We start from the raw sequence: 142,643 nt of genomic DNA, 5'->3' as shown, positions 1-142,643 counted from the left end.
TCATGTGCCAACTCAACATAACAATGGTTCCAGATATTTTCCCCTTTATATATACTAATTCTGCCCCATACTTTTTGGGTTATTATTTATTTTACCCCATGTGTTGATGGGCTGAATTAGTAGTTATAGCATTTTTAATGCTTTGGTAATAATTCTTTCAATCTATGTAATGTAAGAGATACTGAATGTTACACTAAAAGTACTAATCCTAAGTAATATTTGGTATGTCCTAAACATGGAATGAACTCTAATAACCCACTTTCCACTGCTTCTAATTGGTATGTTCTGTATCTTGGTTTTGATGCTAATATTAGTAAATTCCAATTTTGGTCTATATATTTTCTAATTAAAAAAAAATATATATATATATATAAAAATAACATCGTAGATGTTGATGTTAATTTTTAAATGTGGAGTTGATATGTTGGAGTGGGGAAGTTTGTAGTTTGAATATAAAGTGGTTAGTTGGTTAGGTTAAAAAGTGATAGAGAAAAAGGAGAGATGAAGCTCATCAATAAATGCCCAAAGTTCAATAATGGACACATTTGATTGATCAAGTGAAATTATTTAACACTAACTTATGAAGTCACTAAATAAAACACCCATTAAGAAAATCAACATGGAATGATAAAAAAGGGAGATACAGTCTCCATAACTAACTAAGAGGTCATGAGACCACTTCATGGTATCCTTAACACCCAAATGTTGTAAGATCAGACCAGTTGTTTTGTAAGATTAGTTGAGAAGATGTGTGTAAATTAAGGGTGGAGTAAACAATAAAGCTTATAAAAGTTTTGCCATAATCTAAATTTAATTTGTCAGTGTCAAGAGAAATGACTACAACATTTGATAGGTGGCACGTGTAAGTTATTTATAAAACAAAGATGTATCAAACTCCTACTTAAAATAATTATTTTCAGTAATGAATAATTTAAAGTACTAATCACTTTTATAATTATAAACTTTAATCTGACCATCTTTACACACTCCACGTGTAAAGGCCCACCAGGTCCAACTATAAAATTAAATATTGTCAAACCCCCTTTTTTCTATTTTTTTTTTCTTTTATGAATAAAGAAAAGGTGGTCTAAACATAAACTTAGAAGAGAAGGAAGTGAAAGAAAGGTTAAAATTGATTTTTTTTTTCCATATTTTCTATTTTAATCCGTACACTCTTAATCATCAAATTTGGGTTTAGAAATTTCCATTGAAAATGTAAGTTTAGTCCATATCACTTCTTTATTGTTCATTTTTAAATATAACTTTAATATGAACTTTGAAAAAACATATTTATATATAGTAATTTTTCATTCAAATATTATTAAAATAAGATTACTATTATTTGCCATTTTACGATCCATTAAAGTATTTTCAATTGTTCAATTTTAAATTTGTTAAACTATAAAAAATACAATAAACTGTTAAAACATTTACGGTTCCTGTAATAAAAGCTCACATTTTTTAAATATTTAAGGTTTGTCTTTCTATCTTTATTTTCTACATTTTTCTACTAGGATAGCCTTTCTTCTTCTGATTTCTTTCTATCTTCTTTATTTTTTTTTCTCTTTTTTCGCTGCGTGTCTTTTTGTCTGAAAAAAAAAATTCTTTTAGCCAAATCTAAACAATCATGCTAAATTTTGAAAAAAAAATCATTTATATATGGAATAGCCAAATCTACACGATCGTTGTAACCCAAACAAAAACGAATCGCGTACCAAATATATTATGTAAGTTGTTGATGAGATATTTTTTATTTTTAGAATTGCTATAAATATTTTGTGGCTTTTTTATATTTTTGAATGATCTCTTTCATTTTTGTATTTTAAAAAATCCTAAATTTAAATTCTAATTTTTTTTATCGAGTTGATTAAATAATAACAATAATTTTAAAAAAATTCAATGTGTATTTACATGTTAAAAAATTTACGATAAAAGCAATATAGATAACTAATTTTTTAAAAAGGAATAAAAATAATACTTCAAAATTGAGAGTAAAATGGTATAATATAACCAAAAAAATAAAGTGAAGAATAAAGTGGGATTAAATTGAAGATATGGAAGGAGTAAAATTGAAAAAATAAAATTAAAAGAGAGGACCAAATAATAAATTTAAAATTAAAAGAGGGGTAATTGGAAAATTGAAAATGAAAAAAGAAAGAAAAATAGAATTCGTCACTATCATTAAGATTTGTCATAAGATATATTTTTGATGGAAGGGGAGGTGAAATGACCAGAAGGGGCATGAAAGATGGAGCGGCAGATCTGCTAGTTCATCCCCCATTTTCAATTGGGATCAGGATATTCTGCCGCTACCGGCCAAACCCCCAGTTGAGCTCAACAACAACAATCTTCAATTTCTACTTGCACCCACCGATCAAACTTTCCGATTAGGGTTTTTTTTTCCCCCCTTTTTCTTTTCTGGGTTCTTCTCCGTCCACGTAGAAATGGTCTGTTCCAAGTCCACAACAGGGGAGACCGTCCCCTGTGATTTCTGTAACGACCAAGTTGCGATTCTCTATTGTAGAGCCGACTCTGCTAAGCTTTGTTTATTCTGTGACAAGCATGTTCACTCTGCCAATTTACTCTCTCGGAAGCATGTTCGTTCTCAGATCTGTGATAACTGTAGGTCGGAGCCGGTTTCAATTCGCTGTTCAACGGATAATCTCGTGCTCTGTCAGGAGTGTGATTGGGATGCTCATGGAAGCTGTTCGGTCTCCGCTGCCCATGATCGAACTCCGATTGAAGGCTTCACTGGCTGCCCTTCTGCACTCGAGCTTGTTTCTTTATGGGGTTTCGATCTTGGAGATAAGAAGCTGGAGGAATCTGAGATGTTGGTGCAGAATTGGGTCTGTTCACAGGATTTGGTTATGCCGATTGATTCTTGGGCTTCTAGAGCTAGTGCGACTGCCTTTAACGACCTCATTGTTCCGAATGATAACCCCTTTCTCTTTGCGAATCTGAACTGTACGGATGCTGCTTCGATGTTCAAGAAGCAGAGTCCGAGCTGTGGAAAGCATAAGCAAGTGATTTATAAGCAGTTGGTTGAGCTGCTTAAGAGGGATTTCGAAGGTGGGGACGATGATGATGGTGATGACACTCGAGATGGTGATGCAGGTGGGGAAGATGTTGGGTTACAGAGTATGGTTCCTGAAACAACGAATGGGGATTGCTATTGGCCAGGGGATTTGGAAGGTCGTCAAATTCCAAAAGAAGATGATGGGGTTTTTGTTGGTGCTGCTCCTCCTCCATTACTGCAACAACAAACTTCATTCACGTCTCTGCTTACGATGCCGTCCCATGTGGGTTTGAAAGATAGCGAGCGCTCTGTTGATGAAACTGGCGTATGGGATAGTAACCCAAATCGTCAAAGCACTCAAGTAATTTTTTCAATTACTTTTTCTTGTTTCTCTCTGTTTCAACTTTATCGATCTCCAGCTTTTTGTGGCATGCGCATATATATCGTAGTTTGATAACTACAACATATCACTCTGTAACAAATATGTTTTCTTTTGTGTTTGTCCCGTTTATTCTTTTCCTCAATTCCAAGGAATTGAGTTCGTACATGGTTTGACAGTCAATTGGTTTAACCTTCAAAAGCAGGTCAGTCATTTTCTGAGGATATGAATGGCCAGTATATAGGCAACTGTGTTCTTTCTTCTAGACCCTCTTTTTGACTTCTGGTGATACTTTTCTTTGTTGACATGCTTGCTGTGTAGAACCAAATCCTCGTTTTTCTCCTTCTGACACAAAATTTGGTGCATCATCTATTCCTAATCTGGGGTAGTACTTGCTTGTAGTTAATTGAAGATTCCTAGTAGTTCAGTTTTCTCTTTTTGTTTGGAACCTGATTTAAGATCCATCCTATTAACTCTTCTATGGTAGTTAATGCTTGATGTCTCTGGTTTATCTATTTTATTATTCTCAAATGAAGCTTAGATACATGTAATGCTAATGCCTTCTCACTTCCGTATTCACTTTTTCTAGATTTGGGACTTCCATTTAGGACGGCTAAGGGGACACAAAGATGCAAATACGTTTGATGACGCTTATGGCACAGGCAACATGGGATTTACCATTAAAAATTTTGGTGAGTATTTGAAAGAAACATCCCCCACAAGCGCGAAGTTGCTAGGAGAAACCTATCCAATCAATTGCTCTAGCGTTCATGATGATATACCATCATTCAATGTAAGTCCTCCTCTGTATTTCCCCTTTAAGCATATTCCTTGTTTTTTATTCGTGGTTCCCTTGAAGAGAATTTTCCATCTAATTGTGTTCCCCTACTTGAAGACATATCTGATATATATATTTTAGGAGTTTCAAAGACATGGATGAACTTAAATTTACTTGTCAAAGTATGCAGTGTATGTGAAAGTCATCTAAACTAGACCATTAGTTGTAAACTTCATCTTCCATGATAAATGAGGATTGCGACCGATGCTCGGAGTTCAGATTTGCTTCCTTCTTTAGTTTAGTGATCAATATCATCGTTTGAGTGATAGATTAGATTATCTATCCCGATGCCATACTGGCTTTTCGGAAAACAAGCCATCGTGCGGAAGTATTTGAAAAATCAGCTGTTGAAGATATCATATTTACTCGAACTTGCAGAATAATGTCAACAACACGACACTAAGTCAGGGGGCAGCAACATGCGAGAGCATCAATATGCCTAACAACAAGCTGAAATGTGGTTCTAAAAGTTTGCAAGCCATCAAACAGCCCATTATTATAAAAGGGGACAGTATATTGTCAACATCAACAACCAAGGCCGACCTGGAGCTTCTTGCACAGAACAGAGGCAACGCAATGCAACGTTACAAGGAGAAACGAAAAACTCGAAGGTGCATATTTCATTCTCTCTTGTATACCTATCTCACTATAGATTGTTTTCTTCTCCAACGCTTACTATAACTTTGAACAGGTACGATAAATATATTCGCTACGAGTCGAGGAAGGCAAGAGCGGATACAAGGAAACGGGTGAAGGGTCGGTTCGTGAAGGCTAGTGAGGCCCCTGTTTTTGGATGATCATCATCTTCCTCCATGGGTTGAACGTAGCTTTGTTTTGTTTTTGCTTTCTTGGTGTTTTAGTTATGTGTGTATATATTTTGGTATTCCTTCCACGTATATTTGTTCTAATGTTTTAACAGGTGCAAATGCACATGATGATTTAATTATCTTTTCAGTTTTAGAGTTAGGTAGAGATTAATGTTATGCATTATATAAAATGATGTCAATAACAATTCCATGCGTAATCCTCTAATAATCAAGTCAAGGAAGTAGTTACAATTAATTATAGATATGTAACTTCTATGTCAATAATCTCTAATATGCAGCTTAGATTATGAAGTTAGTTTTGAAACTATGTTTTGTAGTATTTAAATTGAAGGATATCTGTAGTATTGAAATTGACATGAAACATTACTGTTTTTGACATTTTTTTTAGAATATGCAAGAGTTCCTTATTCTTTAAATTTATATTGGACGTTACTTATTTAATGTGATAATTTCATGTGATAACCTGAGGGTACATGAATGTTAATAGAACATAAAAATATAGTTAAGATATACTAAAAGAATGGAAAGTTTATACCTATAGTTAAGAAATACTACAAGAATTTAAAATTAATACATATAATAAGAAAAGTTTATACATATAGTTAAGAATTGCTACAAGAAAGAATAAGACTTCCAAGTACATTTAATTGGAAGCAATAATTGATTGTGAACCAATCAAGACCTCACACTTCGTTTCGTATAAAATTGAAATTTCTATATTATTTATTGCATAGAGAGGTAAAATGCATACATCTTAAAATAATACTTTTATTTATTCGAATATATTTAAGTTTTTTGAAAATATTTATTCACATGACATTTTATCAAAGACATCATATGTATCTGTAGAAATTGAACCATAAGACTTCTTGCAGGAAGTAGTTTGGATTTTCACTCTCTTTTGGGGTACTCTAATTGAGTGCACACTTGTATATGTTATGAATTTGCTATTCAAGTTGGGTATAATGTTGTCATCTATGGATAATTAGTAACCGTTTATGACTCCAATTTACTCAACGTTTGATCAAACATGGAAAACTTGAAGGAATTATTAAAAGAAGAGTTTTTTAAGGAAGGAAAACTAATAATAAAGAAAGATAAAGCCAAGCCATTATGTTTCAATTAATTAGAAAAAAAAGTGTTCTTCAAGTCATCTCAATTTGTTCAATATGGATGAAAAAGAAGAGTGGAAGATTACGTAATCAAAATAAGTCATAGAGTTATAGAATTAAACTTGATCAAAATAACAAACGATTCTTAATTAATTTAATCAATCAATTTAATCTAATTGACTGAACTCGATCACTAGCTTTCAAGATAGAAGAAAAGTGAGAAAGATTTGTCTTAAATGCCTTAATCTAAGATACAAAAATGTTATTAATTAAATTGGACTAAATCTCTCAAATTCCTTGATCTAACCTACAAAAATATGATTGAAAATGCATTTATAATGAAAAGCCATATAAGATTATACAAAATCTCACGTATTAGGTAGGGTAAAAACGGCTTGAATAACAATTGTTATGTGAGGATCAACGAAGGATAAGAAATGTATTTAAGAAGAAAGAAGAAACCACGAAAAAAGAACGAATGAAACTTCGAGGTCGAGGTCGAGGCTGCTAGATGACGACCTGGTTACCTGCCTCAACTTTGGAGGCCAAAGCCACTCATTTCCTTCCACAGTCGATCAAATCAGCATTTCCCAATCTAATGGAAACTCTAAATCTACCACTCTATGTCAATAGAAAGCCATTAAGACTTATACTTTGTATAGCAAAAATATCTTCAAAATAAAGGAAAATATTGATAAAAAGGAATAAAACTGGATATTCATGAATTTGTGTAGAAAGTTCCACGAACTACAAACGTTTGCTGTATAAAAAATTATTGCATTAAGGTCAAGAATTGATAAAAATATTCCTCACTTACCTTATTTTCATTTTTCAACTTTCATATTGCTTCCCATTGTTATTCCGCCAACAACAACATTTCTTCAATCTTTGACCTAAAAACACGACCTTCCAATTTTCACAAACTAAATACAAATAATAAAAAATAAAAAAAAAAAAACAAACAAACGATTATTCGTCCTATTATATCATTAATTAAGATGCTAAACAAGAGTAATTGAAAAACATGTAAACAAAATAACAATACGAATTCCAACCCATTTTCGTTATCCCATATGCTACATCAAACACACACACTTCCACCCATCTGATACTTTGAAGTTTGTCTCTGATTTACGTGTTTAAAGCTGTACAAAATTGTTCAGTAGCCTTTTGCTTTTTAGAAAAAGTTAATTAAACAACCAAACAAGAATCACTTATATGCATTATTGAAAATGGTAAGTCATATCTATGATCTCTATCTTATAAGTCATTACATCACCATCACGTAAGAAAGAACAACTAACCACACCGATAAGATTTAATTTCACGTATGAATAAGTAACCAATTGCACCGATGAGATTCACACATTAACACACATTAACACACACCACATCTTAGGTAAAATGATAGTTTGATCATGTATTGTTATCACTATTATTTTATTTTTTAGAAAAATTCGATTAGAAAGACCTAGAAATTCAACAAATTAGGGTACGATGCCCATGCAAGAAAACCCATGCATGAATTTAACATATTTATAAAGATCACACATAATATAATATGATTTGTAGTAGTACTGCAGCAAAGATATCATATATTAAAAGAATCGATGCATGCAAAAGAGAGAAATGAGAGGCGGCCATTTCAGACGCACGCAGCGCGGCACTACCACGACCGACCACCACCGTGTACGTCGAATAGCGGTGGTTTTGGCAGTGGCGCGCCGCCGTACGTCCGAAGAGAACAACGCCTAATTATTTGAAAATGAAATAATAATAATAAAAATAATAATAAATAAAAGATGTAGAAGAGAGAGAGAGGGAGAGATTTAAAGGGTGGCGGGGAATGCGGCGGAGGGTGACGATGAAGGGCGGTGGCAACGTGTCTGTTTATATGTATCACTCAAAATGATGACGCTCACTGTTCTACGTTTGACAAGTGGATTTAATTTTGTTCTTGTTTATTATTTTGCCTCTTCCTCTCTGTCAAAACCCTGCATGCCTTTTATTTCTCTTCAACCTTTGGAATTTTGTATGAAATACAAAACTACATGCCTTCTTACGTTTGACAAGTGGAATTTTCGTATGCATACTCTGAGATTTCCAGTCGTATGAATGAATTAGAATTTTGAACCGATAATGATGTAAATAATTTCAATCTTTTTAACTTTCTAAACGTAAAAAATGATATCATCATTATTATAGAAAGTGGACGTTATTTTTAAATGCTTGTTTATAGTAAAACTTGTATTCAACTTTTTTTTTGAAAAAGGATACTTCACTCCCGCTTCATTTATAAAATAAAAACGATTAGTACAAGAAGCGAAAAAAGGGCTAGAGAAAAGCCCTACTTTACAAAGGCTGAAATGTTTAAAGCTATGGAACAACAATCATAATTAGAAAATAATTTAGATTTGCAGCTCCATAAACCGGTTTGAGCGAGAATATCTTCCCAAAGGTCTTGAAATTCTTTTTTCTGTTGCTTGAAGATTCTATTATTTCTCTCCAACCATATCTTCCAAAGGAGAATAGCAATGGTATTGAAAGTTATCAGCCCTTTTTGAGTCTTTATGTTTAGGGAGCAAATATTCTGAGCAAGGGACTTCACGTCATTAGGAGTGCTATTCCATTTGAGGAGAGCTTGGGCCTTACTCCATAACTGCTGACTATAGGGGCAATGGATGAAGAGATGATTTATGTCTTCTTGGCTCTTGTTGCACATATAACACCAGTTAGGACTGAGGGTCCAATTTGGAAGGCGTTTCTGCAGTCGATCAGCGGTATTAATGCAGCCATGGATGAGCGTCCAGATGAAAAATTTACACTTTTTTGGAAAATCCACCTTCCACAGAGTTTTGTAGAGACTAGGGTGAAAGTTTGTTGGGGAGGCAGAAGCTTCAGATAGGTCCTTTTTTATAGAAGCAGTGTCGAAGATATTGTTTGAATTTAGCTTCCACAAGGGCTTTGAGGGACCCCTATCCGGCAGAGGAGTTGGAAGGGAGGCTTTGATATTGTGCCACAGATTTTTTTCATGGTCGCGAAGGGGCCGATTGACATGGATATTCCAGTCTTTAAGGGAAGGATTCCATAAATCTTTAACAGACCCCTTTTTATTTGTAGATAGAGCAAATAGGCGGGGGACGGCCAAAGATAATGGAGAATTACCATTCCAGTTGTCAAGCCAAAAAGAGATATCTTCTCCATCATTTACCTTCCAGCCGATGTTTTTATAGAACCAACTGATACAATTTGTCACCGCTTTCCAAGGGCTATTGTTGCTGCTGTATTTGCCACGAGAAGGAAATCTGCCCATTTTTTCCTGATCATATTTGGAAATGATCAGGCGTTTCCATAAGGGTTCTTTTTCAGTTAGGAATTTCCATAGCCATTTGCAGAGGAGAGCAAAATTTGTGCTATGAACAAAGTGAATACCGAGGCCTCCTTTCTCCTTTGGGGAAACAACTTGGTTCCATCTGATGAGGCTGATGTTATGGCCATTTGATGTACCATTCCAGAGGAAATTTCTCCAATAAGCTTCAATTTTTTGGGCTATACCTTTGGGGACCTTGAAAACCGACAGTTGATATATGGGAAGGCTTTCAAGAGTTGAGTTTATCAGAGTGATTCTGCCGCCTTTGGATAGCTGAGAGTATTTCCAACTACTCAATTTTTTCTGAATTTTCTGAAGTATATTGTCCCAGAAATTAGAAGAGGATGGTTTCCCGCCTAAAGGCATGCCGAGGTAAGTTGTCGGGAGTTGGCCTTTGCTTATTCCCCAACTGTCCACTATAGAGTTTGCACGATCTGTCGGGACGTTTATGGGGAAGATAGTAGACTTGGACAGATTGATGTTAAGGCCCGAAGCAGATTCAAAAAGATGCAGGATCATTTTGAGATTTGATACGTAGTCCTCCTTATCCTCTACAAAGATGAGGATGTCATCCGCAAAAAGGATGTGGGTAAGATTAAGGTTAGGACCGAAGTTTACTCCATTGATTTTTCCTTTTTCTGCTAAGTTGATCAAAAGATGGCTGAGATAGTCCATAGCCAAAACGAAGATGAAGGAGGAAAGGGGGTCACCCTGTCGGATTCCTCTAGTAGGTTTGATTCTGCCTCTTGGTCTTCCATTAATAAGAATTGAGTATTGGACACTGGAGATGCAGCTGGCAATCATATTTCTCCACTTCGGGGAGTAGTTCTTTTTCATGAGCATAAAGTCTATGAAGCGCCAGTTTAACTTATCGAAGGCCTTTTCAATGTCCAGTTTTATCACAAAGCCTCTTTCTTTTTTGTTTCTCCAGAAGTCTAAGGCTTCATTTGCAATAAGAATGGCCTCTGTAATTTGTCTACCTTTGACAAAAGCCATTTGTAGCTCAGAGATCGTATCGGGCAGAGTTTGTTTCAATCTATCGGCCAAAACCTTTGCAATCAATTTGTAGATAGCCGTAGTGAGGCTGATGGGTTGAAAGTCTGAAACTGTCTCACAATTGTTTTTTTTGGCTATAAGGGTAATGAGAGTTTCATTGACAACTTTATTAATGGTATGGTTGCTATGAAAATCCTTGAAGATATCACAAATGTTATGCTTCATAAACGACCAAGATTTTTGCAGGAAATCCATAGTAAAACCGTCTGGACCTGGAGCTTTGTTCTTTGTAAAGGACTTTAAAGTGAGCCAAATTTCAGATTCATTGAAGGGTTTGTCCAACAAACAGCGGTTGGTGTTAGAGATGGGGCACCAATCGCGGTTATCAATAAACAATTGGCTGTTTTTGTTGTCTGTATAAATTTCTTCAAAATGCTGAATGAAGGCATCGACAATGTCACTATCATTTAGGCAGTTCTGTCCACAGTTGTTTATCACCTTAGAGATTAAACACTTTTTTTGCCTTGTTGTGCAAATTTTGTGGAAAAAAGATGAATTTTCATCACCTTCATGGACCCATATTCTTTTGCATTTTTGGGCCCACATCTGAGCTTTAGTGAGAGTAATTTGGGAAAGATCGGCTTTTAGAGCAAGCCTTTTGTCTCTGTGAATCTCAGTTGCAGTGCCTTCAGCCTCTAACTTGTCAATTAGATCGATCTCTTTGATCCAGGCCTTTTTAGAAACTTCATCTTTTCCTTTTTTTTCTTTTCCCCAAGCTTTAATTTTCATGGCCAGCTGCTTTAGCCTGCGCATAAAGGAGTACCCTGCAAAGCCCGGTTGGCTGGTATTTCCCCACCAAAACTCAATATTTCTCTTATAGTCCGGATCTTTTAGATAGGCATTTGTGAATCTAAAAGGAGGAGGGCCCCAAGAAATCGAAGAGGACTCAAGGACAATGGGAAAATGGTCTGAAGTAGTTCGGGTCAAAGTTTTTGAAGTATGGCCTGGGAAAGTGTTTTCCCATTGGGGAGAAAAAAGAAATCTGTCCAGTCTGGAAAGAGTGGCCTGTGCTCTGAGGTTTGACCAGGTGAACTTCGCATTGGTGAGGGGGGGGGGGGGGGGGTCAATCAGATTACAATTGTTGATGAAGGTGTTGAATCTTCTCATACTGATCGAGGCTGGATTTTTGGTAGACGTCTCCTCCTTCCATCTGATTACATTAAAATCTCCTCCAAGAATCCAAGTTGGGAGGCAAAAAGATTTAAGTTTTTCAAGTTCCTCCCAAAACATGGGCCTGTTTTTTCTTTTAGCTGGGCCGTAAATGGCAGAGAGCCACCAAGAAGCGCCATTGTTGGAGCCAACTTGGATCGAGACAGAGAAATTCCCTTTAAAAACACTTTGGATAGAATATTTTTGATCATCCCACATCACAATAATTCCTCCTGACCGGCCGGAAGATTTGAGAAAGGTCCAATTGATGCTAATTGGGCTCCAAATCGATTTTATGATTTTCTTAGAGACTGAGGTAAGTTTAGTTTCAGTAAGAATGGCAAAGTCTGGATCGTAGGCAAATATAGTTGCTTTTATTTGGGCTCTTTTTTGGGCCGAGCTAAGCCCTCTAACATTTCAGGTCAGAAGCTTCATGGGAACACTTTTGGCCCCATGGTGTCGTTTTCCTTACCATCTATTACATCAACAGACAAGTTTTCAACAACTAAATTTGGTGGCCCATTTAAAATGGAGTCCCTCCTATCATCAGTAACAGAATTAAATTGAGAATTAAAATCTGCCGACAGCCTAAGGTTGTTTTCTTTCAGCCACTCTGTAAGTTTCCTCTTGAAGCTTGCTTCATCATCGTCGATCTCTTCCCCTATGATCTCCTTTTTCTTCTTTCCTCTATCTTCATGAGCACAGGTCATCATAGATGCCAGATTGTCTTTCACAATGTCTGACTCAGTAGGAGTTGTTGGTGAAGGGGTGTACGAGGGACTTTCAGGGCAAGAGAAATCCGTATCTGAAAGAGGGGAAATGTGGCCAAGGTCTACCACCAGTTTAAACTCATTTGAGTCAACTTTGCCTTTATCTTTCTGCCTGTTTGTCTGAGAAGTTTCCCCTTCCGTGCTTTGGCTCTTGACTCTATAAACTTTTTTCTTTGTGGACGGAGTAGGCCTTTTTGATTTAGCTTCCATTTTTGCATAACTCATTGGACTTCCCAACTTTAATGTTTTTGTGGGAGCAGAGTGAGCAGAAAAATGAAAGGTCTCATTTTTTGGGGAGTTAAAGGAAACTTTCCTCTTAGTGTTGATAGGGCTCATATTTGGGGTGAACTCGTCGCAGCATATTTGCTTTCCCTTCTTCTTCTCTGTCATTTCTGACCCGTGATCTTTTTTTTTATTTTTTCTGAAGAGCTGCTATTGTCACTGTCACCTTCATAGTTCAAATTCAAAAAACTTACCGTTTTATTGAATTTTTTAATGGTTTTTGTGGGCCCCTTCTTCCGATCAGCGTTCATCTGCTTAGATCCATTCTTTGAACTTTCCGGCAGGTCTAATTTAGATATCACGGCAAGGTTACGTCTGAATGTGAACTGTTCGGCATACGGATTGAATTCGTTAAAATTTTCAGCAGCAGTTTTTGTGAAGGAGCCGTGGATACTAGGATTTCTTTCTCTCAGCCATCTTCCTTCAGGGTGAGTGACTGTTTGAATGATGAAAACATGACCTTCTTCATCATGGATCTGAATGAAAGCTGGTAAAAAACCTGTGTAGTTTTCCTTAACTTTAATAAGAGCTTCGGTTAGTTCAATTTTATTGACACTTTCCGGCGCAGCATCTATGAAACCGCCACAAGCTTCTCCAATCTGAATAAAAGTATTAAGATTCCAAATATGTAAAGGGATGCCTCTGAATCTCGTCCAACCTCCGTAGCTGGGAATCACTTTTGTATCTGCATGAGCACTTTTTGACCACTTTTCAAATTTCACATAGAAAGGACCCACGGTAGTCCACCCATTATTTTTGCATAACAGTTTAGCTAAGTCCTTGTCTTTGATGAAGAGGAGAGCCTTGTCTGCATGGAAAGGAACATAGCGAAAGCACGAGTCTTTTTTGTCCGTTTGTTCTCTGAGACGATCAATGATTTTATCCCAGTCATCATGAAAACATCTCCTAGACAGGATAATCGTTTTTTCCCAATCAATGTCATTCTTTCTTTCTTCTTTTCTAATTTCAGATTTCAGAGCCGGTAGGAATCTCTTGAGTGAGGAAGTGTTTTTGGCTTTAGAATAATCGGACTCAGAGCTCGAAAAACTTGAGACAACTTCAGCATAGGTTTTCCTGGGGGATTCTGAGTCAGTGGAGGAGTCATAAGGCTTTTGGATTTTTTCTTTCCCTTTGTCTTGGTTGTAGTAGTGTCTCGTAGATATCTCCTTTTTGTCTGATGTTTTTTTGCACGTCAACATGTCGCTGAAAAGGGCCCAACCTGTTTTGTCCAAGCCTTCCGGGACAAGGATGCAACATTTTCGACCTCTATCATCAACTCTGTAGATCTCCGCAATATATCATCTTCTATTGTATATTTTTTGGACCCACAAACAGAAATCTACATACCTCTTTTCGACAAAAAATCGAGTGGTTCTTGGTGTGTTCAGTAGAGCTTTGAAGGTCGTTTTCAGCCATTCTAAGGAGTCCAGAGTAATGGCTATGGAAAAGGATTTGTAGGGACCCACTTCAGTAATCAATAGGTTTGACTCTCTTGACCTTTTGTCAACGGAGAGCACAAAATCTTTTTTCTCAACAGAGCAGTGACGAGGAAGTTGGTTCATACCAGCCATACTTTAAGTGTAGAAGAGGACAACAGGAAGAGAAGGGTGGTATGGAAGAATACAGAAAGTAAAGGGAGAGTAGAGACTTTAAGGAGGTTACCTTTGGGCGGCAGAGTAAATGCAAAGCTCCAGCTGAAATTATTGGTTGCTGGACTTAAATGCTTCTGAGTAGTAATCATCATTTTTTAGTTGATAGGATGTATGCTGTCCAAAGGTATGAAGCGGCGGCGTTGAAGACGAAGGGTCGAAAGGTGAGAGGAAACGAGAGAGAGTAACCGCCATCCTTCCCCCCGTAGCTCCTATATGTTGTGTAACCAAAACTTGTATTCAACTTGTCACGTGTTGAGTAGGATCGATGCTTTGGAAAGACAGCCACGTGGAAGTTAATTTAGTTTGACAAGCAGCTTGTTGACTAGGCTACCCCCATTTTTGCTCTCTTATAAATGCCACGTGTAATGAACTCCACCTATGTAGAAATCCAATATTGGAAAAGTTCCATTTCACTTGCTATTACTATCACTATTACGTTAATTTGTTGTTTGTAATTGTCGTCATCCCACCATATACTTTCATTCTTTATATGAATAAAACTAATATATCTTTTCTATGCTCATAGTATGCTTTTGTTGATAGATCATTTACTACCATTGTTATTGTATACAAACATTCCATGTGGAATTTACAATATATGTCTTACATTATAGAAATAGTGACTAAAAATAGCCAAGTCTAATTAAGTCACAAGTTAAAGTTTACTATGACAGCTTCTACAAATAAAAGGAGGTTTCTATAAAGTTTCAATAACTTTTCATATTTGTGTAATATATATCAAAACTTTGGTATATTTTGATGGACTTCGATATCTTGAACTTTTGGCTACACCACACCTTAATTAATTGCTACATCATTTTGTGTACATATCTCACTGTACATATAAGGGACAAAAAACAGAGATATTTTGGATTCCAATTTTACCATTCTATATATATATATATATATATATATATATATATACATACATTTTTCTAAGAAGACATTCAGTTCAGTTAATTAGTAGATAGAATAATTTAAATGAGTGAGAAAAAAAAGTCTATAAAGCTATGGCAACACAACCTAACACACAAATAGACCTATAAATTATGGCTCTGTGTGTAAGAAGATTAATAAAAAGGGGAGGTTAAAATTTATATTTGATCCATAGCTTTTATGAAGAAAAGATTTAGAATTTGATCTTTAATGATTTAGTCGTAGTAATGATTTAGTTGTAGATCTTTGATATGTGATCGAATTTTTACAATATATAGATTAATTAAATTGTTAAAATTTTAAAAGTAGGAGAACTAAATTATCATTATACACTCGAGTATAATGGCATTGCTATAAAATATATTGAGTAGTAACTAAACTCGTTAAAATTAATTGTTACCCCCATATCAAAGTTGAAGAACATAAGTAATTTTTCTTTTTGAAAAAACCTAAATTAAAATTTGAGCCTCTACCTAATTGTGCCATAATTCTTTTTTTAAAAAAAGATTATAATTTTAGTTATAAGGGAGTATTTGACTTTTACTATCTACGGGTAGAATTCACTCAATGGGTCAATCTATTAGCCATCACTGACAACTATAGTTATCACGCTTCGGAAACCAACTTCGATGACCACTTTCACATGGCCAATTTCGCGAAGACCTACTCTAGTTCTGACAATCACCTCTAATGACAAACCCTAGTGACCAATTTGGGTGATTACTTTTGTGCGACTAACTCCTTGCTCTGACAACCACACCTTTAACAACTAACTCTGTTGACCAACTATGGCGATCACGTTTGTGCAACCAACTCCCGACTTTGACAACCACGACCTCCAACAAAAATCACCTTCGATGATCAATAATTTCTAAGACCACATATATTCACGCAACACCAACTCAGATGACCGACTCTTGACTTCGATGACGAACTATGACAACCAACTCCAAGACCACTTTCGTGCAACTGACTTTAGGTTCTGACAACCAACTTTTTCTACAAACTCCGATGAAAATCACCTTTGATTGAAAATCACCTCCAAACTCCGATGATGACTTTAGGCAACTTACTCTAACAATTGATTTTGTTATTCATCTCCAACAACCAACTCTATTGATCAATTTGACCAATTATATATTATAAAAAAGAAAAAAAAAAACTTGTCTGGCAAAAGCATATTTAAATAAAAAATTGAAATTATTAGTTTATAGTGTTCACCCACCGTTTTTTTATAGTATTTATATTGAGAGGTTGTCTGAGGATGATCGAACCATCTTTATAGACCTACTTGTTACGAACATTACCCGTTGCCTTTTATAGTAATTTGATATTGAGAGATTGTTTGAAGACGATCAAACCATCTTTATAGACCTACTTATTATGAACATCTAGAAGACTGAATTTTTTAACAGCCCACTACCGTCTCAAAAGAGGTGGTAGTACTAACCAACTTAACTATTTTAATGAACTTGCATGCATGAAATTGACTTGTTGTTGGTCATAATTAAATCGAATTCATATATCAAATAAGTGCTAAGAATTTGAAAAAAATATATGCATGTAGCTGAATGATGAAACAAAAAGTTAAGCAAAAACAAACAAAACTAACAAATAACAAAAGAAAAAAAAACTCTAAAACAACCATTTTTATAAGAATTAGTAAAATTGAAGATTTGCGTTATTTGATGATCATCCAAATTTGGAGGAATTGAATATAGAATTGTTAAAGAAATGTGGTGATTCCATTGACGGCTAAGATAATTGGAAAAGTTAATTATTCATTGTCAACCAAAATGATAGAAAAAAAAAATTAAAACCATATTTTATTCAAACAAAAACCGGCATAATTATTAAATAAAAAAGTTTCAAAACAAAAACAGTCACCATAAAAGAATATTACTTAGAGTTCATAAAATATTGTAGATCAGATCATATCTCAAATAACACAAATATACGATCTTTAACAAAACGACTCTATTTCAAATATCAGATTCTAACTCAACGTTTCAAGTAGTCCCGTAGTATGATTGGATAGATATTAACAATAGCAATGACAAAAGGCAACCTAGTTTTAACACAGAAATAAAAAGACTTGTGGAGAGTTGGATAAGGAAATTTTTCTAAACTTTTCTTTTTTTCTTTTTCCTTTTCTTCAAGGAGTTCGCGAGGAGACGAAATTTCTATTACAATTAAAAGGTCATAGATATAATTTATAAAGACTTTTCATTTGTCCAACCAAAACAAACACGCACATGTGTTATCCATCAAAATATCCGTAATTCAAAATATCCGTAATTTAAAATAAAAGACAAATATTGGGATTGTATCAATTAAAATCATGAACTAATAATTATATCAATTTAAATCTTGAACTCTCGAGGTTGTAATGATTTGAATCATCAACTTTCATAAGTGTATCCAAGTAAAGTATAATGAAAGGTTTAAATCGATATATTTGTATAAGTTTATAGTCTAAATTGATACATATTCTAAATTTTAAAAGACGAAGAAAAAAGAAAAAGGAAAAGGGAAAAAAAAGAAGATGAAGATGAAGTTGATTGATGGTTGGATTCCTTAGAGGGGAGGAGGAGTGATTGGAGTTGTGTTGTTCCAATTGGGAATGTCTCTTAAAAAGTAGTTTCTTTCAACACTCAAAACCACTTCTCTCTATAATTTTTTTGGCTATCTCCATCAATTGTGATGGCTACTATTTTTAGAGTTGATACCAACTCTTTCTGTTTTTTCTCCCTAAGAGACGTATTTTAGCTTCCAACAACTAACCCTCCCCCACACCTTTTATTGCACAATCCAATTTCTTTCTAGTGTTCTTTAAATGCTTTCAATTACTTTACTTTTGATTTCAAAAATAATATCAACTTTTTGTTTAATTCGGATCATACGAAAACTTTTTATTTAAAAGTGTAAAAGCAGAAACAGAACTTCCTAATCTTTTATTAAGTTATGGTTGTCATTGAAATTAAAATATAAGGAAGGGAGCATTGTCGTTATCGAAAATGAAATACAGATCGGTATGAATATTGAGAGAGAAAAAAGATCGAACAAGAAAATTGTATAGAAAAATTGAAGAGATTATAAAATTTTATTTTAAAAAGTCACATTAAGTTAATTTTATGGCTCAACTTTTTTAGTAACCTATAATGAATTGACAACAAAAGGAAACAACAACTCATATACCTTATGAAGATTAGGATAAAAACGTCCTTGAGTCGTACTAACTAACGTGGGATCTTCAACAAAACTTTTTCTTTTCATCATTTCCCAGCTCTGTTTCCTTTGAGAGTATCAAAAATCTCTTGCTTCTTCACAGGGGTTTTCAAATAAACAACCAAATTCCCTTTCAAATTCTGTTTGTTTCCTGAGAAAAGTTTCATCTTTCCCTCTCTCTCTCTCTCTCTCTCTCTCTCTCTCTCCATCTCAACCATTCATTCATTCATTAGACGGCTTCAGAAAACTCCATTGATTTGACAACAAAAATCTCTTTCCTTTTCTTCTCCCAAAAGAGTCATCATCCCTCACAGAAAGATCATTTTCTTTCAATCACTCTTTCTCTGCTTTCTTGCAAGAAAAAAGGTTTCCCTTCCTTTCATTCATCACCTCTCCCTTTCCTTTTCCCTCTCGACATCGACAACAATTACATCGAAGATATCGTCAATTCCCACACAGTTATGTCGATAAGATTTAATCGAAAATGAACAGTTGTATAGATTTTATGTTGTTGGATTAATGTATAGAAGAAGAAATTGAAGGAGAGTAAAGACTAAAGAGATAAGCAACAGAGAATGGACGAGATTTCTTAGAAGCCATAGATCCTTTTTTTTTTTTTTTTAAAGAACAAGCTAGTAAAAGCTAATGCTTTTTTTCTTAAAAAAAAAAATGATATTTTCATCTCTTTCTATAACTACTGCAGCTGCTTGTTTCTTCTTGTTCTTGATGATTATTTACTGAAATCTCTGTAACTCCACTTGATCCAGAGGAGGAAGAACAAGGAGAAAGATTCAAATCAGTGTCATTCCTCGTTCTTAAAAACTGATGAAAAACTGGCTTACAATTGTTGTTCTTCTTCTTCTCATCTCTTTCTCTTGTGCTTCTTTTCTTTAGAAATATCCGACATAAAACCCAGTTTGGATTCTGCATCAAACATGAACACAAAAAAATCAGCTCAGCTCAGTTCAACTCAATTCAACTCGAATTCCAGATGGATTTTCAATTCAAGGATTCTCATTCAAAAAAAACAATACGATTTGAGAAAGTGAAAGCTCACCAAGTTAGGTAGTTCCAATCCTTCATTAAAAGAAGAAGGAGGAGCTTCGGAACTTCCCACAAGGCGATACTCATGCATAACCCAATCAGTTCTCAAGCCATTTGGGGGTTTTCCAGTGTAGAAAACGAGTGTTTTCTTAAACCCTATTAATCGATTCTCTTTTGTAGAAACAATTTTCCGATCAATTCCAGTCGCTTTCCAATACCCAGAACCAGTAGCTCTGTTAGACCTTCTTCCATTTGAGTATTTCGCTTCTCTTGTACTGAAAAAGTATCTCTCCCGCTCTAAATCCCCTGACCCACAAAATAAAAAATAAAAAAAAAAATCCACAAAACCCATCAAGAAAAATTCCCCCACGAATCGAACAACTAAAAAAAAAAAACGAAAGGTAACCGATAACAAACCTGGTAAATCCCATGGGTCGAATCTGCAGACATCCGCGTCGGGGATGACGGCGGCCGGGAGAGGGGAGGAGAGGGCTTTTTTTATTAGGTATTGGAGAAGAAGCTCCTCATCGGTGGGGTAGAAGCGGAAGCCGGGAGGTAATCGGAGAACGCCATTTTTGAGGGAGTTGAGGTTCTCCATTGATGGAATTTGGGGAAGAAGAAGAAGAGTGTGAAGGAGTAGAAATGGAGGGTTTGATTTTTATAGTGATTTTCTTTCTTTTTTTTTTTTTTTTTTTTTTTTAAAAAATTTAATTTTATCTTTGGCGTAAAATAGACTCAATGTAATGTTGCCTTTAACTTCTTCTATTTAACACACAACCCTCTAATAATGTGTACATCACAAGAAAACAAAACACTTACACAATACCAAATTAAAGGCCCTCATCCAAAGTTAATATTAGCTCCTTAATCAAATCCTTCAATATTAAAAATATAAATATTTTGGTTTAACTTTTTTTTTTTTTATATTTAAAAACAATAAAAATAAAAGTTAACTATGATTATTTTTAAGATTTTATTAAAATTTCATTTGAGAGTATATGAGCTATAAGGTTATTTTCAAGATTAATTAATAATATGTTATTAATGTAAGATTTAATTGATTGTGGATTTAGAGTATGTTATTTTAATTGAGTTTTTATAAAACTTTACAAGTTTTAGGTTTTTCATTTTTTTAAGACTTGTCTAATTTTATTCCTTCAAGTTTAACAATGATTTACTAATTTCAAAGTCAATTATTTAAAAGAATGGAAATAAATGTTTTCTTTTTTTTTTTTTTAGTCCATAATCCCAAATATTCATCTTTTGTAATTTATGTAGTTTAATGCATGCTCAAGTCATCACGTTAAAGTATAATATATGATACATTTTTTTTATTTAGTGATTGCTTATGGGATTATGAAATGATATAAAAGAAAATGAAATGACAAATTTAGGAACAAATGAAAAGTTTAAACTAATATTTTATTTACATTCTTAAAATTTTGGATGACGAATCTTTCTGTCCCAATTGTAATATTTATTATTTATTCTTTTTGGGCTTATTATTTTATTAGACCAATTAGGTTAAAACATAATGCACTAATTTAACATCATCATGGGTGGTGTCTATAAATAGAATCTTAGGGATTGGTCATCTGCCTCATTAACTAGTTTGTTATTCCCATCAAGAAACATAAATTAAGTCTAAAAGGAAGGCAAGTGAGAGAAACACAATTTCTCAAGAAGATTATTCATGGATCAAGGTATGTTGTTATTTAACTCATTTTAATTTGTAAAGTTATCTAGTTCAGAGATATTGACATTTATCGTTATACATAATGTTAGGGTTTATTGTATAATCGTGAAACTAAAGTTTACATCTCATATATATATATATATATATATATATATCTTATTCAATTTAACTATTTTTGAGTTTTCAAGTTTTTCTAATTTAGATTCTAAATTTAAAAGAAATACTTTAGGTCTTGAATTTGGGAGAAATATGTTGAAATGATTTTTGGCCTTATCTCTTTTGTCTTTACATAACTAACCAATTTCTTTTTATTACTTTTAAGCCTTTATTCCTTCTTTGTTGTTTTCTCCTTTAATAAAAACATGTATTTGTAAGTATTTCTTAAATGATTAAAATGGTTTTTTCTAATGTTTAAAATTACTCTAACAACATTGATGTGTTAAAAATAGTGTTTGAAAATGTAAACTCAAACTTTAAATTAATTTTAAATCACAAAAAAAGAAATATATTTAATAAAATAATTTTGAACATGACAAATTAATTTTTACTATTTCAACATCGCTCTCAAATATGTTAAAACAACACGGTCGAGAGTAAAACATCTCGACTAGTTGGCAGGTGAAGAAACAATAGATTCTCAATTTTGGGAATGCAAAGGCCTTGAAGTACTAGAACAAGGGATGAAAAAACATAGAGATCGAAAGCAACAATGACGTTTCTTTTCGTATGTGGATATAATTAGGTCCATGTTTCTCTTTCTGAATCAAAGTATTTTCTCTTTTTTTCTTCCTTCTTTTTTTTCTAAATTCCAAATGCCAACGTGACATTAAGAACAATAATTAACGAATTTTACCTTTTACTATAACAAACAAAAATACAAAATTTACCTTAATTTTCATAACTCAAGAATTTTAAAACATTCATTTTTTAAAAAAGTTGAGAACCAAAAAAGCTTATTATGTCTAGAAAAAAGCAATACTACTATATACTACACACCTATAGTCTCTACTAACTTAAAAGAAAAGTACTTCAAGAGATAGAGAAGACTTCTTTTTATAAGTCAAAGGTTTTATATCCCTACTTTGCGTATCCAATGTTATATAATAAAGTATTAATGTGTTCTTTACTCATCGATGCAAAAAAATATTAACTAATTATAAGAATCTTTTTCTTTTTTTATCTAATGTATTTTTGAGAAGTAATGTCAAAAATATGGTAGAAGGAAAAATATTGATAAGGTAATTTGAAGTTTGATGGGATCCACACCTTCAATGAGATTGTACGTGAATCCTACACATTTTCCTTTTTTCATTATTTAATATATATGTTATTAAATATTTAAATCTCTAAATTACAATTTTCATAAATACCTTCTTTTATTAAATATCTTTCCAAATTCTAATTTCAAATTTTCAAAAATATCTTTCTAAATTTTAAATTCCAAGCTCCAAAATTTTTAAAAAGGATTTATATTAATCCACCGTTATTAACAAAATTATTTGTTATCTTAACTCTTTCCATTTTGATTACAAGAGAAAATTAGATATTCTTGAAAATTAGATATTCTTATCGTACATTATAATTATATATTTTGATTCTAAAAAAAATAGATATTTTGTTAATTTCGGTAGATTGCAAGTATTTATTTAATAACATATTTTGTTAATATATATATATATATTAAAAGAATCGGATATTAGAGTTTGAAATTGAGAAAAATATTTTAGGAAATTAAAATTTGAAATTTGAAAATATATTTAATAAAAAATATATTTTTGAAAATTGGAGTTTGGAATTTAGAAAGTTATTTAGTAGAAAAAAATATTTTTAGAAATTAGAATTTGGAGAATATTTAATATATATATTAAATAATAATAATAAAAAAGTGGGGATAACATAACTTCGTCCAAATTACCCTATTTTTGTTGATATTTTTCCTCCTATCTTATTTTCGATATTACTTTTAAAAAAAATCACATTATAATGATACATAACACCATGCACATAGTAATTCTAAAATATTTATCCATCACGTCACGTTAACATACTCCAAATTAATTCACTAAACATATATATATATATATATATATATATATATATTATATTATATTATATTACTCAACTATTTTCTTATTAAATGAAATTAACTCAAAACTCAAGTAGATGTGGTAATAGGGGAAAAGTGGGAAATGTGAAGGTGGGTATATGTGAAAGTACAAAAGTACCCCAACCTCATTATTGTTATCTTTGTTCTTCTGTGGGGGACAGCCATCCATATGGGGGATTAAGTCACTGTTATTTTATACAAAATCCCATTTCTACCCTTCAATGTTTGGTCTAATATCACATGTATGAACCCTAAAGTATATATATATTGTCATTTTTTTAATATCCCTCCTCTAACTTTTTAAAAACGTAGACTACTTCATTATACAATAAATAAGAAAGAAGCAAAGATATGTTAGAGTCAAGAAAGTAATAAAAATTCTACATAGATCGTAAAACTTGATTATATTGAACTTATTTTATTTGATTTCATGAGTTTATAATAAATAGGTCTAGAAGGGTTCGAACCACCTTCATCGTTTTTCATTTGAGTTATGTTTGTTTTGTCAAAATTCCACAAGTTTATAAATTAACTACGTTTGTCATAACAATTTTTCTAATAACCATATAAGGTTTTGAGGTTGATAGTACGTATAGACACGAATACATGTGAGCTATTCCAAGGCAAATTTTTTTAAAAAATATTCTTTGTATCATCATGACTTAATGAGATAATGATCATCAATTAGATAATACATAAGTTGGGTGTGACATCTCACTTGAAATTCTAGCGAGGAGCTACTTCACTCAACTAAATTATGATGCAACTTCCAAGTAATTCAAATGTCTTTCATACAAAAATTGCAACAAAATAAGTAAAATAAAAGACCTAATCTTGTAGAAGTGATATGGCCAAAAAAGTCAAATGGTTACACTTAATATGACTATACCTAGATATATATAGACATCCTAGTAAATTAAATTTAACAAATGGGAGTAGTTGGAGTTTGGAAGACGTTAGGTTGTATATCTTAGTTATCCATAAATAGAGAGGTTAGAGTATCAAGAACATTACTTATTATATAGTTTATATTGTTTGATTAGTCAAAAACAAGTTTAAAAGCAAATTAATTAGAGCCTTATTGGGGAAAATGAATGCATTTCATCAACTTGTTAAACCCAAAAAGAAAACAAGAAGTAAAGATGTTGGTAAAGAGGAAACGTGTGAACACCCCCATACTCCATTTTCTATACAAAATAAGAGTTGAAGTTTAAATGCCTCAATTAACTCCATTTTTATTGCTTTTAAATGCTATATATATATATATACACACACACACACACACCACTCTTCTCTCCTCTCTAATTTTCTTATGATTATCAAATTTCTCCTTCAATCCTTCAAGCTTTAGATATTACCATTTAGCCCCTAAATTTTATTTCAAAAACTAGGTTTGTCGTTGTCATCGTCATCGTCGTAGCCAAGATAATCAACGTTGTTGCACAGGAGGGGTTAAAGATATTGCCAAAACACATGCAAGTTAAAGTTTTTTCCTTTTGAAGCATCAAGGTGCTGCAATAAATTTTCCTATCAATTCATCATTTTTAGTTAAATTGAGAGAGCGTGTTTGGGGAAGAGAGAAAAAAAGAACATTGTTTTGATTTCTAGTCAATTTTGGAAACTAAGGATATTTCTTTTCGTTGGGAATTGGAGAGAATAATGTTTCGTTACACTTTTGTAATCTTAAAATTATTTTGTAGCCACTTTTAGAGGGAATAATATAATCTCTATTGCATATCCTAATTCGATTTTGGTAGTTACGTACGTGCAACTCATTCTTGATGTGATCAAATCTAACAAAGTTAATTAATGTTTCTCCTCTTACAACAAAATTTCACGCAATTGTGCTTGGTATTCTAGAGAACCACCTTTAAATTACTAGTAAGATCTTTTTACTAAATCCAAGTTGATGTGAAGCAACCGTAACTACTAAAGATAAACGTATCGTGTTTAGTTGAGAATAGTTTTGACACGGTTGGAAATGTGCTTGAATCTGTTAAACTGGAACTTTAAATGACCAAATTTGCTAACCCTATTGATACCTCTCCAAGTTATATATATTATTTGATATTATATTCCTTTAAGTAATAAAATTTCTCTCCCTGTTGGTGGATGTAGCTAACAACTCATCATATAAATCTATGTATTGATCTTTATAGTTTATGCTTTCGTTGCTTTTTGTGCTTAGTTAGGATCAATTTCGTAATAGACACTCTAATAATCTTGACAAACATCTTAGTATTATGTACTATTATATTATAAGAATGATCTTTAGTTTCGGTGAAAGTGTCTCCTATTGCACTAATTGAGATGGAGTTCTTGACATCAACATGAAGAAGTTAATATTTATATCATTAAGTAAATATTTCTTTTAAAGAGGTAGAAAGAAGAACACAAGATGTGAACTTAATTATTATAATTAATCTTTGATTCTTTTGTTCCTTACTCACATAAGATGGATTATTTCCAAAAGTTTGAAATAATTGATTTGTGGGTAATTTCCTTTATTGGTTTAATTGGGTTAATTTGTTTTTGAGCATCCACTGATTTCAAACAAAGTTGCTTAGACGAAATGTAATGGCTAACTTTCTTGACATTTTCACATAGTCCTTCACACACTCCAAATAATCATTTTATTCACACAATATTTGAAGAGGTAAATTGATTCTTTAACTCTCTATACAAAAATGAGAACGACATTTAGATACGCTTCTAAAACTAACTTACGTGAAAATACATATATTAATGTGGTGTCGAGTCAAGTATATACTTTGATCTCTAAATTAGTAAAGTGAGTATTTAGTTTAAGTACACAAAAAGAAAAAAAAAAAAAAAGAAAAAAAGGTTTCTCTTCTAGTATTACTTACTAGTTTTCTTTTAGGTTGTCGAAATAAGACTACTTTATAAAATATTTTTTTTTCCTTTGACACCTACTTGAGGTTGTGTGTAATATCAATAATGTCCGGGTAGATGTGACACTTGAGATTACAACGCAAAAGTAGAGAGATTTATTTCTACTTGAACTTAAAATAGATTGACTTTTTCGAAATACGAATAACTATAAAATCATACTTTTTTTTTATGAAAATCTAACGTAAAGTAAAACGTTATTATATTTGTAAATAACATGATCATTTAATTAAAAGAAAAAAATTTCCAATTATAATGTTTAAGGTTTAGAAATAAGGAAAATGGTTTTGGGGTTTTAATTAAAAACAATGGGCAGCGTCACCGACGTAAGGTAAAGGAATAATGTTGGAGAGGGAGGAGGGGGGAGGGAAAGGCACAAAAGTGTCATCATACCAAGATTTCCTCTTATCTCCTTGTCTCCATATTTTACATCAATACACTTTTAATTTTCCAATCTCTACCCTTCCAAATTACCATTTTACCCTTTCCAACCTTTTCCATAAATTTGTATATGTAATCACATATTTGTATTCTTTTTTTTTTTTTAAACCCTTCCTATAGATATATTATTACATGATTTAATTATCAATATGATTACGATTATATTTCAAATTTTTGGCTATTTTTTATATATATAAAAAAAAGATTGGGTTGGCCGTGGGGAAAAATTTACCGTAATTTTGACTTTTCTTTTCTCTAACAAAGAAAAATAATAAATATATATATATATATATATATATATATATATATATATATATATATATATATATATGTAATTCCTTTTTGTAGCCTCTAATTTTGACTAACAAAAATACATAATTTCAAATTCTATACTTAGACAATGAGTTGTAAATAATAGTGGATTTTAAAATATTTTATTTAAAATTAAATAACAAAAATTATAAGTAATAAATTTATTATTAATTTAGTACATTATAATCGTACTTTACGAGTTTTATGTATAAAAATTAGGACATAAATTATAAATAATGTGACTTAAAATAAGAAATAGGTAAGTAATTAAATATATGATTGATACTAAATGTATAATGGTATAATTCAAGCATTAAAGCTAGATTTATACAAAATAATTGAAACATAAAAAATTAAATATACTTTACAAAATAGTTGTTTGATTGTTAACAACAAATTGATTTGGAAGATGTAAAATGTGTACACGTATAATTTGAGTTTTTTTTTTTTTTTTTTTGCGTTCAAAATATACATTGATTACTAAATCGTTGGTGAAGAACAATGTACCTTTAGAAAATTAGACTTTCGTTATTCCATTACTACATATATAGTTTTTTTTTAATTGTCATTTCTATATATAAAGAAGTTAACTCTATATACGTAATTTAAATTTATATATATATATATATATAAAAAAAAGACTATTTATAAAAGAGACAAAAATAAATAAACATATAAAAATTTGATAATTCTATTAAACGGAGAATTCAATTTTAAAAAGCAAATACTTTTATCACATTATTGTTTTTTGTCGTACATCCAAATAAAACCTAAAATGTTATCATACATTATCAATTTTCCAATGTTTCTCTAGCAACCAAGGATTCAACTATATAGAACATAAATGACTGATCTTGGATAGAAAATAGCACCAAAAAGACACAACCCTATCTCAAACACAAAGAATAGCCCACAAGTACTGTGACAAGCTAATAGTCTGCTCACATAAGACATACGTTTTTCTATCTTTTAGAAAGCTTCTTCCAATAAAGAAAAAAAAAATACCCCAAATCATGCCACCTTGATTACTTTCCTAATTAACTCTCCCTTTTCACACTAATCCCTAACCAACAAAACATGAAAAGGTAGGAAAGGAATGGCATTGGTTTATTGATGAAATAGTGTATAAAATAATTAATGTGAATGAGCCTTTTTCTCTTCTCTTTGTATCTTAAACTTAAGGTAACCTATTTTTGTCAAGAAAAAATGGGAAAAAGTTAGAAAAGCAAATTACCCAATACAAAAGAAATTCAAATATTAAACATGTGCTCTCATTTTTAAAAATTAATCAAATATATATATATATATAATTTCCAATCATTTACCCACAAATTTAACATGAAGATTTGTATTATTATATGATTATTGTTCTTGAAGATTGGAAATTTAACAATCCAAATTAATTATGTATTTTTTTAAGCGTCAATTCATGTGATAATGTTAGAAATATAGAGGAGAATATTTGTCTCTCTAACTTTTCATTATATTCTATTTTTCATAAATATCTTAGCAAATAAAATAAAAATGATAATATGAAAATTAAAATTATTACATTTTATACTTTTTAAAAGTTTATGATAATTAAAACAAAAATATATAATGATTTATTTAACCTTCCAAAAAAAAACATATTTTATTTTATTTATTTTTAACAAACTTACATGAATGTAGTTTTTTTCTTTTTTTTTTTTTTTACTTATCCTTTTTCTTCTTAGTCTATATTTCTTAATTATTAAAATGGGTGATTTTGTTCATTCATTTATTTATTATTTTACATAAACAAATGTTAAAGGATTTTAAAAAGAGAGAGAGAAAGTGTAAGAATGTATGGAAGAAAAGGATGGAGAAAAAAAATAAAAAAAGAAAAAAAGAAAAAAAGAAAGAAGAAACGGAGTGTTAATGATTTCTATTCAAAACTAATTAACGGTCAAGGTATTTTTTGAACTTTTTTGGAAGGTTAACGGTATTTTTAATGTGTTTTTCGACGTAAAGTATAAAGTGTAGGGATATTTTTGTACATTTTAGTCTAAATATAATTCTTTTAAAAATATATTTAATATTCATTTTTTTAATTATAACGACCTAAGAAATTGAATCTCTAACTAAAAGAGATAATAATGCATATCAATTATTATCAAGTTGAGCTCGCTTTAATAATACATTGTCATCATTTTTAAAAGAGGAATAAATATACCTTTAAAATATATATTTTTTCGAATAAAAGATAAAACTTTACTCGTAACAATTTACGATATCTAAGACATTCAATAGATTACATGAACATTTTTGTTAAGCCACACACATCCAATTGATGAGTTTTGGAGAAGTATTTTCACATTTAAAATGAAACGTAAAAGAAAAGTTAAAGGGTCCCTCTCCTCTTCTCTCCTCTTCTCTTTCAAAGAATTTCAAAGGGTCAAAGGAGATTGCGTGTATGCGTTGAAGAGTGTTTCAAATTAAAAGGAAACATATAGAAACGTCAAACAAAGCAATAATTGTTTCAACTTATGCATACACATCTCTCTCTCATTGTCTCATAGCCACCTTTCATTTCATTATATCCTCTCTTATACTATATATAATTATTTTATTCTTCTAAGCACGTTTAATTACGAGGTTTTTATAATTAAGTCACTAAAAAAAAAGTGCATCATCTTATTAGTATAGATAGTAACTTTCTTTTCTTTTAAATCTTTTCGAACCATACTTTTGTATCATTTCGTTGATTTTCTGTTAATTTTATTTTGTCTGAATTCAAAACTATACATTTGACCTAATGGTATTTAAAGTGTCTGACCCATGAATTGAGCTTAAAAAAGGGATAAGGAAAAATCAAACCCTTTTTTCCTTCATTACTGTTTATTTTCTCACGTACTTTTCTTTCACTTGTCTTCTTCTCTTTCGTCCTTCTATCACCTTTGGTTTTGACCTTATTCTTTATTATTTTAGCACTTTTGTTTGTAAATATTATATTTTATGGTTTAATTGGGGATGGGACTTTGCCAATTTGAAATTTATAATTTGATCAAATAATATACACTCTTTGTAATTTGATGTTTATGTTTGTTATAATTTCCATTTGTCCAACTTATTTGTACTATGAGTTATCTTCTGTGACAAACAAATAGTGTATTGATCTAATAAAATAATTCATAAGAATAACAGGATTCTTTAATAGAATGGATCGAAAATGAAAATTTTCAAAATTCAAACGATACATAAATATATACCTTTCAAAATATTAAAATTTATGGAATAAGTTCAAGAATCAAAATGAAATTGTACTTCCATTATTCGTTAGATTAAAACGACAATGTTTCTTTAGGGTGAGACAAAAGTGTGGGTGATATATGTGGTCCTTTACGAGCTCTTTCTAGGTCACCCTATGAGATTGTGTAGGTTAGCCCCCTCAGTGACAATTATCTCCTTTCTAATTAATTTGGAAGAGAAGCAAATGTCAAAACCAAAAAGGTTCAACTTACTCTTTTAGATGTTATCGGGGTTTAACTAATTAATTGTAGATATGTTGTGGGATCTCATGTTAGGGACGTATCGTTCTTTGCTCTCATATCGGCACACAGAGTGAGATATGGAAACATATGTAAAACTTAGCTTTATTGTCAAAATTTCTTGTTTAGTTGTTCAACTTTGGTTTGTAACGATTTAGTCATTTTTGTTCGAATTTTGCAACAATTTAATTCCTTTATTTTACTATATATCAATTTACTTTCAAATCTATCCAATTAACAAAAATTTTACGATGACTAAATTGTTACTTACACTAACACAAAAAAGTTTGTAAACTTAAATTATTATAACTTCGAAAGTATAAAGACTAAATCGTTATAAATTAAAGTTCATATAACTAAATTTTACTTGCTTTTATAAAAGTTTAGGGATTAGAAGTGATTTTTAACCCACCATAATTACTAATTAAAATTCATATTAAAAATAAAAATATCCAAGTAGAGACCTATTTTTAAATATAGCAAAATTAACCAATATATTTTTTAAAAAAATATAACAAAATATCTTAATTTATTTACGACAGATCGTGATAGACTAAGATAAACTACAAATAGACGCAATTATCTGTCTTTCTTAGTCTACTACGAATTTTGTTATATTTGTAAATATTTTGAAAAGTTTATTTGTTTGTTTTTGTTATGATTTGAAATAAATGTCCATAAAAGTATGGTTTGGATTAATTTTACATTTTGGGAGGGAAGCACATGATGGAGCTTATAATAAGCTTCTATCTCATAATATTATTTAGGACATGTTTACTCATTAATATAGAAATATCATATCACCCTATGTTACCTACATTTGAAGACTTTAATTATTTCTAAACTTTCAAACATATTTTTTTCTCTATTTTATTTTATTGACCAACTTTATTATTGTATTAATCTTATAATGTAAAAAAAACTCAGAAAAGAAATTGGAGATGAATTTTTCTTATATTGATTGAGAATTTAAAATGAAAAGAAAAAAGATAATTGTTTTACATTATATTTCAAAAATTGGACTATCAAATACTATTGGAATTTTCTTTTTTTAAGTAAAATATAAATATTGGGTGTTTCAAAAATTTGAACATTGGTCAACCAATTTTATCAACAATTATTTTCAAATGTTTAAGTTTATTTTTTATTATTTCTTTTTTGCCTATAAATATCGGAAAAAAAATAGAAAATTTGTTTTACATGGTAAAACGATCGAAAATAGTTACAAATATAGCAAAATTTTAATTTTTATTGGTCATAAACGCTAATGAATCGAGATGGAGATTTATCGACGTCTATCACACAAAAGTGATAGATGTTTAGAAGACCAAGGAACAATTTGGATTGTCTTAAGAACAAAAATGTTTTTCAAGAAACTCATTTTTGTTTAAACTTATTTTTTGTTAAAATTATTTTTTTAAAAATTAAACACTTGAAAATGTAATCCAAACACACCGTTGTAAGTCTATTATGGTTTATTACAAATAGAAAGTAAAATTTCTTTGTATTCGCAAATAATTTAACTCATTTTATAGTATTTGAAAACATCGTTAAAAACTAATTCTACTTTATTTGAATACAATCTTTAAGCTATTAGAACAAGAAAAAGAATGAATTTTATTTTTATCGATATTTTCCACCCACAATTTATATAATTTAAATTATTACAACTTCATTTAGAATAAAATTCCGTATACACAAGTGTTTTCTCGTCTTTGCAATTATAAATTTGATCTAATCCCTTTTTCGGTCGATGCAAATTCATTCATATTTAATCTTATCAAAACACTCCAATCATACGTAATCATTTTGTTCAAACTCACTCGAAACAATTCCATCAAGATATTTGTGTAAAGAAAGAAAATCTATAGAAACGACCACGTGAATTTATGTCCAACCAAGAACCATACGTATATGTGACAACAACGTATGATAAAAATAAGCAATCAAATTAATGTGATTAATTAAAAGAGAAACTTTATGGTTAACGAATAATAGTTTGATTATATTTATTGCGACTGCCGTATTTGGTCGATTATTAATTTGTTTTCATACTCATAACATAATATAATGTTTAAAATATGATTATATGATCCTACAAGCAAACAAAAATAATCAACGAAAATGAAGGGTAATACATAGTCTACAATTACATAGGAATTTTGACTTTATGTATCAAAATATTTCTAATTAATTGGCTTCTAGATGTCATCATTACTTTTAGAGAATATCAATATCATAACTCCACTTTATTTATTTAAAAATATTTATATTATTTTTCAATATGCAAGTTTTCCTAAATAATACATTAAGACAATGGGTGAAAATGATGAGAATTTTTAAGTATATGTATCGTGTGAGTATTGAGAAGTGATTATTCAATTGGACTTTATGGATGTATATTATGTCACGTAGGAATAATAATTAGAAGACTTGTAAAAATTGAATTCTATATATATATATATATATATATATATATATACATACATATAAGCAAGGTGTTTTTTTTGGGTTTTATGACAAGTATGCAATAAACAAGGTTGGTAGTAAAATACTAAAATTAATCTGGATTAGAATGTCTAATAAAAAAATAGCAAATCCAACTAAAGAATCAAACTAAAATTTGTTGAGATTGGATAAATCTTTATTGGAGGGTTAAGTTTTAGATAGGGATATGATGGTGATGAATGAAGTACATCTCTAAAATATTAAGATTGTTAGAGGAATATGTTTTAAATGAGAAATTTTGGTTCAATTGGATAAAATTCTAAGTAATTGAATATAGAATTAATTAAATATCAACATTTATCCCAAACATTAAAACCTAAACGACATAAATTGACAAATTGTTTTTTCATTTTTGGATTAATTTAATTATTTTGGTCAAACTAAACATTAATATTTGGGTTATTTGGGTTAAACCAAACTCAAAGCTTATATAATCTACAATAGGACTCGAGAAACTTGACTTCGCAACGATATAAATTAAAAAAGAAGTCCTTACAAATCTTTCATTTAATCAAAATTGAAAAGAAAAGAAATCACAATCCTTTTAAATGGATATGTATAAAATCCAATCATATAAAATCAAAATTAAGTAGAAAATTTGGTCGAGGTGGATAGCAAAAACCACTCCAAATCTAGAGGGAAAGATGATCCGAACTAATTTATTTATAGAAATAGATAACCTCACCCAGACCCTTCATATGCATTAGATTATGTATTATTAGTTATTTTGCTAAGCAAACCATTAGCAATGTTGAAGCTGAGCACCTTTTCCTAGCACCAATTTTGGTTATGAGAACAATGTTCTTTGGTAGGAGCATGTAAGTTTCGACAGACCTTGCACATTTTCATCTCTTGTTACCTTTTGTCGCTTCCATTTCTATTTTACATCAATTATGTCGTTTAGTACAAAATTGTTCATGACAATACAAGGTCTCGTTTTTACAAGTATGGTCGTCATCTTTGTCTAGTATCGTATAACAACATTAGAGAGATGAACATAGTTACACAATGATATTAGAATATTTTTGCTAAACTAAATTTTTTGACGCCTAAATTTGAACAAAAAAAGTGGTATGATAGTTCTGTGGTAGCAGTGGAAAATTTGTACTTATAAGTTTAATTTCTTGATGCCTAAATTTGAACTTAAAAGGTAAAAAAAGGTTGCAAGTAAAATCTACTAGAGACCAACGTTTGGTCTTTCTTTCTACATTTTATTGTACAGAAAGTGTAAGAATGTCAACGTTCTATCTACATCATTGATAAACATGAATAATGTCATCAATGTCGAATGCCACAGCTATCAAGATCATTGCTTATTTACATTGATAAAGCTGTATTATATTATCAATATGCGAACTTAAACTTATGTTCTGTGAGCATACCTGCTCGCCGTTCATTAGAAAGCAATCCCTCTTTTGGGAGAGGTTGGGTTTTGTTCTAGCCTTCACGTCCATTTGCTGCTCGCGCGAGCCCTCTTCCTGCTCAGAAGGGATGGTAGAAGAGACTGCCTCCGTGATCTCTTGTACTAAATCAACAATTACTCCTTCAATGCCCAGCAAACGTTGCACATACACCACTTCCGGAAGATTACTGCACGGCAGGAGTAAATATGTTTGATACTAGAACTTCAAGCAACTCAGAGAGAGGAAAGCATGAAGACAAATATGAAATTTTACTTCAATTGGCCATAGGTTATAAGTGAGAGTCCTGCAATTCTAATTTTATCAACTGCAGCAGGATTTCTCAAAATTGATGTGACTTCGGCAACAATTCCATTCAAACCTCCCACCATACACACGTTAATGGCTTCCTCTAGCGAATTCCTTCTAATATCAGGATAAATTTTCGACCCTCCATTCGTCAGGAAGAATACCTGTTAGATCAGGTGAATGTAAAGAGACCCCTCTAATGATACTTAATTTCCTCTTCATTTGATGAAGAACTTCCTACAATTTTATCATGTGAGCTGTGACACACTTTAGCAAATATTATATTATTCTTGGTCAAACACTATTGACAGTGTATTTACAAGTCGATACAGCCTCCATAGTTGCTGAACATAAGAAAAAATGGAATGTGAAGAAAAAATTCAAATATAAAATAGAATAAGCTGAGAAAATGATCTTACCGGGTAGGTGCTCTGAAGTTTTTTAACCAATTGGGCAGCATCAGGTATAAAGCTAGAATATATAATAGGTCTGCCCTTGGCATTCATTTCCACTACCTGTGAAAGTTTTTATTTTATAAGCATATCATTTCTTACACAATCTTGATGTGTGCATTTGTTTGGCAAAGCAACTACCTGTAAAACTTGTTGGATCATTTGAGAAAGTTGCTCCTCTTCGTATACTAGCAGATCATCAAACTTCAATTCTACATTAAAACCAACTGAATGCTCAACCTTCTCAAAAGCTTCTTGCAACGTGCATAGCGGCGCATCGTTTTCAACTTTCCACTCATATACTCCCCCATCTACTGTCCTCCTAAATAGCGGTTTACCTACCTGAATTTCTCACAAACACAACAAAGTTACAAAAGCTGTTTGGATTGACTAGAGAAAGCAGTGTTCTTCAACACAAAAGGGCGGATAAAAACGGTTTAACACACCTTGAAAGTATTTCGGAAACTATTTAGACGCTTTAAACACCTCAAATTTTTCGAAAATGACTTATTTTCAAAAGTTAAACCAAACAAACCCTTAGATATTCATATTTCAACAATCGCCAATTAATCTAAAGGTGTGGGAAGGAAAGATGGAAAGCTCTTACCTTCCTAGGATCATGTTGTGGCCCATATGAAAGAAATTCTTCCAACATGAGCTCGGTAACTCTTTTCTCCACAATAACACCCTAACACAAACCAATAGTCACTTTAGCAGTTCAATAAATTGCAGAGGGGGAAAACATCATCTCAGAAAATACTAAGGGCCTAACCTTTTCCTCGGTAAGAATCAAACAGTCATGGAAAATGACAGGACACCCATCTTTAGTTACCTACAAAAAAAGGTTCTTAAGAAGTTGTTCCTAATAAAGACAAGAAAATAAAGGAAAAAAGAGAATCAAACGAGTATTCGACGATAATTTCACAAGAACATTCCACATCCATTAGACGGAAACCAACAAATTGAATTTACAATAATGAAATAATAGACATTAAAAAAAATCCTCTGACCTGAACATCGAATTCGATGAAATCAACAGGAAACTTAGCGGCCGCATTGAAGGACAGAATGGAATTCTCCTTCATGAATTTGAAACGAGAATCAGAGGAGTGCAAGATGTTCATCCCGCATCCTCTATGACCAATCACCAATAATTTAGACGTCCGTACATTGGGATCTTCCGGTAAGTAAGCCTCTAAGATTCAAAGAGAGAACAAAAAATGTGAGGAAGAAGCAAAGGCATGCAAGAAATTAAAAGATTGTAGAAGAAGAAGAAGAAGAAGAAGAAGAAGAAGAAGAAGAAAAGCATACCTTGGGGTGGGGGGAAGGGGAAATGGGGTGGGGGTAAGGAGGTGATCAGCGGTGGTGGAGGCATCGGAGATTTGGAAGGGGGAATGTAGAGCCAGCATTATTGGGGGAATTCAGAGGAAGAGGAAAAAGGGAAACTAACAGCGACCGACAAAGGTAGAAAATTCGAGATAGACGACGAAAATTGACGTTAGCGTTAAGGAAGATGATGGAAGATGATGGAAGATGAGGAAGAAGAAGAAGAAGAAGAAGAAGAAGAAATGAGAGAAAAATGGGGAATTTTGAAGAAAAGAGAAGGAAAAATTATTGCTAGATTTTCTCACAAACAACAAATTTAGGGATAATCATTCCCTTATTTTAACTGTTAACAACCTTTAGCCTTCATGCTTAATTTTGGAAAAACTTCCTATTTTATTATCTATTGATCTATAATTTATTTTAATTAACTTACTCTCAATTGATGGAGTAAATGACGTGACTATATTAAATCCTAAAAAATTAATTTTTAGGTAAGTCATTTGTATTACGTTAAACTTTTGGTTTCTTTGGTCACTTTTAGGTACTCAAACAATTAATCCATATGTACGAAGTTCTTTTTTGGAGACTCTAAAAGGATTTTCTTATGGTGCCTATTAAAATTTCTAAACAAAAAATAATGATAAATTGGTCGAAGTTAGATTTACTTTTAATATAGAATGAATGGTTTGTTAGGAAGTATGATATAAAACATTTGGATGAATTTGTCAAATTTATTGAGTAAACTATTCGCTTGAAACCATTATTACTTAAAATTTTTTAAAAAATATGTTATATCGTCGGATTTTATGTCTTAAAATTTATTTGAAAAATAATTAACATATTTTATTTTCGATAAAATTGTTGTTAAGTATTATGTAGTAAAAATGTTATTTGATAAGTAAATGGTTGTTAAATAACCATATATCCAATAAACTATGAACCCCGGACCAGCATTAATACTTGGATTATGTGTGAAGATATAAAAATTGATCAAGTTCGAGTAAATAGTTAAAAAGATTTATAGTATAGAGATAAGGTTGGACTCCTTAATTTGGAAACATTATGGATACGAACCAATTTGTATTTGATGCAAATCTGGCTCTTAACAGGGTTTAGGGTTCATGTAAAGACATGCAAGTGAGGACCTCAAAATACTCACTTTTACTTTATAACGTTGTTTACTATTAAGATTGTTTATTTCAATATAATGATGTAGATAACTCGATCTTAATCATAAGTTAACTATAAACTCTTGTTTATTCAAAATTATCTGTAGATCTTAATCGTGAGTTTACCGACTCAATAAGCCTACAATTTTAAGGATAAGACCGGATAGATAGATGAGGGATATAATCCTACAAGATGAAATCCATTTCTACCCACCTTAAGAAATAGTAGATACATTGCTTTCTTAAATGCAAACATCAAATCTTAACAAAGGGCATCACCCTCTTAATAGCCTAAGAAGGACTCAGTTTGGTAGATGGACCACAAATTGATTGTTCATTAAAGGATACTTAAGGAGCAAAAAGTAAGTACATGAGTAAAACAATAAATATAACCCAATTGTAATTACAAACAAGTATGCATTTCTTTCTTGCCATTAAACGAAAACATTTAAAAATGATTGATTCAACGAATAAAATTATCCTGTAAATGATTTATCAAACGTCACATGGAAAGAATATCTACAACTATAGTCTAGCATTTTAAAATTTCTTGATTAATTTGCCTTTCAATCTCTTGTTACATAATTTATTTTATCTCACCAAGGTGCTAATTACTTTTATTTTTCTTTGCTTTCAATTAGGGTTGTATAGTCAACAAATTTTTTTATTGGAAATATCGATGTCCTTTACAGAAAAACACTCAAAACATTGAAAACTAAAACATATGTTTACCGTTTCTCTTTTATTAAGAACAAGAAAAACCAAAGATGATCGAAAAAAGAAAAGCACGTAAGTTATTATCGAAAACAAGAAGAAACCGAACCAACTTGAGTATAGTTCAAGTAGTTCAAATAGTTAAAGCATATATATATACTCTTTTGATCAAGAGGTCAAATGTTTATGTCGTCTTAAAGCTTGGAAAACTTCGGTTTTCGTTTGTTAGCTTGAGCGGAGATGGCCTCTTTGAGATCATCCGAGAGTAGAGTCCCTGAGTTCCAAGTTGCAACATAATCTAACCCTTGTTCTACATATAGGTCTCTGCTTTTTAGTAGCACTGCCTTTGTTCCCACCACAGCCAATGGAGATCTTGATGCTATTTCTGCATTCACCATCCATTTTTCATTCCCATTTTCCCAATCTCATACACATTACACAACAATCAATCATATGCTTTAACTACTTGTTGTAGCAATCGAGATCCTAAATTGAGAGTGATACTAAAAAAGAACTACTAAAATTTAAAAATGAAGGCATAGGAAAAATTGGTAAGTAGAGAGAATTTCATACCTTCAGCAATTTTGAGGACTCCATCTTGAAGCTCCGACATAGAATCAAAAGTTCGAGAAACCAAGCCCAATTCCTTGGCCTCCAAGCCCGAAAAATCCCGGCCCGTCAACGCCAACTCCGCCGCCTTCCCATACCCTACGATTCTCGGCAGTCTCTGTAAAGTCCCAAGATCCGCCGTAATCGCCAATTTAACCTCCCTCACCGAAAACACCGCCTCCGCCGTGCAATACCTCAAATCACATGCCGTTACTATATCAATTCCTCCTCCGATGCACCCTCCGTGGATGCTTGCTATCACCGGCTTCCGGCACTCCTCGATCGCCGTGATTGACTCTTGCATCCACTTGATTTCCCGTCGGATTCTTTCCCCTGCTCGTCCCCGTTCCTCCGATAGATGCTTCTCGAAGTTGGAGGCTGTCGATTTGAGGTCGATTCCAGCGCAGAAGTGTTTGCCGGATCCGGATAGGATGATGACGTGGACGTCGGGGTTTTGGTCTAGACGTGAGAAGGCTTGACGGAGTTCGGTGAAGAGTTGGGTTGTGAGAGCGTTGTAGTGTGATGGACGGTGAAGGCGGAGATGGAAGACGCCGGAGTTTGGGCTTTGTCGCTCGATTTTTATGCATTCGTAGCCCTCCATTTGCCTTCGGCGGAAATTGGTCGGTCACAATTTTGAAGAAATGGAAAATATACTTTGAGAAGTGGAGTTTGTGTAAAGATATCTTGGGAATCGGAACCTCAAACGAGGCACCTTCTCCAATCGATAAAATGGCTCAATCGTTTATTAGACAAATTGATCTTTTCGTTTTAGGAAATTTAAGGTTAATTTCCACCTCCATAATTATTGTATTAAGAAAACAATTTTAGTGTATCATATGAACAATTATTATTTTTCTTTATTATATGGATAACTTCTTGACTAATGTTTAATATATGGATAACTTCTTATTACATATATTTGCAAATAAATAAACCTCACAATATTTAATGTTTTTCTAATATACATAATTTTATTTCAAAAGAAATAAGAAGAAAAAAAAAAGATCATACAAACATTTAACATATTCTTCAAAACTGAACTATTTACAAAATAATAATATAAAGGAATGAATAGAGGTCAAAAAGAGTTCACTTCAATGTTCTATTCCTCCCTTGTTAATGGGGAAAAATAAATAAATCACAATAAGAAAGGAAAAAAAAAATTATCAATACAATAAATTCAATTAATTCGAAAGGAAAAGAAAAAGAAAAGAAAGAAAATTAAAAGGAAAAAAGAAATCGAAAAACTGTATTGGAATGAAAATTTACATTCTTCTTCTGCCCATAGACGCAGTATTTCCATCAAATAGATCATCGATCAAACCTTCAATGTCTTCAGGTTGATACTTTATGTACTTCTCCGATTGTCTTCCTGGATCAAAATGCTGCTTGAATCTCCCTACGAATGAACGGTACGCTGGAATCATCACCGCTGACACCGATATCCTAAGCTCCGATTGAAGCTGCTCGTCACTTACTACCCAACTGCTTTGCGTTTTGTGTATTTCATCGAACATCGCGTTAAAGCTTTTGAATCTCTCCTTCAATATCGGCTTCGATACTTTCCCGTTCACCAGCAATCCTTCGTGGCTTAAACACTGCAACACCTTACTCCATGTTTCTCTCTGGTAATTTTTATGGTATTGTCGCAGATTCGTCGATCGTTTCCGGCACCAACGGTCCCCCATCAACTCCGTAATTCCGCATGACCCTTTGATTTTCTGTACTATGTATCTTCCGTTGTTCATCAGGAAAATGTACCGAAGAGATGGGTCGCGGTATAGTTTTGATCTCATTGTGAGATTCGCGTCGAGTAGTTCCATTACCATTGCGATCTGAATTGCGAGTTGGGATTTTCTCGGTGATGCGTCGTCGTTCTCGTCCATTCTTGCTGGTCGGTCGTCCTCGACTTTAGGGTCGAGAAATTGGAAGACCTGTTCTAGGGTTTCTTTGTACTCGCAAGCGTATTTTAGGTAATTCATTATGTAGCGTGTTAATGGATGAACTGCTCCTCCTGGAACGGGAATTTTCGCGTTGTCACTTTTGATTGAGTTCTCTAGGTCGTAGAAAATGCCGACTATTGCTTCGCCTATCCCATTTTTTGCCCCTTCCGCTTCGGAAATTAACTCTGTTCTGCAATTTTCAGGGAAGCCATTGATTGTCGGAATTAAATCGCGGATGGTTTCGTACATGTCAAGTAATTTGAACATCTTCTCCGCTGACCGTTTTGTTAAAACGACGGCGTTTGCGAAGTTGAGAAGCTTGATGACTACTGCTCTTGTTAAATTGCTGAATAACGTATGAGAAATGAAGGGATGATCGGTGAAAACAGAGTCACAAAGCTTCCACTCACCTGGGAACAGAGATTCTGAGCATTTCTTGACGACGGCGATCCATTTGTCGATTTCCATTTGAAGTGTTTCCCATTGCATTTTTTGAATCTCGTCTATGCTAATACTTTCATACCCTAGCTGGTTCAGTATTCCTTTGAACGAGCTCTGACGGAGGAAGCTGTAACTCATACAACATTCCTTCTCGTAGCCGGCGGAGATCATTGTTCCGGCAATTCTTTTCATGTTCGATACAGTTTCCTGCGAAAAAGAGGGGAATGTCTCTTCCCTAGCAGAATCAGGCTCAGATGATTCAGGAAAGGTGCTGTTTTGTTGATCTGTTGATTCGCTCATTGTTTTGAACGACGATTGCTTAGATGCTTTCTTGTCCGATTTAGAATCAAACTCCCGATGTTTGCATTCTTTCAAAAGGGCACTGAATTCTTCATCCAATAACGACATCGCTCGCTGTAGAGCCGTGGTGGTCCGATTTAGAGAAGGAATGGAAGCAGCGCTGGTAGGGAATTCACTTAGTTTAATCGCAATCTTAGCAATCCGACCTAATGCTTCGAAAAAGTAAGAATCCCTGTCGGGATCTTTACCAAGCTTCGCCGGATATTTATTAGAACTGTATCTAGAGATCATGGAATCCACCATTTTGGACAACGAATGAACAGAACTCGGAATTTCATGGACTACATTCGATCCATCATCTCCAACATTGGATAAAGTCTCAAGGAATCGATCAACCTCTTCGAAAATTAATAGGGTATCAGATTCGGAAAGAGGTTCTTCAATGAAGGCATCATCATCTTTATCGGCAGCAAGCTTTTCGGAATCTGATTTTGCATCAGCAGCGGCGGCGGCGGGGTCAAGAGTGCGACGAGGTGAGCCCAAATTAGCAATTCTTCTATTGAAATTTTTAGAAAAACTATCAGACTTGTCTGGGGGTGGGTTTTTCTCCATGAATAAGAAACAATAGGGGATGGTGAGAAAAATGGAGAAATGGAGAGATAAATGAAAGGAAAGAAGAGAGAAACGAAAAGAGTGTTTACGGATTCGTCTCTGTAAGGGGAAATCAGTTTGTGTGTTTTGGTGAAGATTAATGGAGGAGAAGAAAATGTGGCAAAAACAGAAGGATTAATACCTTAATTTGGCCACTAATTTTGCAGTTTGTTCGTTAAAGGTTGACTTTTTTTTTTCTTAATAAGTTTGTTTATGATCCTCACGTATTTCTTTTTCTTTTTTTTCCTTTCGAATTCTCTCTTTATTTAATCCTTCTTCTCTTTCTCAATCACCATGGAATCATTTGTGAATGCAATTTTAACAAGTCAAGAGAAAAAAAAATGTCAAAAGGCTGGGTTTTATATAATAAAACATCCTTTGAATATGAATGTTGGATTATATATATTATTTAATTTAATTATGACATAGGATGATAGTTGACTTACTTACTAGGCGGCATCTATAAACCTTCTAGACCACTTTTGATTTTTTTTATTATTTTTTTTTTACTTTTCAATTTTTATTTAAATTTCAAGTTTGGAATTCAAATAATGAAAACACAGGTTTTTACTCAATTGTAAAAAATAAAAATAAAAAAAATTTAAAAATACATTTATTTTCGAATTTTTGTTTAGTTTTTAGAAATACTTCTAAAAAGTAACAACAAAGGAAAAAAAACAATTGATGTAATTGATATTATCAACTCGGTTGCTCTTTCAACGGTGACATTTCTTTTTTGGATGCATGATCCCCCGTGCTTCTTCACGATACCTCTTAAGTTTGAGTGCTTTTGACGAGTTCGAACATTGTTTTGGACAATCCTCACAAGTTTATCGTTAAATTTTGTAGTTTTCAACTTGGATTGATTTTAAAATCACTAAAAGAAAGTAGATGACAAAAAAAAACTAAGTTCATTTCGTGAGATTGAATATATAGAGTAAGATGGTTTTAAGAAAAAAAAACTTGTTTTTAGAATATGATTAGTAACTTTAATGTTTGATTAAGAAATGGGTAAACAATAATAGAGAAATTTAACTAGAAGAAATAAGCTTAAATTACAGAAACAAAAACTAAATGAAACCATATCAAGATGGCTATCAAATTCATTGGAGGTAATAATTCTTATAGAAGAAATAAACTTAATTTTGCATCTAAGCAATTCGTTCCAATATCACTTTCTTCATCCTCGGTGGGTCTAAAAGTAATAATTCTTAAAAGAACGGATCTTTTTGTAAAGAAAACAAAAACATAAAACTTTATATTTCTTCCAATTTACAATAACCCACAGGTCAACGTGAGAGTGGAAAAATGGAAGCTTGCAGGAAGCGGTGTGAAGAAGCTATGGAGTCGAAGAGCAATCCCAACTTCAACTCTCTTACTCTTCTTCACAACGCTCTCATCATCACCATGGATTCCCACAGTCGAGTCTTCCGAAACGGCGGAATTGCTATCTCCGGTGACAAAATCAAGGCCATCGGTCACTCTTCCGAAATTCTCCACCAATTCTCTGCTTCTGCTCACTACATTATTGATCTTCATTCTCAAATCTTGCTCCCGGGTCTTTCCTCTTTGAATCTTCGAGTTTAACTTTTTCAATTTTCTCAATGGTTTCTTTTGACTTTACCGCTGTTATCTGAGATCTTGATCGGCCTTCAAAACCACAGGGTTTATTAACACGCATGTCCACACTTCTCAGCAGCTTGCGAGGAGCATAGCCGACGATGTGGATTTGATGACTTGGTTGCACCATCGTATTTGGCCCTACGAATCCAACATGACTGAGGAAGATTCCTACATTTCCACTTTGCTTTGTGGTATTGAACTCATTCATTCGGGTGTAAGTATCTGCATTTCTGCTTCCAGTTCTTTTTCCTTTCTTATACTTTTTCGCTGTAATTGATGAAGGAAGTGTATACGTTAAATTATGTGTTTAGGAAATAATTGTTGAGCCTTTGATTATGCGTATAATTGGTTGTTGCTAATTTTAAGTTTCGTGTTAAACTTGGTTAATGGAGGAATTTATTTTTAAGGCGATTTCATTGATTGAATAAAATATCCAAGGATATAGAAAAAGGACCCTTCAAGATCTTTCTAGTTTGATAATGAGAAAAGAGAAACTATGGCTGTTGATGACATGCATGTCTTTACACCGAATGAAAACATTGAAAATAGCAGACTCTAAAAATTCCTTAGATGATTCGGCTTTATCTTGGAGCATTTCTTTCTAGGTTAATGCAGAATTTTTTACATAAAATCCAAAGTTTAGAAGCATACGAGAAGGTTTCTAGAATATGTGAATGACACAGTACTTAAATGTTTGTACACCTTTCAGGAACATTTCAGGGATGAAACTTAGTAATTTAACGTGATATATCTATTCAGGTAACATGCTTCGCTGAGGCAGGGGGTCAACATGTATCTGGGATGTCTAAGGCTGTAGAGTTGTTGGGTTTACGGGCGTGCTTAACTCAGTCAATAATGGACTGTGGGGAAGGGTTGCCAGCTCCTTGGGCTGCCGTAACAACTGATGATTGCATTCAGGTTTATCATGTTTAACTTTATGTATTAATGGTTCTCTCTTTTACCAATTTTCTTTTACAATAGTAGAGTTCATTCATATGATTAGCAATGTCGAGCTAGTATTTAGTTTAAACTTATTAATGATTTTCAAGTCCTAAAGCTTTTAGAGAATTTTTGTGTAGATAACAGATTAAATGATTAGACTTTATCCTAGACTAACTGCTACTATATGCTGATTGAAAATTATCAAAATGTTACGCCGGAGTTTACCTTGCAACTTGGAAGATGAAAGAGAGGCGAATTTTTTAATAATTACGTTCATAAAATTATTGGTTAAGAAGTTCTTATGTTCATGGTCAGAAGGCTAAGTCACTTTGTTGTATTTGGTTTTGTGAAAGTGATTTGCTCCTTGTCCTTCTAAATAAGTTAGTTAATTATCAAAACTATATTTAACAATTTCTTAATTTTCAATTTTCAAGGGCAGTCTCAAAAGGAGCTTTACAAGAAGCACCATAACACAGCAGATGGGCGCATCAGAATATGGTTTGGTATCAGACAAATTATGAATGCAACAGATCGTCTATTGATTGAAACAAGGGATAATGCATTAGAACTCGAAACCGGGATCCATATGGTGCTTCTATCTTCTTTACTTATGCTTTTGCAGTCTCAAAATTGTTCAAATTTTATTGAATTTCAATTATATTTAGTTTTATGTCCTACCAATAGGGCTAAAGTGGCCAATCAGTTGTTGAGTTTGACTTTATTTGTTATATGCATTTTAGCATGTTGCAGAGATAGCCTATGAGAACCTGAAAGTGATAAATGAACGAAAAGTTGATCATGGAACAGTTACGTACTTGGAGAAAATACAGTTTCTGGGAAAGAATTTACTTTCTGCACATACTGTTTGGGTCAATGACAATGAGGTGAGCAGTTATTGTTGTTTCTATGAGCTGTGTTATAAATTTTGCATAGTTTCTTATTTCTGTATGTACAATTCATCTTCTGCAAAAATATTTATAAAGTCTGTTTTTAATAAGCTGAATGGAAGAAGAAAGGTTGCCCAAAGCTCAATACATTTTATTATCTCTTGGAAGTTTTTGGTTTATATATTGCTTACTAGATCTTTCAATTATTAACATCTATTTAGTGCTGCATTGTACAAAACTATTAAAATTCTGTATAATTCTTGGAAGCCAAACAAGGATTTAGTAATTTTTTGGTGGAACCAAACCAGCCGTAACTTGACAGCTAAGCTGTTGGTTGTTCTTTTTTCTTTTTTCTTTTTTGAGAAAAAAATTGCTTTATTTTTTTCATTAAGAAAAATGAAAAGACATACAAGGGGATAAAAAACTAGTTCCTCAAAAGGAATCCAAGTACTAGCTATGTTGGAACATACTCCAACCCAAAACTTATAGATTCTTTGGTCACTTGTGCTATAAAGTTTGTTGTTGCAAGGTTTCCATTGGGTAGTTGACCAAACTGATCAAGTGCATGTCGCGATTGCTGCTAGTCATAGTTTGTATTGCAAGTAGGGCCAAACATGCATACCAATCACAATTTTTGATAGATGCAACTTAATGGTGTTTAGCCTGCCTAGTTGTTCATCAAGCACAGCCTAAGTTGAGGCTTGGTAGGGTATCATAGTAAACTTTGCAGGCTTTTGAATGGATTTGATGCTCCCTTAGCTACAATGAGGAAGGATGCGATGAGATGCACTAATTACGTCAAATATGAGTAATGACACGAAATGATTGCAGGATATCTAACGTGATCTTGAGTCACATGCTATATTAGACCTCTTGCGCCAGTTTCAGGTCTCATCTCACCCATGGTTACCAGTTGAGACTAACCTGGCCAGGAAGCTTTGGTCTCCCTTTTTAGCCTTGACTTAGCCCAAGTTGCCGTCTGGTCTACCTATGCTATTTTACTCCCTAGTCTCACTTTGGGGCTGTGGCTTTTAGTCTCTGTCGGTTGGACCAGGTTCCCCCTTGATCGGTGGCTTTCTTATATCATCTAGGTCAGGCTATAGCTAGAGCTTCTCAAATCACTTGGGCAAAGCTAATAGGTATATGGGCTCACCTAGCCCTCAATTTCTTATCTTCCTAATTTCTTACCTGTTAGTGCTTCGGTGCTACTTGGACAACTGAGGTGGCCATCCCTGGGAATCTCCATTATCACTCTGAAGCTGAACATGTTGATGGATTCTATTCAAAGATCCATGCTAGTTAGGCAATTGCTTGAGATGTGTATAAATTTTTAACGCAAATATTTTATTCTTAAATATCAAATCACCATCAAGTATTCGATTAAACTGAACTAATTTAGCAATTTGGAGTAAAATTGAATTTTTGGGCATTGTTTTTTGCTATCTGTTTCATTCAAGAATATACTTTTGGGTTAGTAAATACTTTTATGTCCATGTTTTTCATTACATTCTTTTATGATGCAAGAATTATTGGTATCTTGTTAGATTAGTTTTCTTTCAAGGAATGGGGTCAAAGTATCCCACTGTCCAGCTTCTGCAATGAGAATGCTTGGTTTTGCACCTATCAGAGAGATGCTTGATGCTGGTATTTGTGTTTCCATTGGAACAGATGGAGCACCATCAAATAATCGAATGAGCATAGGTTTGTTTCAGTCTGGAAATTCTAACGAATTGAACATTATTTCATTTGTTAGTTTATAGAAATTATTTAAGGGGATAAAAGAAGGTTGATGGTTTTATACTGGTTGAGTATGAGGAAGTAAAAGCCTGCATTCTTCTAACCATACATCTTGTGGTTAGTATAGTAGCGCTGCCACAGTGCAGCCACAATGGTGGCCACAGAATAAACTTTTGTCAAATCATGCATTTTACTAAGAACTGACAAATTCTCTTCTAAGCACCTCACTTTTAAGGATTATTTTGGCACACCCTCACATGTTGATCCAGTGGAACCTCTTATATTGTCTATCGTATGGACTTCAGTGAGTACATATTTTGGGTCTATTGGCATCAGTGTCTTACCCCAGAGATGAATGCAAGGAAAAGATGTAATTGCCTATTGGCTTTTGGAGTCTCCCCTTTCTCATTATCAATGAAATCTTTCTTGTGTGTGTGTGTGTGTAAAGGAAAAGAGGAAACAAAGAAAAAAAAGTGTAACATCGAAAAGATGCAGACAAAATGTTGATCAGAACACAGTAACCTTGACCTCAAGTTTATGGACTCTTTTTGAAAGTTTTTTCCCCATTGCACCATGCATATTAGTACAATGGGAATTGACAATTTAAATGTCTAAATATTTTGCAGTTGATGAGATGTACCTTGCATCGCTGATTAATAAAGGCCGGGAAGTCTATGCAAATGGAACAACCAACCCCTCTGTTCTCCCTGCTGAAGTAGTCCTACAAATGGCGACAATAAATGGAGCAAAATCAGTACTTTGGGATAATGAAATAGGATCACTTGAAGTTGGGAAGAAGGTAATGTGTTTTTTTTTTTTTTGGCATGTAAACTGGCCTTCTTTCGATTTTCATTTCAATTTTTACTTCTTTTCTTCTGTGTTATTTAGGTAGAAACTAGTGTGGATATTGCTCAATCGTGACGGTTTCAGAGCTTAACTATGACTTACTGGGCCTTTGGTCATTATATAGGCCCATTGGCAGATGTAATAAATTATTTGTGACAAAAAATTCTGTTTTTGTCATGCTGATAACGGACTGTTACAATGTCTAAATATTTGTGAATGTTTAAGTTAGTACTCATGCGTCGATGTGAAAATACTCATAGGACTTAAGTTCATGACATGGCGACACGCCATTTTCCAAAAAAGTAGGACACGACACGTTGGGGTCTATGGGGACACAAATTGTTGTGCAGGACCTTGTACTAACCCATTTGAATTTAAATAACTATTAACCAATGTAATTCCAAGCATATCAAAGTTATGTATAAAGAACAAAGGGCTTTTTTTGGAGTTAAATTGGATAAATAAGACCACTGGCATTTCTGCTGGTTTAGCAACTAATGCAACCTGTTTTTTTCAAATGTTTGAGAATGATTTGTCGTTCTAACTTGATTGTAGGCGGATATGGTTGTGATCAACCCTTCCTCTTGGTCCATGGTTCCTTACCATGACAGGTATTTATTTCCTTCTCAGAAAAACAATTGGATGTTTCATCTTCTAAATCTTAAAAGCTTTGTATGATAAGTTTTGAGCACGAGATCTATAAAAGGAGCTGATGGCATTGCTTAATTGATATTGCAGCATTTCCTGCCTTGTCTACAGTATGAGAACTGAAAATGTCATCTCTGTAATGTGTAATGGGCAGTGGATAATGAAAGATAAGAAGATCATCAATGTGAATGAGGTAATTCACTTCAATTTTTGTTCTTAGACTATATGATCATTGCTTTACTTCAAATCACTATAGCTCTAGATTTAGTTTGATATACAAAATTACTTGGTAGTCTCAAGATTGAACATGTCTAACGAACCCAAAATTTGAATGAACAGGAAGATGTAATTCTGATGGCAAAACAAGCTTCCAGGGAACTACTTGAGAGAGCAGGAATAAGAATTCCAAACAGAATGAATTTCATCTAATTGGCCAAGCAGGTTATGTAATCTTCAGTTTGTTTTAAATTTTCATTCAGTTGCTTAGCTTTGCAAATGGAATTCTTATGCTTTGTTTTGTTTATATATTTTAATGAAATGGTGTTCTAAACCTAACTCGTTATGTTTTACCTATATTGTACTTTTTTTCCAGTTAATTTCATTTTAGAGTTTGTAAAGGTTGTAGTGGCCACACTTCTTTAGACATTTTTTTTAATGAAGTTTCTTTGTAGTTACAAATTCTTTGTTCTCTCAATCAAATTTTGTATGAAATTGTTTAAAATATTTTGCAAAAAGGTTGCATATATGATTTACCACTTGGAGTGAGTATGATACACCGAAAAAACCGAGACAATCAAATCAAACCGAAGTTGGTTGGAGAAGGAGAGAGATCGGTTAATGTCGGTTTGAAAAAATTCCAAATCGACAAACTTAGAAAAAGGAAAACCTCAATGAATAAAATCGACTGGCTTTTACTTCTCAATGGCCAAAGTCAAATGGTTTGGTCAGAATGTCAACTCCAACAGATCGATGCTTCCGAAATTGCACTTTTTTTTTGTAAAAGAAAAATCAACAATAAAATGGTTTGTATATTTTTTTAAAACAAAATAGAAATAATATATATGTTTCTTTTCATTTTTATTCGGTTTTCAAAATTAAAATTCGAATATTTAAGTTAAAATCTTGGATTTTTTTTTTTAAAATATAATAAATCGATAAAATATTTATATTGAACAATTTTGAAAACGAAAAAGGCTCAAAGACCTATAATGTGATTAATCGGTATCAATTATTCTCAACAATCTTGGTACATAATAGTTTAGATTTAGAAGAAGAAATATATTAGAGATGACGAAAATCATTTACCAATTGGAAATATGGAAGTGAAAAAAATGAAAAAAAAAAAAAAGAATACAAGAGATAACAAAGAAGGAATAAAGTCCAAAAGAGCAAATGAAGAAATCACAAACAAACAAGTGAAAATACTAAGTAATAATATGAAGAAATTAATAATATGGAGAAGAAATGAATATATCCGTAAGAAGAAATAAAAAAGTAAAAAATCATTTACAATATTCAAAAGCAAAATTAAAATTTATAAAAATATTATAGATTTTTTATTCATTTTGTTACATGATCGTTAAAATTATAATTTTACGAAAGAAATTAGAGAAATTATAAAAATGGCAAGAGGTGCAAAATATTATATATATATAAAAAAAAAAAAACTAAATTGCTGGAAGCTCGAGAGCATTGGTATGACTCTCAACCGTTCTCAATGGGGCAAGGATCTCATCAATCTGCTTCCAGAGACATCAAGAAAGAAACAAATTGCACTAAAAATACAAATTTATATTAAATAATCATTCAGAACATATATTTAAATAAAGATAGAAAAATTCGACAAAGCATCCACGTGCAACAAAACTATTAAAAGATAAAAAATTTGTTTTTTTCCATTCTAAAATTGTAGTGTTTATATACATAGAAGAACACGTCATCACACAATTATACAAACTCTGAGGTCAAATCTATCTCAAAGCCAATTAAGAAAAATTCATCCTTACCAATAATGAGCTAGTTCGTTCGCTACTATGCTCTTTATTTTACATTCTCATGCTTCCATAACTCAATCTTGTACTTTACGTGCATTATTCTAAAGAATGTTATTGAACATAATTTCCATATACATTAAGCAAATGCTTCAAATGATTAAAGAAATATTTTGATGGTCAAGGACCCACATTTTTTATGAAAATAAAGTATTCAATAATTTTCTAAAGTAAAATAGATATCAATATGATAGAAGATAAACTAATCACTAAATGTAATTCCCTAACATAAATTGTTTCTCGAAATACAAAATGCACACGATTGTAACATTTAGGGAAGTTGAGTTGCCAACTTTGATAACCTTGTCTTGTCATGTATCATTCACCTACATAAATATATATAAACATATTATTATGTGGAAATCAGTATTAGTGAGTTCTTGATCAAAACTGAGGAAACACAATCAATATACCTCTTCTTTTCAGTAGGTATTTGTGGAGCACCATCTAATGTAATACAAATTTCCATTCTGCAAAAGGAAAAAGAAAGTACACCAAACCCCAGAGTTTAAATAAACACATATCATCCACTCTTTTTCAACCAAATTTCAGCTACACTACAATTAACCATCATGTAGTACCCACATCCTTATCAATAAAAATCAGGACAAGAAGAACAAAAGTTAGCATACTATCACAAAAGGAGTGCAGCCACAAGAAACTCAAGAAAATGATCCAAGAAAAATCAAATACTTGATGACATGTTTCAATCTCAAGCACTCAAAGTTATGAGCAAGAAGTAGCAAGGAATTAACACGATTCTCAAGCCAACAAGTTAAACACCCTAAACCCTAAATCCTTATGATCCCATCTTGAAAGATGCTTCTTTAATTCCTTGACTTCCCAGAGCAACACAGTTTGCTGAATCAAATTTATCGCCTGCAAGTCTGTAAGGTAGAAATAGTGAAAAATTGATTACTTGTTCAAAACAAGATTAAACCAAGTTCCTTAGGTCCCTTAATACGAGAGTGGAAAACTAAGTTCGTTGCAGGGATGAGAATGAGTTTATTCTACTGCTTTCACAATATTCTTCTTGTTATCCAACTATCTAACACACAATCATTCTTAAATTCATTTCTTCCAACTATTTCATTTTAGCCAACTTTTTGAATCCACCTCTCTCATTAGATTTTATATATTAGTTTGGATTAAGTATGAGATTCAAACATGTGGTCAGTTGAACATTATATTGAAAACGACTCCCCATCCAAAATACTAATTTTATTAACAAAGAACAGATCCACTATGAGCGTATTTGTCTGGAGGGATATTTGTTGTAGTGTACTAACAAATAAAACTCCTAAAAGAACATAGTGTAAGCGAAGACATTTATCCAATCCTAATAAAACTCCTAACATCAATACAACACTCCTAGCATCACTAAAACTAAATGAGATTTCATGTATTAGAGACGGGAATAAATAATTGAGGAATAACATATTACCATGTTTTGAAAAGACCTCGAATAAGCTCTTGGATATGCTCTTGAGCACTAATAAGAGTAAATAGAACAGACCATATTTGAAAGAAACCACAAAACAAATGTTTAGGACAACTTGAAATTCTTAAGCAGTACGAACAGTAGTGTCGACATTATTAGGAATCACACTACACATTCATTCAAGATGATGTAAAATTATGGAAAAGCACAAATTAAAATTGGAAAAAAATGAATGAAACATTTTTGAAAAAGAGAATATCAATTAAAAACTCAAATCTCTCTTCTTTCCCCAAACCTTGGAGCCATTCCAAATTCTTTTTTCAGTTTCTCAAGCCAAAAAAACGCAGTTTAAAATGTTTGAAGAGAAATGTTGGTGACCTAAATGAGCAAAAATCATGAGTTGAGGTGAAATGAGACAAAATGGGGAAGTGAGTAATGAGAGAAGGAAAAAAAAGAAGAAAAAGATGGTATATTATACAATATTGTGGATGGTGCGGCTACTCCAATCGACTAAGATCATCCACACATTACGGTTTTAAGAAACATATCTTTATTTATTCTCTTTGGCAGCTTTTTCTAAGATAAGAAAAAAGCTTGAGAAACAACGAAGAGCAATTACCTGAAAGAGCAACAAGAATAGAAACATAAAATTACCTGAAAGAGGAAAAAAAAGAAACATCAACTTGTGAGATGGTCAGGAAACTTTCAAAAAGCCTTTAAAACTCAAAACTAGCCAACAAACTTTGTGTCAAAATAATAACCCAACTACCACAAATCCAAACGTAGGTCCACCTTCTCATCACAAACCAAACCTTGAAAGTTCTTTGATCCAATCTTGCACTTAATTCAAACTTCTCTTACTTAACATTCCTTCTACCTTACATACTTAACTTTGTGTCATAATTAGACTGCAGACTTCAATCCAAAATTTTCATGCCTCTGCATCTCATAAATTTGTGAGATGGTCAAGAAACCTCTCCAAAAGGTTTTAAAACTCAAAACTAGTCAACAAATCCACATTCTGAACTAAATTTTGTCAAAGTAACAACCCAACTATCACATATCCAAACGTAGGTCTAACTTCTCCACACAAACCTTGAAAGTTCTTTTATCCAATCTTGCACTTTAATTCAAACTTCTCTTACTTAACTTTTCTTCTACCTTACATACTTAACTTTGTGTCAGAACTAAACTGCACACTTCAATCAAAAAGTTTCATGTCCTTGCTTCTTATAAACTTGTGAGATGGCCAATAAACTTTTCAAAAGCCTTTAAAACTCAAAACAAGCCAACAAATCCACATTCTGAACTAACTTTATGTCAAAATAACAACTCACAACTACCACAAATCCAAACGTAGGTCTACCTTCTCCACACAAACTTTCAAAGTTCTTTGATCCAATCTTGCACTTTAATTCAAACTTCCCTTACTTAACTTTCCTTATTCCTTATTTTTCCACGCAAACCTTGAAAAGTTTTCTTATCCAATGTTGCATTTTGGTCTAAAATCTTCTTATCTTAACATAATTTCCTTCCACCTTACTTAACTTTGTGTTATAATTAGACTGCACACTTCAATACAAAACTTTCATGCCTTTGCCTCTCATAAACTTGTGAGTAGGTCAAGAAAGTTTCCAAAAGCCTTTAAAACTCAAAACTAGTTAACCAATTGACATTTTAAAATACTTTGTGTCAAAACAATAACCCAACTACCACAAATCCAAACATAGATCTATCTTCTCTATACAAACCTTGAAAGTTCTTTAATCCAATATTGCACTTTAATTCAAACTTTTCTTATTCCTTACTTTTTCCACACAAACGTTGAAAATTCTCTTATCCAATGTTACACTTATCCAAAATTCGAAAATGCCCTTCCCAAAATAGTGCACAAAAACTGCCCCTCGGACGAGCCTAAACAAAGAAACCCAACAAAACCATACAGAAAACCAATTATTCAAGACAAACAAAGAACCTCGCTAGAAAGAAAGAAGTCATACCAAAACACATGATATAAGAAAAACTAGCCATGATTTCAACTTTTGCCCAAATTGAAAAAAAAAACAGTTTTGGTACTACACATAAATATGAGATAAATATTTATCTCAAACCTGACTCGGCCTCAGGCTCAAGAGAAATATTTTTCTCCCCATATAAACAATTATTATTTGAAAGTCTGTATATCCCAACAAATCGAGAGGCCGAGTCAAGATTTGTTGGGATATAAAGACTTTCTGTACCATAACTTTTTTCTTTATTAATTTTGACAAAAGTTGAACTCATGGCTAGCCTTTCTTATATCCTGTGTTTTGGTCTGATTTCTTTCTTTCTGGCGAGGTTCTTTGTTCGTCTTGATTAAGTGGTTTTCTGTGTGGTTTTGTTGGATGTTTTGGTTTGAGCTCTCGTTTGAGGGATTGTCTTTATGCACTATTTTGGTAAGTGCAGTTTATATTATAATCTCCTTCTTTCATGTGTACTTAACTTTGTGTACATAATCCAAACGCACACTTCAATCCAAAATTTCTCTAGCTTTGCTTTCGTTAAACATGTGAGATACTCAAGAAATTATCCACGAACTTGTGGAACTTGAAACTATACCAAAAAATCTAAATTTTGAACTAGCATGTGTCCAAATAAAAATCCAGCCACGAAAATCCGATTCTCAAATTATTCTCTTCTCTTAACTAACTTTCTTCTTTGATCCAATCTTGCACCATAGTCCAATATTCTCTTCTCTTAACTAACTTTCTTCTGCCTTACTTTTCCACACAAATATTGAAAATTCTCTAAATCAATATTGTACTTTTATCCAAAATTCTCTTTTTTAACCTAATTTCCTTCTTCCACGTATACATATATACATAACTTATGAAAAAAAAAAACTTGTAAAACTTGAAACCGTAAAACAAATCTACATTTTAAACTAAATTTGTGTCCAAATAAAACCCATCATTAAGGGTGAGGGCACAATAGTTCACCCCGAGATTGTCTCAAGTAATGTTATTCCACCCCGAGAGACAATAGTTCACCTCGAGATTGTCCCGAGTTATTAAGGGAGAGGCACATTAAGTGTCAATAAGGGGGAAGTAAAAGTCGGTTGGATGATGGGAGCAATTAAATAGGAGGGGAGTGGGAAAGAGGGCTGTTCAGTTTTTGGGTAGTTTTTGGGTTACAGCACTCTTACTTGACAGATAGGATAGAAAGAGGAGGTTATGACTTTTTATTTCGTTCTGTATTTTCTGTATGTTTGAATTAAGAATTGTTTGTAGTTCAACAATTCTTTGGAGTAATTTTCAATCAAATTAGAACACATCTACTTGGTGTTCTATCACAAATCTACCTTCAAAACTATATTTGTGGGCAAATAAAAACCATTTACCAAGTTCCAAACAATGTCTTACCTTTTCTACACAAACCTTGAAAAGTTGTCTTATCCAATCTCGCACTTCGATATAAAATTAACTTAATTTCCTTCTACCTTACATACCTAACTTTGTGTCATAATTAGACCGCACACTTCAATCCAAAATCTTCATGCCTTTGTTTCTTATAAACTTGTGAGAAGGTAAAGAAACTTTCCAAAAGCCTTTAAAACTGAAAACTAGCCAACAAATCCACAATCTAAACTAAAACTGAAAACTATTTAACAAATCCACAACACAACTACCAAAAATCCAAAGGTCTACCTTCTCCCTACAAACCTTGAAAATTCTTTCATCCAATCTTGCACTTTAATTCAAACTTCTCTTGCTTAACTTTCGTTTAACTCTTATGTTTCCACACAAACTTTGAAAAGTTGTTTTATCCAATCTCGCACTTTGATAAAAAAAATCTCTTATCTTAACTTAATTTCCTTCTACCTTACATAATTAACTATGTGGCATAATTACACCGCACACTTCAATCCAAAACTTTCATGCCACTGCCTCTCATAAACTTGTAAGATGGTCAACAAGCTTTCCAAAAACCATTAAAACTAAAAACTAGCCACCACATCCACATTCTGAACTAAGGTTGTGTCAAAATAACAACCCAACAACCACAAATCCAAACAGAGACCTACTTTCTCCGCACAAACTTTGAAAGTTCTTCAATCCAAATCTTACACTTTAATTCAAACTACTCTCACTTAAATTTCCTTATTCCTAATGTTTCCACACAAACCTTGAAAAATTGCCTTATCCAATCTCGCACTTTTGATCTAAAATTCTCTTATCTTAATTTTCTTTTACCTTACATATTTAACTTCATGTCATAATTAAACCGAACACTTCAATCCAAAATTTGCATACCTTTGCTTCTCATAAACATGTGAGATGGTAAAGAAACTTTCCAAAAGCATTTAAAACTCAAAACTAGCCAACACATCCACATTCTCAACTAACTTGGTGTCAAAATAACAACCCAACTAGCACGATGCAAATGTAGGTCTACCTCCTCCACACAAACCATGAAAGTTATTTGATCCAATCTTGCACATTAATTCAAACTTCTCTCACTTAAATTTCCTTATTCCTTATGTTTCCACACAAACCTTGAAAAGTTGTCTTATCCAATCTCGTACTTTGATCTAAAATTATCTTATCTTAACTTAATTTCCTTCTACCTTACATACTTAACTTTGTGTGATAATTACACCGCAAACTTCAAAAAAAAAATCATGTTGTTGCTTCTCATAAACTTGTGAGATGGTCAAGAAGCTTTCCAAAAGCCTTTAAAACTCAAAACTAGCCAACACATCCACATTGTGAACTAAGTTTGGGTCAAAATAACAACCCATCTACCACAAATCCAAAAGTAGGTCTATCTTATCCGCACAAACCTTGAAAGTTCTTTGATCCAATCTTGTACTTTAATTCAAACTTCTCTCACTAAAATTTCATTACTCCTTATGTTTCCACACAAACCTTGAAATGTTGCCTTGTCCAATCTCGCATTTTGATCTTTTATCTTAACTTAATTTTCTTCTACCCTACATACTGAACTTTGTGACATAATTGGACCCCACACTTGAATGAAAAAATTTCATGCTTTGGCCTCTCAAAAACTTGTGAGATGGTCAAGAAACTTTCCAAAAGCCTAGAAAGTCTAACTTCTCCGCACAAAGCTTGAAAGTTCTTTAATCCAATCTTGCACTTTAATTCAAACTTCTCTTGCACTTTCCTTATTCCTTACTTTTTCCACACAAACCTTGTTGAAAGTTGTCTTCTCCAATCTTGCACTTTGGTCTAAAATTCTCTTACCTTGCATACTTAACTTTGTGTCATAATTGGACCACGCACCTACTTCCAAAAATTTCTTACCTTTTGCTTCTTATAAACTTGTGAGATGGTCAAAAAACTTTCCAAAATCCTTTAAAACTCAAAACTAGCCAACACATCCTCATTCTGAACTAATTTGTGTCAAAATAACAACACAACTACTACAAATCCAAAAGTAGGTCTACCTGCTCCACACAAACCTTTAAAGTTCTTTGATCCAATCTTGCACTTTAATTCAAACTTCTCTTGCTTAACTTTCCTTATTCCATACTTTTTCAACACAAACCTCAAAAAGTTGTCACTTGTCCAATCTTGCACTTTGATCAAGAATTATCTTATCTTAACTTAATTTCCTTCTACCTTGCATACTTAACTTTGTGTCATAATTGGACCGCACAGTTAATTCCAAAATTTTCATGCATTTGCTTCTCATAAACTTATTTGATGGTCAAGAAGCTTTACAAAAGCCTTTAAAACTTAAAATTAGCCAACAAATATACATTCTGAATTAAGTTTGTGTGAAAATAACAACCTAACTACAACAAACCCAAACATAGGTCTACGTTCTTCCCACAAACCCTGAAAGATTCAATCTTGCAATTAAATTAAAACTTCTCTTGTTTAAAATTCCTTATTCCTTATGTTTTCAAACAAATCTCGAACATTGATCTAAAATTCACCGATCTTAACTTAATTTCCTTCTACCTTTCATACTTAACATCGTGTGATAATTAGACCGCACACTTCAAACCAAAACTATAATGCCTTTGCCTCTCATAAATTTGTGAGATGGTCAAGAAACTTTCCTAAAGCCTTTAAAACTCAAATCTAACCAACCAATCCACATTCTTAACTTACTTTGGGTTAAAATAACAACCCAACTACCACAAATCCAAACGTAGACCTACCTTGTCCACACAAACTTTGAAAGTCTTTTAAACCAATCTTGCACTTTAATTCAAACTTCTTTTACTTCACTTTCCTCATTCCTTACTTTTTCTCTTATCTTAACTTAATTTCCTTCTACCTTACATATTTAACTTTGTGTAATAATTAAACTGCACACTTCAATCCAAAACTTTCATGCCACTACCTCTCATTCAGTGTCACACTTTAATCTAAAATTCCCTCTTAACATAATTTCGTTCTACCTTACATAATTAACTTCGTGTAATAAATAGACTGCACACTTCAATCCAAAACTTTTACACCTTCGCCTCTCATAAACTTGTGAGATGGTCAAGAAGCTATCCAAAAGCCTTTAAAACTCAAAGCTAGCCAACCAATCCACATTCTGAACTTACTTTGTGTCAAAATAACAACACAACTACCACAAATCCAAACATAGGTCTACCTTCTCGACACAAACCTTGAAATTTCCTTGATCCAATATTGCACTTTAATACAAACTTCTCTTACGTAACTTCCCTTATTCTTTACTTTTTCCACACAAATCATGAAAAGTTGTCTTATCCAATCTCGCACTTTGATCTAAAATTCCCTTATCATAACTTTATTTCCTTCTACCTTGTATCCTTAACTTTGTGTAATAATTAGACCGTACACTTCAATCAAAAACTTTCATGCCTTTGCTTCTTATAAACATTTGAGATGGTCAAGAACCTTTTCAACGGCCTTTAAAACTCAAAACTAGCAAACACATCTACATTCTCAACTAAGTTTGTGTCAAAATAACAACTCAACTACCACAAAGCCAAACCTAGATCCACCTTCTCTGCACAAACATTGAAAGTTCTTTGATCCAATCTTGCACTTTAATTCAAACTTCTCTTGGTTAAGTTTCCTTATTCCTTTACTTTTTCACACAAACCTTGAAATGTTGTCTTATCCAATCTCGCACTTTTATATAATATTCTTTTGTCTTAACTTAATTTCCTTCTACCTTACTTAACTTTGTGTCATAATTAGACCGCACACTTCAATCCAAATTTTTCATTCTTTGGCTTCTCATAAACTTTTGAAATGGTCATGAAACTTTCCAAAACCCTTTAAAACTTAAAATTAGCCAAAAAAATCCACACTCTGAACAACTTTGTGTCAAATTAACAATACAACTACCACAAATCCAAAGGTCGGTCTACCTTCCCTCCACAAATCTTGAAAGTTCTTTGATCCAATTTTTCACTTTAAAACAAACTTCTCTTACTTAACTTTCGTTATTTCTTATGTTTCCACACAAACCTTAAAAAGTTGTTTTATCCAATCTCGCACTTCGATAAAAAATTCTCTTAACTTAACTTAATTTCCTTCTACCTTACATACTTAACTTTGTGTAATAATTAGACCGCATACTTCAATCCAAAACTTTCATGCCACTGCCTCTCATAAACTTGTCAGATGATCAACAAGCTTTCCAAAACTAACCAACACATCGACGTTCTGAAATAAGGTTGTGTCAAAATAACGACCCAAATACCACAAATCGAAACGGAGGTCTACCATCTTCGCACAGACCTTGTAAGTTCTTTGATCCAATCTTACACTTTAATTCAAACTTCTCTCACTTAAATTTCCAAATTCCTTATGATTCCACACAAACCTTGGAAGTTTGTCTGTTAACCAATCTCGCACTTTGATCTAAAATTCTCTTAACTTAATCTCCTGCTACCTTACATACTTAACTTTGTGCATAATTACACTGCACACGTCAATCAAGAATTTTCATGCCTTTGCTTCTCGTAAACTTTTGAGATGGTAAAGAAGCTTTTCGAAAGCCTTTAGCACTCAAAACTAGCCAACTCAACCACATTCTGAACTAAGATTGTGAAAAAAAAAGGCCCAACTACCTCAAATCCAAATGGAGGTCTACCATCTCCACCAAACCTTGAAAAGATGTGTCTTATCCAATCTCGCACTTTGATCTTAATTTCCTTCTACCTACCTTTAAAACTCATAACTAGCCAACACAACCACATTCTAAACTAAGGTTGTGTCAAAATAAAGCCCCAACTACCACAAATCAAAAACTAGGTCTACTTTCTCCACACAAACCTTGAAAGTTCTTTGATCCAATCTTGCACTTTAATTCAAACTTCTCTCACTTAAATTTCTTTACTCTTATGTTTCCACACAAACCATGAAAACTTGCCTTATCCAATATCGCACTTTGATCTTAACTTAATTTCCTTCTACCTTACATACTTAACTTTGTGACATAATTGGACCCCACACTTCAATAAAAAAATTTCATGCTTTGGCCTCTCAAAAGCTTGTTAGATGGTAAAAAAACTTTCCAAAAGCCTGGAAGGTCTAACTTCTCAACACAAAACTAGAAAGGTCTTTGACCCAATCTTGCACTTTCATCCAATCATCTCTTACTTAACTTTCCTTTTTCCTACTTTCTCCGCACAAACCTTGAAAGTTGTCTTATCCAATCTTGCATTTTGATCTAAACTTCTCTTATCTTAACTTAATTTCCTTTTACCTTATATACATAACTTTGTGTCATAATTACACCGCATACTTCAATAAAAAATGTTCATGCCTTTACTTCTCATAAACTTGTGAGATGGTCAAGAAGCTATCCAAAAGCCTTTAGAACTCAAAACTAGTCAACACAACCACATTTTGAACTAAGGTTGTGTCAAAATAAAGCCCCAACTACCACAAATCCAAAAGTAGGTCTACCTTTCTCCACACAAACCTTGAAAGTTCTTTGATCCAATTTTGCGCTTCAATTAAAACTTCTCTGGCTTAACTATCCTTATTCCTTACTTTTTCCACACAAACCTTGATCTAGAATTCTCCGATCTTAACTTAATTTCTTTCTACCTTGCTATTTAACTTTGTGTCATAATTGGTCCACACAGTTAATTCCAAAATTTTCAAGCCTTTGTTTCTCATAAACTTGTAAGATGATCAAGAAGCTTTAAAAAAGCCTTTAAAACTTAAAACTAGCCAACAAATCTACATTCTGAGCTAGTGTCAAAATAACAACTCAACTACAACCAATCCAAATGTAGGTCTACCTTCTCCCCACAAACCTTGAAAGATCAAAACTTGCACTTAAATTAAAACTTCCCCTACTTAACTTTCCTCATTCCTTACCTTTTCCACACAAACCATGAAAAGTGGTGTTATCTAATGATACACTTTGATCTAAAATTCTCTTATCTTAACTTAATTTCCTTCCCTCTTACATACTTAACTTTGTGTTACAATTAGACCGAATACTTCTTTACTAAACTTTCATGCCTTTGCTTCCCGTAAACTTGGGAGATGGTCAAGAAAGTTTCCAAAAGCCACATTCTGAAATTACTTTCTGTCAAAATAACAACTTAACTACCAAAAATCCAAACGTAGATCTACCTTCTCCATACAAACCTTGAAAGTTCTTTGATCTAATCTTGCACTATAATTCACAATTTTCTTACTTAACTTTCCTTATTCCTTACTATTTCTACACAAACTTTGAAAAACTGACAAATCTGCATTTTGATCTAAAATTCTCTTATCCTAAGTTAATTTCCTTCTACCTTACATACTTAGCTTTGTGTCATAATTAGACTGCACACTTCAATCCAAAATTTTCAAGCCTTTGCTTCTCATAAACTTATAAGATCGTCAAGAAGATTTCGAAAAGCCTTTAAAACTTAAAGCTACCCAACAAATGCACATTCTGAACTAAGTTTGTATCAAAATAACAACTCAACTACCACAAATCCAAACCAAGTTCTACCTTTTCCACACAAACCTTGACAGTTCTTTTATCCAATTTTGCAATTTAATTCAAAATTCACTTACTTAACTGTGCTTATTCCTTACTTTTTTCCACACAAACCTTGAAATGTTGTCTTATCCAATTTCGCACTTCGATATCATATTCTTTTTTAACATAATTTCTTTCTACCTTACATACTAAACTTTGTGTCATAATTAAACCGCACACTTCAATCCAAAATTTTAAAGCCTTGGCTTCTCATAAACTTGTGAGATGGTCATGAAACTTTCCAAAAGACTTCGAAACTTAAAACTAGCCAACAAATCCACATTTTGAACTAATTTTTGTCAAAATAAAAACATAACTACCACAAATCCAAACGTAGGTCTACCTTCTCCACACAAACCATGAAAATTCTTTGATCAAATCTTGGACTTTAATTCAAACTTCTCTTATTTAACATTCCTTATTCCTTAGGTTTCTACATAAATTGTGAAAAGTTGTCTTATCCAATCTCCCTCTTCAATCTAAAATTTGATTATCTTAACTTAATTTCCTTCTACCTAAATACTTGACATTGTGTCATAACTAGACCACACACTTTAATCCAAAATTTTCATGCCTTAAAAACTTAAAACTAGCCAACACATCCACATTCTAAACTAAGTTTGTGTCAAAATAACAACCCAACTACCACAAATCCAAACGTAGGTCTACCTTCTCCACACAAACCTTGAAAGTTCTTTGATGCAATGTTGTACTTTAATTCAAACTTCTCTTACTTAATTATTCTTATTCATTACTTTTTCCACACAAACCTTTAAATGTTGTCTTAACCGATCTCGCATTTTGATCTTAATATTTTTTTATCTGAACTTCCTTCTACCTTACATACTTAATTTTGTGTCATAATTAGACAGCACACTTCAGTCCAAAATTTCCATCCTTTAGCTTCTCATAAACTTGGGAAAAGGTCATGAAACTTTCCAAATGCCTTTAAAACTGAAAGCTGGCCAACTTAACATCCTTCTACCTTACGTACCTAACTTTTTGTCATAATTAGACAGCACACTTCAATCCAAAATTTTCATCCGTTGGCTTCTCTCGTAAATTTGTGAGATGATCATGAAACTTTCCAAATGCCTTTAAAACTCAAAACTAGCCAACACATCCATTTTCTTAACTAAGTTTGTGTCAAAATAATAACCGAACTACCACAAATCCAAACTTTCCAAACTTCTCCACACAAACCTTGAAAGTTCTTTGATTAAATCTTGCACTTTAATTCAAACTTCTCTTAACTTTCATTGTTCCTTACTTTTTCCACACAAACCTTGAAAAGTCGTCTTATCCAATGTCACACTTCGATCTAAAATTCTCTGATCTTAACTTAATTTCCTTCCACCTTACATACTTAACTTTGTGACATAATGAGCTGCACATTTCAATACAAACTTTCATGCCTTTGCTTCTAATAAACTTGTGAGATGGTCAAGAAACTTTTAAAAAGCCTTTAAAACTCAAAACTAGCAAACCAATCCACAATTTGAACTTACTTTGTGTCAAAATAACAACCCAACTAACTACCACAAATCCAAACTTTGATCTACCTTCTCCACACGAACCTTGAAAGTTCTTTGATCGAATCATGCACTTAAATTCAAACTTCCCTTATTTACCTTTTCTTATTCCTTACTTTTTCCACACAGAGCTTGAAAACTTGTCTTATCCAATCTTGCACTTTGATCAAGAATTCTCTTAACTTAATTTCCTTCTACCTTCCATACTTAAGTTTGTGTCATAATTAGACCGCATACTTCAATCCAAAATTTACATGTTTTTACTTCTCATAAACTTGTGAGATGGTCAAGAAGCTTTCCAAAAGGCTTTAAAACTCAATACTAGTCAACTTATCCACATTTTGAACTAAGGTTGTGTCAAAATAACAACCCAACTACCACAAATCCAAACGTAAGTCTACCTTCTCCACACAAACCTTGAAAGGTCTTTGATCCAATCTTGCACTTTAATTCAAAATTCTCTTACTTAACTTTCCTTATTCCTTACTTTTTCCACACAAACTTTGAAAAGTTGACTTATTCAATCTGCACTTTGATCTAAAATTCTCTTATCCTAACTTAATTTCCTTCTACCTTGCATACTTAACTTTGTGTCATAATTAGACTGCACACTTCAATCCAAAATTTTCATGTCTTTGCTTCTCATAAAATTGTGAGATGGTCAAGAAGATTTCCAAAAGCCTTACTTAAAACTAGCCAACACAAACCTTGTTCCACATTTTCAACTAAGGTTGTGTCAAAATAACAACCCAATTACCACAAATCCAAATGTAGGTTTACCTTCTCCACACAAACCTTGAAAGCTCTTTGATCCATTCTTGCACCTTAATTCAAACCTTTTTTGCTTAACTTTCGTTATTCCTTATGTTTCCACACAAACCTTGAAAAGTTGTCTTATCCAATCTCGTAATTCGATCTAGATTTCTCTTAGCTTAATTTCCTTCTACCTTACACACTTAACTTTGTGTCATTATTACAGTGCACACTTCAATCAAAAATTTTCATGTCTTCGTGTCTTTGCTTCTCATAAACTTGTGAGATGGTCAAGAAGCTTTCCAAAAGCTTTGAAAACTCAAAACTAGCCAACACATCCACATTCTAAACTAAGTTTGGGTCAAAATAATAAGTCTTCTACCACAAATCCAAAAGTAGGTCTATATTCTCCACACAAACCTTGAAACTTCTTTTATCCAATCTTAAACTTTAATTCAAACTTCTCTTACTTAACTTTCCTTATTCCTTACTTTTTCCACAAAAACCTAGAAAAGTGGTCTTATCCAATGATATACTTTGATCTAAAAAATTCTCTCATCTTAACTTAATTTCCTTCCCTCTTACATACTTAACTTTGTGCTAGAATTTCACAGAACACTTCACTACAAAACTTTCATGCCTTTGTTTCTAAAAACTTGGGAGAAGGTCAAGAAGCTTTCCAAAAGGCTTTAGAACTCAAAACTAGACAACACAACCACATTCTGAAGTAAGGTTGTGTCAAAATAAAGCCCCAACTACCACAAATCCAAAAGTAGGCCTACCTTTTCCACACAAACCTTGAAAGTTCTTTGATTCAATCTTGCACTTTAATTCAAACTGCTCTTTCTTAACTTTCCTTAGTCCTTACTTTTTCCACATAAACCTTGACAAGTTGTCTCTTATCCAATCTCGCACTTTCATCTAAAATTCTCTTACCTTAACTTAATTTCCTTCTACCTTACATACTTAACTTGGTGTAATAATTAGACCGCACACTTCAATCCAAAACTTTCATGCCACTACCTCTCATAAACTTGTGAAATGGTCAAGAAGCTTTCCAAAAGCCTTTAAAACTCAAAACTAGCCAACACATCCACATTTTGAAGTACGTTTGGGTCAAAATAATAACTCATCTACCACAAATCCAAAAGTAGGTCTATCTTCTCCACACAAATCTTGAAAGTTCTTTGATCCAATCTTGCACTTTAATTCAAACCTCTCTCACTTAAATTTCCTTATTTCTTATGTTTCCACACAAACCTTGAAAAGTTGTCTCTTATCCAATCTCGCAATTTGATCTAGAATTCTCTTATCTTAAATTAATTACCTACTACCTTGCATAGTTAACTTTGTGCCATAATTAGACCAAACACTTAATTCCAAAATTTTCATACCTTTGCTTCATATAAACTTGTGAGATGGTCAAGAAGCTTTACAAAAGCCTTTAAAACTTAAAACTAGCCAACTAATCTACATTCTGAACTAAGTTTGTGTCAAAATAACAACCCAACTTCCACAAATCCAAACGTAGGTCTACCTTCTCCCCACAAAACTTGAAAGATCCAAACAAACCGTATTCCTTATGTTTCCAAACAAACCGTGAAATAAAACTTCTTTTCCTTAAAATTCCATATTCCTTATGTTTCCAAACAAACCGTGAAAAGTTGTCTAATCAAATCTCGAACCTTGATCTAAAATTCTCTTATCAAACTTAATTTCCTTCTACCTTACATTACTTAACATCGTGTAATAATTAGACCGCACACTTCAAACAAAAACTATCAAGCCTTTGCCTCTTTCATGCCTTTGCCTCTCATAAACTTATGAGACGCTCAAGAAACTTTCCTAAAGCCTTTAAAACTCAAAATTAGTCAACCAATCCACATTCTTAACTTACTTTGTGTCAAAATAACAACCCAACTACTACCACAAATCCAAACGTAGATCTACCTTCTCCATACAAACATTGAAAGTTCTTTATCCAATCTTGCACTTTAATTCAAACTTCTCTTACTTAACTTTCCTTATTCCTTACTTTTTCCACACAAACCATGAAAAGTGGTCTTATCCAATGATACACTTTGAACTAAAAATCTCTTATCCTAACTTAATTTCCTTCTACCTTACATACTTAACTTTATGTTATAATTGGCCTGCAGACTTCACTACAAAACTTTCATGCCTTTGTTTCTCATAAACTTGAGAGATGGTCAAGAAAGTTTCGAAAAGCCATATTCTCAACTTACTTTGTGTCAAAATAACAATTTAACTACCCCAAAACCAAACGTAGATCTACCTTCTCCATACAAACCTTAAATTTTTTTAATTCAATCTAGCACTTTAATTCAAACTTCTCCTACTTAACTTTCCTTATTCCTTACTTTTTCCACACAAACCATGAAAAGTGTCTTATCCAATGATACACTATCTTAAATTATCTTATCTTAACTTAATTTCCTTCCCTCCTACACCCTTAACTTTGTATTATAATTAGACAGACACTTCACTACAAAAGTTTCATGCCTTTGCTTCTCATAAACTTGGCAGATGGTCAAGAAAGTTTCCAAAAGCCATATTCTGAACTTACTTTGTGTCAAAATAACAACTTAACTACTCCAAATCCAAAACACAACTACCACAAATCCAAACGTAGGTCTACCTTCTCCACACAAACCATGAAAGTTATTCGATTCAATCTTGCACTTTAATTCAAACTTCTCTTATTTCACATTCCATAGTCCTTAGGTTTCTACATAAACTGTGAAAAGTTGTCTTATCCAATCTTGCCCTTCGATGTAAAATTCTCTTATCTTAACATAATTTCCTTCTACCTAAATACTTGACATTGTGTCATAACTAGACCACACACTTTAATCCAAAATTTTCATGCCTTTGCTTCTAAAATACTTGTGAGATGATCAAAAAACTTTCCAAAAGCTTTAAAAACTCAAAACTAGCCAACACATCCACATTCAAAACTAAATTTGTGTCAAAACAACAACCCAATTACCACAAATCAAAACGTAGGTCTACCTTCTCCCCACAAACCTTGAAAGTTCTTTGATCCAATCTTGCACATTAATTCAAACTTCTCTTACTTAAGTTCCCTTATTCCTTACTTTTTCGGCACAAAGCTTGAAAACTTGTCTTATCCAATGTCACACAGTGATCTAATATTCCCTGATCGTAAATTAATTACCATCCACCTTAGATACTTAACTTTGTTTCATAATTAGACCGCACACTTTAATCCAAAATTTACATGCCTTTGCTTCTCAAAAACTTGTGAGATGGTCAAGAAACTTTCCGAAATCCTTTACAACACAAAACTAAACTAAGTTTGTGTCAAAATAACAACCCAACTACCACAAATCCAAACGTAGGTCTAGCTTCTACACACAAACCTTTAAATTTTTTTGATCATATCTTGCACTTTAATTCAAACTTCTTTTACTTAACTTTTGTTCTTCCTTATGTTTCCACATAAACCTTGAAATGTTGTCATATCCAATCTCGCACTTTAATCTAAAATTCTCTTACCTTAACTCAATTTCCTACCACCTTATACACTTAACTTTGTGTCATAATTAGACTGCACACTTCAATCCAAAACTTTCATGCCTTTACTTCTCATAAGCTTTTGAGATGGTCAAGAAGATTTCCAACAGCCTTTAAAATAGGCAACAAATGCACATTCTGAACTACGTTTGTGTCAAAATAACAACCTAACTACCACAAATCCAAATGTAGGTCTACCTTTTCCATACAAACTTTAAGTTCTTTGATCAAACATGCACTTTAATTGAAACTTCTCTTACTTAATTTTCCTTATTCCTTGCAAAACATTGAAATGTTGTCTTATCCAATCAAGCATTTTGATATAATATTTTTTATCTTAACTTAACTTCCTTCTACCTTACATACTAAACTTTGTGTCATAATTAGACAGCACATTTAAATCCAAAAATTTCATCCTTTGGCTTCTCATAAATTTGTGAGATGGTCATGAAACTTTCCAAATACCTTTAAACCTCAAAACTAGCAAACACAACACATTCTGAACTAAGATTGTGTTAAAATAAAGCCCCAACTACCACAAATCCAAACATAGGTCAACCTTTTCCACACAAACCTTGAACGTTCATTGATCCAATCTTGAAGTTTAATTCAAACTTCTCTTACTTAACTTTTCTTATTCATTATGTTTCCACACAAACCTTGAAAAGTTGTCTTATCCAATTTCGCACTTTGATCTAAAATTCTCTTATCTTAACTTACTTTCCTTCTACCTTATATACTTAAACTTTTTGTCATAATTAGACTGCACACTTCAATCCACAATTTTCATACCTTTGTGTCAAAATAACAACCCAACTACCACAAATTCAAATATAGGTCTACCTTCTCCACACAAATCATGAAAAGTTGTCTTATCCAATGATACAATTTGACCTAAAATTCTCTTATCTTAACTTACTTTCCTTCTACCTTACATATGTAACGTTGTGTCATAATTAGACCACACACTTCAATCCAAAATTTTTATGCCTTACCATCTCTTAAACAAGTGAGATGGTAAAGAAACTATCTAACAAGCCTTTAAAACTCAAAACTAGCCAACACATCCACATACTCAAATAACTTTGTGTCAAAATAACAACCCAACTACCACAAATCCAAACGTAGGTCTACCTTCTCGACACAAACCTTGAAATTTCTTTGATCCAATCTTGCATTTTAATTCAAACTTCTCTTACCTAACATCCCTAATTTCTTACATTTTTCCACAAAAATCATGAAAACTTGTCTTATCCAATCTCGCACTTCGATCTAAAATTCTCTTATCTTAACGTTATTCCCTTCGACCATACATACTTAACTTTGTGTCATAATTATACCGCACACATCAATCAAAAATTTTCATGCATTTGCTTCTCATAAACTTGTGAGATGGTCAAGAAACATTCCAAAAGCCTTCAACTAGAAAACACATCCACATTCTCAACTACCACTAACCCAAACGAAGGACTACCTTCTCCACACAAACGTTGAAAGTTCTTTGATCCAATCTTGCACTTTAATTAAAACTTCTCTTACTTAAATTTCCTTATTCCTTATGTTTCCACACAAACCTTGAAAACTTTCATCTACAATTCTCTTATCTTCATTTAATTTATTTCTACCTTACATATTTAACTTTTTGTCATAATTAGACTGCACATCAATCAAAAAAATTTCATACCTTTTGCCTCTGTGAGATGGTCAAGAAACTTTCCTACAATCTTTAAGACTCAAAACTAGCCAACACAACCATATTCTAAATTGAGTTTGTGTCAAAATAACAACCCAACTACCACAAATGCAAACGAAGGTCTACCTTCTCCACACAAACCTTGAAAGTTTTTTGCTCCAATCTTGCACATTAAATCAAACTTCTCTTACTTAACTTTCGTTATTTCTTATGTTTCCACACAAACCTTGGAAAGTTGTTTTATCCAATCTCGCACTTTGATCAAAAATTCTCTTATCTAACTTAATTTCCTTCTACCTTACATACTTAACTTTTTGTCATAATTAGACTGCACACTTCAATCCAAAATTTTCATACCTTTGCCTCTCAAAAACTAGTGAGATGGTCAAGAAACTTTCCTAAGCCTTTAAGACTCAAAACTAGACAACACAACCATATTCTAAACTAAGTTTGTGTCAAAATAACAACCCTACCACCACAAATGCAAACGTTCGTCTACATTCTCCACACAAACCTTGAAAGTTCTTTGATCCAATCTTGCACATTAAACCAAACTTCTCTTACTTAACTTTCGTTATTTCATATGTTTCAACACAAACCTTAAAAAGTTTTTTTATCCAATCTCGCACTTTGATCAAAAAGACTCTTTATCTTAACTTAATATCCTACTACCTTACATATTTAACTTTGTGTAGTAATTAGACTGCACACTTCAATCCAAAACTTTCATGTCACTGCCTCTCATAAACTTGTGAGATGGTCAAGAAGCTTTCCAAGAGCCTTTGAAAATCAAAACTAGCCAACACATTCATATTCTGAACTAAGGTTGTGTCAAAATAAAGACCCAACTACCACAAATCCAAACGGAGGTCTACTTTTTCCACACAAATCTTGAAAAAAATTTATCCAATCTTGCACTTGAATTCAAACCACTCTCACTTTAATTTCCTTATTCCTTATGTTTCCACACAAACAACTTGAATTCTCTTATCTGAACTTAATTTCCATCTACCATACATACTTAACTTGGTGTCATAAATACACAGCACACTTCAATTAAAAAATATCATGCCTTTGCTTATCATAAACTTGTGAGATGGTCAAGAAGTTTTCCAAAAGCCTTTAGAACTCAAAACTAGCCAACACAACCACATTCGGAACTAAGGTCTACCTTCTCCACACAAACCTTGAAAGTTCTTCCATCTGATCTTGCACTTTAATTCAAACTTCTCTCACTTACATTTCCTTATTCCTTATGTTTCCACAACAAACCTTGAAAAGTTGTCTTATTCAATCTCGTAATTTGATCTAAATTTCTCTTTTCTTAATTTCCTTCTACCTTAATACTTAACTTTGTGTCATAATTACACCGCACACTTCAATCAAAAATTTTCAAGTTTTTACCTCTCATAAACTTGTGAGATGGTTAAGAAGCTTTCCAAAAGCCTTTAAAAGTCAAAACTAGCCAACCCATCCACATTCTGAACTAACTTTGGGTCAAAATAATAACCCATCTACCACAAATCCAAACGTAGGTCTATCTTCTCCACACAAATCTTGAAAGTTTTCTTTGATCCAATCTTGCACTTTAATTCCAACTTCTCTTGCTTAACTTTCCTTATTCCTTACTTTTTCCACACAAACCTAGAAAAGTTGTCTTATCCAATCTTGCACTTTGATCTAAAATTCTCTTATCTGAACTTAATTTCCTTCTACCTTGCATACTTAACTTTGTGTCATAATTGGACCGCACACATAATTCAAAAATTTGCATGCGTTTGCTTCTCATAAACTTGTGAGACATAAACTTGTGAGACGGTCAAGAAGCTTTACAAAAGCCTTTAAAACTTAAAACTAGCCAATTAATCTACATTCTGAACTAAGTTTGTGTCAAAATAACAACCCAAGTTCCACAAATCCAAACGTAGGTCTACCTTCTCCCCACAAACCTTCAAAGGTCCAATCTTGCACTTAAATTAAAACATCTCTTGCTTAAAATTCCTTATTCCTTATGTTTCCACACAAACCTTGAAAAGTTGTCTTATCCAATCTTGTATGATCTAAATTTCTCTTATCTTAATTTCCTTCTACCTTACATACTTAACTTTGTGGCCTAATTACAACGCACACTTCAATACAAAATTTTCATGCATCTGCTTCTCATAAACTTGTGAGTTGGTCAAAAAGATTTCCAAAATCCTTTAAAACTGAAAATTAGCCAACCAATGCACATCCTGAACTAAGTTTGTGTCAAAACAACAACCCATCTAGAACAAATCCAAACGTAGGTCTACCTTCTCCACACAAACCTTGAAAGTTCTTTGATCCAATCTTGCACTTTAATTCAATCTTCTCTTACTTAACTTTCCTTATTTCTTACTATTTCCACACAAACTTTGAAAAGTTAACTTATCCAATTTACACTTTGATTTAAAATTCTCTTATCCTAACTTAATTACCTTCTACCTTACATACTTAACTGTGTCATAATTAGACCGCACACTTCAATCCAAAATTTTCATACCTTTGCTTCTCAAAAACTTGTGAAATGGTAAGGAAGATTTCCAAAAGCCTTTAAAACTTAAAATTAGCCAACAAATGCACATCCTGAACTAAGTTTGTGTCAAAACAACCACCCAACTACAACAAATCCAAACGTAGGTCTACCTTTTCCACACAAATCTTGAAAGTTCTTTGATCCAATCTTGTACTTTAATTCAAACTTCTCTTACTTAACTTTCCTTATTCCTTACTATTACCGCCCAAACTTTGAAAAGTTGACTTATCCAATCTGCACTTTGATTTAAAATTCTCTTTTCCTAACTTAATTACCTTCTACCCTACATACTTAACTTTGTGTCGTAATTAGACTGCACACTTCAATCCAAAATTTTCATGTCTTTGCTACTTATAATAAACTTGTGAGATGGTCAAGAAGATTTCCAAAACCTTTAATTAAAACTGAAAATTAGCCAACAAATGCACATTCTGAACTAAGTTTGTGTGTCAAAACAACAACCCAACTACAACAAATCCAAATGTAAGATCTACCTTCTCCACGCAAACCTTGAAAGTTCTTTGATCCATGCTTGCACTTTAATTCAAACTTCACTTACTTAACTTTCTTTATAACTGCTTCTTCCACACAAGGCTTGAAATGTTGTCTTATCCAATCTCGCACTTTGATCTAAAATTCTCTTAACCTAACTTAATTACCTTCTATCTTACATACATAAATTTGTGTAATAATTAGACCGCTCACTTCAATCCAAAATTTTCAAGCTTTGGCTTCTCATAAACTTGTGAGATGATCATGAAACTCTCCAAAAGTCTTTAAAATTTAAAACAAGCCAACAAATCCACATTCTGAACTAACTTTGTGTCAAAATAACAACACAACTACCACAAATCCAAACGTAGGTCTAGTTTCTACACATAAACCTTGAAATTTCTTTGATCCAATCTTGCACTTTAATTCAAACTTCTTTGGCCTAAATTTCGTTATTCCTTATATTTCCACACAAACCTTGAAAAGTTGTCTTATCCAATCACGCACTTTGATAAAAAATTCTCTTACCTTAACTTAATTTCTTTCTACCTTACATACTTAACTTTGTGTAATAATTAGACCGCACAATTCAATCCAAAACTTTCATGCCACTGCCTCTCATAAACTTGTGAGATGGACAAGAAGCTATCCAATAGCCTTTAAAACTCAAAGCTAGCCAACCAATCCACATTCTGAACTTACTTTGTGTCAAAATAACAACACAACTACCACAAATCCAAACATAGGTCTACCTTCTCGACACAAACCTCGAAATTTCCTTGACCCGATATTGCACTTTAATACAAACTTCTCTTACGTAACTTCCCTTATTCTTTACTTTTTCCACACAATTTGATATAATATTCTTTTATCTTAACTTAATTTCTTTCTACATTACATACTTAACTTTGTGTCATAATTGAACCGTACACTTCAATTCAAAATTTTCATGCAAAATTTTCTTGCTTTGACCTGTTATAAACTTGTGAGATCGTCAAGAAACTTTCCAAAAGCCTTTAAAACTCAAAACAAGCCAACAAATCCACATTCTCAACTAACTTTGTGTCAAAATAACCACCCAACTACCACAAATCCAAACGTAGGTCTACCTTCTCCAAACAAACCTTGAAAGTTCTTTGACCCAATCTTGCACTTTAATTCAAACTTCTCTTACTTAACTTTTCGTATTCCTTACTTTTTCCACACAAAACCTTGAAAATTCTTTTATCCAATGTTGCACTTTAATCCAAAATTCAAAAATGCCCTTCAAAGAAATCCAACAAAACCACATAGAAAACAATTATCCAAGACAAACAAAGAACCTCCCCAAAAAAAAAAAGAAATCAGACCAAATTACACGATATAAGAAAGACTAGCCATGAGTTCAACTTTTGCCCAAAATGATAAAAAAATAAAATAAAATAAAATAAATAGTTTTGGTACTACACAAATATGAGATAAATATTTATCTCAAACCTGACTCGGCCTCAAGCTCAATATAAATATTTATCTCCCCATATAAACAATTATTTTAAAGTCTTTATATATCAATAAATCGAGAGGCCGAGTCAAGATTTTTTGGGATATAAAGACTTTCTGCTCTCAGATGTGTAGTACCAGAACTTTTTATTTATCAATTTTGGCAAAGGTTGAACTCATGGCTAGCCTTTCTTATATCCTGTGTTTTTGTTTGATTTCTTTCTTTCTGGCAAGGTTGTTTGTTTGTCTTGGTTAAGTGGCTTTGTTAGATGTTTTGGTTTGATCTCATCCGATGGATTGTTTGTGTGCACTATTTTGGGAAGTGCATTTTTTATTCTAATCTCCTTCTTGTGTACATAATCCAAACGCACACTTCAATCCAAAATATCTCTGGATTTGCTTCCTTTAAACATGTAAAATCCAGCCACGAAAATCCGATTCTCTAATTATTCAAACCTACACTTAAGTCCAAAATTCTCTTATCTTAACTTCTTTTACTTGTTTGTTACATACTTTAACTTTGTGTACGTAATCCGACAACACATTTCAATCTAGAATTCTCATGCATTTGCTTCCTTAGTAAGAAATTATCCAAAAACTTCTAAAACTCGACACAAGCAAACAAGTCTACATTTTGAACCAACTTTGTGTCTCAATAACAACACAACTACCAAAATCCGAACGTTGGTTTACCTTTTCCACACAAACTCTGAAATTTCTCCGATCCAATCTTGAACCTTAGTCCAAAATTCTCTTCTCTTAACTAACTTTCCTTCTTCCTTACTTTTTCCACACAAATATTGAAAATTCTCTAAATCAATATTGCACTTTAATCCAAATTTCTCTTTACTTAACCTAATTTTCCTCTTCCATGTATACTTAACTTTGTGTATATAATGGAACCTCACACCTCAAGACAAAATTCTCGTGTCTTTGCTTTCTAAAGTCACTTGAGATTCTCAAGAAATTATTAAAGAAAAAATTTGTAAAACTTGAAACCATGCGAACGAATCTACATTTTAAACCTAATTTTGTGTCCAAATAAAACCCATTTACCAAATTCCAAAAGGATGTCTTACCTTTTCCACACAATTCTTAAAAGTTCTCTTGTCAAATCTCGTACTTTAATCTAAAATAAAATATCTTAACTTGCTTTCCTTATCCCTTACCAACTTTGTGTACATAATCTAACAGCACACTTCAAGTCCAAAATTCTTATGTCCTTGCTCCCTTTAAACTTGGAAATTATCTAAAAATTCGAATGTAAGTTTACCTTTTTCATACAAACCTTGAAAGTTCTTTGATTCAATCTTGCACTTTGGTCCAAAATTCTCTTAACTTACTCTCCTTCTTCCTTACTTTTGCCACACAAATTTTGAAAGTTCTCTTAATCAATAATTGCACTTTAATCCAAAATTCTCTTTTCTTAACCTAATTTCCTTCTTCCATGTATGCTTAACTTAAAAAAAAAAACTTGTAAAACTCGAAACCATAGGAACAAATCTACATTTTAAACTAAATTTGAGGCCAAACAAATGTCTTACCTTTTCCACACAAATCTTAAAAGTTCTCTTATCAAACCTTGCACTTTAATCCAAAAAACTCGATGAATGTTTTACCTTTTTCATATAAACCTTGAAAGTTCTCATACTTTAATCTCACACTTTCATCCAAAATTCTTTAATCCTAGCTTATTTTCCAACTTCATTACACATATAACTTCGTGTATGTAACCAAACCTGCACTTTAATCCAAAATAAGCTCGATACTATACTATCCAACAAATCTACATTTTAAACTAACTTGTGTCCAAATAAAAACTGATGGATGGTTTACTTTTCACACAAACCTATTTTAAACTAACTTGTGTCCAAATAAAAACTGATGGATGGTTTACTTTTCACACAAACCTTGAAAGTTATTTTATCCAATCAGACACTATCTCCAAAGTTCTCTTATCCTAACTCATTTTCCTTCTATCCTACATTTTTTGTTATGCAGTTCCTCCCTGTAAAGGTTAATATTTTGTATTGCGTTAAAAAGGAAATCATCACTTTTGATTGTGACCTAATGTTGGGTCTAGATCATCTCCTACGATCTCGTGAGATTCCTAAATCAGTGTGAAGCAGATTCTTTTAGACATTTAACTTTAGCTTGGCCAAAGGGGATGAAGAAGAAACCACTTTATGATATTTTAGGACAAAAGAAACAGCAGAATTTTTAAAGGGATCGGTAGACCTTGGTGTAAGGTGTAACGCCTTGTTAGATCACACCTCTACATGGGAGGGTGTGTCAGGCGTGGAGTTTTTTAATTAATTGCCTTTTAGGTCATAATTTTAGTCTCCCCGTTCTTTCATTCGTTAGAATGAAAAGATGTAGTTTTATTCATTTCTAACTTATGAATAAAAGTTGCATTCATTGCAATCGGTTATTGTAATTTAATCACTTACTCTTGAAAACAGAAACGTGATATCAATAGCACAAATAACATCAAAAAAAGAAGTCCAAGAAGCTATCCAAAAGCCTTAAAACTCAAAACTAGCCAACACATCCACATTCTTAACTAACTTTAAATCAAAATAACAACCCAATTTCCACAAATCCAAACGTAGGTTTACCTTCTCCCCACAAACCTTAAAAGTTCTTTAATCCAATTTTGCACATTAATTCAAACTTCTCTTGCTTAAGTTTACTTATTCCTTACTTTTTCCACACAAAGCTTGAAAACTTGTCTTATCTAATCTTGCACTTTGATTTAATATTCTCTTATCTTAACTTAATTTTCTTCTACCTTACATACTTAAGTTTGTGTCATAATTAGACCGCATACTTCAATCCCAAATTTACATGTTTTTACTTCTCATAAACTTGTGAGATGGTCAAGAAGCTTTCCAACAGACTTTAAAAATCAATACTAGTCAACACATCCACATTTTGAACAAAGGTTGTGTCAAAATAACAACCCAACTACCACAAATCCAAACATAGGTCTACCTTCTCCACACAAACCTTGAAAGGTCTTTGATCCACAATCTTGCACTTTAATTCAAAATTCTCCTACTTAACTTTCCTTATTCCTTATGTTTCCACACAAACTTTGAATAGTTGTCTTATCCAATCTCACACTTTGATCTAAAATTCTCTTATCTTAAATTAATTTCCTTCTACCTTACATACTTAACTTTGTTTCATTATTAGACCGCATACTTCAATCCAAAATTTTCTTGCCTTTGCTTCTCAAAAACTTGTGAAATGGTCAAGCAACTTTCCAAAAGCCTTTAAAACTTAAAACTAGCCAACACATCCACATTGTGAACTAAGTTTGACAATAACAACCCAACTACCACAAATCCAAACGTAGGTCTACCTTCTCCACACAAACCTTGAAAGTTCTTTGATCCAATCTTGCACCTTAATTCAAACTTCTCTTACTTAACTTTCCTTATTCCTTACTTTTTCTACACAAGCCTTGAAATGTTGTATTATCCAATCTCACAATTTGATCTAATATTCTTTTATCTCAACTTAATTTTCTTCTGACTTACATACTTAACTTTGTGTCATAATTGGACCGTACACTTCAATCCAAAATTTTCATGCTTTGACCTTTTATAAACTTGTGAGATGGTCAAGAAACTTTCCAAAAGCCTTTAAAACTCAAAACAAGCCAACAAATCCACATTCTCAACTAACTTTGTGTCAAAATAACAACCCAACTACCACAAATCCAAACGTAGGTCTACCTTATCCAAACAAACCTTGAAAGTTCTTTGACCCAATCTTGCACTTTAATTCAAACTTCTCTTACTTAACTTTCCGTATTCCTTACTTTTTCCACACAAATCTTGAAAATTCTTTTATCCAATGCTGCACTTTAATCCAAAATTCAAAAATGCCCTTCCCAAAATTTATCCAAGACAAACAAAGAACCTCCCAAAAAAAAGAAATCAGACCAAAACACACGATATAAGAAAGACTAGCCATGAGTTCAAAAAAAAAAAAAGAAAAGAAAAGAAACAGTTTTGGTACTACACAAATATGAGATAAATATTTATCTCAAACCTGACTCGGCCTCAGGCTCGATATAAATATTTATCTCCCTATATAAACAATTATTTTAAAGTCTTTATATATCAACAAATCAAGAGGCCGAGTCAAGATTTTTTGGGATATAATGACTTTCTGCTCTTAGATGTGTAGTACCAGAACTTTTTATTTATCAATTTTGGCAAAGGTTGAACTCATGGCTAGTTTTTCTTATATCCTGTGTTTTTGTCTAATTTCTTTCTTCTCTTAGCTTTTCTTAGATAGTTTGTTTGTCTTTGTTAAGTGGTTTTGTTAGATGTTTTGGTTTGATCTCGTCCGATGGATTGTTTGTGTGCACTATTTTGGGAAGTGCATTTTTTATTCTAATCTCCTTCTTCCATGTGTACTTAGCTTTGTAAAACTCGAAACCATGCGAATGAATCTACATTTTAAACCAAATTTTGTGTCCATATAAAACCCATTTACCAAATTCCAAAAGGATGTCTTACCTTTTCCACATAAATCTTAAAAGTTCTCTTGTCAAATCTCGTACTTTAATCCAAAATAAAATATCTTAAACTTGCTTTCCTTATCCCTTACCAACTTTGTGTACATAATCTAACAGCACACTTCAAGTCCAAAATTCTTATGTCCTTGCTCCCTTTAAACTTGGAAATTATCTAAAAAACTTGTGAAACTCAAAACTAGCCAACTAATCTAAATTTTGAACTAACTTTGTGTCCGAACAACAACCCAACTACCAAAATTCGAATGTAAGTTTACCTTTTTCACACAAACCTTGAAAGTTCTTTGATTCAATCTTGCATTTTGGTCCAAAATTCTCTTAACTTACTCTCCTTCTTCCTTACTTTTGCCACACAAATTTTGAAAGTTCTCTTAATCAATAATTGCACTTTCCCATGTATGCTTAACTTAGAAAAGAAACTTGTAAAACTCGAAACCATAGGAACAAATCTACATTTTAAACTAATTTGTGTCCAAATAAAACCCATTTACCAAATTCCAAACAGATGTCTTACCTTCTCCACACAAATCTTAAAAGTTCTCTTATCAGACCTTGCACTTTAATCCAAAAAACTCGATGAATGTTTTACCTTTTTCATATAAACCTTGAAAGTTCTCATACTTAATCTCACACTTTCATCCAAAATTCTTTTATCCTAGCTTAACTATTTTCCAACTTAATTACACATATAACTTTGTGTATGTAACCAAACCTGCACTTTAATCCAAAATTCTTCTCGCATTACCTCGTTTAAACTCGTGAGTCTCTAGAAATTATCCATAAACTTGTAAAACTTGATACTATACTATCCAACAAATCTACATTTTAAACTAACTTGTGTCCAAATAAAAACTGATGGATGGTTTATTTTTCACACAAACCTTGAAAGTTCTTTTATCCAATCAGACACCATCTCCAAAATTCTCTTATCCTAGCTTATTTTTCTTCTATTCTACATTTTTTGTTATGCAGTTCCTCCCTGGAAAGGTTAATATTTTGTATTGCGTTAAAAGGAAATCATCACTTTTGATTGTGACCTAATGTTGGGTCTAGATCATCTCCTACGATCTTGTGAGAATCCTAAATCAGTGTGAAGCAGCTTCTTCTAGATCGTTTAACTTTAGCTTGGCCAAAGGGGATGAAGAAGAAACCACTTTATGATATTTTAGGACAAAAGAAACAGCAGAATTTTTAAAGGGATCGGTAGACCTTGGTGTAAGGTGTAACGCCTTGTTAGATCACACCTCTACATGGGAGGGTGTGTCAGGTGTGGAGTTTTTTAATTAATTGCCTTTTAGGTCATAATTTTTGTCTCCCCGTTCTTTCATTCGTTAGAATGAAAAGATGTAGTTTTATTCATTTCTAACTTATGAATAAAAGTTGCATTCAGTGCAATCGGTTATTGTAATTTAATCACTTACTCTTGAAACAGAAACATGATATCAATAGCACAAATAACATCAAAAAAGAAAGTCCAAGATATAATAAAAATTAAGCACGAGAACCTAACCTTATCAAGACCACAACACTCACAAAAATGTAATTGCAATTAGTACTATAGCCTGCACATATTGTGGATCGTGATGTCAATTGAAGATTTCTTACCTGTTGGAGTGTCGAAAGTAGCAACTGAACTTTATTATTTCCATCTATGTCCTCCATTTCCAACTGAAATTTTCACAACATAGCTACTCTCTGTCAGCAAAGATGTGATATGGATAATCTGAAACCATAGAAAGTGAACATGAACGGTTTTGATTGCTTGTTCTTCTAAGGAAAAAATTGCGTGTTAATAATTTTCACTATCATTCAATTCCCTAACCGAGTCAACATTTTTGCAACTAGGCAATGTGAAACAATTAGATTCACTAAATAATTTGGCGCACCTTCACCAGTTTTGCACTTCCAACTATTGTTATAAGAAATTCGAACAACTGAAAATCCAAGAAACCTGAAAAGAAAAATGTTTCAGTTATGAGCTAAATAAACTTGCACAAAGAGAAGGTAAACATACATGTGAAAACAAGGAAGGGAAAAGAGAGAATAAAAAAATATTGGATTCTACACCATCGAGAACAACTTTTGTGTATTCTTTCTAGAGATTTCTTTATATTTATTTACTTTCTTTTTTAGTATAGATCAAAAACCAAACCAGGTATGCAATTTTTCTCAGAGTAATCACACATGCACATTTTTATAGGCGCTCATGAAGAACAGTCACTTTAAAATGAAAACCGCCCCTCATGAAGAACAATCTCTTGATAGATGATAGTGAGAAGAACGGTATATATCAGTACTGACCAATTGATTCCCTAACCAAAAAACTATTTTAAACTTTAGAGTGAGCTTGGTATGGCATTCAGAATGGTTAAGAGCATGTTTAGCCAATTTTGAATACCAAAGCTTCATTAACCAAAAAACATGTTTGGCCATACACTTATACAATAGGCTAAGAGGATGTCTAGATATAGGTATGCATTTAATGGGATATAATCTAAAGCAACTTTCATCCCTTCAGTTATGGATATTAAAAATAGGAAGAAGATTGTCAACAAATCAAGCATATGCTAAAATTTAAAATAGAAGAATGGAGAAAGGAGATACCTTTCCCCCAACTTTCATCCCTTCAGTTATGGAGTACATTGCAATTACACACCACAGATAATATACCCTCCCCCAAGTCAACATCTTCTAACTTCTGCACAAGAAAATCAACATCTCCTAATTTCAGAAAAAAAAAATCAACAACAACGGTAAATCAAAATAAAAGGTATTGAGAGATAAATGGAACTCTGAGACTTTCCTAGGGTTTTCAGTATAAATTCATTCTACCATACAAAAAAACCTAATTCTGCAATTCCATGATGTTCTCAACTCAGATAGCAAAACAAAGACCAAATTAATCCATGTTTTAATTTCTTAATTGGCATTACAATAGTCAAATCAAATTGCAGAAAACAAACATAAGAGAATTTCAAAGAAAGAAACACACCAAATCCTCGTCAACTGGAGAATCGATAGTGGCGGCGATAGCTTGAAATGGCTCAATGAAATATTTCTGAGAAGGAGAGCCGAGCGCCAGGGTGAGGGAGGTACACAATGCAAACGAAGATCGGAGGGAGAGTCGAGATTCACAACAACGGTGAGGGAATTTCAAAGAAAAGATTCACAACGCAACGCAACGGAAAGGGCGAGTCGAGGGCGAGCGACAGTCGGAGACGATTGTGATCGAAAGATCGGAGATTGAGAGGTTTCTGAGAAGGAGAGACGGCCGGAGACTGAGAAGAAGAGCCGAGCACAAGGGTGAGGGAGATTCACAACGCAAACGACGATCGGAGGGAGAGTCGAGATTCACAACAACGGTGAGGGAATTTCAAAAGAAAAGATTCACAACGCAACGCAACGCAACGGAAAGGGCGAGTCGAGCGCGAGCGACGGTCGGAGACGATTGGGATCGAAAGATCGGAGATTGAGAGGCTTCTGAGAAGGAGAGACGACCGTAGACTGAGAAGGAGAGACGACCGTAGACTGAGAAGGAGAGCCGAGCACAAGGGTGAGGGAGATTCACAACGCAAACGACGATCGGAGGGAAAGTCGAGATTTACAACAACGGTGAGGGAATTTCGAAGAAAAGATTCATAACGCAACGCAATGGAAAGGGCGAGTCGAGCGCGAGCGACGGTCGGAGACGATTGGAGATCGAAAGATCGGAGATTGAGAGACTTCTGAGAAGGGGGCCGGAGACTGAGAAGGAGAGCCGAGCGCAAGGGTGAGGGAGATTCGCAACGCAAACGACGATCGGAGGGAAAGTCGAGATTCACAACAATGGTGAGGAAATTTCAAAGAAAAGATTCACAACGCAACGCAACGGAAATGGCGAGTCGAGCGCGAGCGACGGTCGGAAACGATTGGAGATCGAAAGATCGGAGATTGAGAGACTTCTGAGAAGGGGGCCGGAGACTGAGAAGGAGAGCCGAGCGCAAGGATGAGGGAGATTCACAACGCAAACGACGATCGGAGGGAGAGTCGAGATTCACAACAACGGTGAGGGTTTTTCAAAGAAAAGATTCACAACACAACGCAACAGTAAGGGACTTTTGAGAAGGAGAAATGGCCGGAGATTGAGAAGGAGAGACTTTTGAGAAGGAGTGAGATGAGACGCCGAGACGAGCGACGATCGGAGAGGGGGGCGTGAACTTTGAACTTGTGAAATTGAAATGTTAACGGTACAATATTTGGCATAATTTCATTAACGAGTCAAATGATAAGTGCACTTCGAAGAGATTGACATTAATGGAAGAACACTTATCAATGAGTGCACTCCCAATGCAATTAATGCACTCAATCGAATGAAACTGCCGTTACCAAAAAATAAAAGAATAAAAAGTAAAATAAAATGAATTCACAAACTATTTACCAATTAAAAATAAAACATTCCGTAGTTTGAAAAAAATAATCCGAATCTTTTATTAACCATGTAAATAGTTTGTCAATTTATTTTATTAAAAAAATTCTAAATCAACATTAATCAAAATTTATTTACTTAATTATATTAGATAACAATGAACATTTTACAACTATCAAACTCCTAAAAATGATATTTTAGATATTTCAAAAATTATATAAAAGGAACGTGACAATCTCGATTAATCACATTTCAACCATCTCTAAAAAGATGAAAAAAATAATTATAATGCTTCAAGTCAAAAACATATTCTAAAAGGACAAAATTGGAACAAATATTTTTCTTCGTATATACTTATATAAATTAAGATTTTTCATATTTTAGCGTAGATTTTCTTATATTTTGGTATAGCTCAAATAATAATTAGAGTCCACTAGAATTAAGGTTTTGGTATTTTTTAAAAAATAAATTTCATGAAAATAATAATTAGAATCTACTAAACAAATTAATATGTTAAATAAATAGTGAATAAAAGAATCCACAAATATCTTCTTTTTCTAGCGAATTCCAAATTGCGAAATAGGCAGCCACGTCATCTTAAATCGACAATTAGAATTTCTCTCCCCCAATTTTCCAAATCCACGTGGCAGAAGAAGATTCCAGAATCTGTCCCACGAATCTTCTATAAAGTCATCATCTCGAACTTTCTCGATTTTTCGAATCTTCTTCTCCAACCTTTCTTCATCTTCTTTCTCCTATATATAGCAATACTCCGTAACCCTTCGTCTTCATCTGAGAGATTTCAACTGCAGTTATCTTCAAGAGATAAATTCTTCTATTCACTCAACAAACAAACAAGTTTCTGTCTCTGAATCATCATATTAATGGAGCGTCCCCATCCCTTCTTCACAAATCACTGGAAATTCTTTGAACCTTCGAATCGTTATGTGCCGAGGGTGGCGGAAATTCCGGTATATCGACGTACGGTGCCGGTGGCTCCGAAGGTGGTTCCAGTTCCTGTCCGTTTTGTCGAATCCGAGAATATCAGAGTTGATTCGGCCACCAAAATCCAGAAGGTGTTCAGAGGTTTTCTGGTGCGGAAGAGCTTGAAGAAAGTTGTGGCGATTGAGAGAGAAGTGAATGAGATAGAGAGGAGGTTTGCGAATGAAGAGACGGTCGATTTGATTCGGAAGGATGATAAGGAGAGAATTAGGTTTGGCGAGATATTGATGAATTTGTTGTTTAGGTTGGATTCGGTGAAAGGCGTGGATTCTGGAATTAGGAGTTTCAGGAAAGCGGTGATCAAGAAGGCTATTGCATTACAGGAGAAGATCGACTCAATTGCAGCCGCGAATGAAGCTACTAATGTGATTGATGAGACTCTCGAACCCGTGACTGCTGAATGTGGTTCTGAAGGTGTTGATCCGAGTTCGGAAGGAACTCTGAATCTCAAGATTATAATTCCAGAGCATGAGGATGATAATTCTACTGCTGGTAACGGTAATTGCGAATCTGCTGATGATTGTGATGGTGAGAATGCCGATGGAGTAGAAGCGTCAAAACCTGGAGCAATTCCTGAGGAATCTAAAGCTTGTTCCTTGGAATCGAATGTTGATCCGGAAGTTCCTCAAGAATCAGAGCAAGGGAAGAACTCCCCAGAGAACGATGACACGGATCTTGAAGCGGCAATGAGTGAAGCTGAGAGTCAGACGGATTCATCAAACGACGATGGGGTTGCAGAATGTGGAGCTGTAGATGAAAGAGAGGGTGGTGCAAATGAAGAGGATGATAGCAGAATCAAAGGAAGAGAGGAGGATGGGAAGAGTAGAGAGCTTCTTGAAAGGATGATGATGGACAACAAAAGAATGATGGAGATGATGGCGCAGCTGTTTGAAAAGAATGAAAAGCAGTCACAATTGCTATGCTCACTGTCTCATAGGGTTGAGAGGTTAGAAAAGACACTTTTGTGTGAGATGCTGCGAAAGAAGAAGAGGAATAGTACAGATTGCTCTGAAAAATCCCCCAAAACAAAGAAAAGTGGTAAATGATTCTGTTATTATGAATAATTCTCCTGTGCTAAAGTTTGGATATGGAATTCTAAGTAATGTCATTGCATGTTCACTTGTTGCTTTTATTCTTGAGCTTTCGGCAGCTCTCCAATAACTTCTTTGGACCCTTTTAATGTATACAGCATAATTGTTTATGCTATTCAAAAACCGACTTGTGTAAATCTGTGCCATTGGAGGGAATGTAATGTGATTCATTCCAATCTAATTCTATCCCTTCTTCTTGTTTTTAGACATCATCCTTCTATTTTTTTCTGCCCTCGATTCTACACTTATTCCAACACCTTTAGAATGAATCCTGTTGTAAGTTACTGTTTAAATCTTTGGTTTTGTTTTCTAATGAGGGATGTTTCTTGTTCACCTTCTTCTAAGTAAATGATAGTATAATGTTTGCACTAAGTTAACTATATAGATAATGATATCTAGAAACTAGAATAGGTACGCAACATTCTAGTTTCACAACAGTAGTGAGATGAAACAAAAAATGGTATATCCTTTGTTCTAATAATGATTTCTTTAAACGAGGTCCTAAAGTTCTCTTGTTTCCTTATTTCTCATAGTTCTGGAAATACAAAATGGCTTCTTCAGCATATAGAAGATGATGATGATGTTCCTGTAAATGAAGTTTTGCGATGAGAAGTGCAACCGTGTTCTAGGTCTATAATGGTAGCAATTCTAGCAATACAAGTTTGGAGATGACATGAAGTGTATCGGTTATCAAACTAGTGTTTTATGTTCTATTCAAGAAGTTTGAAGCAATTATATTGTTTTTCAATTGTTTCTTTTTTGTGATTTGTAATACATTTTGGGTTTTTTTTTCTTTTACAATATGAATATAAAATTTGAGTTTTCTTTCTGCTTTGGGAGGTTATTGAAAAGTAATATGAATATGGATTGAATTTTGCGACATTTGTGTTTCTTTTGATATTAGTCAAGAGAGCTTCTTGCTCTTCCTGTTGTGGGGGAATTTATGTAGCTTTCTCCGACTTTTATGCTTCTTTTAAGATTAGTCAGGAAAGCTTCTTGTTGTGGAGGAAGTTATATGATTCTTTCTCCTATCTTCTAGTTTCAACCATATTGTCATTTATATGTTCGATTTTCAATCAACATGTACCATCTGTTTATGTAGCTATTGGTCAAAAAGCATCTTTAAATCTTAAGCCACAATACTCAGATCTTATTTCAGATCTTATTTCACGGGTTTGGGGTCGTAACAACTGAGAACCAGGTTAATACCTCCAAAGGAGTTCCATACCAGCAAATCAAAGATTTAGGCCACATCGGTTTAAGTGGGTGTAATTTTATTTGTCTATCACTTGCAATGAATTTCAATGGAAAATGTAATTGGATTGTTCTTTTAAATGTTTACCTAGAGTGAGATAGTTTAACGTGTTTATTCAAACATTTTACAAACTGAAAAGTGAGACGACCCGAAGCAAGTTTCGGTTATCAAAAAATCAATAACCATTTTTATAGATAAAATATAGACTTCAAGATTGCTAAAATGGGGTTGAAGGATTTTTACGTGGCAAACACAAATGTAGTACAACTCTGCTCTATTCGGAACTAAAACATAGATTAAGAAGATATCCATCGACTTTGGAACAGATGAGCCACAGTTTTGCCTTTAATCCACTCCAACTCGCCAGAAGAAAGAGATATTTCATTGGCTATTAATGTTACTGCATCAATTGCTCCGTTATATCCGCATTCAAGAACAACGAATGGGAAGTCGCTGTAACAAACTCAACATGTTCGAATTATTATTATACTCTTAAGTATATCTTCATGTTCAAATCAGACTTTAACCGGGGGAACTGAAACCAATACCTTCCCCACATGATGCGGTTTGCTCCAAAGCTTGAGACAATCTGAGAGAGGAGGCGGGTCAAATCCAAGTACGGAAATGGCCTTCTTGAGACCCTAAATAGTGCACTGAATTTCACATATATCTGCCACAAATAGAAATATACATACGATAATTTAGAATGACTCAAAGATAAATATTTCCCCTATATTGTAACAGTATCATGATTTGCAAGGGATGTGCTTTGTTAGCAAAGTTAGTACTTTTCAGTTTTCAACATGTATTATTGTTATCTGAATTAACATTCCAACCTTGAAGTGGATGTCGAAGACTCAATTCGACGTATGGAATACTTATCTAAAGACTTTTTACTTCACTTTTACCTGGGGAAAACTTGCTAGCTCCAAAAGGTGAGACAGTGCAAGACTATCTTCTTCATTTCTGCACAGGGTCGTTAAAATGCAACATGGATTTTAACGAACAAATCACCAAAACAAATAGAAACACCAAGTTTGTTTCTGTTGACTTACTCTGGGGGTTTGCAAAAACCCAAGTGATCAAGCAGTACAGTGGTTGAAGGGAACTCTGTACAAAGCTCTTTTATCTCTTCGACATGAAGGCTTAGCCCCTGAAAGGGTTTACCCTAGTCATATCTAAATTACTGATAGGAAGCCTATTAGGGTACATTTGAAACTACCTTCATGCACATGAAACCCACAGGAATCCCAAGTTTTCCTGCTGTAGAGAATAATGCTTTCCCCACCTCATTTGTCATCTGCAAATATCATTACACGTGTTAGGAAAACATATTGAAGTGAAAGTAGGAAGTAGATCAGAGCAATCTGGATTCAAAATATCACACAGCAACCTTTTGACCTGACGGCCATAAGTATGGATTAAAGCGAACAGCGGAGTATCCATCCTATAAGAACAAAGAGAGTACATCGAAATCACTTTGCTGAGTTAGGATAGCAGTATGTGTTGTTTTGTCGGAGAACTAGCCAAAAGTCAAAAACCTTTGTTACAAGATGTTCGAGCTGCTGAATTCCACTTCCATCTTTGGCTGGATTTGCTAGGCAACACCCAACGAATTTGTTTGGATATTTATTTATTACACTGTCCATAGAAGATTTGGAATGAAGATGTACTTTGGGATGTCACATCAGTATAGTTTCCTAAACCATGAGAACATTTATTCCCAAATAGAGAGACTATCAGATGAGTTTAAGATTCACTTAGTGCGATTTTAAAATAGATCACTGGAAGTATCTTTTGGAGAAACAAGTACTAAGCACCAAAGTGGTTTTAGTTATATATAGGATTTTGAGAAATTCAACTACCATGTAAACTCTAAAAGTTACTCGAAAGTATTCTTCCTTATTCCGAAGGACAATCCTGTTTTGAAGTGTTTTTCTTTATTCCAAAGTAAGATGATCGAGTTTGAGATGATTTTGGAGAAGTTACAAAACTGCTTCTTTTATGATCATTCTTAGAAACCAATATATTTATGTCCAAAAGTAAATGCATTCACCAAATTAGGTTAACATCATGAACTATTAGGATTCATGCTTAGACACTTCTAAATGTAATGTGCAAGCTTATCCTAATTGAAATAGAAACATCATTTTGCATCGTGATTCAAGGCATGTGGCATATCCTGAACATCTAACATGCTTATGATTAATAGCTCTCAGGCCTGACCTGGTCACATAAGAGTGATCAAATTTGTGGTTGATTGGCTGGACAATAAGTGCACCATCTACTCCTGCTTCTTCCATAGACTGATAAGGGAGAGTAAATGTTACAGTTTGTTTTTAAATATAGCTTCCTTATGGTAAACCAAAAAAAATTGGAACTCTACCAAACTAACAAACTATTTGGATGATTGTCGAAAATGGTGATTACTTAATATGGGTCAGGAGTAAATCTTGGAATTTAACACTTGGGTTGGATTAACTGAAAGTATGGACTGTAGTTACCCTAAATTGGACCACCGTCCTGTTCATCATCATTGTCATAGATATATATCGTATAAGTGGCTCCCAGCATTGAAATCTCAGTTGACCTTTGTTAGATATACCATGAAAACTGCCTTCTTCATAACTCCACAATAAGCATAACATAATTTTATCTGTTCAGTCGAAACCCTTTTGATATTACTTTTAGTTTTACCCAGGAGGGCCTCATATGAAATGCTATTATTTGCTTATATATCATTAATTTCCCTTACATCTATGACTATGTTCGCATTCCAGAAGATGGGTCAGTGCCTAAATTAGAGAATTAAATTGAAGGGATACCTGAAGCAAGAAATCAACATGCCCAGTCAAGGTGGGTTCTTGGCCTGGAAAGTAAGGGTATTTTGCAGCAGCCTAAGAGCGACGAGTGAGTCAGGATTTGATGCTTATACAACAAAAAATTGGAGGGATTTTGACATTATTGTTGACTAAAGAATGAACGATCTGATTTTACCTCTTCAGGAGATGCCCAGACGTGGAGATGTGAATCGATGACTTTGCCATAAGAAGAAGATGAAGAAGATGAAGAAGAAGAAGCCATTTTGAGCTTGAAACTAGGGTTAGTGTTGATGGATTGAGATGCAAATATTGTTGCGGAAGATGGGAATGGCAACGAGGGGAAATGAAGAGAGGGAAGAGAAGAAGGGAGTGAAAGAAGTTTGAGCCTCGCCGCCACTACCATTTTAGATAATGGTACGTAACGGTGTAGGGGCGCATGCCACGCGGGGTTGTTTTAAAGGTTCTTTGGTAAGGACATTGCTTCCACCCAATCTATTTAGTTCTAATGTTTTAAAAAGCTTATAGATTTAGTACTTTTTAAATTTTGATTTAGTTCCTATATGATAATATATTATTATTTTACTTTAAAATTTGAATTTTTATTTCAATTTGATCATTTTATTTCAAAATTTTACATTTTAACCTCAATCTTTTTTATTAATACTTACTTTCAAATATCCATAAAAATGTCTAATCAATAATTAGAACCCAAAATTAAAAATATTTCGATTTCTTAAATCTTATTTTATCAAAATCATTCATAAAATGTTGTCAAACATTTGAAAATATTTGGAATGAAATTAAATATTAAATTGATTTTGAGAGTTTAAATATGTGTTTTGGAACGATTCTGACCTTGCTAAAGTTACTCTCAAGGTTTCAAACATATTAATAATATTTCAAACATGGTCATAATAAAGATGATTTTGGGTGGTTCCAAGATGGTCTTAGAGGTTTTCTTATTTGTATTTGTTTTAAATTCTATGACTTGTGAAGACTCTCGAAAGAATAGCATTTTAGACCCTACGTTAGCTATATTGATAGGATTGAAAAATTATTATTCACTCGTTGTTGAAATAGGTTCATTAGCTTGTCACTTTGAACGATCTTAACTAGGAACTCTCAAAACTCAATAACTTGATAGATCTGATTTTGAAGAAATTTGAAGATTTTTGCTCTTGTCAGCTAAGGTTATCGTTTAGTATCTTCCACTCTTTTAGATGATGAGAGGTGTATCTTTCTAAATAGAAAACTGTTAGCTATATCAGCATAGATTGTATAGTCCCAATAGTGAAAATTTCAAGAAAACAAATATCCAGTTGGTTAATGAACTCAATTATATAATAGTTCAAGATAAATCCACTAGGATTCTTTTTTCTTTATCATTTCAGGTGTCCTGCCCATGTGGAAAAATCTATGTATAGATTTTTCTAAAAATTTAATCAATATTTAGTTTTTGGTCATTATGGTTAATTAGTTGATATTGTTAATCTAATAGGTCACATACATTTATTTTTATTTTTGGTAAGATTCCCAGTTGATTATTAGTATTTAGCAACAAAGGGTTTAAATGAAGTTCCCATTTGCATATGGTCGTTGGATGCCACTTTAGGAGAGTTGTTATTGAGCATTTTTTGGGCTTTGGGAGTGAGTTGAGGAGAGCCATCTCTTTGGGCTTTGGGGGTAATGTTGGACACTGCTTTTGAGTTTGGAAGGCTTTAGTGTGTGTTTGGTTGTATTTTTGGAGTTTGTATTTTTGGACTTTAGGTAGGTGCCAATAAAGGTTTCTATTTCATTGAGCGTAAACGGAATGGCTCACGAGCTTACACTTCATGTTTGTTAATGTCTTTTCTTAATGATTTTGCTTGAAGAAGATTTCTTGTAATTGTTAGATGTCGATTCCCACTTTTGTTAAATTTTTGAATTTCTTTTGTATCAGTAAAAAAATGTACTCAAAACTACTCGTTTTATTCGTCAAGATTAGTTCAATATTTAATTTTTTTACTTTTGGATGCAATTTTCATACTAGTAAAGTTGATTTTGAATGATTACTTAAGCAAAATTCGTTGATTAGACATTTGTTTTATTTTTGAATATGCGTGCATTATGGTTTCATAACTTTTTTCTTCTTTTCATTTTTCTTTTTCATTTATGAACTTTGATGTTATTTGAAAACATTGTTATCATCCAACTTATTTAGAATCGTAAGTACTAAATATATTTATAGGTTTATAACCAATTTGCTTTTGTAGATTTAGTTTTTTTTTTCTTTTTTTACTTAAACACTTATAAAAAGTCAATCCAAACATACGATAAGTCTATTTCTTCTTGATTTTTACCATGATTTTTGTCTGTTTTAAGTAAAAGAGTCGAGTTCTAAACTAATTTTTTTCTAAAAAAAAAAACCACTTCTTTAATTTTCAAAATTATGGTTGATTTCGTAAAATAACATTATAAGAAGCACATAACAAAACAAGAAATTTAAAATGAAATTGTCGTTTAATTACAAACTCAATCTTTAAAAACTAAAAATCATAAATAAAAAAAATTACACCAAATGAAACCTTGATTATCTAGCGAGGTGAATCTCTTTTTAAGAAAATATGAATACGACGCTAATATGGAAATAAAACGAATGATACACCGATAAAAAGATGTGCTATATTTGACAAAATAGAATGAAGATATGGTCTATAATTAAAAATAATTGAAATAATGTGTTGTATGGAGAAAGAAATATATAAATGTGTTATGATAAGAAATAGGATGGAGTGTGAAAAGAGAAATTCATTGGGAAGAAGATTTGGATATGATAACTCCCCATTGGGACCATTCTATATTTTCTTTTTCATTCACATAACCATTCAAATTAATACTCTATACTTAATTGTTTTTTAATTTGTGAATTTCAAACTCTATATTATATATACACCTTTTTTGTATTTTATACATACGTATACATATACGATTTTTTTTTAATTTAAAATATGAGTCAAATTATTTATAAGTTCTTTACGGTCTAGACAAAGTTTAATTTTCTGTCAATAATAGAAACTAATCCAATTCTATCAATGATATAAATGACATAAATTTGTTATTGATAGAAATTAATAAAAAAAAAAAAAATCTATCGTTGATAGGTTCTATTAATGGGTTTTTTTGTTCGGTAAATAATGTAACTTTTTTTCTGTAATTTTTTTTTTTAAAAAAAATTGTTTAAATAAACAATCAGTTTTAGGAAAATTATTATAAAGGAGAAAATTGTTAAAAATATTTATAAAATTTCATATTCTACCAATAAGAATCTATCGGTGTATCTATCAATGTCTATCATTCATAGAATTTTGTATTTTGCAATGTTTTGTAAATATTTTGATTTGTTATACTATATTTGAAAATATCTAAAAAATAATGATTTTTTTTAAAAAAAATTATAAACATAAAATAATTCTTTGTAGAGGACTCGATCTCTACCATTTTAGTTCTTAGTTCATCGAAACCTCCTTCTCTCCAAGTATGAATATATGATCTAAGTAAGGATTATACATGATAATTTCAATGAAGACAATAGAAGAGCCGTAACTCAAATTTTTTGGTTGATGACTACCAGTCAAGTGACCTACAACCTACACACGACATGTCTCGGTTCACACTATAAAATTTATGACCTACCACTCTCAAAGCGTTTTGGGTAAAATTTGACTACCTTTTCATCAATACCCCACTTCTAGGCTACATTATTAACAAACATATTGGGGACTTGAATTGTTATTTTCAACAACACACATCCACATCCCTAACACAATTGTCTATTTTTGAGGAAAAAGTGTTAAAAATATTTATTGCATTTTGATATATACTTGACTCCAATGTAACCAACAATTCATACAAAATTGAAATCAAATTCATAAATATTTGAACTATATCAAAACATTGCTACAAATGTTATGGAGTAAGAGGTTACAACTCAACAACTAAAAGAATGCATCCAACCCAACATTATTATACCTAATGAATCCAGCACTACCACATGTGTATTCAAATTTCAAATATTATATGATTAAAGATAACTTCTATCTAAATACTACTTTTTGTTTTTCAAAAATCATAAAGTATTTCATTATGGTCCCAACTTTAATTATTGTTATATATATATATATATATATATATATATATATATATATATATATATATATATATATATATATATATATATATAAAGTTACGTTCATTTCGGTAACTATTTCGTTTTTTAGTTTTTAAAGTACATCTTCCACCTCTAAATCGATCTCGTGTTTTGGTATATATGTGTTTTTAACCGTGTTTTCAAGAAAACCAATTCAAGACTTGAAAACTAAAAAATTCATTTTTTTTTTAAATTTTGTTTAAGAATGCAATTTCTCTACTTAAAATCGATCCAAACCATGCTAAGAAAATAAAAATAACATAAGCTTATTTTTTAAAAGAAAAAAAATCGAATAATTACGAAGGCCTAAATTAACACTTTTTTACTTCTATCTCTTCAACTTCAATGCGTATACTTTTGTTATTATTGTAATCGAAAGAATTGGTAAAAATATTTACAATATATAACAAAAATAAAATGGATTCTAGAATTGATATAATCTAAAGCCTCCTAAAAGATTTAATTTATTTTGTTATAATTGAACAAATAAACCAGAAAAATATTTGAGAAAGTAAAATGAAAAAAAAAAAAAGGTTTAGGAATGAAATTTTAGGTTAGAAAGGTTAAAAAGATAAAATTAATAAAGAAAATGGTAAGGGTGAAAAAGTTGAAAGAGAAAGAAGGGATTAAGTAATTAATTATTTAGAAAGTTGAAGAGCAGATAAGATGACGCCACGTGTACAAAGCAGCAGTGTTGCATTGCAGCCTACGGCTACAACAATGAACAAACCAACCAAGATTTGGGAAAGCGACCCAACCAACCAACCAACCAACCCATCTCTTCTCTCTTATCAATTTTCATTCCAATTTTTCACTTCTTTTCCAGTTTGGCTTCTTCTTATCTATCATTCAACCCATCGACAATTGGACGGTTCTCTACTCTATTGCCATTCCTTTTTATATTTCCAACTTTCTCCACTCCTTCTAAATTAATTTGGATTGTTATTTCAAACCCACTTCATTGTTATATATAATATATATATATATATAGATATGTATACTTAACCTATATATTAAAGACTAAACACGTGCTTTGACATTTAAATTGATGTGACATGCTAACTAAATATTTTTCTTTATTCATGTGAAAAGATGGTTTTTGAAATTTGTTCATTTGTGATTAGAGAAAGAGTGTCCCTGTTTTGCCCCTATTTCTTACATCATTATTTGGGTTTGAACAATAATATATATATATGTATATATGTCTACGTATGTATGTATTAATAATAAAGATTTATGTGCAATAACCTAAAAAGTGAGAGTATTTACATTCATTATGATTATACAAGTTAGAATCTAATTGAAGCAAATATTTGATGAAGCAAATGTCTCAATATCAACAACCATTGATTTGAAACTCTGCTGTATTACCGGAGGATTCTAATATTTACATCAACTCCCTCTTCCAAATATTACTTTCTCTACTGCTCCTCATGAACATGACTTTATCAAACCCAAGTTGTAAAGTACCTTCTCCGATCTCGACCGGAAGAGGTTTCCTAAAGAGAAACCTGAGCCTTCCTGTGGTGGACATTTTGACTGTTGTTCGTCGTCCTTCACATGGAGTATCGTTAGTCCAATGGCTTCTCGTACTGCCTTTATGGTTTCGCTCCTTACTGAGTTTCCAGATGCATCGGTCACGTAGAAAACATTCACAGCCTGAGTTCCTCTGGTGCTAACCTCGGCTCGGGTGACAGAAAGACCATTCTCTCTAAATATTCTCGTTACATCTGTTAAAAGTCCGACTCGGTCTTCACTGCAAAGCTCGAGTTTTATACCCTATAGTACAAACAACAAAGTTGCATAAAAACAGTGAAAAGTGATTTTTGTGAGAGTTAAGTGGTTCACTCCGATTCGTATAAATACCTCAGTCGTTCGTCGCTTAATTGCGGCCTCTAAGCAATGGATTACCCTCTGTCTCTCTGCTTCTGAACTAATAGGGCTTCCATCTACATGCCTGATAAAGTACTCCTGCCAGAGAGTTAGAGAGATTGATATTTCATATATTTCTATCAAATGGGATTGCCAAAATCGTGTTCAAAATTTCGCATTTAACTAAAAGGGAAATGAATTAAAGTCTGACAAACACAATTTTGAACCAACCTGATAAGCCTCTGGTTCTTCAGCAATGATGGTTCCATGGTACACCACATATTGCATATCAGTCAGGGTGCAAACCGTATCAAAAAGTAACTTAGGTCGGTCGGGACATCTAAGGTTGACAACGGTGTATCCCTTCTCAACACAGTTCTCTACAGTCACAAGGGGCCTGCTCTGGTAGCTTTCACTGCAGCTCGTGTAATTCAAGTCGAAATCACGGTCTGCATACATCATTTGATGCAGCCTCCGCTCTTTATGAGTAGAGTTCATTGAAACAGCAGTATTGGCACTATGTTTATCTCTGTCTCCTTTAAGAACATAGAGGAGAAGCTGTTTAATCTTAGCCAACCAATCGGGGTCATCAATCGGCATTCCACTCGTATCATCGGTGATGTAAACAACTGAAGCCATTCTTGAATTATGGGTCCATACCTCTGCAGCTACCACATTACATTTGAGATCTGTAAGAACAGCAAAAACCTCAGAAAGCAAGCCTGGCCTGTCTCTTCCAGACAATTCAATCGTTGTGTGTTCCGCAGCAGCTTGGACACCTACCGACCTCCTTAATGATCTGAAACTGCGTGCCCTCGGCCCCAGTGACTGAGACAGGAAGAAACTTTTTACTTTCCATTCAATAAGTGAACTTAACATAAAGCATAACCAGCCTTTCACATGACTCCAAACAAAATTATGCTAAAGCAACTTGACAAAAATCAGACACAAGACAACTATCATAACCTTTATTGTCTGTTCTTCCTCTTGTTGCCAACTTGATATACGAACCTCAATAAAAACAGTTAAGCAAGGACATCCTCAATTAAATAGAATAAAAACATTTAACTTCACTGACAACGTAAAAACCTCAATGGTCATCAAGTAGATAAGAAAAGGTTAAGCGTTTCAGGGGCTAAATTGAAACTAAACTCAAACTTTAGGGACTTGAGTGTAATTTGTTAAAGAAACATTCAACCAAAACTCTTCTAATCTTCTCTCTTATCTACTCCTTCCATTCCATGGGTCATCTCAATCAATCGAAGTTTAGTTTCTATTGTGGCTATAAAGTGCTAATTCCAGAGAGCCTAGTTTAACAGATTAACCAGCAAATGACATTACATCAAACTCAATGAGATTGAATGAAAGTTTCTTTATTGAAATCTGAGTTTTAACTTCGAAAAATGGCTTAAAAGTGCAAACATTCAAACAAAACTTGAAATGTAAAACGTACCTGTTGAATTCTCTCACCCACACCATCATCACAAAGTTTTTTCCCATTCTGATCAGTGACATGAAAAACTGAAAAAAAAAAAAAAAAAAAAGAAGGAAAACAAGCAACACAACGGAGAATGAATTTCAGACCCCAAAAAATGAAATGGGAAAGAACGGGAATAGAACGAAAAAAGTTTATTAGTCATTACCGTCCATGAACCATTCACCATCTGAAGAAATGTAAGCTCGACGAATTATAAGATTCAAATCAGTAAGGACTTGAACCACCTCCAGTAAACTACCATGCCTGTTAGAACTATCAACCTACAAAAAAATTTCAAATCAGGAACAACAAAATCTCAAACCCTGTATCCAAATTACAAACAAAAACCAATCGATCCGTTCCAATACCTTAATCAAAGTGGCCTTCCTGCTCGAGGTATTATCAATAGATACCCTGATAATCGAGCATTAAAAAGTAACAAACAGATTCAGAACCCGCGAAGAAAAACTAAAAATCGCGGGAAGAAAAAAAAAAGGAAAGAAAGAAATTTGAAGACCCAATTCGTTGTGAGAAAATCCCAAAAGAAAAAAGAAAAAAAAGGAATCGGATGGAAATGGATGGAGGAAGTAGTAGTAGGGGAAGCGATTATACCTTGGGGGGTTCATTCTAATGACGAGCTTTTGATACTCATCGTGAACTGGGAGAGAAGCCCAAGAATCCATGGGGGAAACTGAAGGAGGAGGAGGAGGAGGAGGAGGAAGAAGAAAGTGGGGTTTGTGAGGAATTCGATTGTTGTTTGTAATTGTGAGAAATTAGCGTTTGGCGATGAGATTTTGTGGGAAATTTGTGCGTGTGTGTGTGTGTGTGTGTGTGTGTGTGTGTGACGAGAGAAGAGAGTTCTTTTGTGTTTGTTGTATATCCGCGTAGCAAGTTGGTTGGGTGGAGGCGGCTCTTGAGCTGGCGGAAGAGTTATGGACGCATCCAAACACTTCCAAATATTATTGTCATATATATCTTTTTCCATTGAAATTGAATTTGAATTTTATGTTACAACTTTACCATACAGTTCCATTCATTTGTTTCAACTTAACTAACCATTCAACTCTAATAAATCCGATACCTAATTGATTAGGATCAATTCACTAAATGTTCAAATCGACCTTTACTACGGAGAATTACACAATCAATCATTTATGCTGATTTAAAGTCATTGATTTTTTTTATAAATATTGTTGGTTTGAACCTCTCCTCGTCTTCAACCAATCACCTTAGGTTTAGTTGGTTTTGATCGGCCATTTTCTCAATCTATCATGCTCGCTCCTAGGTATGGTTTTCATAAAAATTAAAATTAGTCTATTGCATGAATACGAATCAAAGATAGTATGCGGTTCAAAGTTTTGTTCTATTAAAACTAGACAAATAAATCTCCAAAATTAGTTTGTATAGTTATTTCGTTGTTGAATTTTTTAATAAAATTTTGGTTGTTTTCAAATACTACTAAATGAACTAACATATTTATAAATTTAGTAAAATTTTACTTTCTATTTAATATATATCAAGATAAGCCCACATAGTAATTTACCGTGAATACTGTGAAATTTTAGTACGTTTGTAAATACTTTTAATAGTTTTATCATTGAAAACAAATTTTCAAAAAATTTAATCTACAAATATTTTTTTATTAAATTTTGAACATTTATTTAGATTATATTTTTTATGATAATTGTTTTTATTAGTTAACCAATTTTGATCAAAATTGATGTTGGAATTTTTGGTTAAAGATTAATTTTTTAAGATTTATTGCAAGTAAATAAATAGATTTTTTTAAAAAAAAAAATTGGATTATTATGGAGTAAAGGTATGACTAAAATGTTATTTTCAACCTAAAATTTAAACTACATTTGCATTATCATTATAAATTTTGTAGGACAATTGGTCTAATTTTATTATATCTATATTTTCTTTAAAACTTTTTATTATTTATTCACATTTGTTTTGAATAACTTTTGAAGATGATTTAAAAAGTATACAATTAAAAAATAATAATCACAATGTTGTTACACAATATTTTTTATGATTGGTTTTGGGCATATATTGAGAGGACTCGAGTCGGTTCATTTTATTGCAATTCAATATCTATAGGAGAAAAAAAAAACAACAGTGAAAAATGTTATATTTCTATCACTATATATATTAGAAGTTCGAGTTTTTCACTCCATGTGTTGTTGGAAAAAATTAAATAGAAATATATATAACTCGTTTAATTTTATTATATCGTAAAAGGAAGTGATACTTTGGTAAATCGAAACATCAATTGTTGTCTAATATCGTAATTTTCAAATTGAATTTTAACTTCATGAGAACGGACGACGTTTCATTTACAAATCTAACTTTCAAATGTTAGAATTGTAATAATTTCTTCCACTTGAATTAGTAACGTAAACAATCAGAAATGTTTGAAATAATTTTTTTCTACACATTTTGGGGATCTTATTCTAAATTGAAGAGTTTTTCTTAGGTTTTATTTATTTATTTTTTGATTTTGAGTGGAATTGAAAAGGATTAAAAATAAAATGAGTATAATAAAATTGAATATTTATTTGGAATTTGGTTATGAAGGACTTACCAATCAAGCAACGTTTATTTTAACAAACATCTCATATACTTTTTAAAGTTACATTGGGAATATAATATTACCAAAAAAACAAAAGCCAATTTGATTTTGTTTTTGTCTAGCAATCGATTAGATAGATGTATCTGATTGTGAAGTTACATTTTAGAAAAATTTATATTTCTTTTTCATTTCATAAAATAATTAAAAAAAAATTTGATAATATGTTTCCATATCTTTGAGGATTTAAAAAAAAAATAAAATTAGAGTAATAATAATAATATTATTAAGGTGATGAATAAATAATAATAATAATAATAAAGGGAGAGAGTGGGAATTGGAAAATGGAAATGATGGCTTCAATCACTGCCACATATCACGTGCCCTACAATCATACTCACGTGCACTTTGGACTTTTATTTTGTCTTCCAATTTTTTGAACTCTCACGTGCCTCACCCCATGCCTCCTCTTTCATTACAATATATATATATATATACATACAATCTATAAATTTCTCTTTCTCTTTGTCATTTAATTCATCTACACGTCAATGGATCTATGTGATTTTTCCATTTATTCAGATCTCGTCTAATTTATTTGAAGATATAAGGACTTGTTTGAATTCCTTAAGAATGAATGAAGTACTTCTCAATGTGTATATATATATATAAATGATGTATATCTATTAATAAGGATAGTTAATAACAACAAGATAAAGTTGTGGATTTTTAGTTGTTGTTTTGGTAATTTTCGTATAATTGAACACTTAACGATTAGTTTTTGGGTTTTAAAAATAACATTGGTATAAGTTTGATTTGGTTGCTATTTTATATTCTAGTTTTCCTAAATTTATACAATAATTTTCATTTTTTCGAGCAAAATTTCAAACTCAACAAACGACGTTTTTAATACTGCTTTCTTTTAGTTTTTAAAGTTAGTTGACTTTAAAAAAAATTGGTAAGATATAGATAACAAAGTAAGGAAAATTAAAGATAATATGAATGTCTATTAGCTCAATTTTCAAAAGAAAAAAAAAATCAAATGGTTACAAACAAAATTTCATTAGATCAAAATTAAGAAAGGCTTCTAAATACTCTCTTTTAACTATTTTTAGCATTAGTTGACTATAGATAAAATGGATTAATAATTAATTAAATATGATATATCTAGTATTACCATGAGAAATTATCGTTGAAGTTGAATTCGAATTTGACGAATAGGTCTAAAAGATATAAAATAGAATCCAACGTAAAAATGACACATGAGATTTAAGTTTACATATCAATTAATCAAAACCATATGCAATCCTAACAAAAGTAGAACAAGAAAATATTCATCTCATCCCAGGTGCATTCTTCTTACGAACACATTACTATAACTTCAAACGAATAAATTAAACTTTATCTCAAACTTCGTCTACAACTTAAAATTCTAACATTTTTGTTTTTTTTTTTTTTTTTAATTTTAGAATTTTCCCTCGCTAACTTGAGCGTTAGAATTATTTTTATCTGTTTGATAGAATCATCTCTTTTCTAAATTATAAATTTTACTATATTGTTACGTTTTGTATCCAAACATGAATATTGAGTCCGAGAAATAGAATGAAAATAAAAGTGAGACCGACTTTTTTTTTTTTTTTTCACAATCAAAATTTCCCTTTTTTCCCCATTAAATCCAATTCGTCCCTAATTTCTTTTACTTTTACACCTATTTCTTACAGTCATTTTCACTCAATCCTTTCTTATTATTTTGTCCCCCAAAATTTATCTTCGCCACTACAACAATTTCCAGTTTAAGAAAGAAAAGAAAAAGTTTATGTCATGTTATGTATGTGCGAAAAAACCATCCTACTTCTACATTGAAATATTGACAACAATTCCAAATCGAAAATTTTCATGTTATGAATTAGATAATTTTTAGAGCAATCCTTATTTCTTATAATATTGTATTGTAGATTAAAAAAATATCAAGAACATTCAGAGTATTTTATTACAAAATTGAAGCCCTTTTTGTTTTTTAGTTGTTTGAATTTTGTTGTCAAGTTCATGTATTTTTTAAGATTAAGTTTGAGAATTTATTTGGCTGCATGGTTTCTCTAAAAAATTTGGAAATTATTTGTTGGATGATTGAATGCGTTAAATTGTGTTTTTTTTTTTTTTTCTTTAAATTCAACTAATCCATAATTAATGTCAAATACAAACAAATATAAAACAAATTAAGTAAATAATGGAATTGAAATAAAAGAATAAAAATAAAATTAAGATATATCGATTATTTCTATATTCATTTTCACGTTTCTGTGTTGTGTTGGAAGAAAATATGTAAAACACTAAAAAAAATTGAAATTTGAAAGGATAATTATTCCCCACTTGGGAAAAGAAAAGGGATTTTGTTTTCTTTTCATTAAGAAAAGAAGGGGGGAGGGGGGAGGGGGGAGAGTGCCACGTGGAGGCAAGTGTCTGAGGTGGATGTTTGTGCGGGGCCCCACTATGATTTCGAAAGTATGTAATGTCACATCAACACAGTTATCATCTGCCATATCACCCTCCTCCCCTTATCATTCATTCTTCTATGCCATAAATTTTAAGAATATAATTTTATCTTACAATTTTATTCAATCTTATAAAACATTCATTCATTTTGTTACATTCCTATACTAATATTTCATCCCAAGATTTTTATTTCCAACTGTTGTAAGGGGAGATATGTATACATAGGATCTTTGCCGTTCTTTTTGCTTTGTAGTTTGTAAACACAATAGGCATAATGGGCTTGAGGCCCAAAACCCCCATACAGTAATAATAGGGCATATGTGGAAATCATTAGGGATAGGACATGCAGTCCTGAATACATTAGTTCTACCTACTTAATTACTCTCTTCCTATGATGTTATTGCATGGGTTAACCCTTGTAATCACTTTTATATTTCATGCAACCAACGAGAGTTTGTGTGTTAATTTAAGATTCTCACGTGTGTTTGGAAGGTAACAGAAGTACTTAATAAACTTTGGGAAATTATTGTGTATCTAAAATCCGACCTACTAAGATTCTTAGGGTTTATATATATATATATATAGCCTATAGGATTTGTAATATCCTAATTTGATTCTTTGACTATAAGAATGTCTCTTTGCTACAACCACATGTTTTCCATGAAAACATAATAATAACAATAATAAAAAAATATATTAATTTCGCGATTTATTCAAATTTTGTGATTCCAATTTGAGAAAATGGAATGATCAAGGTTTACCATTGACTTATTATTTAGATATTTTTAAACCACTAGGTCACTCGTCACTCAATAGTCATTATTGAATAAAAAGCATATATACATCGATATCAACAACAGGTAAATAGTTAAAGACGCACAAAAGTAGTCAGTACCTCAATTCGATGAAATTTACTTATCTACGTTTGGGAGCAGCGTGTTTGAGAAAGATAATTCACTAATTTTAAGAGGGGTTTAGGGGTAAAAATTGGGTTATTTATAACTAGTTTGATTAGAATAATTTGTGTTTGAGTTATAATAGTATGTGTTTAGTGTATAAACTGTTTTAATTTGATAATAAAATGACAAACATCGTAACAAATAATAAAAAACGATGAATGTAAAATAGTAAAAATATTAGCAAATTTAGAATTTTGAAATAGTGTTGACTGTGACGTTAATTCTAGACTTTTAAATAATATTTACTACAGTAAAAGGTGATTATTATAGTTTCAGATAATTTTTGCCCTAAAGGTAGTACTTATATGCAATACACGATTACTATACAACGACTCACGTAAAGCTCAATTACTAATCACCTGGAATCGTTTTAGAGCTCTAGCCTTTTCAAATATACTTAGGCTCCCCCTAAGGTCAGTAATATTATTGTTGTAGACTTTGTCTTTAGATAGTGTGTATGACTCCTCTTAACACTATTACCTTCTCTTCAAGTTAGAAAACTCCATTCACCTATGAATCTTATGATCTCCTAAGATGAGGAACTCATTTTCCATAGTTGAATCTTAGGCTAACTCCTTATTGTAGTTGAGTTTTAGGCTCCCAAAAAGTACTAAAAACACCTTATCAATAACAATCACTTAGGCTTCCTCTAAGATTCTGACTATCTTCAACGTGTTGCGCTCGACTAATAAAAAAATTGCACATCATAATATATTAAGCAAATGAAGATAATTTAAAAAAAAAAAAAAAGAAAGAAAAAAACGAAAACAAAATGATTAATCAAACAAGTCTTTTTAGTGTTTTTAAATACTAATAAAGCCGAGTCAAGAGAATATTTCATCTCTCATTTGATAGATTTAAACTAAAGTTTTTATCCATAGTATTTATTATAAAATGCAAAGACGATAGGTAGTTGGAAAGAACGGTTAAATGGGAGGAAGAAACGGACAAAATAACAACGGCTCTTTTAAACCAAATTAGGCGGCTCGATGTAGTCAGCTAACGCTCGGCTCTAATAGTAAAAAAGGTTTCAAAGTCAGCTCCAGCTGAGTTGGCACCATTTTCCCTACGCTATTTTGAATTTTCTTCTCATGCCCTCCAGGCTGGCACCTACCACCACCACCGCCGCCCAATTTTCTAATCAAATATACAAATGTTCTATCAACTTTACATTTATTTTTTCTTAAAAATATAATCAAAACTATTTATTTTGATCTCAAGTGTTCTTTTTTTAAAAAAAAAAAAAAAAAAAAAAAAATTAAAAAATTGAAGAGTTTTTATTCTCATTACACTAAATAGAAAATTATCTTTAAAACTAATTTTTATGAATCATTTCAATGAAAGCTTTAACTATAATTTTTTACTCCAATTCAATTGATATCATAATTCCTACTTTTATCCTGGGACATTTAAGGCCAAATTTTGCTTGAAGTGGAGTGGGCTAAAATAGCTCACCCACTCCTTGTTTGGGGTTCGAATTGTAGAAATCTTAGTATTAGGATTTCCATAATCCACTATTTTTCTCTAACTCCTCTAAAATTGACGAAAAACAAATCCAAAGGGGTTAAAAAACATGCATAATACACGTTTTAAAAAGGAAAGTTGAGCCCTCGACTAGTTACGAGTTGACCAACTAAGCTTGTGGAGTTTCACCGATAACAAAATAACAAACATAACTCACAATTGTACCCTACACAACCTTCAAGATGAGGGCATGACTGTTTTTTAATTTAGTGATATTGTTGCACATATTCTAAGTGAGAGTAGTCAAAAGACAATCTAAATACTCTTTTGTACGCACATGATTATAACTTAAGAATTAGAGTATACTTGACCCAACGTCACAAGGATATGAGTACTCTTTTAAATTAACTACGACTACGATAGTACGCCCATAGTAGAAGAGTGAGTTGTTGAAGGAACGAGGACGACCTTGTACGATTTACTCACACTAACAATAATAAAGTTTGATTGTCCCATGTTATATTTTCATGAGATTTCCTTTGGAAGTATTATAATTTGAGTTATACGGTGAAAAATAGGCCATAAAATTAACAAAATTAAATTTTTACTTAAACGAATAATTAATTGTAAATTGGAAAAATAGATTAAAAAGAAGAAATAAATTGAAACAAAAGTAATAACAAAATATTTGACAAAATGTTTCCACCTTATAGAAAAATAAAAAAGCATGCACATTTAAATACGATCGAGATTCATGAATTCTAAATGGTTCGACGACTTATGAATTCTCGATATCTTACTAAAATTGATCGTAAATCCAAATCTTATTGAATTTGATTGATTTTTTAAACAATTTTTTTTTAAAAAAATCAATATAAACAATAAAACAAGAGATATGATCGTAAATGATAGAATTGTTGGAAATAACTAATAATAAACAATGATGGACAACGAGAAGCTTCTATCACTTAATTGATAGAAATGACTATCATCAATAAAATTTGAATTTTTGTTATATTTTGTAAATATTTTGATTCATTATATCACGATTAAAATGTAAAATAATAAGTTGATTAGTGGGATGAGGATAGATTTATATTTTTGGGTAGGAAATGTATTAAACAAAAATAGGGAAGAAAATGAATGTATAAATCTATTTTAAGAAACATTACAAAACGATAGTAAAAAGAAAATCCCACCAACCCCTTTCTCTTCTCTTTTCCCCCTCCACGAAAATGAGAATAAATAAAAATACGAAAAGAAAGAACGTAAAGCTGCTTTAATTGAAGGTATAATAAATAAATAAAGAAAGGGGCGCATAATAGCAAATAAATCCGTTGGGGGCATAGGGGGACGAGAATCCATGCTTAAATGCGCCTTCGAAAGAGTGTAGATTAGTACACGTGTCTTCATCCTTCTCCTTCGTACATCTTTCCGTTAACCCTAACCTCCCTTTTCTCTCTCTTCTCTCTCACTCTCTCTCTCTCTCTCTCTCTCTCTCTCTCCTCTGTACCTTCGTCGCCATTGGAAGAGAAATTGAAAGGGAAAAAAAAAAAGAAGAAAAAAAAACGGTTCTACGTCCTTACTTTTGTACCCATTTCTGCTCCAATAATGGGGAAGTTACTTTGTGATTCCACCACGGTTGTAGCCGAGTCTTTTCCGACCACCTCTCCGGCCGTTAATTGGAGGGACCAGAACTCTTCCTCTGTCATAGATGCTAATGGGGCTTTAGATCTTCTTGACCAGACAACCGCAGCCGCCGTTGTAGCTACTGCTTGGGATGACGTTCTTGGCCTTGAGGACCAGCAGAGACGGCAGCTTCAGAGACTTCATGCTAAAGGCGTTCTCTGGAAGCATCCCGAGGAGAATAGTATTGATTCGTCTTCTTCTACGCCTTTGAGATCTGTTGTGTTTCGTCTCTCGCATGGTGGTGAGGTGTCTTCTGATGGAAACTGTTTGTTTACGGCTTCTCATAAGGCTATGAATATGGCGCGTGAGGTCGACGCTCGGGAACTTCGACGGCGGACGGTGAGGCGATTCTTGGAGGATTTTGGATCTGCGAGATTGGAGGAGGTTGAGGTGATTAATGAGGCGATTAGGCATCTATATTCTCCCGATCTGAAGACTGGATGGGGAATCCATGTCGTTCAGGAGGTTAAATTCTTGGCCAAGAAAGAGGATCGGCCGGCATTGGACGGAGCTATCGATGAGCTTGTTCAACTCGGCTTGCAGAGGTATAATCAATTAATTGTTACATTGGATCTGAAATCTCTCTTCTATAGCCATTTCTAACTTCTAAACAGCGATAATCATGAGATCTGGATTCTTTTACGTTCTACGGCGGCCATAGCGCCTTTTCGGTTGTTAATGTATTTGCTTCTCATTTTGTTTGTTTCAATTGAAGAGAAACGGCAGCGGAATCGATTTACAAAGAAAGATGTATTCCGATCAACGACGGTGCGAGTTGGGCGAAATACATGTCAATTTCCGGTTCCCTTGGGGATGAATACGATATTATAACTTTGCAATACACAGAGGACGGGTTGTTATCTGTGGATGAGAACAGAGAAGGCCACGCCGCAGCTTTTGGGGATGACATAGCGATTGAATGTCTTGCAACAGAGTTCAAGCGTGAGATATACGTTGTAAGAACCAACCAATCATTTTCTTCTTGTGTTTCTCTATGGGTTTATTTGGTTTTTGACCAATTTGTTTCATATGTTAGGTCATTGACCTTTTTTAATCTTAAGTTTTTGATAATCCCGTTCTGGGAAAATTCCATGACATTTGATGTTTGACAAATTGGTCAAAGATGGTTCCTTCTGGTACATATAAATAAATGGATGAATGTTGAAAAACTGCTTTGTTCCAAAAGATTTCTAGGCCTAATTGTGGGCAATGGAATTGTTTAAGGTTTATGATTAGATGATTCCCTATGTGGGATTGAGTTGAGATATTGAGATTTCTTGATGAAATTTTATTCATGGTTGAAGATATGTTGTTACTTGGTTCAAAGTTCCTATTGTTGGTTTACAATTTCATGTTGATAGGCAACTATCGAAGACGATTTGTAACTATTGTGTAGGCACTATCTCACATAGTAGTTGGAGTCCCTTCTTGTAGAGGAGCTTTGTATGCTTGTGTGTGCTCTCATTTCCAAGTGAAAGTCGTTTTCATTAAAAAAAAAATTGATAGGCAACTATGTGAATCGGAGCTTTCTTCTATGAAGAGTTGTTCTAGGTTTGTTCTTCACGTAGGTTTCTTATCACTCAAGACAATAGTACTTCAAAACCTAAATAGGTCAAGCACTGAATCTACTTTTGCAGCTCACAAATACTTACTTTTTAAGACCTGTTTCCAAAAGTTACTGACGAAATCCCTGAATTATGAACTTTCAAGGTGCAAGCACATGGATCCGACGCAATGGTTGATGAAGAAAATTGTGTTTTTTTTCTTCCACACCGACCCAGGAGCGAAATTTGCGAAGTTCCTTTCTTTCTATTCATGAAAGGAACAGGTAATGGAAGAACCCCCACCATCTGCTATTTTGGTTTCACCTCTCAGTTTTCTTTAAACTCATCCCCATTTTTCATTCTTCCCCCAACAACGTGGCCAAACTTCAAAGTAGTAGCACCTAACATTTTCTTTATCATTATTCAGGTTGGTGTGGCGCCGGAGCAGACCATTACGAGCCTCTCATCGCCCACTGTTCTTCAATTGTTTCACAGGAAAAAGTGGCAATGGTACTTTGAGGTTGTTTCAATCCTGCAATTTTGTGGCTTAGATTTGGAGTAGAGAATTAATTTAGTAGTATGGTCTTAATTTATTTTTGAGGCTTGCAATCAAGATTGGAAGAAATCAAAATCTGGGTTGCATTGCTTTCCATTTTTTTCTTTTTTGGGGGGGAGGGTAGAGAAAGAGAAATTGTTGTTAGAAATCAAATCAAATCGTACTTGTTTTGTCCGACTAACATTTTGCAGGTTTTGCGCCTGCAGTTGAGCAGCTATTGTGAGTTTTTTTCGGCCTTTTTTTCTTCAAATTTGTTGTTGTTGTTGTTTAAGTCATTTTATTAATGAGAAAGAGAGTGCCTGTATAGACACTGGTAGTAGAGTTGATTATTTTGTAGGAAATTTACTGCTTTTTTGCTCTTGGTATTGAATTCTTATCTTCTTTCTGCTAAAAAATGCCAACTTTTTTTATTCATTTCTATCTTCTTTCTTTCTTTCTTTCTTTTATAGAGTTTTGTGAGAGAACAAAAGAATTGGATTTGGATAGGCACTGCTTTAGAAAGCAATTAGACTTTTTATTGGGTTGATGGAAGGTTTTGATACAACCAATGGATAGATATCAATGGATTTTCTTGCAGCTTTTGTTGACATCTTTTTGCTTTTCTTTTTAATCATCAATGAGAGAGAATTGGGATCAGATGACATTATATTCTGTTCTTTGGTGAACCATTTTGTAATCTACAATGGATATCTCCAATCTTCCCCTTGGCTGGCTTGCTGCAAATATGACAGAATGGACCATGTTCTTCTCCATAATTATATATACTTTCATCTTTTATTTACTTTGATTTTATTTCTTAAAAAGGGTTGGTTAATTCCATATATTCATTTTTAAAAGGACTAAAATGCTAAGCGACTTTGAACCAATATTAAAATACGTTCAAAGTATTATTTTGGGTAGGTGTTGGTTAGAGATCTTTAGATCCGATTTTTTCTTTCGGAAAAACTAGTTCTGACTAGATTCAAGGAAAAACTGGTTAGTTTTCTTCGATTTGGCCTGTTTGGGGGCCGTTCAGCTTACTCTGCTCATTCTTAATAAAAGAATATATATTTACCAACTAAATGAACGCACATAATAGGTTTGAGCACTTTCCTAACTTGATCCAAGTTTAGCTTGAAATTAAAGTTTGACTTGATGCTTTGGGTTCGTTTATTTTCTTGGATTGAACATAAATCGCTATTCCAAGTGGTAGGTTGGTTGACACATTAGATAAATAAACATATTTTTATATGTTTGGATAATCTAGTTTTTTGCATTATTTTTTCTTTTAAATAACGAGATGTCAAATTATCAATAAATTTATCTAGTAAAAGAAATTGAAAATGACTACAATTTTTATACAATAAATTAGCCGTTTTTTTTTTTCCCCTTCTTTTTTGGAAATGACAAAAGAAGAAGAAGAAGGAAAAACGTTCTAACCCTTATTAATTAATGGAAGAGTTAATACATGCAAGGGGAATAGCCTTTTATAATTTTGGATTTTCATAAAGTCTTGAGTTCAATATTTTGTGCAATGATTTTATGTTTAAATTGTGTTTATAATTATAATTAGTACAACGAGAGAGGATTCCAAAATCAAACTAATATCCAAATAATCCAATTGATGCTTTAGCATTATATTCTTGGATAAGGTTTTCCAAAAACCAATCTTCATAGAAATGGGAAAAAGTTATAAGACTTTTCAACATCACCCATATTTGATTATATATATATGTTGTTAATAGAGAGTTTGAGCAAAGAGAATGTGTTGTGGTTTTTCTGTATCAATATATATATATATCTTGAAATTATAGAGTTTAGGGTTAGGGATGAAAATGAGAGGGAGAGGGAGGCACCTGACAACCTGACATCCCGACTTATTGACAACAAAACAATACAAATTTACCATTTACCCACCAAAGAATCCTATGCTAATTCCCTCCTACATTCCCATATTTTGATTATCATGAACGTCTCCTTTGATAATCTTTTGATGTTTTATTCTAAAATAATTTAAAACTTTTTATTGTATTTAAAAAAAGATACAAATCATTATAAGAAATCGAACGAAAATAGGTTAAATTTTGAAAAGCAGAAAATAAAAAATGAAATGGTTACTAGATAAGATATTGAGTTTTGTTTTTCTTTTTTAATAATAGGTCTATTTCTTATTACATTTGTTATTGTGATTTTTTTTTTTTTAATTTTTCTTAATTTATCCAATAACATTCTTTGGAGCACGTTTCAAAAATTGGGTAAGAATGAAACATATTAAAGTTTCAAAAGTTCATAGTATTTCTTTTTTCAATAATAAACGGCATATGCAAGTGTTTTCAATTAACAAAATTTTATATACGGAATGAACATTGTACTTGGGTATTATACAATCTCTATTAATCCTTTGATTCTCTCTCATATATATATATTTGACTTGAGCACTTATTCTTAAACAAACAAAGAGTTTGTCAATCTTATATATTTGGATTGACTTTTGGGTTTATTGATCAGTATAAATTTGTACCACATTGTCTCTTTGATCACTTTTAGAAACCCTATTAAATTTTTAAGCATCTAATTGCACAAGTTTATCAAAGCCTGAATTTGTAAACATTACATACTACATGCATACTGTGAGACGACAATTATAGAAGTAATTTGTTATAATAGAAAACTAAATTTGTTTGTTGTTTAATTACTCATATGTCAAGAATAGTTTATTGCTAAAATTTGATATGGTACATATTGTCACCAAAGTCGAAAACCGAAGGGACAACACAAACCAAAGTAACTCAAAGTCGAATAGTTGGTTTTGTCCTTAATGGACATCTCGGCTTGGTTCCCTTTATTGTAAGACCGATTGATTATAGATATTCATTTTGCTTCTCAATTTAGACCAAACTTGAACTGTTGTATCATCCTTAATGGCATCGTATTCCTCTTGGGGCCGACCATCGCCGTTGTCCCTTTCTGTTGACTGTTGAGTACTTTTGTTGTCTTCTTTTTCTTCTTCTTCATTCTCTTTCCTCCCCTATATGATCTTCTTCACTTTTTTATATTTAGAAAAAAAATAGGCTGAAAATCCAAGGTAGAGGAAGATCGTCTAAGATGAAGGCCTTTGGATTTTAGACGAGTTTTCTTTTAGAAAAGTAAATTATTTGAGGAAGAAGGGGAGAAGGGAGGATGCAAGGAAGAGGGTAGAACATGGGGATGAGAGTAGAGAAGAAGAAGAAGAAGAAGAAGAAGAAGAAGAAGAAGAATGAAGGAAAGGGAGGGGAAAATAGGCAAATATTAAGCAATTTTATCTTTAAATTTGATTCTTTATTTTTCTTCATTTACGATGCTTTTAAATATAAAAAAAATGAACTCATTTATTTATGAATATAACAAAGTTTTATTTTTTCTCTGGGTAGACAGCGTGATGAAATTATATTCACACTTGTAGACGTTTATCTAGGTCTATTGTAATCTACCACCGACAGAAAGTAAAACTTTGTCGTATTTAAAAACATTTTTAATGATTTTGTCATTTAAAATAAATTTTCTAAAGATAATTATTTTCAATGGTCTATTGTGGTCTACCACCTATAGAAGGTAAAATTTGCACATTTATCAAGAAACTTTATATTTTCCTCTTTCTTTCATCCTCATTCCAATGATTTTTGTGACTATAGTTTAGTTATTGTCAATGATTAACTTTGATGATATCAAGCAATCACCTAAGACACCCAACTTTGGAAAACAACCATTCGTCAACAACTAGTATGTCGCCTCGCTCTAGCAACATGTCTTGACAAACCAATATGGCGACCAAATTACTTAGACAACTACCTTAAGTGGCGATCACCTTTCAAGAGCCATCTCTTGCAACCACTATCATCAGACTCCATGTGTGGATACCATCTCTACGTGACCAACTTCGACTATCACATCAGATGACCAACTCTGACAATTACCAATGACTAACTTTATTGACCACCTCATTCGATCATATACTAAAATAAAAAATAAAAAAATTGATTGGTGAAAGCGTTTAAAATAAAAATTTGAAATTGTTAGTTCAAGTGTTTTGTAGTCATCATATATAGTAATTTATACCCTTATAGCTTTACTTTTGATTTAACACAATGCCTTGTGATAATTGTCTTAGATATATAGTAATGATCATCCTCTTATCTAGTTGACGTGAGACTTTTGGTTACATTGTCAATAACAAAATATATGCATTGCAAAAAAAAAAAAAAAACTCTAAACTCATTGGTACCTATGTTTTTGTGCATATTACACTCCTACAAGTCCCTAATATGAAATTATAACTTGGTTGTTTACAAGAGAATTTTGTACATATAAAATAATTGCAAGACATACATAAAGGTCTTATCTTTAGTTGAAACATTGAACAAAAAGTTAACCAATAGAAATAACCACATAAACAAAAATTATACCTTTCTAGATTACGAAATACTTAATTACCCAACTTCGTATTTCCAATACACTGCTTATAAACCAAAACAAAACTTGAATGTAACACTAAAGATATATTCATCTTATTGTAGGAATTGTAAATTTTTTTTTTTTTTTTTAAAAAAAGTAGTTTATTTAAGAGAAAATTGTGAAAAAGATGATTTTATAGAGAGAAAGGACAAAGGAGGGTGAAAATGGAAAAAAGAGTTTATGGGGGGTGGAATATGGAAAATAGTATAAAAGAAAGGGGTGTGCAGAAAAACCAGTGTGGCCGTACAATACTCTCGAGCACTCTGTCACATAAAAGCGGAAATAGCTGTGTACACCCAATTACCATTTGCCACGTGTCTCTTGTGGTCCCATTTTGCATTTTAATCACAGCACACACACTCTCACATTCTATTGCGTGTTCTTCACGCCCTCCCCCTTGTTCTTCCCCCACTTCATTTTTCTTCTTCAAAAGGAAATCAGAATTTGGTCTTTTAAGAACAAATGAGAATGAGTTTTAATGTAAACAAATTGGGAGATTTTTTAATCTGAAAAGTAAAATATATTTGTTGTTATTTTTTTATTTTTTTATGTGGCCAAGTTAATTTCTTTTAAAACTAAAAAAAAAAAAAAAAGACTTATTTTTGTTTTTTAAATTTAGTAAAGCATTCTCGTATATAAAAAAAAGATGGAAATTAATGTATAAAAAAGGAAGCAAATAGATTCAAACTTTCAAAAACCAAAAAGAAATATGAAAAAGATATATTTGAACGATAGGAATTAGATTATTAGATAAAAATAAAATTGACTGTTTATTTTAATTTTGGAAACAAATATATTTCGAAAGAGTGAAAAGATATAAAAGAAATATAAATTTCAATTCTTACAACAATTTTCTCGAGAACTAAAATAAGATTAGAATTTTAACTTAAAATATAAAAGTCCATAAAATCTCACAAAATTTTAAAATAATTTTTTTTATTTAAAACATATTAAAAGAGAATGTTTTTAGCTATTAGCCCAAAATTTTTAAACTTTATAAAGATTAAATTTATAAGAGATTAAAAAGAAAAAAAAAATACTATTGTTGCTATATAACATAAGCCATTAATATCGTCTTACCGTCTCATGTAGTTTGACAATTTAAAATTTTACTTGAAGTATTACGAATTGTATGTCAATTAATAGTTTATGTATGTTAACAGTCAAATACATTTTTTTAATGAGAAATTCTTATAGATAGATGAAAATTTAAAATTATTTACAAAATCTAGAAAAAGAAAGTGTAAATAGATTGTGGAGAGTTCGATAGATTTTGTAAATAGTTTCAATTTTTTGCTATATTTAAAAATGTCCATTTTTTATTTGACTAATTATTATTGTAGTATATTTTAAGTACGATTTTCTTTAGAGTTTTGTGAGTTTTTGTAGAATTTTATGTTTTGGAATAAATTTTAAAATTTATTGTAAAATGCAATAATGTTGAAAATACATACAAATATAGTCAATTAGTATTTACGTAGAGTATAAAATTTTATTATATTTTGATTCATTTTTCTACATTTGAAAACAACCATTAAAAATTTGGTCGTTGAAAAAACTTGAGTGAGAATGGAAATAATAAAAGTATTTTTATTTTTTATTTTTAAGTTTAAGGGTGTTTATGAAATTTTTTAATAATGGTTTTTTAAACAAAGCTTTTTCCAAAGCCGACGATGAAAGTATTTTTGAACTTTAAATGTTTAAGAATATTTTTTAAACTTTTGAAAGTTTAGGGATGTTTCTTTACACAAATTACAAAGTTTACGACAATTTGTATAATTTAGTCAATAAAATATTATAATTGTTTATTCATTCCACGTTTATTTCTAGAATTTTTTTTCGCTGAAGCACATAATGAAAATCTGACAACCACGATCAACGACACGTGCTTTCCCCTATGACCAGACTTTTACAACTATACCCTCAACGATGATCATCTCTAGCGATCACGTTTGATGTCAAATGTCATGGAACTACCATCTTTCTCGAGCAACTCCATCATTAATCTCCAATAACTAACGTAGACAACCAACTCAACTTATCAGAAGTATTAAAAAAAGTTTGGTTAGTGAAAGCGTTCTTAAATACAAAATTGAATTATTAAGTACATGGTGTTTAATAATGTCGCATATCTATATTTTAGGACTTTACTTTTAGGTTTATGAAAAAATTTCATACCATCGATGATAGTTGTTCTTCCTTGTATACTTATGATTATGCATTTATCTAACCAACATGGAACTTTGATCGCATTTCATAATAAACGTCCTAACCTATAATTTTATATAACAAAATACAATTTACAAAATATAGCAAAACTTCATTCAATTTTCTATAGTTCACCTAAAATTTTTGTTAGATTTTGTAAATAGTTTTTTTTTTGTTGTCCATAACAATTTATCGATTGCTCTTGAAAAATTAATTTTAATAAACATGGAAAGAAAAGAAGAAAAAAAAGCACGAATTCTTTGTAGTAGGAAACTTTAACCATGGTTGTTTAATATCAACTATAGTCTAAAATATTATAACTATTAGATTTTAATTATTGTAATACCCTTTTACTACTTTAATCTCTCGTCCATTTAAGATAACTATCGAAAATTAATATTTATGAAATATATCAAAATATCATATTTTATCACTACAGATACGGGTATAAGTTTTAAAATTTTATCTATCAATATCTTATGAATTATTCATAACTTAATTCGATATACCATAACTTTCTTTAATTAAACAAAAGATAAATTCATGATATTAAAAAGGTGCAAATCCATATGAAGGTTAGCAATTTTAAAGTCACATTTGTGGTTAGTCAAATATTAGATTTTGAAATAGCTTAACATTTATTTTAATTATTGATTACTTAAAACCTTTTATAAATAAATAATTAGTAAGAGAAGTTTGTCAAATAAAAAAGAGAAACAACAAAAGAAAACAAATAACATTTGCAATGTTTGATAGTTTAAGGAAAATGTTTGAAAATTTATTGATCATAGCAAAATAAAAATGGAAATATAGATACCTAAAATAAAACTTTCATTTATAACAAAATCTTATACTTTTTTTTTTTTTTTTACACAAACTCATTACAACTAAATCTTTAAACTTTCATTTATTTTGTATTCAAACTTATATTATGGAAATTTAATACTACAACATAAAATTTGCAAATATTACCATAATTATTTTTTAAAACAAAAACAAAATTACTTTTCAAAAAACTTATTAAAAAAAATATATATATATAAAATAAATAAACAAAAGTTTATTTTTAAGCATAAAAAGGAAAAAAAAGAGAAATAATAGAATTCAGTCACTGTCTTCTCCTCATTCTTCTCTGAAAAGTTCCAATGGAGATTAAGCACAAAGCTAAAATTCATCCATCGCCGCCGCCCTCCTCTTCCTCCTCCGTCTTCAAGCTTCTACCCGCCGCTATCTTAGCCTTAGCTTCACTCCTCTCTCTCGACGACCGTGAAGTCCTTGCTTACATGATCGCCAGGTCCATTCAATCCTCTGCATTGATCACTTCCACTCGCGTTTCCAGGAAGAAATCCACCAAAAAACCTTCAATCAATGCCGGAAACAGTAATGTTACTACTACTACTACAACTACTACTACTACTGCTACTTATCATAAAACTCCTTTGTTTAGTTGCGATTGCTTCTACTGCTACACTGCCTACTGGTGCCGCTGGGACTCCTCTCCCAATCGCGAACTAATCCACCAAGCCATCGAGGCGTTTGAAGATCATTTGACCAACGGGGAGAAGCCGAAGAAGAATAACGGTAGAGGAAAGAGAAGAGATAGAATCGGGCGTCAAGGTAGTATAAGTACTGATAATAATAAGACTCTACCTGTTATTCATTGTCCGACGTCGGTCGCCGATGAGTGCGTCGACGTTGCATTATCGCCGGTGGTGGAAGATGAAGGAAGTATGGTGAAGGAAGTTGAAGAGAATGGTCCGGTGGTGGAAGATGTAGGCGGCGGGGAGCATCAGAAGGGTTTGGCGACGAAGGTACTACCGGACGTGTTGGGTTTTTTTAATTCGCGTTTATGGAGTCTGTGGAGTCCGAATCTTTAAATTATTCTTATTGAATTTCAAAAATTTTCCGCGTCCCAAAAATTATTATTATCTATATATATATATAATTTTTATTATATTTTTTCCCACCCCCTCGCATGCTATTAATTAATTTTCAAGGTCTCCTCTCTTTTCTCTCAATGCAATTATTTTGGGAAAAATCTTTAGAACCAAACAATCACTACACTACATGTTTAGATGGGTTAAGATGTAGTGATGTTTCTTTCTTGTTTTTATTGATAATTTTCCGTTTCAATTTTTTTTTTTTAATTTGGGATTGACTTAAATTAAGATGGAATAATGAGACAATGGAATGTAATGATTTTAATTAAAGTGAGTAGTAGTACTCCATAGTGTACATAGTGTAGTGATTTAAGGAAAGTTTTGTTCTATTGATTGTCACCTCACCCACATTGCATCCCAAAACATATAAGAATTATTTATGACATACGAAAATTTTACCATAGGAAGAACTACTTACTAGACTACTACCTCCCCCCCTCTTTTTCCCTTCTTTTCTAAATGATTCACCAACAAACCAAAGGAACAATGTTGTCGTACATTCGATTATCATCTTTAAAATTGTTCAATCACTTTAGTGTAATATAATTTGACAAGAAATCTTCAACAATCTCATACGAGGTCGATAAGTATAGTAGATGAATGTTCTGTAATTTTAGTCAAATGACTTGAGGATCACTTTGCGACTTATCTCCAACATAATACTAAGACTCAATCACGGGACCAAATACTTTAAAGTTGAAGATGGCGGACCCTTAAGTAGTCAGACTCATATATCTTTTGGATCGAATTTGTGGATATGATAAGAAAAAGGGAGATGATCATTAATGAATCGGCCCACAAAAGAACATTGTCATAATCCTTTGTCCTTATCAATGATATCATAAGATGAAATCACCACACACACACACACACACACACACCCCATCCATTAACACACTTTCTGGTTCAAACCTTTTTGGTTATGAAAACAATCCGAATCAAATGATTATCAAAATCGAGTGATTCGTAATGTTTATATCTTAAACTCGTCTGTTATCTTGTTTGAAATTAGTTAAATTGGACACGTTTTAGTTGCATTGATAAAGTACTTAAACATGTTAACTTATATAAAAGTATTAAACTAAAATTGATTACAATGACTTATCTAAGAGAATATTAGAGGTAATTAAGTGTCATTGATTAAATAAATAGATATACCATTCAAAGTTCATGGAAGAATTTTTATTTTACTTTAAAAACATAAAATTTGAATCTATATTATATATACCATTAATTGATTTTAATAAATAAGTTTAAAACAAATCGTACTTTAAGAATCTCATTATTTCAATTACATACCAAATATTGGTATTCTAGTTTTAGACATCATATTCGAAATTTGACATTTCATGAACATATAATAATAATTTCTACGTTTTCTTGACATAAATAAAGGCCGTTTAGCATTTGAAAAATAACAAAATGAATAACTTTTTTTTAGGGAAAAGGATATTTTGCATTTTTTTTTACTAAATATGGAAATAAATAAACAAGTATAGAAATAAAGAAATACATAAGACCATTGATTCTATTCTATTGTAGGGTGTCGATCTCATTCAACAGCCGAAAAGAAATAAAAATGTGTACTTTGACTTTGCCACTAGATCCCTTTTTAATATGTAAACAAGATTAACATAAATTATTGTGATGACAAAAATCAGAAGAGGACTGCGATTATAATTAGAATATGCGTTTTAGTCTAAAAGAAATTTGTACATTAAAAAGGTTGTGGTTAATATGGGAAAAAAGTTCTTCGACGGCATCGTTTCAGTATTTATTTAGTTAAATTATTTTTTTCATTCAAAGGCTTAACTTGTTTTCGAAAGTAAAATAAAAAGAAAAAACATCTAGAAATGGATAGAAGATTTTCGATTTTTAAAAAACCAAATGATTTTCTAAGGTTTTGGTTTTTGAAAATTAAGCCTATTTTCTTTTTATTAATTAATAAAGATGTTTTACACATTTTTTAAGTAAAAAGGTTTAGTTCTTATTAAAATTCCAAAAAAATTAATATGTTTGAATTTTCAAGTTTACCAAAATTTATTTAGAGTTTAATTTTTGCTATTTGTACCCGAATAATAATTAAAAAACAAAAAGAAAAGTGAGAATCGTCCAAAAAGCTTCTAGTTCCACACTTTCAACAAAAATCAACTTTGCAAAAAATGGAATTATTTCAAAATTCAAAAAGTTGGATTAAAATATAGCTTTATTGACAACTTTCAAAGTTTCATCGACTCTCTATACATGTTTTCTTCAATGATTTTTTTAAAAAAAAAAATTAAAAAGAAGGAAACTTAATTAGAAGGTGAAAACTACAACATTACCCAAATAAAAAATACCCAACATTACCCAATACTTTTTTAAAGAAGACCTACGATCACTTGTCTCCTTAGTTCCAAACTCATGTGTTGCAAACCCATGTTACATCAGATTTTGAGGGAAATTTAACAATATATTGGATCAATAAATCAGACCATGACTATCATTTTCTGGACTTTGGTGCACCTTATAAATAAAACAAACCCAACAAAAGTATGTTTCGTGATGGATTCTATCTATCAAACCTACCTAATTTTCAACTTTTTGTATCTGCAATGCAAGTTCCATAATTACGAAAAAGATATGACATTTGTATCAATGAAATTTTGAAGACAAGATTTTGAAGTTTGTTCCAATAACCAAAACAAAAATGAGAAACCTTGATTGGTGGGTAAGCACTCTGAGAAGGAAAACGGTGAATGTGATTCCTTGGATCTAATGGATTTCCCTTCTGAGACAGCAAAATTGAACTGTTAATCTATAGAAGTTGGGACTCTAATTAACAAAACTCTTACCACTCCCTCAGGCTTTGTCTCATTACACTGGAAAATGGCTTTTCCTTAGAACCTCTTTCGTCTCTCCTCTTGTAGAAACAGCAGCCAAGGAATAATTTAATGGACTGTTGTTTGCCGCTCATCGGTTTCTTCATTCTCAACCTAGCAATATAGCACAAGGAATGTTACTAACTGACAAATGACGGTGAAAAATGCAAGTAGCTCAATTGTATACCAGGTATTATAGTTTGATTTCAGACAACGTGCCCGGAACAAATTCCAAATGTGAAGATCCCGGTTCATATTTAAATAAATTAACAGTTCATACTATAATGTTAGGAAACCTATCGTCCATGGATACAAAATTGTAATGGTGTGGCAAGTAAATGGGGACTGAATAGCAACGTGAGAAAAATGCCAAAAAATAACACGAGAAAGTAATATGTTTCTATGTAATCTTCATTTATGATGTATCAGGAAAAAACAATAGTTTCCTTTATCCAGCAGATTAGAACAATACGACAGAGAGAAAAGCTCATGAATAATGTCAATGATACAACCCAAACAAAACCAGAATGATATTGCAATATAAAAGACGGACTATTAATTTCAGGTATTTGAATCCTCACTATCTTGAGATTACTCAAGCTTAAAACCAAATGAATCAATATCTACGTTTGCCCTTTCTGACTCACTCTATTTATAAAATCATCATAATAATTTCCTAACTAATTACTTATAATGAACATCTTAATTCTGTCCTATTCCTAGTAGTGTCTCTACCAGTCAGCAGGTCACCATAACAACCGCTAAATATGTGTGAATGAATGTAAGTTAGCCAACAAACTATTGAAGTGATGGTAGGAAATCAACTATTACCTCAACTATAACCTTCGCTTTCTTCTTCAGTTTGGCACGAGCATCTTTCTCAAGCTTCCTCAAAGAAAAAGTAGACTCCTTTCTCCCTCTCTTGTGAGGAACCTGTATGTCTTCAACGTCTTCATCAAGTCCATCTGAATCATCAGAACATAAAATCTAGGTATTCAGATCTCATAAAATCAAACAAAATCCTCTTCTCTATACATAATATTAGACAGAATAAAAAGAACTTCATGTTTATACCCAAATGGATAGGGATAATACATCTCTAACAAAAGATAAAAGAAATAAAAGACTGATATGATTCATTGAAAACTCAAAATCAGTTTTCCTTTTCAATTCTAAATCCCGCATTACCACTATCTTCATCTGCATCTTGATTATGGATTGCAAGACCGCCAAAATCTTCCATATCTTCTTCTTCTTCTAATTCTTCATACCCTTCAACATATTCAATTTCAGGTTCCTGCTTATTCCAAGCAAAAATACTAGTTATCAGACGATGGAATGTAAAATTATTCATCAAGTCTCAGACTCTTCCTACAAAGAATGAAGGGCATCGCTACCTCTTCCTCTTCACTGGCAGCCTGCAATTCTTCCATTTCAAGAACTTCATTATATGCTTCAACAGGATAGTTGTATATATCGCCATACACTCCTTTTTTAAGACGTTCCAGTAGTTCCTTTTCAATACTCTGCATAAAAGTAGGTATTAGATACGGTTTCCCTACATTAACTACTCAGTTAAGAAACGTGTTTCAAGTAGAATTACAGAAAGACTCCATTAGTATCAGTATCAAGAATATCCCAAATACTGAACCTTATCCAACAATGCTGCTTTCTCAGCCTTCTGCTCCCTCCTGGCTTCTCTTTTAATCTCCTTTCTGGGTGTTGTCATTATTTTCTCCCTGGTTGGTAATTAGAGTGATGCATAGTCAATACCAATGAAATATAACCTTATAAACATTAATATTAGACTGATTCTCATTAAATGCATCAGATTGGATGCATTCAACAGGATTCAGGAAACAAAAGAGGTTTCAATTCTCCCATATGCACAACTATCATACCGGAGGTTTTGAAGCAACTATAATTTATTCAGAAATTTCAATTAACAAAAGAGCTCCCAAACTTTAAACTTATTGAAAGTGACATTTTAATTTTGCTGTTTCTTCAATCAGAATCAGAAAAGCAAAAAAAATTCACATAATAAAGCTTATTGAATACCCACGACGAATTAATATAGGTAGAGCAACAATCTCTGTTTCCAAAACAAAGAAATGTACAAAAAATTAGTGAACCTTGTTTTCAAAGCAAGCTTCCTCATTCGTATCCGCATTTGGGTCATTTTAGTCAATCGTTGCTTTGTCTTGTGTACAAGTATCTTAGGCCAATACATCTGTCAAAGGGCAGACAATGTAGATTAAAGACTTAATAAAAGAGAAACAGAAAAAGTAAGATACTGAGCATAATTGAACGAGATGATTACTTACCAGATGTTTATCTATAAGTTCCAGTGCCTTTTCGTAATTTCTGGGCAACTTAACTCTTTCCCACAACTCATTTGGCTTATGAGCTCTTTCAATTGTTTTCATATATAGATAGAAAACCCCTACAAGAACAAGAGAATAACGTTTTGCTTATTTGAATGAAAACTTTTTGTTAGTGATTTCTCAACTATAGACAATACATAATACCGACAAATGATTTGTTATAGTTAGGTATCAAATTAACAGTGGCTTTCCAACAAATCATTGGCATGCATAAAAATGTTTTTTTCCTCAACATATTTCTTCTCCATTCTCATAATAACACCATAGAGGTACAGTACAACGAATTTGTTTTTATCGGCCTCTAAGTGCAAAAACAAGAAATTGTTGAACAAATAAAGTAGGATGCTCTATAATAAAGCCTGAGAATCAAGAATTCACAAGGAAACCAAAATGCAAATATGGAGGAGCAGGAAATACCATCATGGTCACGAATAGTAGCATAGCGACTGTTAGCCAAAGGACATGAACTCCGATTACATATCCCAGTTACATTATAAGGGTTTCTACAGAATTTCCCAGTCGTAATCCTACGGAAGCATCAAAACCAGTCAAAATTTAGGAACAGAAACATGGAAAAAAAAACCTTTTCAACTAATAAATGTAAATAACTCTCAGAGTAAAACTCACTTGGCCATGAAACTGCAATGATTGTGGCGGATGACCTGCCATATTACCTCGTCGTGCTGCATCTTTTGCTAAGAAACTTATGAAATGATGGAGAAAGAAAGTTGTGCTCAGTTGAATATTCTACCCCTGTTTCAACCCTAAATTTGGAAGGATTTCTAATCAGAAAACAAAACAAGGAATTTAAAATAAGTTTCGATTTCTAAGCTTCACCCTATAATCAACTTTATCCTACAAGAGACACCTTTCTAAAAGAATCAGACGTACACCGGTTCACATGCAAATGTAACTCTAAGCGAGTTCATAAGCTTGAATTGTCTCTTCTTTATTCAAGCAAACTCAATGCTATCCCATAAAACTCAAACACGAACTGAAATTCCGTTTTCTACTTAATTGAGCATTGTATCTTACTGTTTTTCTAAACTAAGAACTACTATATCAATCCCTTCAAATACAGGTTTTCCTACTCTTTTCTACAACCAACCAAATTACAGGTAAATTGTCTTTTCTTAGTTCACCTTCTTAAACTTCTTTCTTCTCTTCATTTACTGACTTGAATATACTGCTTGAACATTAGTAGACCAAGAAATCAACAAAAGAAAGGAAAAAAAAAATTATCCACTGATTTTCTTCTACGTAGACGAACAGAATAAACCAACATAAACTAACGAAAAACCACAAATGATCAAACCCTTATGGTTTTAAAACATGAGTGGAGGCAGAGCGATCTCACCTAGGGTTTAGGGGGTCAACCACTGTTTCTGAGAAGAAGGCAATAGATAAGTAACTGTATCTCGTCGGAAGGCGGAGAGAGCGGCGTGAAACAGCAGGAGCTAAGACGCCGTCCGGGAAGAAGGATACGGCGGCGGCGGGGGTTTTTAACCGTAGGAAGGAGAAAATAGGTTTAGGAAGAAAGAGATTAAATAGTGAAAATATAAAAATAAAAATGGAAGTGTATGTGTGTGTAAGTGCGTTGCGTTCGAAGAGGTAAACGATACGATACATTTTTTCTTCTTCTTTATGCCGCCAATTAGTTAAAAGGCCCAAAATAAAGAGGTAAATGGGGTTTATGCAATATATCAAATGTCTCCTACCAAATATCTTTTGATATAAAAAAAAAATTAAATCAATTTCATTTTTCCTTTTGCATTGCTAGAAAATGTATATTTAGCCACATGTAATGTACAATGCCAGTATAAAGCTAAGGCGACGCTTTGTGTGGGCATAAACGTTGGTAGAAAATATTATCGGGTCATGTATCACGTGTGGGTAGAAATCACATTTTCTATTTACGAATGTTTTTGTGTTGGCGGACCGTTCTTTCTACCGATGTATAATGCGTGGACAAAAATTACATTTTTGTCTACAATTTTTTTGTTCTTTAGGTAGAAAGACCATTATGTCAACAAACGTTAATGAGAAGAGTTCTTTGGTGGACTTTTGCAAGGTTGAGTTTGATTGGTTCATGGACCCGATTCTCGGACCCAACAAATTGGATTTGGCCTTTTTTTAACATTCAAGTTCAAATTAAGCCTTTTTTTATTCAATTAGACTTTAACCTAAATAATAATATCAAATTTGACCAAATTAATTTTATTTAATCCTACGATCATGATGAGAATATATAGCATCATCGAGGATTACCAATTTATGTCTTCAATTTTAAATCGAAAAACTCCTCCAACTTTTAATTAGTTATAAACTCAATTATTTGCATTTTAATCATTAATTTTGGATAAAACCAAAACTTTTCATCCAATTAATTTTCTAAACATTTGACAATGCCTTTTCATGTCAATAAAGATGGAATAAATCTTATACTACATTAGTGGAATTTAGAACAGTGAGTTTCCAATTATAAGTTGACACAAAGAAAATTCCTAAGAATCCAAAGTGATCAAGACATTTAACCACACAATGGGTCTAAGGGATTTGACCTCAATGCAATGGATAAGAAGATATGAACAACCATCCAAAAACAAAACCAAAACTTTTGGTGTCTTTGCATCTTCCAAATTCACATCTAATTTAAACACTTTATAATTAAAACACAACTAAATGTTATAATATTTCACATATGAAAGTTTTAATAATTTCATGTCAATGCCTTAGTTACAAATATTGTAACTTTATAATATTATATAATTTATAATAACACATGTTTTAATCTTTAAGGAAAAAAATGACATAAATATGTAACACGTAATTGGGGTTTATATTCTTTTATACGTTGTATAAGGTTTCAAAATAAATCAGTTAAAAATGATAAAATATACATAGAATACTAAAAACATTTTCGACTTTTATTTATTTTCAATCTCCCGACATATATTATGTATGTCATAGCCTATTCTAATGTTGATTCGGTGTCAAACATTGATGATCGAAAATCAGATCAACTCCGTCATTTGATCAGTTGATTAACTGTGATCTTACGAAAAAAATATGATCTCAGTTCCGTCATCGAATTAGTTGACTAACTATCTTGGAAAAATAACTATACACTCACAATTTCAATAACTTCGTACCAAACTTGGGTACTTGATCTACCGTTTAGTTTTGAGGGGATGTTAGGGAGAAGTCTTTGATGGACAACATTCCCACGTCAGCTGCCAACAGTTCCATGGTGTCAACAACTCAACAATAATAATTGCAAATTAATGACACCTAGAAAGGGACATTTTAAAACCTTCAATTGGTTTCCCAAATTATAGGGATTTATTGTATATAAATATGTTAATCATATTCATGGAATACACAAAATCTTATCCCAAAAATATCTCAACCTACTTTTTCATTTATAACCACAAATTTCTATTGTGATTTTCTGCCATTTTTAGCTACATCATTTGAGTATAAATTATGGTCCATTTTGGAGGTAGAAAACATACAAACTAATACAAAACATATTCCAAACCACATCTAATTTTCACCTAACTATATACACTTTAGAAATGGAGAAGTCCTCAGTTAAGTTGGCTTGCATGTTGTTGATGTTCTTTATTGTCTCTGGTATGTAAATTACTTTTAAATTTCTCGTTGTTCATATGTTGTTTTTTATTCGTGTTTTTTAATATTTTTGAATGATAATTATCAATTATATCAAAATGTTTCAGAAACATTGTTCGTCTCAGAAGCAAGACATGTAGTAAACGTTCCATGCAATACTGAGAAAGATTGTTCGAATCCAGGCCGATGTATTTGCAACTTCCACCTATGTTTTTGTAAGGCAGAATCTACGGAGACAATCTTGGACAAAATCCTTCCAAAATCTTTGGGAGAACAAAAAACAACTCCTTGAAGACTAAGTTGACAAACAAACTCGTTCCTACTTTTCCATTTGTATCAACACACACATATATAGCTCATGAGATTTGGAAAAGAGATAATGTATTTTCCTATCTTACACTAAATAATATATGAGTTATGGTTTCCCTTTTCTTTACATAAACTTCTCTGTGTTTGAAATTTTATGTTTGTTTACGAAAATTTAGCAATTCAATTAATCAATGTCATGGAGAATAGGATAGTTTGAAGAGAAATTTTAAAATGGTTATAACCTCAAACTATATAAAAAATAGGGTGGTGAAGGAAGTTATGTCCCAAGGTTACACGACTCCATAAAAAACATTTAAAAAAAAAACGTATTTTTAGAATTGAAAATTGAAAATTAGAATATTTAATATATATATATATATATAAAAAGTACGTACATTAGGATATTCGATATATGTATATATATAAAATTAAGAAGTTTGTTAATAAGAAAATAATTAAATTAAAATAAAGAAATTTGAAATATTAGAAAAAGAGAAAATAAGGTGTGGGTATGGACGGAAACCCATCTACGACTTCGACCTAATGAACAGACAATTCACTAATTCACTGAAGTTGTAAATTCCGTCCACGACTATATATTTTCGTCAATAGTTCCTCTCCCATCCTAGTTTTTTTAAATAATATCATTAAAAAAATTTCAATCTCATAGATAGACGGTCACTCGGAAAGGTGAAATTAATGAAGATTTTTTTTTTCTTTTTTATCAACTTAAGAAAGGACAAAGGGTTTGAAAAGTTCATTAATATTTACAACCGTTTTGTTTCACCCGATTTGGTTTGTTTTGAATATTTAGAACCATCAAACAATATCTTTAATTCTTTTTCTTTAAGGGGTTGAACAGTAAAGATAATTTGAAAAGTTATATTATTATTATTATTATTATTATTATTATTATTATTATTATTATTATTATTATTATTATTATTATTATTATTATTATTATTATTATTATTATTATTATTATTATTATTTTACCCAAATTTTGAAGGAGTTTGTGTGTATAGAAATAGGCTAAAAAGGTATTAAAAGAAAGTGGGTATTAACGTATGGTGCATTTTAGGACATTGATTACATTTTCAAAGAAATTGAGGATCAATGTATAAAAATTTACTACATAGCCTTCAATAAATTTTAGAAAATATATACTTCCAAGTTCAAGAGGTACGACATGTCTTTGTCGACCATGCATGCATGTCCAAACCCTAATTTCTTTCTTTTTTTCAAAAGTTTTAATCCCCTTTTCTCCATGTCCTTATTTTGTTAGATTCAACACATGATGTGGGACTATGTTGATGTGTTGTGTTATGTCTTCTTCTATATATATATATATATATATATATATATATATATATATATATATATAATATTATATTTCAATATTTGTTCTCTATTTAATCCTATAATTTCAATTTAGTCTAGCCTCTTAGTTAATTAAGTAGCCTATCTTAAAAATTAGTGTTTATTATATTAGAAGTTTAGGGTTTATGTGATTTTTCATCCTTAAATTAATTATTTATGTAAATTCTAATTATATCATTGTAGAATTATTCTATATATTTAAGTTTATTTTCTTGAAGAAAGACATACCATAAAATACTTTTGATTACTGATAGATGAGAAATATTGGTACATAATTAGATAAATTGATTAGTTCAAAAAGAACATACATGACGTCAACAATTCAATCACTCAAACATGTAAAGAAAAGGATGTAATAATATGTTATTTGAAGTAGAACACACCATTTGAATATGTATAGGGTTTGCCTACTTGGAGCTTGTCTCTTTCTTACTGGATGTGTGTCCCATTGAGTTCATTAATAGTGCTCCAAACGAAGACGAGGCTCGAACAAAATAGGGTTTTGAGTTTTTAGGCTCATAATATTAGCCTTAATCAAAATATCAATAGATTTGAATGGAATTAAGAGGTTTGATTTTTTTGATTTTTTTTTTTTTAAGAATGACAAGAAGTGTTTTTAAAATTAGAATATACAAGGAATAAACCACTTTTTTTTTGTAATTAGACTCATTGCAATGTGAATTACACCATACCCATTTTAGAAATGTAGATTATTGTTATGGTATTATATAACATTCTTACATAAAAGAATATTGTTCTATGTGATTTGACGAAACAATTATCTCAAAGAATGGAAGGAAAGAAAGAAAGAAAAGAGATCGGGTAGCAAATAAACATGCAAAGACAAGGAATGATGTATTGATTTAATTGGAGTATGTCTTTCTACTCACTAGCTCATTGAATGTGTCCTATTTTTTGGTTCATATCATAAATTATGTTCATCAAAGAAGATGCGACTCCAAATAGAATAAACTTAAAAAGAGTGCACCATTTGATTCTACTCATGAATAGATTGAAATTAAACTACATCATTTGAAAAAGAATCAATTTAATTCAATGATCGGGACCCAGAAACCGATCGAGGTCCACGATGTGTGCAATTAACACACTTGGTTCCAAGAGCAAATCAAAACCCAAATTTGTTACCATCTCCATGTTTCCATCCCTCCTCAAATCTTCTCAAAACTATTAAAAAGAGAGTGATCCTCAAAACTCTTCATCTCAAGAAATCTTCTCAAGATGAAGGTAAGATCATTATTATTACATTTTTCTTGGTTTGATGATCATCTTTTTGAAAGAAAAAACCAACCACATAAACCCTAATTTTCTTTTTTCTTTTTTCTCTTGTAAATTGAACACAGTTATTAGGATGGATGCATCGCAAGTTTAGGCAAAACAATGGACAAGTACCACTCAAAGAGTTTGTCAATGGTAATTCCTCCTAATTAATTTCTCTCTACTGCTTTAATTTCATCTTTACATGCATGGCTTGTCAATATAATGATAACATAGTATTTATATATACTTTTAGGTTATGTTTGATGATGATCAATTTGGTTCATAAGAGCTAAAAAGCTTGTAAATTCTACTACCTACTTCTTTACAAATTTTGAAAATTAAGTATATTTTTGTTTTGAATTATTTTAAAATTAATAAGTTTATAAAGACTTCCCCTAAAGTAAGTCATTTTAAACGTGTAAATTGAATTGACTTAAGAAAAAGATATTTTTGCAAGAAATCCATTTTTATTTAAACAAATAAATTTCAAAAGTTAATTTTGAGTGGCTACCAAACACTATAATTTTCTCTAAAATGAAATGTGTATTCTAAACATACTCCTAACTCCCGTTTGGATTAACTTAAAAAATTGTTTTCTTTTTAAATATCATTTTCATTTAAACTCTTGTGATGAAAAATGTTTAAAACACACTTCAAAAAGTTATTTTTAGTGGATACCAAGCACTCCATTACTTTTTTAAAATAACTTTTTTTTTTTGACAAAAATTGTTTCGTCGACCGAGATGAATATGTGCCCACATAAATGACTTTCTTAAATAAAAATTACATTTTTTGCCACACATGATACATGGACCGATAAATTTTTCCATGCACAAAACGTTGTATATGAGCCTTATATATGAGCCTTATGACTACCAACGTATTTCTTGCAACACAAAGAAAATGTAGGCTTTACTATTTTAATTTGTTCCACGTTTATTATTATATGCTTCTATATCAATTTTCAAATAATGAATTGAATTTACCTGTAATAATATTATTCAATATTGCAACAACCAATTTAAAAATAAAATATTTTTAATCATTAGTACTTACACGAAAATATACTGAATTAGAATTCTTTAGTGCCTTAATATTTATTAGAGATTTCACTTTGGCATATCAAAATGAATAAAATTTGGTGAAAATTTATTTTTGGCTTTCAATTTTTGAAAATTTTCTCTGTGCAGTGTGAATATCAATAAAAAATATTTTCTAATGCAATAAAGATAAGAAGATTTGACCGACAACAGAGACCTAATAAATTATGGTCGCTGACATACACATCTAAATAAAAATATTGGAAATAAATTCTTTGTTTTGTTTATAGGTTGTTAAACATTTGAAATTGTATTTTAGGGCAACAAACAAGTGATGAACAACAATATTTCCCAAGAACAAGCACCAATAACCCTTTCAAACAAGCCCATAGAGACCTAGATATTGCAAGAACAGATGAAGACTACGAAGATGAATCCCTAATCTCCATATCTGAAATCTTCCCTGGCTTTCTTGCCATTGGAACCTTCGGCTCTTCTGAACCAGCAACCCCAAAATTCTCCATCTCCATTGATCACATTACTGAAAGTGATCAAACTGAAGTCACAAAGAATGAGCTCAAGCTGATCAATGATGAGCTCGAGAAGGTGCTGAGGTCGAGGCAAAAGACGAAGGGGGGTCGAGGCAGGACAGCAGCCATGCGAACAAAGTCGAGAGCAATTATAATAATGTTGAGAGTGGTGATCATGATGCTGTGGTTTGCCCACTTCAAGAGTACTTGTTTGGGTCGGCGGTTGAGATGTCAACAACGATGGCGAAGAAGGAGAATCGGACATCACTTGGGGAGCTGTTTCAGAGAAGTAAGGTGGTAGAGGAAGGTGGAGGGGGAAGATGTGATCAGAAGGATGAGCAAAAGAAAGTAGAGAAGGAAGGGGATAAGTATGGGATGCAATTGTTAAAAAAGAAGTTGAAGAAAAAGATGTTTTGTGCTGCTTCTAAAAGCACTTTAAGTTCAAATAATGCTTCTGGTGAAGTCTTGGATGTCTCAACTGCAACAAAACTTCACAAGGTAATGCATCAGACTCTTTTTCTTTTGGTGTCATTTCTCAGGACAAAGATAGGTCATTTCGAGATATTGTTTGGTTTTTGTAACATTCTCGTGTTTCTGGTTTTTTGTTTCCTAATTTTAAAGAAACAAAACCTTTGGGTAAGTACTCTCATTTTTCAAAAATATATTTTCCACATGGAAGTAAACAACAACGTAAAGTTTTCTTTTTTTTCAATATATATATAAAAATAAAACATACATTTTCAAAGATAGCAAAATCAACAAAGCTATATTTACAAAAAGATATGAACATTTTAGATTTTATTGATAATAGACACCGATGGACATTGATAGTTGATAAAAGTCTATCAATATCAATTTAATACAATCTAAAATTTTCTATATTTTATAATTTTTTAACATTTTTTCATTTATAATAAAACAACTATTTAATTACCGATGAAAATTTATGAAAGTAAATATAACTTAAAATTTTGGGAAACTATTTTAGATGAGAAAACTTATGAAATATTTAAAAATATAACAAAATACCACAATTTATCTGTTATAAACTATTATATGTGTCTATCATGCTACAGATAGTTAAATGGTAGTCTATCACCATCTATTGTAGATAGACTGTGAAATTTTTCTTAAAATATTTAATTTGGTTCATTTTCATTCCTAAAATTGTATAAATATCATTTTAGAAGCAACTTTTCAATTTTATTTTTTAAAATTACCAATTTTTTAATAAAATTATGAAAAAATAAATGGTTATGAACACGTCTTTTTTTCCATTTAAAAAAACCACGAAACATAGAACGAGAAATGAAAAACAAGAATGTTATCAAAAGAGCCCTTTCTATCTTATTCATAACATTTCTGGACCAAAGAAAAAAAAGAACAACAAGAAGAAAAGTCTATTTCTTTAATATAATGTAGCTAACTCTCGTAGTTCATTAGTAGTTAATATATTTACTAATCAAAGTAGAGGTTGAAATCACACACAAATTATTATAGTAATCACTATAGTTCGAGAGACATAAATTTGTGAAGAAAAAGGGAGAAAAGATGAAAAACGAAGCCCCCGTTTCGTTTCGATAATCGTCTTTGATGATATCGACCTAAAACACTTTGCAATGGGCTTTGTAGATTCTTCATTTGTTCAACAGGAAAGTTTATCCAGCTGAAAGCATCGCAATGGCCAAAGATCAAAAAGGGGATCATCATAAGGCACAAAAGAACTATGACAAAAAGAAAAAAACAACCACCAGTACTGATATTGGAAGATCATCAGTTAATAAGAACAATAATGAAGAAACAACCTCCACAGATGAAGACATCATGATCTTCCCAAAACAGCTCATCTTAAAGCAAACCTTACAAAGCATCCAAACACGATCTGGTCCTCCACGATTCTCCGACATTATCGATGACGATGTCGATTTCAATTATTGGAACAAGGAGCAATGGATCAAATCAGACTCTGACTGTAAGTGAAATGCCGTAATTTTAGTCTCTATTTGGCGTTTGAGTTTCATGTACGTACGTACTGTCTACGTTTTTTATTTATCTATGTTTTTGCTTTATTGTCTCTCTATCTTTAATTTGATTAAAGTTTATTAGACATATCTTTTTATTCGAGAAAGAAATTAATAAAGTTTATCTTCAGTAATAGATTTGTTTTTTTTTTCTTCTTTTAATTAATGATTTATTTTTCTGGAGTTAAAAATTGATGATCCGAAAATAAGAATTTGCAAGACATATTCGTGCAAGTAATTCTAGATTTGCAATGGAGGAGTAAATACGTTGTAAACTCTATGTATATAATAATATGGGGTAAAATTTTTTCACTATAATGTTCCTAATCTAACTACTAAGTATAAAACATATGACCCCATTTGATAACAATGTTTCATTTCTTGCTTTCGGTTTCTAGTTTTGTGTCGTTTGTTTTATAATTTCTTTCTTATATGTTGGGCTACCTATCTTTTAACAAACATTTGAAGTTTTACACGTCGAACTCTAAATAAATATTTAAAATTTTTAAAAACTTGGTTTTGATTTCGACAACTTTTAAGAAAGTAGATATAAAGCAAAAAAAAAAAAAAAAAAAAAAAATCATCAGCAAAGTTGTGTTTATAAACTTAATTTAAAAAACCCAAAACATTTTCATATTTAGTTTTCTATTTTAAAAATTGTATAGGTTTGGTTATCAAGGTTATCCATAAAAGAAAAAAATAAACAACTTGTGTGTCTCATAGCTAGGAATTAGAATTCACTCAACCAATATTAAATTGCTAAGTCTACAAACCATGATCTACTTTTGCAAATAGTAAGCCCTTTGTGAGTGTTTTTTCATAGAAAAAATAAAAACAAGCCCCTAAACTCAAATACAAATATAATGTTTATAATGGTAGGGGTTTAAACGGGTTGGGTTGGTTAAGTTGGCGATCCAAATAACTCAAATTAAGTTTACGATCCAACCCAACACAACCCATATTTTTTTGATTGGATTGTCGGTTTTTTTATTTTTTTTTTATTTTAACATTTATAAAGTTCGAAATTGTTCTTTTTCTAAAAAAAAATTCAAAATTATTGTAACATTCAAAATTTCAAACATCCGTTAATTCAAAGTTTAAAATATATATATATAAATATAATACAAATAAATCATATATATATATATATATTAATTTGGATTGGGTTGACTTGACCCGAATTTATCAATCCTCCAACCCGAGATCTAACCCAATCCAAAAAAAATAAAAAATTTCAATCCAACCCAATCCAATTGTCGGGTTATTCTTACACCCCTAGTTTATATCAATTATCCTTAAAATAAAAATTTCATTATACGAGAGGATGAGGGAATAGATTCTTTAACCGAAAGATTAAACCACAAGAGAACCGAACACATTATCATTTAATTGTTTATCATATTTTCATATAAATTACTATAACTAACATTGTTTCTTGTATATGATTCTTAGACTTGGTGTTGGAGCTTTGAAGCACAAGAAACAAGAAACAAGAAACAAGAATCCCTACCCCCACAACCCTAAGTCATATATATAAATGACCTAGTAATTGATATAATACTAAAATATATGTTTAGTGTAGTTTATGTGTGTCAAAATATATTTCTATTACTAAAATGGTGTGCAAATTACAGGTAGTGTCTCTTATGATTTTATGATCATGAATGTATTAAAATAAACAAAATGAGGAACCTCCTCTCTTCCCCCTCAAACTTTATTTCTTAATTCCTAGCGTTGATTTGCATCTTTTTTAACTGCAATAGTTGAGTTCTCTTGGCAGAAGAAAAAAATGTTACGTTCTTAAAAAATAATTCTTTTCCAAAATAATTCTCTACATGAGATGGTTTTAACATTTTTCAATGCAATAGAAGTTGTAAAAAAAAAACAAAAATAAAATTAATTAAAACATATATAAAGCAACTAATGGAATTAAAAGTTTGTATATAGTAATTAAAAACTCCATTTAACTTTTTAAATGACGATTAAACTAAAAAGACATTGGTTAAAATTAATATTTGACATATTAATTTATTATATGAGAGTCGAGGGTGTGACATATTGATTATTTCTATGAAATTTCAAGAAATTTTTCGAAGAAGATTTTCAACGACTTTTGGACTGATTGACCAAACTTTAAAAAATAGTTAGAACTTTATGTTTATAGATTAGGTTTGGACTCAACTAATTTTAACCATTTCTATTATTCAATTAAAACTCAATCTATAACAATAAATTAAATATGATCAATTATTACTCTAATTATTCAATTATATGTTACACGTTTTCGCTAATAAGGAGGCTTTTTAAAAATAAATTTACGTAATAAGTTTTAAATTTAATATATTTAATTTTAAACCGTTTGATTTATTTTAAATTAGAAAAATTAAATGATATAAATGTAATTAATTAAAATCCCTAATCACTTTTTATGGACTATAGATTATAGATTAAAAAGAAAAGAAAGGACATTTTAGTAACATTAGTGAATGACAAATTGACAATGACATTGTTATTCTTCAACAGTAGTTCATGAGAATGGATAATAACTCCAACTATGATTTTGCCTCAAATTTCGATGAAACCTCTTCTTTTTCCCACGTTTTCAAATACCCCTTTTTTTCTTATAATAAATTGTACTAACCAATGGTTTTGAGTAATCAAAATCAAGTTCAAATTCAATCTATTCTTATATTTCTAACCAAACACCTTTCTAATTTTCTTGCTAATATTTTACTATATTTGTAAAAAAAATTTTTTATCAATTTTGTTATTTAATATAATTTTTACTTCTATTAACATGTTTACTCCTATATATTTTCTTCTATAAAAATAATCAACTGAGTTCAATCCTCATTTCACAAATTTACAAAGAAAAAACATGATTTAGATAATATAATCTAAAATGAAACAGATTAAAATTAAAGGTCAAATTTGGTGGGGGGGGGGGGGGGCATGTGTGTGAAGTCTGACTACATTTCCACGTGGATTTGACAAATCATTAACTCAAAAATACGTAAATCCACGTGTTTTTTTTCTTTCTAAATCCATGAATTACACGACTCTTTGTACTAATTGTCAAAAATCATTTGGAATATGGAGAAGTCGGAAGAACAAAATTAGTACCATACTTGTAGCATAAAATTAGCATATTAGAGTTTCGTATGTTTTATTTAATTAAGAGATTATGTTTAGCCATCGGTGTGTGTCTATGGTCGTGTTATGTTTAAGGAAAGGACTTGTTACAATTTACGTAAAATTAAGTTTCGATTAGATATATAAGAGAAAGATTGATTATGTGTATATGATAGGGAGGATGATTATGAAGTCTTTTAGGGTGAAACGAAAAATTAGTCACGAAGACTTTATGTCCATGAAGTAAATTATATCGTACTCTTGTTGAAATATTGATGCCGAAGGGAAGGAATCTAATATCTAAGTTGAGTTAACTTTCAATATATATAAATATATATATATATATATATTGTTTAGTAGAATTGTAAAAATTTTGAAATGTTGAATAGGTGTATAAAACATAACTGACGTGCAATTATTGAAATTTCGAACATGAACTTGAAATTGAAAAGTTTAAGGATCTGTCTATTGGACACATTGATGTATCTCGTGCATTACCTATTTTTGTACATTCCACTAAATTGTCCAATCATAATTTGTCGTGTGATAAATTTTATTTTATTTAGAATATATATCTTAACATTTGTTTAATGTGAGGTGTGAGATCAGATGCACATAAATAAATGATCTTCGAGATTCATTCAAGTATATTTATGAAATTTCACGTGAAATTGAAATTCAAAGTGAAAGGATTGATAAAATAAGTTATTGTGGAACAAAATAGAGACATAAACAAATTTAAAAGTCCATTCTTAAAACATAAATAAAAATCAAACTAAGTCCCGATAATTATAATTAAACAATATATACAAAGGGAGAGTAGAGGCCAAGGCAAAAACACACACAAATATTCTCAAGAAAATATTGACTAACAAACCAAATCAAACTATTGACTAATGTGTGTATATATATACACAAATAATGTGTATATATATATATATATATATATATACACAAACAATTAGAAGATAAAAGAACAAGTCTTCTAAAAAGTTCACAAATTTCTCTTTAAATTAAAAGATATGATAAATGAAAGTTCAAATTTTGTATTAGCTTCAAAGTAAAAAAGTCTTCCTCCATTGAATTGGTGAAATGTTGTCTCTATTTATAGGAGAAAAGGAATTGCATATAACAAATGGAAAAATTAACTTTAATTTTGTTGAAATTTGAGATCAATACAGTATTAATGCATTGAAATTTAAATAAGTTGATTTGAAATTAGCAAGAGATATATAATTTTTTTTTTTTATATAGTATTATTGTATGTCCAAAATGTCAATCATCATATATTTATCACAACAACCAATGGGCAACATTGTAATATTAACTCTCTTTTTTCAATCTTGTTCAAAGCTAAAAATTCAAACAAATAATACCACTTAATTACAACTTTGACTTATTCTAAATAAAAGTAATTTGATCTTCTTTATTAGTATTACATGATCAGATGAACTTAAATTGTTATGTGTGTTTCGTCTGTTTGTTTGTTTTCTACTTTATTATGGATAGTTTTGAACCAAATGTCATAGTTGACATCAAACAAAAAAAAAAAAAAAAGCAAAATAACAAAATCAAAATTGAGGTTGGAAGTGACAACTTGAATCAAAATGGGTTTAGAAAATGGGATTGGCCAAAGGTTGAGGCAAAACTCATAATATACATGTTAGGGCAACACCTTGCATGACCTAATGAATCATATTAGGTTCAAAATATGGATAAGAGAAAGTGGTTGACTTCAACTTTGGTCGAGGCCGTCCCGAAAAAATACTAGATAGGTCACCCCCTCGCACGTCCAATCCCTAAAGAATCACCCGAATAAGCATCATGATAGGTTTTAGGGAAAGAAAGTTCATTCTAATACTCAAACTTTCTCCTCGATACTCATTGTGACTTGAGCGTCAAAATCTGTATGACAATCACCACATTGTTATACATATCTTTCCTTCTTGTAAGTCACATTCTTCTCTAAATTATAAATTTGCTGTTACTGTCACTTGAAGGTTACGTATGTTTTTAACTTGTCTAGATTTTGGTATCAACATTTTCATTCTCCTTTCTTTTATGTTGTGTCTATCTAAATTAACATAAATTTTTAATTTGATATCTAATTAAGTTTGTTACCTTTTTATTTTGTATTTGATAGGTCCTTGAACATAAAAGTGAAATCTAAATCTCCATCAAACATAAAATTTATAATTTAAATACATATTTGATATTTTATTTTCAAGATCGAAGATATATTCGATATGTTGATGAAATTTGGTAATGTGAACTCATATGACTTTCATGTGCCAACCAACGACAAATTTGTAATTTGGAGAAGAGATAGATCTACAACACAAAGAAAGAGGCTTTAATACCTAAGTCAGTAAGAGAACTAGATAACAGAGAAGAAGTGAGAATTTTAAGTTTAAGCATAATATCTAATATCCTAGATTAAGATACTTCGTATATATATGGAAGTTATGATTATGTATTTATAGGAAGAATGAGATGAAGTAAAAGTAAAGGGAAGAGATTTTTCGAACCTAATCCTAATAAATTTGGACTAGGTTTGATTAGATAACTCCACTCTATTGATGATCTTGTATTTATCTTCTTTTAACATATATATTTTCTCTAAGTTCCAAATTCATCCATGACAAGACACAAATAACTTAAAGAACTATTAATTCTACACAAATCAAAGTTTTGAAAACTAAACTTGCTTAAGCGTAAATTAAAACCGCCTTTGATGATGACGACGGCGAAGAACACAAAGGTGGTGTAAGAATCTTTTTTACAAATTTACCGTAACACGATTCACAAGTATTTGAAACTAAAAGCTTATAGCCTCCAAACAAATCTTAGGATGGTACTAGACGATAAGATTCTTACACGTATAAGTGAAATTAATATTTAGTGAATAAATGTTTAAATACACATTTATTTTTAAAAAAGTGAAATCACAATTACAAAGTTAAATCCTCACAGCCCAATTGTTTACACTAGAAGAAGAAGAATAATAGTTTATGACCAAAACAAGTTCATAATTGTTGTGATTTGTGACATTAAAATCAGGGTTAAAATATAATTTTGTGTGCAATATAATAGTGTGTGTTCATTTTTGGTGGATGCTACATCATACCACTTAATAAACATTACACTATATATTATTATAGCTCAATTAGTCAATAACATTAGGAAAACTCAAGGAAATTTCCCATATGAATATTCTTTTTTATTTAATAACATACCACATAATAAAAACAGAAAAATATGGATAACATCATAAACACAAAATTGATCCAATCAACTAAATTGATGAATGGGGAACCAATCAAATAGTCAATAAATATACATCTATATATATGGATTTTAACATTTACTAAATCAACTATAGTTGGTTTGATTGAAAAATGGAAAATGAAAAAAGATGGATATATTTTTTAATTTAAAAAGGTAAAGAAGGGATAATAATAAATAGAAGGAAAGTTTTTGTAAGATATAAAAGTAGGTAAGGAGGGTATGAATGGTCAAATAGAATGGACTATGAACAGTGACATTAAATTACTTTTTTTCATATATATTTCCAAATTCATTGAATTAATCCTATTTGATTTGACTAAGGATCCTCAGTTTGAATAAACTTAATATTTGTTGTTTGACTTTTCAAAACAACAAAACTTTATGACACACACCATATTTATTTTCCACATTTATGTTCCTTAATCAAATTCACTTTTCCACCAAATAATAATGATTTTCACCCCAATTACACTAAGAATCACACATTAAACAACATTAACTTTTAATTTCTATGTCTCTAGATATTGGGCATACTTTTTCATTTAGTCTTTAAAATCTTTTCATTTGTCTCTTTAATTTTGCATTTCATTTTGTCTTTAAATATAAGAAGGGAGCTAAAATATGATGAAATTTTTTGATAAAGGTGAAAAAGTAAAAAAAAAAAAAAAAAAAATTATTGAAAGATGAAATTTCTAAATAAACTTTTAAGAAATTTCTAAGTTTATTTTATGTTTTTGTCCTTAACTTTCAAATTTAACTTTTATATTTAATGCTCACTTTCAATCACAATTGTTAATGTTTATTAATTTGTTTTAAAGAACTTGTTTGATCATAATTAAATTAGTTTTCATTGATCTAATTTTTTTAAAAAAATATTACACCATAATTAATTTGGTTCGTTTTACTGTATTTAAAAACGATTTGAAAATAGCCTACCAACAAAAGAAAAAATTAAACCAATTTACAAAACATAGATATTTTGTTATATTTTGTAAATAATTTTAATTCTTATATGGCAGAACTTTTTATTCTACGTTCGAAAATACTTTTATTGCAAAACTTGTCCACCGCTTTGTCAGGAGGAACGTGTCATTTGAATATAATACATAAAACAAATCCATCTTTGTAAATATTGACTCTTAAAAAGTGAGAAAAAAAAGGGGGAAATGTTTCTCTTTTTTTCTTGTTTATCTTTTGGGTCAAAAAGAAAATAATCTTTGTTGAATGAATCCAACAAAATGAATTATACAAAACTGTGGCTAACAAAAATTTTACTACTCAATTTATATTATTCTTTTTCGTATTATAGAAAATGAATTTGGATTCGGTGTTATTGTTAGGTTTTGATCCTAAATTCCATAGAGAATTTTATTTTAGTCACTATCGTAGATTTTATAAAATTATGGTACAAAGATATTCAACGATAACAAATCTTTTATAAGTTCGTTTTGAAATTAACAATTGATATATTGACTATCTTTAAAATTAATGATTTGAATCTTCGATCAAACATTTGTAATGTTATATATAAACGTTTCTTTCTTTCTTTCTTTTAGTTCTAAAAGACGACATCAAAGATAAAAACCTATAATGCTAATTAATTTTGCTCTCAATATATATACACATATTGATATGTTGAATACACATATTGATATATTTAAATAAATCTTAAATCTAATCTCTCGCGATTAAATTTTATCATAATTGGTTAAAATATCACAATAATTTACCATTTGTTTTTTAAATAACAATAAATTAGCAAAGAAGACTAAACTTAAGATTAGTTAAGAGTACCTACATTAAAATAAAAAGTTGAATACACATAAACTAAAATTGAAAAAAAAAAAAGAAGAAGAAGAAGAAGAAGATATTAAAAATATTTATAGCAAAGAGAAATTCAATGTTCTCCCAAAATATTAAAACTAACATATAAAAATTGTGTTCAAAACAAAATTTTTTATTTACGAACTCTAATGTAGAAGCCAAAAATTTAAAAATAGAAAAAACAAATGTTTGACGTCATATAAAATTTTGAGGAAAAAAATTAATTAAAACCTATGAAGACTAAATTTAAAAACATAAATAACTTAATTGTTATAATATATATATATATATATATATATATATATATATATATATATATATATATATATATATATATATTAAAGAGAAGTCAAAAGGGCATTTGTTCAAAATGAGAAGAAAAGTACAAAGTACGATTTTTATTAGGTTTAGTCAAAATCAAAACCAACCCATTTTTAAAATTTAAATACTATTTCTTTTCAAACCACTTCTATTATAATAACATTTCTCTTTTGGCTCTAAATATATATAAGAGTTATTTGTAAAAATAGAAAAAAAAAGAAAAAAAAGAAAAATTTATGTCAATCAATATATTTCTTAAATTACAAAAATAGTAAATTTAAAATCAGATTAATCTAAAAAAAGATGTGGTATGAATTGTTTTTTTTTAAATATTTTTATCTATCTAATGCAATTTTCTTATATATAATTACTACTTCGATATGGTTTCAAAACATTTTTCATTTTTTATATTTAAACAATGCAAATTTATAATTAAACTAAATAGAATTAACCCAATGGTTGTTAACAAAACGTTGTATTTTAGTTTTTTTTGGCAAATTAGAAAAGTTTAAAAGCTTTACTTTTCAAATTAAATTAATATTTGTAAAGATTTGAAAAAAAGATTATTAATTCCAAACACATGATTTATGTTTAATATACATATACATACATACATATACATATATAAATATATATACATACATACATATACATATATAAATATATATATATATTAAATTTTTAAAAGAGATATATTTTATTTATTTGTTTTTCTGTTCAAAATTGACTAAGATTTCACTATTAACAATCCTTGATTAAAAATTAAATTATTACTGAATCGGACCTTTTTTTTTTAGGATTAAAAACAAAATATTTTGTATTTATAGAAGTTTTTTTTTTATATATATATATATATTTTTTCAAATATGTGCTCTACCTTTTATATTAATTATTTATAGTGCTAAATCACTAGTTCTAAAGATATTGTTGAACACATTTACTTGTCAAATTAAGTAATTAAATATCTCAATTATGACACAAGTGTTGCTAATTACAAGTTGGTGACTTCAAATACTTTACATCAATTTTACTAACAAAAATCGCATTTAATCTTTGATCTTCAATATTCAATTTTCGAAATTTAACAACAATTTGTTTAACATTTATCAAATAATTTTTTTATGGACAATTGGAATATATTTTCAATTCAAAAGATATAAACTTTTAAAATAATTATCCCACCACAAGTTTAATATAAAATATCAATGTGTGATTGAAATAATGTGCTATTTATTAACCCAAACCTAATACAATTTTGTATCAATTTTGTTAGTGATTTCCAATTTGTTAAACCATACATTTAATCCCTCGAGATTAATTTAATATTTAATTTTATAATTTCAAATTCAATTTTGTGATTTGAAAATGATTAAACACATTCTTTAGATATTAGTTGAGAT

The 142,643-nt window shown here is 31.7% G+C and overlaps 13 protein-coding genes and 3 long non-coding RNA genes across 24 annotated transcripts; 7 read left to right on the top strand and 9 right to left on the bottom strand.

The window, feature by feature from the left end:
- The first annotated feature begins 2,067 nt into the window (after positions 1-2,067).
- Positions 2,068-5,295, top strand: LOC103494582 (zinc finger protein CONSTANS-LIKE 15-like). The gene is made up of 4 exons (XM_008455812.3): positions 2,068-3,377; positions 3,985-4,188; positions 4,612-4,844; positions 4,925-5,295. Exons 1-4 carry the CDS (start codon positions 2,445-2,447, stop codon positions 5,028-5,030), a joined length of 1,476 nt encoding a protein of 491 aa, XP_008454034.2. The 5' UTR covers positions 2,068-2,444; the 3' UTR covers positions 5,031-5,295.
- Positions 5,296-6,262: 967 nt separating this feature from the next.
- On the bottom strand, positions 6,263-7,952 carry LOC127150193 (uncharacterized). Its single transcript, XR_007822264.1, has 2 exons — positions 6,990-7,952; positions 6,263-6,843 (listed from the first exon to the last, which is right to left on the bottom strand). It is a non-coding gene; the product is annotated as an uncharacterized LOC127150193 (long non-coding RNA).
- Positions 7,953-19,177: 11,225 nt separating this feature from the next.
- Positions 19,178-20,391, bottom strand: LOC103494579 (NAC domain-containing protein 83-like). The gene is made up of 3 exons (XM_008455810.3): positions 20,077-20,391; positions 19,673-19,965; positions 19,178-19,539 (listed from the first exon to the last, which is right to left on the bottom strand). Exons 1-3 carry the CDS (start codon positions 20,255-20,257, stop codon positions 19,294-19,296), a joined length of 720 nt encoding a protein of 239 aa, XP_008454032.2. The 5' UTR covers positions 20,258-20,391; the 3' UTR covers positions 19,178-19,293.
- A 13,926-nt stretch (positions 20,392-34,317) lies between these two features.
- On the bottom strand, positions 34,318-36,926 carry LOC103494578 (glycerophosphodiester phosphodiesterase GDPD3). 4 transcript variants are annotated; one of them, XM_008455809.3, is made up of 8 exons: positions 36,615-36,926; positions 36,314-36,498; positions 36,076-36,135; positions 35,911-35,991; positions 35,445-35,645; positions 35,271-35,366; positions 34,819-35,015; positions 34,318-34,732 (listed from the first exon to the last, which is right to left on the bottom strand). In XM_008455809.3, the coding sequence occupies exons 1-8, from the start codon at positions 36,676-36,678 to the stop codon at positions 34,456-34,458; spliced, it is 1,161 nt and encodes a 386-aa protein (XP_008454031.2). In that variant the 5' UTR covers positions 36,679-36,926; the 3' UTR covers positions 34,318-34,455. The 4 variants fall into 4 exon arrangements, with proteins under 4 accessions (XP_008454031.2, XP_016901528.1, XP_050943294.1 ...); XM_017046039.2 differs by lacking the exon at positions 34,819-35,015 and having other exon boundaries at positions 36,615-36,912; XM_051087337.1 differs by lacking the exon at positions 34,318-34,732 and having other exon boundaries at positions 34,836-35,088; positions 36,615-36,914.
- A 1,580-nt stretch (positions 36,927-38,506) lies between these two features.
- LOC103494575 (delta(3,5)-Delta(2,4)-dienoyl-CoA isomerase, peroxisomal) lies at positions 38,507-40,010 on the bottom strand. The gene is made up of 2 exons (XM_008455804.3): positions 39,086-40,010; positions 38,507-38,897 (listed from the first exon to the last, which is right to left on the bottom strand). Exons 1-2 carry the CDS (start codon positions 39,720-39,722, stop codon positions 38,707-38,709), a joined length of 828 nt encoding a protein of 275 aa, XP_008454026.2. The 5' UTR covers positions 39,723-40,010; the 3' UTR covers positions 38,507-38,706.
- Positions 40,011-40,195: 185 nt separating this feature from the next.
- LOC103494576 (exocyst complex component EXO70B1) lies at positions 40,196-42,718 on the bottom strand. The gene has a single exon (XM_008455805.3). The coding sequence runs from the start codon at positions 42,415-42,417 to the stop codon at positions 40,387-40,389; it is 2,031 nt and encodes a 676-aa protein (XP_008454027.2). The 5' UTR covers positions 42,418-42,718; the 3' UTR covers positions 40,196-40,386.
- A 994-nt stretch (positions 42,719-43,712) lies between these two features.
- On the top strand, positions 43,713-49,694 carry LOC103494577 (uncharacterized). 2 transcript variants are annotated; one of them, XM_008455808.3, is made up of 10 exons: positions 43,715-44,014; positions 44,121-44,293; positions 44,839-44,997; positions 45,461-45,610; positions 45,762-45,905; positions 47,453-47,609; positions 48,272-48,444; positions 49,047-49,102; positions 49,230-49,332; positions 49,479-49,694. In XM_008455808.3, exons 1-10 carry the CDS (start codon positions 43,765-43,767, stop codon positions 49,566-49,568), a joined length of 1,455 nt encoding a protein of 484 aa, XP_008454030.2. In that variant the 5' UTR covers positions 43,715-43,764; the 3' UTR covers positions 49,569-49,694. The 2 variants fall into 2 exon arrangements, with proteins under 2 accessions (XP_050943293.1, XP_008454030.2); XM_051087336.1 differs by lacking the exons at positions 49,047-49,102; positions 49,230-49,332; positions 49,479-49,694 and adding an exon at positions 48,534-49,013 and having other exon boundaries at positions 43,713-44,014.
- Positions 49,695-51,257: 1,563 nt separating this feature from the next.
- LOC103494574 (uncharacterized) lies at positions 51,258-83,589 on the bottom strand. Of its 2 annotated transcripts, none has more exons than XR_001763235.2 (6): positions 82,230-83,589; positions 81,842-81,935; positions 81,124-81,188; positions 80,843-80,960; positions 51,604-51,660; positions 51,258-51,516 (listed from the first exon to the last, which is right to left on the bottom strand). It is a non-coding gene; the product is annotated as an uncharacterized LOC103494574 (long non-coding RNA). The 2 variants fall into 2 exon arrangements; XR_001763236.2 differs by having other exon boundaries at positions 80,843-80,905.
- A 789-nt stretch (positions 83,590-84,378) lies between these two features.
- LOC103494572 (BAG family molecular chaperone regulator 6-like) lies at positions 84,379-86,564 on the top strand. The gene is made up of 2 exons (XM_017046058.2): positions 84,379-85,682; positions 86,269-86,564. The coding sequence occupies exons 1-2, from the start codon at positions 84,527-84,529 to the stop codon at positions 86,301-86,303; spliced, it is 1,191 nt and encodes a 396-aa protein (XP_016901547.2). The 5' UTR covers positions 84,379-84,526; the 3' UTR covers positions 86,304-86,564.
- Positions 86,565-87,154: 590 nt separating this feature from the next.
- On the bottom strand, positions 87,155-90,266 carry LOC103494570 (uncharacterized). The gene is made up of 10 exons (XM_008455801.3): positions 89,988-90,266; positions 89,816-89,887; positions 89,217-89,296; positions 88,532-88,631; positions 88,384-88,437; positions 88,213-88,290; positions 88,046-88,143; positions 87,899-87,956; positions 87,539-87,660; positions 87,155-87,443 (listed from the first exon to the last, which is right to left on the bottom strand). Exons 1-10 carry the CDS (start codon positions 90,213-90,215, stop codon positions 87,287-87,289), a joined length of 1,047 nt encoding a protein of 348 aa, XP_008454023.2. The 5' UTR covers positions 90,216-90,266; the 3' UTR covers positions 87,155-87,286.
- Positions 90,267-95,218: 4,952 nt separating this feature from the next.
- LOC103494569 (ACT domain-containing protein ACR4-like) lies at positions 95,219-98,291 on the bottom strand. Of its 2 annotated transcripts, XM_008455800.3 has the most exons (7): positions 97,960-98,291; positions 97,716-97,761; positions 97,514-97,628; positions 97,324-97,391; positions 96,102-96,698; positions 95,865-95,969; positions 95,219-95,777 (listed from the first exon to the last, which is right to left on the bottom strand). In XM_008455800.3, the coding sequence occupies exons 1-7, from the start codon at positions 98,028-98,030 to the stop codon at positions 95,430-95,432; spliced, it is 1,350 nt and encodes a 449-aa protein (XP_008454022.1). In that variant the 5' UTR covers positions 98,031-98,291; the 3' UTR covers positions 95,219-95,429. The 2 variants fall into 2 exon arrangements, with proteins under 2 accessions (XP_008454022.1, XP_050943292.1); XM_051087335.1 differs by lacking the exon at positions 95,219-95,777 and having other exon boundaries at positions 95,869-95,955; positions 97,960-98,231.
- Positions 98,292-106,062: 7,771 nt separating this feature from the next.
- LOC103494568 (uncharacterized) lies at positions 106,063-108,994 on the top strand. The gene is made up of 4 exons (XM_008455799.3): positions 106,063-107,069; positions 107,240-107,480; positions 108,235-108,352; positions 108,496-108,994. The coding sequence occupies exons 1-4, from the start codon at positions 106,447-106,449 to the stop codon at positions 108,585-108,587; spliced, it is 1,074 nt and encodes a 357-aa protein (XP_008454021.2). The 5' UTR covers positions 106,063-106,446; the 3' UTR covers positions 108,588-108,994.
- Positions 108,995-116,391: 7,397 nt separating this feature from the next.
- Positions 116,392-117,267, top strand: LOC103494567 (uncharacterized). The gene has a single exon (XM_008455798.3). It carries the CDS (start codon positions 116,448-116,450, stop codon positions 117,177-117,179), a length of 732 nt encoding a protein of 243 aa, XP_008454020.2. The 5' UTR covers positions 116,392-116,447; the 3' UTR covers positions 117,180-117,267.
- A 2,584-nt stretch (positions 117,268-119,851) lies between these two features.
- LOC103494566 (uncharacterized) lies at positions 119,852-124,090 on the bottom strand. 2 transcript variants are annotated; one of them, XM_051087333.1, is made up of 10 exons: positions 123,845-124,090; positions 123,115-123,269; positions 122,905-123,014; positions 122,428-122,546; positions 122,236-122,333; positions 121,755-121,842; positions 121,501-121,629; positions 121,292-121,400; positions 120,935-121,068; positions 119,852-120,217 (listed from the first exon to the last, which is right to left on the bottom strand). In XM_051087333.1, the coding sequence occupies exons 2-10, from the start codon at positions 123,174-123,176 to the stop codon at positions 120,173-120,175; spliced, it is 894 nt and encodes a 297-aa protein (XP_050943290.1). In that variant the 5' UTR covers positions 123,177-123,269; positions 123,845-124,090; the 3' UTR covers positions 119,852-120,172. The 2 variants fall into 2 exon arrangements, with proteins under 2 accessions (XP_050943290.1, XP_008454017.1); XM_008455795.3 differs by having other exon boundaries at positions 123,115-123,251; positions 123,845-124,089.
- A 1,908-nt stretch (positions 124,091-125,998) lies between these two features.
- On the top strand, positions 125,999-126,543 carry LOC127150192 (uncharacterized). The gene is made up of 2 exons (XR_007822262.1): positions 125,999-126,123; positions 126,228-126,543. It is a non-coding gene; the product is annotated as an uncharacterized LOC127150192 (long non-coding RNA).
- Positions 126,544-129,016: 2,473 nt separating this feature from the next.
- On the top strand, positions 129,017-132,812 carry LOC103494565 (protein LAZY 1-like). 2 transcript variants are annotated; one of them, XM_017046008.2, is made up of 4 exons: positions 129,017-129,054; positions 129,171-129,240; positions 130,447-131,155; positions 132,290-132,811. In XM_017046008.2, exons 3-4 carry the CDS (start codon positions 130,886-130,888, stop codon positions 132,635-132,637), a joined length of 618 nt encoding a protein of 205 aa, XP_016901497.2. In that variant the 5' UTR covers positions 129,017-129,054; positions 129,171-129,240; positions 130,447-130,885; the 3' UTR covers positions 132,638-132,811. The 2 variants fall into 2 exon arrangements, with proteins under 2 accessions (XP_016901497.2, XP_050943289.1); XM_051087332.1 differs by having other exon boundaries at positions 129,023-129,054; positions 130,447-132,812.
- The last annotated feature ends 9,831 nt before the right edge of the window (positions 132,813-142,643 follow it).

Source organism: Cucumis melo, chromosome 7, assembly GCF_025177605.1.
Source record: "Cucumis melo cultivar AY chromosome 7, USDA_Cmelo_AY_1.0, whole genome shotgun sequence".
NCBI classification, from domain to species: Eukaryota; Viridiplantae; Streptophyta; class Magnoliopsida; order Cucurbitales; family Cucurbitaceae; genus Cucumis; species Cucumis melo.
Note: the sequence above shows the minus strand (reverse complement) of the source record. Positions and strands in the feature narration are given on the sequence as shown.

What these genes read in the sequence shown, in the direction of transcription:
- LOC103494569 (XM_008455800.3), bottom strand. Translation starts at nt 98,030, where the DNA reads ATGGATTCTTGGGCTTCTCTCCCAGTTCACGATGAGTATCAAAAGCTC. An exon ending in GGAAGGCCACTTTGATTAAG is followed by an intron (nt 97,629 to 97,715) that starts GTATTGGAACGG and finishes ATTTTTTTGTAG; the next exon opens with GTTGATAGTTCTAACAGGCA. An exon ending in AAGAACCAGAGGCTTATCAG is followed by an intron (nt 95,970 to 96,101) that starts GTTGGTTCAAAA and finishes ACTCTCTGGCAG; the next exon opens with GAGTACTTTATCAGGCATGT.
- LOC103494568 (XM_008455799.3), top strand. Translation starts at nt 106,447, where the DNA reads ATGGGGAAGTTACTTTGTGATTCCACCACGGTTGTAGCCGAGTCTTTT. An exon ending in GTTCAACTCGGCTTGCAGAG is followed by an intron (nt 107,070 to 107,239) that starts GTATAATCAATT and finishes TTTCAATTGAAG; the next exon opens with AGAAACGGCAGCGGAATCGA. An exon ending in TCAAGCGTGAGATATACGTT is followed by an intron (nt 107,481 to 108,234) that starts GTAAGAACCAAC and finishes TGAACTTTCAAG; the next exon opens with GTGCAAGCACATGGATCCGA.
- LOC103494567 (XM_008455798.3), top strand. Translation starts at nt 116,448, where the DNA reads ATGGAGATTAAGCACAAAGCTAAAATTCATCCATCGCCGCCGCCCTCC.
- LOC103494572 (XM_017046058.2), top strand. Translation starts at nt 84,527, where the DNA reads ATGGAGCGTCCCCATCCCTTCTTCACAAATCACTGGAAATTCTTTGAA. An exon ending in CCCCAAAACAAAGAAAAGTG is followed by an intron (nt 85,683 to 86,268) that starts GTAAATGATTCT and finishes TATTTCTCATAG; the next exon opens with TTCTGGAAATACAAAATGGC.
- LOC103494576 (XM_008455805.3), bottom strand. Translation starts at nt 42,417, where the DNA reads ATGGAGAAAAACCCACCCCCAGACAAGTCTGATAGTTTTTCTAAAAAT.
- LOC103494579 (XM_008455810.3), bottom strand. Translation starts at nt 20,257, where the DNA reads ATGGAGAACCTCAACTCCCTCAAAAATGGCGTTCTCCGATTACCTCCC. An exon ending in CGACCCATGGGATTTACCAG is followed by an intron (nt 19,966 to 20,076) that starts GTTTGTTATCGG and finishes TTTGTGGGTCAG; the next exon opens with GGGATTTAGAGCGGGAGAGA. An exon ending in GATTGGAACTACCTAACTTG is followed by an intron (nt 19,540 to 19,672) that starts GTGAGCTTTCAC and finishes TGTTTGATGCAG; the next exon opens with AATCCAAACTGGGTTTTATG.
- LOC103494577 (XM_008455808.3), top strand. Translation starts at nt 43,765, where the DNA reads ATGGAAGCTTGCAGGAAGCGGTGTGAAGAAGCTATGGAGTCGAAGAGC. An exon ending in TTTGGGTCAATGACAATGAG is followed by an intron (nt 45,906 to 47,452) that starts GTGAGCAGTTAT and finishes GTATCTTGTTAG; the next exon opens with ATTAGTTTTCTTTCAAGGAA. An exon ending in ATGGTTCCTTACCATGACAG is followed by an intron (nt 49,103 to 49,229) that starts GTATTTATTTCC and finishes TTGATATTGCAG; the next exon opens with CATTTCCTGCCTTGTCTACA.
- LOC103494582 (XM_008455812.3), top strand. Translation starts at nt 2,445, where the DNA reads ATGGTCTGTTCCAAGTCCACAACAGGGGAGACCGTCCCCTGTGATTTC. An exon ending in CAAATCGTCAAAGCACTCAA is followed by an intron (nt 3,378 to 3,984) that starts GTAATTTTTTCA and finishes CACTTTTTCTAG; the next exon opens with ATTTGGGACTTCCATTTAGG. An exon ending in ATGATATACCATCATTCAAT is followed by an intron (nt 4,189 to 4,611) that starts GTAAGTCCTCCT and finishes TCGAACTTGCAG; the next exon opens with AATAATGTCAACAACACGAC.
- LOC103494565 (XM_017046008.2), top strand. Translation starts at nt 130,886, where the DNA reads ATGTCAACAACGATGGCGAAGAAGGAGAATCGGACATCACTTGGGGAG. An exon ending in CTGCAACAAAACTTCACAAG is followed by an intron (nt 131,156 to 132,289) that starts GTAATGCATCAG and finishes TGGGCTTTGTAG; the next exon opens with ATTCTTCATTTGTTCAACAG.
- LOC103494566 (XM_051087333.1), bottom strand. Translation starts at nt 123,176, where the DNA reads ATGCAGCACGACGAGGTAATATGGCAGGTCATCCGCCACAATCATTGC. An exon ending in AAGCAGCATTGTTGGATAAG is followed by an intron (nt 121,630 to 121,754) that starts GTTCAGTATTTG and finishes ACTTTTATGCAG; the next exon opens with AGTATTGAAAAGGAACTACT. An exon ending in AGATGCAGATGAAGATAGTG is followed by an intron (nt 121,069 to 121,291) that starts GTAATGCGGGAT and finishes CTGATGATTCAG; the next exon opens with ATGGACTTGATGAAGACGTT.
- LOC103494575 (XM_008455804.3), bottom strand. Translation starts at nt 39,722, where the DNA reads ATGGAGGGCTACGAATGCATAAAAATCGAGCGACAAAGCCCAAACTCC. An exon ending in AGTCCTCAAAATTGCTGAAG is followed by an intron (nt 38,898 to 39,085) that starts GTATGAAATTCT and finishes TGGTGAATGCAG; the next exon opens with AAATAGCATCAAGATCTCCA.
- LOC103494570 (XM_008455801.3), bottom strand. Translation starts at nt 90,215, where the DNA reads ATGGTAGTGGCGGCGAGGCTCAAACTTCTTTCACTCCCTTCTTCTCTT. An exon ending in ATGTTGATTTCTTGCTTCAG is followed by an intron (nt 89,297 to 89,815) that starts GTATCCCTTCAA and finishes CTCCCTTATCAG; the next exon opens with TCTATGGAAGAAGCAGGAGT. An exon ending in GATCACTCTTATGTGACCAG is followed by an intron (nt 88,632 to 89,216) that starts GTCAGGCCTGAG and finishes TTCTATGGACAG; the next exon opens with TGTAATAAATAAATATCCAA.
- LOC103494578 (XM_008455809.3), bottom strand. Translation starts at nt 36,678, where the DNA reads ATGCCTCCACCACCGCTGATCACCTCCTTACCCCCACCCCATTTCCCC. An exon ending in TCATCGAATTCGATGTTCAG is followed by an intron (nt 36,136 to 36,313) that starts GTCAGAGGATTT and finishes CTTTTTTTGTAG; the next exon opens with GTAACTAAAGATGGGTGTCC. An exon ending in CACAACATGATCCTAGGAAG is followed by an intron (nt 35,646 to 35,910) that starts GTAAGAGCTTTC and finishes TGAGAAATTCAG; the next exon opens with GTAGGTAAACCGCTATTTAG.